A 112,968-nucleotide genomic window follows, 5' to 3' on the forward strand; every position below is an offset into this window, starting at 1 on the left:
TTTCATTCATTCTTTCATTCTTTCTTTCTCTCTTTCTCTCTTAATCTATCTCTCTCTCTTTCCCCCTCTCCCTCTCTGCAGTTACTACTGGTGAGAGTCACTGTTGAAGGAGTGGACCACACCATCAGGTTAGTTAGTTCTTGTTGAAAAGATACACATTGTTGTGCTCAACGTTCTATTCACTCCAATAGAACACACCAGTTGTGTCTATATTGTTCACACATGGCAGATGGATGACACTGTAGCTAGCCTGATCCCAGATCTGTTGGCGCATCGGCATGACAAGGGGTTGACGAGAACACAAACAGATCTGGGATCTGGCTAGAATACTCACTCACACACCTGGGGGCCTACTGAATCTTATGTGATGCTGATTAGATTTACTTCAAATTAAAGTTTATTTGTCACACGCGCCGAAAACAACAGGTGTAGTAGACCTTACAGTGAAATGCTTACTTACAGGCTCTAACCAATAGTGCAAAAAAGGTATTAGGTGAACAATAGGTAGGTAAAGAAATAAAACAACAGTAAAAAGACAGGCTATATACAGTAGCGAGGCTATATACAGACACCGGTTAGTCAGGCTGATTGAGGTAGTATGTACATGTGGATATGGTTCAAGTGACTATGCATATATGATGAACAGAGAGTAGCAGTAGCGTAAAAGAGGGGTTGGCGGGTGCTGGGTGGGACACAATGCAGATAGCCCGGTTAGCCAATGTGCGGGAGCACTGGTTGGTCGGACCAATTAAGGTAGTATGTACATGAATGTATAGTTAAAGTGACTATGCATACAGTGAGGGAAAAAAGTGTTTGAGCCCCTGCTGATTTTGTATGTTTGCCCACTGACAAAGAAATGATCAGTCTATAATTTTAATAGTAGGTTTATTTGAACAATGAGAGACAGAATAACAAGCTCCAGTGTTGAGGATCAGCGTGGCAGATGTGTTGCTACCTACCCTCACCACCTGGGGGCGGCCCGTCAGGAAGTCCAGGATCCAGTTGCAGAGGGAGGTGTTTCGTCCCAGGATCCTTAGCTTAGTGATGAGCTTTGAGGGCACTATGGTGTTGAACGCTGAGCTGTAATAAATGAATAGCGTTCTCACGTAAGTGTTCCTTTTGTCCATGGTGGGAAAGGGCAGTGTGGAGTGCAATAGAGATTGCATCATCTGTGGATCTGTTTGGGCAGTATGCAAATTAGAGTGGGTCTAGGGTTTCTCGGATAATGGTGTTGATGTGAGCCATGACCAGCCTTTCAAAACACTTCATGGCTACGGACGTGAGTGCTACGGGTCTGTAGTCATTTAGGCAGGTTGCCTTTGTGTTCTTGGGCACAGGGACTATGGTGGTCTGCTTGAAACATGTTGGTATTACAGACTTAATCAGGGACATGTTGAAAATGTCAGTGAAGACACCTGCCAATTGGTCAGCACATGCCCGGAGCACACATCCTGGTAATCCGTCTGGCCCCGCAGCCTTGTGTATGTCGACCTGTTTAAAGGTCTTACTCACGTCGGCTATGGAGAGTGTGATCACACAGTCGCCTGGAACAGCTGATGCTCTCATGCATGCCTCAGTGTTGCTTGCCTCGAAGCGAGCATAGAAGTGATTTAGCTCGTCTGGTAGGCTCGTGTCACTGGGCAGCTCTCGGCTGTGCTTCCCTTTGTAGTCTGTAATAGTTTGCAAGCCCTGCCACATAAGACGAGCTTCGGAGCTGCTGTAGTATGATTCAATCTTAGCCCTGTATTGACGCTTTGCCTGTTTGATGGTTCGTCGCAGGGCATAGCAGGATTTCTTGTAAGCTTCCGGGTTAGAGTCCCGCACCTTGAAAGCGGCAGCTCTACCCTTTAGCTCAGTGCGAATGTTGCCTGTAATCCATGGCTCCTGGTTGGGGTATGTACGTACAGTCACTGTGGGGACGACGTCCTCGATGCACTTATTGATAAAGCCAGTGACTGATGTGGTGTACTCCTCAATGTCATCTGAAGAATCAGGAAGCAGGAATCAGGAGGATAGAGTTGTGGTCGGATTTACCAAATGGAGGGCGAGGGAGAGCTTTGTACGCGTCTCTGTGTGTGGAGTACAGGTGATCTAGAATTTTTTTCCCTCTGGTTGCACATTTAACATGTTGATGGAAATTTGGTTGAACTGATTAAAGTTTCCCTGCATTAAAGTCTCCGGCCACTAGGAGCGCCGCCTCTGGGTGAGTGGTTTCCTGTTTGCTTATTTCCTTATACAGCTGACTGAGTGCGGTCTTAGTGCCAGCATCTGTCTGTGGTGGTAAATAAACACCCACGAAAAGTATAGCTGAAAACTCTCTAGGCAAGTAGTGTGGCCTGCAATTTATCACAATATACTCTACTTCAGGCGAGAAAAATCTAGAGACTTCCTTAGCAGTAGCTTAACACCCCTGCTCATACAAACCAACTAGTGAATCATACACTGGAATTATACATATTGCCAGCCCCCCTCAAACACACACAGACCCTCGCCCCCTCCCACAAACTCTTCAAGCCTATCAGTCTGCCTGCGGGTCAGAGCTCTACCTCTCCCTAGAGGCGATACAGCTTGGTTTTATTGCTTGCATCGATCGTCAGTCTGCCCGTGCAGGGGGATCAATATGTGGATTAGAACAGAGTACCTCTCACCACTACCTCCACTACACTCCATGTCTCACTCCTCCCCAATATCACCTAACCACAATCACACTGTCTACCAGGGGAGACTAGGGGTTGGATGACTGGTGTGAAGGGAGGTTGGGAGAGGTGTTGAGTGTGTGTGGGTGGGAGGGGTGTGTGTGTGTGTGTGTGTGTGTGTGTGTGTGTGTGTGTGTGTGTGTGTGTGTGTGTGTGTGTGTGTGTGTGTGTGTGTGTGTGTGTGTGTGTGTGTGTGTGTGTGTGTGTGTGTGTGTGTGTGTGTGTGTGTGTGTGTGTGTGTGTGTGTGTGTGTGTCCATCACACACTGACTGCATCCAGAGGAATTGTACTCTAATGAAGGCAGGCAGTCTCTCCCTGTCAGCTCTGCCGGATTACACTCAGCCTCACATTTAACTTGTGTCTCTCACACACACACACTCATACACACACTGAACACCCTCCTCTCCCAGCCCCCTCTCCTATCCCCCTTTCTCCCCTCCTCCTCCTCTTTCCCAGCCTGTTTGCCCCCTGCCTTAACACTACAACACTCTATCAACATATCTACTGTCATCGACATTTTGCATTTGGCAGGCTCTATATCTTCTTGCTATGCCGTTGCCTTGGTAACGATCGGCGGGGGCCTCAGCTGGTGGAGTGAGCGAGTTGCCCTGTGGGCCGGGCCGTCTAGTCGCTCCAAACCTGACAGAAGCACAGTGGGCCTTTTACAGCAGATTTAATAAGGCAAATAATCAGATCGCCCGTAGCCAGTAATAACATCTTAATTCAATTTGGGATTAGTTCATTATTGCCCGGTGAGCTACTTAGCGGTGAACAAAAATATGCAAATACCAAAATATTCAGTTCTTGCTACAATACATCTGTTTACTGTTATTTTAGCCAAATGGTTATTCTAATGAGATATTTTAATGGTTATTAAATGAATATCTTATTTCGTTTTTACAATAAACACAACCATTAAAAAACAAACAAGGAAAAATAACATCAACTTATTTTATAGCATCAAGTCCACCCAGGTAATGTCATGATTTCTTAGGCTTTTTATATCTTCTCCCACTTCCCTCCTCTTCAAGTGAAATCTTTGCAATCTTTCGTTTTAGCTGAATTAGAGCCACTTTGAGTGGTATTGAGTGGGCTGAAGGCTAATGAATGGGAGACCTCCTGTATTTAACTGTTTTTATTGTGTTCCTGCTGGATACAGTTTAACTATTTAATGTGTGTTCCTGATGGAGACAGTTTAACTGTTTAATGTGTGTTCCTGATGGAGACAGTTTAACTGTTCATAGTGTTCCTGATGGATACAGTTTAACTGTTTAATGTGTGTTCCTGATGGAGAGGGTTTAACTGTCCATAGTGTTCCTGATGGAGACAGTTTAACTGTTTAATGTGTGTTCCTGATGGAGACAGTTTAACTGTTTAATGTGTGTTCCTGATGGAGACAGTTTAACTGTTTAATGTGTGTTCCTGATGGAGACAGTTTAACTGTTCATAGTGTTCCTGATGGATACAGTTTAACTGTTTAATGTGTGTTCCTGATGGAGAGGGTTTAACTGTTCATAGTGTTCCTGATGGAGACAGTTTAACTGTTTATTGTGTTCCTGATGGAGACAGTTTAACTGTTTAATGTGTGTTCCTGATGGAGACAGTTTAACTGTTTATTGTGTTCCTGATGGAGACAGTTTAACTGTTTATTGTGTTCCTGATGGAGACAGTTTAACTGTTCATAGTGTTCCTGATGGAGACAGTTTAACTGTTTATTGTGTTCCTGATGGAGACAGTTTAACTGTTTAATGTGTGTTTCTGATGGAGACAGTTTAACTGTTCATAGTGTTTCTGGTGGAGACAGTTTAACTGTTCATAGTGTTTCTGATGGAGACAGCTTAACTGTTCATAGTGTTCCTGATGGAGACAGTTTAACTGTTTAATGTGTGTTCCTGATGGAGACAGTTTAACTGTTTAATGTGTGTTCCTGATGGAGACAGTTTAACTGTTCATAGTGTTCCTGATGGATACAGTTTAACTGTTTAATGTGTGTTCCTGATGGAGAGGGTTTAACTGTTCATAGTGTTCCTGATGGAGACAGTTTAACTGTTTATTGTGTTCCTGATGGAGACAGTTTAACTGTTTAATGTGTGTTCCTGATGGAGACAGTTTAACTGTTTATTGTGTTCCTGATGGAGACAGTTTAACTGTTTATTGTGTTCCTGATGGAGACAGTTTAACTGTTCATAGTGTTCCTGATGGAGACAGTTTAACTGTTTATTGTGTTCCTGATGGAGACAGTTTAACTGTTTAATGTGTGTTTCTGATGGAGACAGTTTAACTGTTCATAGTGTTTCTGGTGGAGACAGTTTAACTGTTCATAGTGTTTCTGATGGAGACAGCTTAACTGTTCATAGTGTTCCTGATGGAGACAGTTTAACTGTTTAATGTGTGTTCCTGATGGAGACAGTTTAACTGTTTAATGTGTGTTCCTGATGGAGACAGTTTAACTGTTCATAGTGTTCCTGATGGAGACAGTTTAACTGTTTAATGTGTGTTCCTGATGGAGACAGTTTAACTGTTCATAGTGTTTCTGATGGAGACAGTTTAACTGTTTATTGTGTTCCTGATGGAGACAGTTTAACTGTTCATAGTGTTCCTGGTGGAGACAGTTTAACTGTTCATAGTGTTCCTGATGGAGATAGTTTAACTGTTCATAGTGTTCCTGATGGAGACAGTTTAACTATTTATTGTGTTCCTGGTGGAGACAGTTTAACTGTTTATTGTGTTCCTGGTGGAGACAGTTTAACTGTTCATAGTGTTCCTGGTGGAGACAGTTTAACTGTTCATAGTGTTCCTGATGGAGACAGTTTAACTGTTTATTGTGTTCCTAGTGGAGACAGTTTAACTGTTTATTGTGTTCCTAGTGGAGACAGTTTAACTGTTTATTGTGTTCCTGGTGGAGACAGTTTAACTGTTCATAGTGTTCCTGATGGAGACAGTTTAACTGTTCATAGTGTTCCTGATGGAGACAGTTTAACTGTTCATAGTGTTCCTGATGGAGACAGTTTAACTGTTTAATGTGTGTTCCTGATGGAGACAGTTTAACTGTTTAATGTGTGTTCCTGATGGAGACAGTTTAACTGTTTAATGTATGTTCCTGATGGAAACAGTTTAACTGTTCATAGTGTTCCTGATGGAGACAGTTTAACTGTTTATTGTGTTCCTGATGGAGACAGTTTAACTGTTCTTAGTGTTCCTGATGGAGACAGTTTAACTGTTTAATGTGTGTTCCTAATGGAGACAGTTTAACTGTCCATAGTGTTCCTGATGGAGACAGTTTAACTGTTCATTGTGTTCCTGATGGAGACAGTTTAACTGTTCATTGTGTTCCTGATGGAGACAGTTTAACTGTTTAATGTGTGTTCCTGATGGAGACAGTTTAACTGTTTAATGTGTGTTCCTAATGGAGACAGTTTAACTGTCCATAGTGTTCCTGATGGAGACAGTTTAACTGTTTAATGTGTGTTCCTAATGGAGACAGTTTAACTGTTCATTGTGTTCCTGATGGAGACAGTTTAACTGTTTATTGTGTTCCTGATGGAGACAGTTTAACTGTTCATTGTGTTCCTGATGGAGACAGTTTAACTGTTCATTGTGTTCCTGATGGAGACAGTTTAACTGTTTAATGTGTGTTCCTAATGGAGACAGTTTAACTGTTCATTGTGTTCCTGATGGAGACAGTTTAACTGTTTATTGTGTTCCTGATGGAGACAGTTTAACTGTTTATCGCGTATGTGTATGAATTTCCTGCAGTCGACAATTCCTTCACCCATTCCCCTGATCTTTCAGTTTGGCTTCTGAATGAACTGTCATCTCCTCTTTGATGAGATAACAGTCACAGGGAATGAAGGTGGAGGGAATCATTCATTTCATGTTGAGATGTGAATAATTTGGAAGAGGCTATGGCTGTATTCCATATATGGGTCAATACAATTTTCTGGTGTGTTTCAGGTTTGCGATCGTTCTCTCTCGTTGAACTCTGCATTGTAGGCAGAGAACACAGACACAGAGGATGCCTCCTAAATGGCACCCTATTCCCTAAAGTAGTGCTCTACATTGTGCATAGTGTGCCATTTGGAACACAGCCAGAGGCTGTCCCTTTGGCTCTTAAGGCTTGGGAGCTCTTTAGACCCTAAGAACAAAACACTCCCAAGAAAACCCTGTGCTATCCCCTTTAACCAGCAGCTCCACATGAACACACTGCCTCCGACCCAAACACACATGCACGCAGTTTTAATCAGTTCCTCTCGGTACACACTCCCTACCAGCCCCTCAAATGAAGACATCAAAGCTATGTGTAACTGAAAGAGAGGAAGGAGGAGTGAGGGGAGGTGTGCATGTATTAAGAAAATAATGATCTGGATGTTTGAAATTGTAATGAGATTCAATCCGTTTCTGTCAGCTTGAGAGGATGGGTGGTGTGAATTGACTAACATTTAACAACACTTCCCTGCTAGCGTGCACACACACACACACACACACACACACACACACACACACACACACACACACACACACACACACACACACACACACACACACACACACACACACACACAGACACACACACACACACACAGACACACAGAGACAGTGGGTTGGGGAGCAGTAAGCCTGTTTGCGGAGGTGTGTGACAACCTCTATCCCATTACAGGACAGAGGGAGTGATCACTGCTAGCGGCTGTACAGGAGGGTTATTGATACTCCAGAGAAAGGCAGCTCATTTAATCAGAGGATTAATCAGGTAGAACAGGGCAGGGTAAGGCCAGAGTAGGAAAGCACCGTGCTTCTCCTCTCTACTGAGGGGCCAATCCACTCAACTTGTATGAACCGATGAATGAATGAAATACCATACGTATGTAACATATCCTGTGTGTGTGTGTGTGGCTGCCTTCCATATCCTCCTCTGCTTGGACCATAACTCACCCTACTAACCTCCCAGGCCCATAGAGGCAGTAAACAGTGGTGGAGACAGAGACCTCCAGGCCCATAGAGGAGGCAGTAAACAGTGGTGGAGACAGAGACCTCCCAGGCCCATAGAGGAGGCAGTAAACAGTGGTGGAGACAGAGACCTCCCATGCCCATAGAGGAGGCAGTAAACAGTGGTGGAGACAGAGACCTCCAGGCCCATAGAGGAGGCTGTAAACAGTGGTGGAGACAGAGACCTCCAGGCCCATAGAGGAGGCAGTAAACAGTGGTGGAGACAGAGACCTCCCAGGCCCATAGAGGAGGCAGTAAACAGCGGTGGAGACAGAGGCCTCCAGGCCCATAGAGGAGGCAGTAAACAGTGGTGGAGACAGAGGCCTCCAGGCCCATAGAGGAGGCAGTAAACAGTGGTGGAGACCGAGACCTCCCAGTCCCATAGAGGAGGCAGTAAACAGTGGTGGAGACAGAGGCCTCCCAGGCCCATAGAGGAGGCAGTAAACAGTGGTGGAGACAGAGGCCTCCAGGCCCATAGAGGAGGCAGTAAACAGTGGTGGAGACAGAGGCATCCAGGCCCATAGAGGAGGCAGTAAACAGTGGTGGAGACAGAGGCATCCAGGCCCATAGAGGCAGTAAACAGTGGTGGAGACAGAGACCTCCCAGGCCCATAGAGGAGGCAGTAAACAGTGGTGGAGACAGAGACCTCCCAGGCCCATAGAGGCAGTAAACAGTGGTGGAGACAGAGGCATCCAGGCCCATAGAGGAGGCTGTAAACAGTGGTGGAGACAGAGACCTCCCAGGCCCATAGAGGCAGTAAACAGTGGTGGAGACAGAGGCATCCAGGCCCATAGAGGAGGCTGTAAACAGTGGTGGAGACAGAGGCATCCAGGCCCATAGAGGAGGCTGTAAACAGTGGTGGAGACCTACTGAGCTACAGCACCACAGGCTGGGGTGGTCAATAACACCAGGCAGGTAGGCAGAGCTGAGACTACAGACTGGGAGTGATGAAGGGGACTGAGGACTGGGAGTGATACTGAGGACTGGGAGTGATGAAGAGGACTGAGGACTGAGAGTGATGAAGGGGACTGAGGACTTAACTCCTAATCTCTTTTATCTTAACTCCTATTCTCTGTCTCTCTGTCTCTGTTTGTCTGGGGAGCAGGCCTACGGGATTATACACAGATGTATGAATGATTCATTTTGCTCTGTAGAGTGTGTGCCCTGACTGGGAAATGGAAAGGAGAGGAGGAGAAAGAGAGATACAACACAGACACTACAACCCCCACAATGCACCAGGGACATTTATTATTACAACTCTATGGTGATTCATATGCAGAAAATACCCTACATTCCTCATGTAGGCCACAGAAACAACATCATCATTTCTAATTTACGTTCCCCATGACCTAGCGTGCATAGATTATCTAAGAGATAATTAAGACATACTAAATAATTAGGTGAACGATAATGTTAATTCATGAATAATATATGAATAATGTGTGGATATAGGATCTCGGGACGTGGCATTGAGATTGATAGTATAGCCTAGATAAGACCTTCTCCACTGCGAGGAAGACACTGCTGTTGCCTCGCATTGGCTATATTCATCCTGGTACCATCATCTCACCACTGTAGTTACACACTCATATATTATTTACCAAGCTAATCCCACTGCAGAAGTGTGGTAAATGTGAGGGCCAATGTGGCTTGGCCTGGCTGCTGTATCCAGCTTTGTGTAAATCTGTGGGATTTTCAGATGTATTCATTGGTTGATTGGCTGATTGATTGGTTGGTTGGTTGATTCGTTGTTTGGTTGGTTGATTGGTTGTTTGGTTGATTGGCTGATTGGTTGGTTGATTAGGTTGTTTGGTTGGTTGTTTGGTTGGGTGGTTGATTGGTTGGTTGATTGGCTGATTGGTTGATTGGTTGGTTGGTTGATTTGTTGTTTGGTTGGTTGATTGATTGGTTGGTTGATTGGTTGTTTGGTTGGTTGATTGGTTGATTGGTTGATTTCTGAATGACTGTGTGTTTTGATTTCAAGACCAGGTTAATACTGCCTGGTTCTGGCCACCCTAACCCATACCACCTCACTCACTTACTGTTCTTCTCCTTCTATTCCAACTTGGCCTTTGTGGAGAGAGATCTTCTTGTTGTTGGTGTGTGTGCATGTGCATGTGTGTGTGTGTGTGTCTGCAGTGTGGCATGTAGAGTGGTTGGGGTTGGGTTTGATATGTGGACGAGATAGACACCAGTGAGGCAGAGTGAGTCTGGTACCAGAATAATGGTTACCAACTGATATAAGGGAGAGAGAGGGGCGAGAGGAGGAAGGGAGACGAGGAGGAGAGAGAGGCTGATAGCCACAACACCCATGCTAGACTGTTGTCCCCACCACAACACACTCCAGCAACCCTTTGAGAAAACGCAGTGTTACACCTCAGATTGCAGATTGAAAACACAGCCTCATGTTCCCCCTCTATAACACTAAATGAAGAGTTTACTTTATGTTATGGCAATACTTTTGTTGGGCTCATAATAGCTTAAAATATGCATAATAGAATATTCAATGGATGCCGTGACCTCTTCTTCTTGCTTTGTCTTTAGTATTTTTAATATGCATACTAGGTTAAAGGATAACAACTGGCAATGGGAATCAAGTTTAGCTGTTTGTCTTCCTAGTCAACCTCCAGTTCCTAATCACATTCATTAACTCATCCACATCTCCTTTTGGTCCATGGCTCCAACTGCACTCATGTCCTGCTCATCAATATAACACACACACGCGCACACAGGGAGCGTCTCAAGAGTATTGATCAGAGTGAAGTCAAGATCAGCCTCTATTCTGTCTGACTCCCCAGCCCAAAATGACAGACAGACAGTGTAATGATGGATCGGCAACATTCGGCCCGCGGGCCAAAACCGTCCTACAAGTGATGTTTTTAGCAAAAAATCTAATTACCAGGAATTCGGCTAAAAATAAGTTTAATTTAGGAAGTCTGTTCCCCAAGTGGGGGGTGCATAATTATTTGTATATATTTATTTTTTATCCAGTCAAATAAACCCTCCAAACAGCCTACCCGACGCTAGGAGTTGTCAGCATGGTCCTAAAGCACACAATTGCCTCATTTTGTATCACATTCCAATGATAAAACTGATGTGGACAAAAATGCAATTTCAAAATGTAGGGGGTACATCCTGGGCCCCTGCACACACATATATAAAGAGATGTTCTCTCTTTCTAATGACAATGCCTGACACATATCGGCAGAGACAGTGATCAAGTGGGTATTTGCCCTATAGAAACAGATCACTATGTTATCCATGACTGATATATCTCCCTGTCCCTCCCATCTCCCCACAATCTTCAATCTCATCTCGAGCCCACAAAAAATCTGGTGCTGAGCTAGCAGACGTTAGCACTTAGCGCTGCTAGCGCACCTCCTCCGAAACAACGGTGAGTGAACATGTCAGGTGCGTGGGGCTGCTGAGGCGCCAGCAGGTTTTGAAGGATAACAGTATGAAGAGGATTTGATGGCTGCGCTGCTCTTCACTTCCAGCCCCTCAGAAGGACATGCTCATCACAAGTGTAGATAAACAGAGCCTGTGCGTGTTTGTTAGTGGTGTTTGTTAGTGGTCTTCAGGTCAGCTGTTTCTTCACGCTAACCGCCCGCAATTGCAAATAACCCATCCACAACCGCCCAACTATAAGTGATAAAGTGAAAATATCATGCCCCCACCTAACCTTAACCCGAAGAATATAGAAAATAGCTGTAGGCTACAGTCAAAGACCGCAGAATAATTTTTTGACAGGGGGTGCAGGATTTTTTTGGGTAGGCTATTTGTCTATAATTAGATAGGCCTACATGTCGCTTCTCTCTTGTCATTATATGTTGCCCCAGAAGAATAAATAAACACTTTCTCAACAGAATAATGTAATAGATCGATAGAATGAATGCTTCAATCTAGTTGACGTCGGTAAAGTTGTCTCTGTGGCGGAGCAGACCTTTAGGGACTAGGGAGAAAATGCAATATCACAAAGAAACGGAAAGATTTTCCGTGTAAAGGGAGGCTGCATGGCCTCCCTGACAAAGGCCATGCAGCCGAAACGCTTCAGAGTTATTACACTTTGTTTCCATTGAACGTGCCATACAAATAAAGGCATTTTAATGAATTATATGAAGAGTGCGTTGGTCCTCCTTTCTTTTTGATGACATCAGTTAGATCGGCTGTAAGAAAAAAGAAAGCTGTGAAACGACCCAATGTTTTTCTGATAAGGTTTCAGTTTGGCTTCGATGCTTATTTTATGTGGTTGAAATAGCCTACTATCAGCTTTTATGATGAAGACAGCACCTCTACAGATCTAACTGAACATTGCATTCTCTCAAGATGCCGAAAGAAAGAAATTATATTCCTCCACTCCTGTTATACATTTATAGATTTTTTAAGGTATTGTTTTCTCCTTATTAATGGAATAAAGAGAAAACAATACCTTAATAAAATCCATAAATGTATAATTCTGTGTACTGTTTAGATGGGTTAAATGGAAACTGAAATCTGGACACAGACTTTTAAAACAATTATTTAAAAAATGTCAACATGTCTGGAGCGCAGAGGTCATCTCCTGAGAAACGATACAGTGAGAATGTTACTGGTCATTCTATCTTGTCTTGTCTAAACCTGGCTGCAGTGTCTCCCAGTTGATGGGGAGAGGGAGGGAGGGGGGCGAGAGGGACACAGAAATGGAGCGAAAGAGAAAGACAGCAATCACAAGCCAATGTTTGCCGGTAGTTAATTGTTCATTTGAATCCCATAAAGGTAGCCAATTATGTTTGTGTGTAATACATCTGATAAACAGTGTGGTTGTGACTCTCTATCTTACAATTGAGCCACAGATTCTCTGTGTGACTGTGTAAGAATGAAGTCTTGCTTCTCGCTCATCTCAATGTTGCTAGTGCAACATAATTTTGCTGACTCTACCTTAAATATATGGAAAAGATAATTTGTAACAACGTTCAGGTAACCTTAGCGAAATGATCTAATTATCAAGGTCAATGTACCATACTACTATGGCTTACCCTGTAAAACAACACATTTCACTGCACCTATCTGGTGTATCTGACAATAAAAAATATTTGTATTTTATTTACTTTTTTAAAACGTTTTTGTGAGTCTGTGCGTTCCAGCGTGTGTGCATCTGTGTGTATCCGTCTGCCCCTGTGTTAATGGCTGTTTCTGTGTTTATGGCTGTCTCTGTGTTTATGGTTGTCTCTGTGTTTATGGTTGTCCCTGTGTTTATGGTTGTCTCTGTGTTTATGGCTGTCTCTGTGTTTATGGTTGTCCCTGTGTTTATGGCTGTCTCTGTGTTTATGGTTGTCCCTGTGTTTATGGTTGTCTCTGTGTTTATGGTTGTCTCTGTGTTTATGGTTGTCCCTGTGTTTATGGCTGTCTCTGTGTTTATGGTTGTCCCTGTGTTTATGGTTGTCTCTGTGTTTATGGTTGTCCCTGTGTTTATGGCTGTCTCTGTGTTTATGGTTGTCCCTGTGTTTATGGCTGTCTCTGTGTTTATGGTTGTCCCTGTGTTTAAGGCTGTCTCTGTGTTTATGGCTGTCTCTGTGTTTCTGTGTTCATGGCTGTCTCTGTGTCTCTGTGTTTATGGCTGTCCCTGTGTTTATCACTGTCTGTGTTTGTCTGTATCTGTATATTAAACAGATAATACCCTTAACTGAATCTATAAAGCAGTTCTCCTATCTGAGACTCTCCTCTCCTCCACCCCTCCTCTCCCCAGTGACAATTCCTCCTTTAATTTACCTCCTGTGTTTGCCACGGGGCCAAGTTGTTACACGTTAACAGCCTGACCTTTTATCTCTGGCAGACAGATGTCGCAGGGTCGGCAGGGGTCATAATTGAATCTCTAACCAGCTCCACGGCGTACGTTGACTCCCTGTGACCGCGATCGATACTAACGTCCACTCTGGTGACATCAAGTTCAACAACCCCTGTCTGGCCCCCTGAGTCTGCCTAAGATGACACTTAACCCTTTATAGGATCCTACTGGGCACACACACACACACACACACACACACACACACACACACACACACACAGACACACAGACACACAGACAGCCTGGTAGCTAACAGGGGACATTGAATTATGAACGTCTGTAGAAGCTATGACACCCCCAGGAGTATTTTCCATAAGCCATGATTAGTGTCTCTCTCTCCCCCTCCCTCTCTTCCTCCACGCCTCACCATGTACTTCATCATGATGTAGGCTGAGTCATTGTGCTTTTGCTACTGTCGCCGTAACGCATATCTCTGCCATAATCCATGTGGGTGACGTGAGTCCAGATGGTTATTTCATTGTGTGTACTCATGGGGGGCTGTCATCCCATTTTATTATCAGAGTCATAGTTTTATGGTCATGTATATGATGTCTTCTAATAGACACATATTCATCTAAGCCTCTAAGCAACAGTATCAGATGGGGTTTGCTTAGCCTGGGTGTGAATGGTAGATCAGAGCTAATGAGAGAGAGATATGGGTCCTTAGTGAGATCCAGATTTGGCTCGTTGCACAGTGAAATATTTGTCCGGCACTCTGATCATATTTGTTTGTCTCTTGAGAGAGCGAGAGAAGGATGACAGAGATGAACTGGAAGTGGGAGAGAAGTGTATCGTTATCATTCCAGCATGACAAAAATATTGACTTGTGGAGGTAATTGTGTTTTCCTACCCGACCAGATAGTAGATAGCATACAAGCCCATTGTAGCCTCCAATCTTCCATGCTGAGTCTCATTTTGTAGATTTGAATTGAATTGAATTGGAATTGGAATCATCACCTTAAGCTGCTAGAGAACCCTGTGGAGTCCACTTAAAAATCTATTTCATTCTTTGTTTGCAACAACAACCCAAAATAATATAAAAAAGAAGGCATGGTGTGGAGTACTGCTGGTGTGTATGTGTGTGTTATGCAAATAGGAATGGAATGCTGGGCTGGCACAGAGACACTAACATGTTTGTAAGTGCTGGTGTATGATCAACATAAGATGTTGAAATTGTGCCCTCTGTAGGTGAAAAGTACATATCCAGCGAAGCATAAACATTGCACTTGCTCACATAACACATTAGGAACTAAACATTTTAAATCTTCAAAAGCTACAGAACTGTGAGCTCAAACAGTGTATAGCTATTGCATTGCATTGCTTTCTTATTAAGCAAGTCAGAAAGGGAGAGGAAGGAAGGCAAGGAAACAAGGAGGTAGAGAGAGGTTGGCCACTGTAGTTGTCATGGAAACGTCGAGGCGGAGCATGGGGAGGCTTTTTGAGTGGGACCAGTTTGTTATTGGAGGTCACGTGGCCAGTCGCTAGGGACAGAGGCACGTCCTGTACCTCGGATTGTAGCGTTGCGAGCTGCTGCTATCGCTAGTTTGAACAAAATGGCTGCAGAGGCACCACTAACGAAAGCCCACTGAACGGTAGGAATTATCATCGACGATGTTTTAATGGATATCTTGGAAATACACCTTCTCCAAATATTGGATTTTGCAAGAATTTGGTCTCTTGGATTCCTCTATTTTCGAGCATTTCACAGTCGCGTTCTGTAAAACATTTTTTTGCACTTTTAAAAATGTCAGCTCATCAAAGACAAGGTAGGTTACTGAAATTGCATATGGTGTTCATTTTTATATTTAGCTGAAACGTTACACAAGTTGCACCGATATACTTTATCTTGCTGGACATTAGCTAGCTTGTTTGCTTAAATATCGCACTTTGCTGTCATTTCTTCCTCTCTCTGACACTTGCTCTATTTCACGTTGTTTCCGAGATAATCAACATTTTGCTTTGGTTGTTTGCAATTAAATTCGAGACTAGAAAACACGTTTTGAACCTAAAACTTTGCCAACTGGTTAGGACTACAGAGAGCTAACGTTAACTGTATTGCTTTGCTTCTGTATCTTCTTGCTGCGACCGAATTCTTGGTCTGTGATACGGGTATCAAGGACAGAACATCGAATATTGTCATGCAAATTACGCCTCAAATTGAATTCAAATTCACTAAAACCCACAGTAAGAAATAAGGTAAGACGTATTGAATTTTCTAATCTTTTAACATGATTTATTTAGAGAAATATTTAAAGAGGGGCGGGGATTCGCATCCAAGCAACTGATATGCGGCTGCAGCTTCCGATTGATAAACAGCATCAATTTATCAAAACAGTGCCTAATGCCTTCATGTTTGAGCATTGCAACATTGTTGGTAATTTTCTAAATTTGACTACCAAGGTCATGTTTTTATTAAATAACTTAATTGTAATAACCATTTTAAAAATGTATTCATAAAATGAAACAACTGAAATGCAAACATATAATGCACACTGGGAGGAAAATTATCAGTATAGCTAGAAAGATGCAACTTTGACCGTGACATTTGCATTGACCAATGAAATTCATAATGGGCTTCAACAACATCCCACATGCGCATGCAGACTGGCATGTGTTTGAAATGCTAAGCACATAGATCTATTCTAGAGTAAGCAGGTAGGCATTCGGTACTGCTGTGGTGATAAAATAGACAATGTAGTCAAATACAGATACAAAATTAGCTGGTTGGGGTCACAAGCAGGACTACTATCCAATGACCGGTACAGTAATGGGGGTGGTTAAACAAATTAGCCAAGCAATTGTGGGCTCTATCTGTGAGGTTATACACATTTGAGATTAGAGTGGTTTGGAAGTCCATCTTGGATCCTTTCCCATTCTCATGGCACTTCTGGTTAACTGCTTTGTCCCTTGTCTTGTCTAGAAGGGATAGAGTTTTTGTCCAAATGGACTTTTCGTTGCAGGTTAGGAAAACAACTTCTGGTGTCAAATTTGACAAGCTGCATCCCATCTAGACATAACCTTTGGCCCTTGTGTGGTCGGAATACAGCCAATCAAATCTCTCTAGTCTAACCAAACCGACATGGCTGAAGCTGGGTCCACACTTCAAAGCTTGGTTCTCTGCTTCAGCCTGCCAGGTTTCTGTTGGTTGCTGATTCTTAAAAGGTAGCGACTAGCAAGCGTTTTCCTCCTCTTGCTTCCTCTGACATGAATACACATTTATTGTTGGTGGTAACTGCCTCCTGCTCTGGGCATGCAGTCATAATGGCTGTGCTGCCCTGGCATGAGTCTGTCTCCCAGAGAGGAAGCGGCTTGCCTGGCTGAAAGATGGGCCATGTTGCCAGAGTTGGATGAGCTCCAGAGGAAGGTTGCTTTATTGTTCACAAGGCTTTGTTTATTTGGCCTGTTTATTTCAATGGAGACATACAAGCACAGGGTTATTTGAGAAAATGGATAGACCCATCAGAAGTTGCAGCAGTTTAGCTTATGCTAGTCAACACCCGTCCCTAGATGTGTTTATAGGAAGATGTCCCGTACCATTATTTCAGCGAGAGGGACTCCATGGCACAATGAGCTGTTCTTCTACAGTTGGAATCCTTTGAACTGTCAAGATGTCATAATCTCTTTTAATTGAAACACATTTTCTCTTCCTGTATCCCCTTATCCCTGTGACATCTGTCATTACACTGTCTTCACAGTCACTTGACATCGACCACCCCACACTCTTAATGCTCTGATTACTATACAGATCAGGTCTTAGGCCTGCACTCAGTTACTCTCCTCAGCTCACCATACACACAGTGGCTTGATAGCTAGGTTAGGTTTCTGTGGCAGCTCTGGCAGTTTGGCTTACAGGGTAGTTGTTTGCCTTTGAAATGACTAACCTTGCTCTTTGTGAAATGCTCTGTCAAACTGTTTCTTAGAGATGGGTTTACATGTTTTGACTTTGCATGCCACACTATTGGCTAACCAGGACAGGATCTCTGAGGTAATGGGTTTGATTGGCTCTATTTCTTACAAGTTAGCGTTGTTGATAGTCCCAAATTATTTCCTGATCTGCCCCTCAGAGATTTGCCAGGCAAGGCCTAGAAGAAGAACACACGAATATCAACAACTTAAGAACTGTCAGAAGAATCCAAACTTCTTATTAATCAGGTCTGAATAAGTACAAAGCCATCGAAGCACAGATCAGCATAACTAAAGCGTATCACTCTCCTAGTCCCAACTCAGCAATTTGGTCCTCAGGCCTTCTCCAAGCAGCCAGAATGGCAAATTCATTCTTTATAATTGAGTGCCAAACAAGTGGATGTACTAGGCTGAATATGAAGTATAGTGTACGCCTAAGTGAGGAAAAGCCTTGATCCACAGCCTCTTCACATGAATCATTTAATCTGATTCTGAATACCGCCAACACCCAGCAGGTTCTGTCGCTAACTAATCATTAGCTCAACTCTATTAAACATCTTTTTGTTGATGATCTAAAGAGTGGACCTTTTCATTCTTTGTTGTGGGTTTCATATGCTAGTGTAACTAAGCACTCAACAGCCAGTCTGTTTGATTTGACAGATAGCCTTGCAATAGATTGTCGTTTGCATTCAGCTCACACACTGAATTGCAAATTCGTAAAGTTGTGCAGACTTGCAAGGGAAATATCAGTTTGGGAAGGAACCACACTTGAAGATATTCTCCCCACTACCCACTATTAGAATCTCTCTGTTCTAGATTAAACATCGATCTCAGTGGGAGATATCCTAGTGATTTTATAACTGCAAATTCAAAGAGTTGTGCAAGCTGGCAATGGAAATATCACAGTCTGCAAACCCCACTTTGAGAGATTCTCCAAGATATCCTAGTGAATTCATGAATGGATATGGACGTCCATCCTCCTAACTAGGCTACCAGACTTGAAACGGAATGGACGCCATCTCTTTTGATAAGATGTAGACTAGACCTCTGAAGCACAATCCTTCTGTTTCCTTATAAACAACTCATTCCCCTTATAATGTTATTTACTTTTTCCCTATTACGGGCAGCAGTCATTCAATGGCACCATGTTGGTAAATGTTAGGCCAGGTTTAAGGAGCCATGAAGCTGGCGCTGGGGCTTTTCTCTCTGCTAACGCATGTTCACTCCCAGAGGGGCCGAGCTCTGGGGCAGAACACTTGTCATTCTCCAAGTAGACCTAAATGAGGCAAAAGGGAGATTATTGAAAGGCCCTTGAAGTGAACAGTAGGGTTTGTCCCCTGAGGTCTGACTGAAGGTTTGGCTTTCTGGTTTCGTAGACTTCTGAAGAGAGGCCCACTTGAGGTGACCAATTTGTGCGTCATCCACTGATTCCACTCTCTATCTAACGGCCACTCAAGCCCAGTGTCAGTACTTCAATAGACCTTATATCCTTTAGCCTTGTATGTAAAAATATTTTGTATAATATATATATATTTTTAATTACACTAAGAAATGCAGACTAGGCTAATGGAAGTTAGCTCATCAGTTGGACATTCAGCAAGTTGTTTTATTGGATTTACACAAAGTTCTGGAGTTCTTCTTCACCTGCTTCAGTAAAAGTTGTTCCTGACTCCCCAGCCCTGCACAAAGACAGCATTTATTTCCTTGATCGGTCTTAATTTATTCTTCTTGCTACGTGAGTTTCCCTTCACATACAGCCCTTTCCCTTTTCAGACCTGCTGGATAATGGCTTTTTATGAAGATGAATGTGGAAACAGAGCAAGTGCTACGTGATTGGAGTCTAAGTTATTTTGTTGGGGACGTTCTGTGATCTATTGGAGCAATAAGTTGTTTGACCGGGCTCGTGAAACGGCTGCTCCGGTTACTGACGGAGAGGATGAAAGTCATTGGGAACTTCAACTGCTGGAGCCGATCCATAGATTTTATTTCTGGCGGCCTGCTAAGAGTGCCAGGAGGAGTGTAGCATCTGAAAAGTCTCCTGCCCTTGTGGATCAGCCCTGGCCAGAGCATTAGCAGGACTTCATAGAGAATAACTTCTAGTTCTTTGAAGAGGGAGATCCTCTTCACTATGTTAGAGGAATATCATCAACTATTGCTCAGTTGTTAGAAGAGGGAGATCCTCTTCACTATGTTAGAGGAATATCATCAACTATTGCTCAGTTGTTAGAAGAGGGAGATCCTCTTCACTATGTTAGAGGAATATCATCAACTATTGCCCAGTTGTTGGAAGAGGGAGACCCTCTTCACTATGTAAGAGGAATATCATCAACTATTGCCCAGTTGTTAGAAGAGGGAGATCCTCTTCACTATGTTAGAGGAATATCATCAACTATTGCCCAGTTGTTAGAAGAGGGAGACCCTCTTCACTATGTTAGAGGAATATCATCAACTATTGCCCAGTTGTTGGAAGAGGGAGATCCTCTTCACTATGTTAGAGGAATATCATCAACTATTGCCCAGTTGTTGGAAGAGGGAGATCCTCTTCACTATGTTAGAGGAATAACTATTGCCCAGTTGTTGGAAGAGGGAGACCCTCTTCACTATGTTAGAGGAATAACTATTGCCCAGTTGTTGGAAGAGGGAGATCCTCTTCACTATGTTAGAGGAATAACTATTGCCCAGTTGTTGGAAGAGGGAGACCCTCTTCACTATGTTAGAGGAATAACTATTGCCCAGTTGTTGGAAGAGGGAGATCCTTTTCACTATGTTAGAGGAATAACTATTGCCCAGTTGTTGGAAGAGGGAGATCCTCTTCACTATGTTAGAGGAATAACTATTGCCCAGTTGTTGGAAGAGGGAGATCCTCTTCACTATGTTAGAGGAATAACTATTGCCCAGTTGTTGGAAGAGGGAGATCCTCTTCACTATGTTAGAGGAATGACTATTGCCCAGTTGTTAGAAGAGGGAGATCCTCTTCACTATGTTAGAGGAATATCATCAACTATTGCCCAGTTGTTAGAAGAGGGAGATCCTCTTCACTATGTTAGAGGAATATCATCAACTATTGCCCAGTTGTTGGAAGAGGGAGATCCTCTTCACTATGTTAGAGGAATATCATCAACTATTGCCCAGTTGTTAGAAGAGGGAGATCCTCTTCACTATGTAAGAGGAATATCATCAACTATTGCTCAGTTGTTAGAAGAGGGAGATCCTCTTCACTATGTTAGAGGAATATCATTAACTATTGCCCGGTTGTTGGAAGAGGGAGATCCTCTTCACTATGTTAGAGGAATATCATCAACTATTGCCCAGTTGTTGGAAGAGGGAGATCCTCTTCACTATGTTAGAGGAATAACTATTGCCCAGTTGTTGGAAGAGGGAGACCCTCTTCACTATGTTAGAGGAATAACTATTGCCCAGTTGTTGGAAGAGGGGGGCCCTCTTCACTATGTTAGAGGAATAACTATTGCCCAGTTGTTGGAAGAGGGAGGCCCTCTTCACTATGTTAGAGGAATAACTATTGCCCAGTTGTTGGAAGAGGGAGATCCTCTTCACTATGTAAGAGGAATATCATCAACTATTGCCCAGTTGTTGGAAGAGGGAGATCTTCTTCACTATGTTAGAGGAATATCATCAACTGTTGCCCAGTTGTTGTTTTTTCTCTTTCCTTATACAGTACCACTCAAAAGTTTGGACACACCTACTCAATGCTGTTATCAAGGCAAAGAGTGGCTACTTTGAAGAATCTCAAATATAAAATATATTTTAATTGGTTTAACACTTTTTTTGGTTACTACATGATTCCATATGTGTTATTTCATAGTGTTTATGTCTTCACTATTATTCTACAATGTAGAAAATAGTAAAAATAACGAAAAACCCTTGAATGAGTAGGTGTGTCCAGGCTTTTGACTGGTACTGTGTGTGTGTATAGATAGAGATATATATCTCACACACGTACGTGTTTGTTTCATGAGCTAAAATTAAAGATCCCGGAAATGTTCCATACGCACAAAAAGCGTATTTCTCTCCAATTTTGTGGACAAATTTGTTTACATCCCCGTTAGTGAGCATTTCTCTTTTGCCATGATAATCCATCCACTTGACGTGGCATATCAAGAAACTGATTAAACAGCATGATCATTACATAGGTGCACCTTGTGCTGGCTACAATAAGGCCCCTCTAAAAAGTGCAATTTTGTCACACAACAATGCCACAGATGTCTCAAGTTTAGGGAGTGTGCAATTGGCATGCTGACTGCAGGAATGTCCACCAGAGTTGTTGCCTCAAGTCGTTTTAGAGAATTTGTCAGTATGTCCAACCGGCCTCACAACCGCAGACCACGTGTAACCGCCCAGGACCTCCACACCCGGCTTCTTCACCTGTGGGATGGTCTGAGAACAGCCACATTTAGTAATTTTAAGTCCCACCCTTCAGCTACCATCAACCCCGGCCATCTATCTCTGAACACCATCCAGTTTTGATTTCTATTTGCCATATATTTTTCAGATGTGATGTTTCACAAAAGTTCTGAACCTTTCTATTCTCATAGTTTCTACAGATTGTAAATTAAAGAAACATTTTTGTTCAGAGTATTATTATATTATTGGTGAATTGACTATGACTTTTCAAATTACCGAGCAGTGCTATTTGCAGAGTTGGCTCCAGGTAAATTCTTCAGCCATTCCTGAACTTGCGACCAAAAACAAGCTACATATTTGACAGTACCAAAACAAGTGATCTAATGATTTTCTCTCTTCGCAGCAAAATCTGCAGTGCTGGGATGGTTGTATCGCCCATTAATATAACATTTAATTGGTTGTAAGAATTTTGTACAATTTAAATTGAAGAACTAAGTTTTGAATCTGGCGTCGTTTTGCGTATCAGTTCATAAACCATGTGCCATGGAATCGGTACATCGAAAATCTCTTCTCAACTATCTTGCAATCAATATGGCACAGCTATCACTTTTTTTTGTCCTGAAATGAAACTGGTATACTTTTTATCACAATTTTTTAAAGCCAATTTTGGTCTTTAATGCAGAGCCGACAGACAAGTTCCTTACTTTCTCCCCTTCCAACTGCTTCTTCCATTTTTGCGGTAATGCTGCAATTAGTTGGTTTTAATTTTAGATTGAGCAGACATTTGTGTTAGCTGCATGTGTGACAAGTCAACCAGTCCTATAATTTATAATTTTATAATTTATTTTCAAATTATATATTTTTTTGATCAATTAGTATATTTGAGTTTAACCATAGTATTTGTTGGAATATTTGTTCTGTCTTTTCTGGTGGATTAAACTGAAATTGCAACCAACTTTCTATGGCTTGTTTTTAAAAAAGCGATATTTTGGAGATCATTTCATTTTCAAATAACAGGAAGAGAGCTGTTGTAATCGGGGAAAAGGCCATTCTTGAACATGGGGTGAGCCATTCTTACTGAGCTGCTAGAGAACCTGTTTGAATATAAGTGTAGTTGTATGATTGAAGCCTTTAGTGAGATGATTTTTTATTGAATCGTTTATGCTCTCCAAATTAATATTCATTATAATTTTGTCTGGCTTGCCATTCCAAATAAAATATAATATAATTGTATAAGAGATTCTCCTAAATTTGAAATATTCCAGGCATTTATGTATAAATTAGTCGTACTTTATCAAAAGCCTTTTTCAAATTCCGCTGAGAATACCAGGCCTGGTTCCAGATTTTTAAAATGTAACTGTCTTTGTTTTTGCAGATGGCTGGAGAATTTTAAGCAGTGTTTTGGGATACCCGAAAGGGCTCAAATGTGGCACATCAGATCTCGTTTTCCAGAGCGTTTTGGGAAGTGCGGTCTGTCTTCCTAATGTACGATCGTTCCGAGCAGAGGGGCTGCAGTCTGATTCCGCCATTGCGGCTGCTAGCGAGCAATCCTTCTCCCGGGGGCTCAGCAGCCTCGCTCTTATTTGTCTTGCTGCGCTGGCATTCCTGGCTCTGTGCCCAGTGACTATCGTCTCGCAAGCCCCCTTCCCCCCCACCGCGCACACACAGCCCCTCGGTCTCATTGCGCGCCGCACACACACCCTCCACCTCCCCCCTTCCTTGTATGTGTTCTCACATACACCAGAGTGTCTGGATATCAACAGCAACCTGCACCACCCCATCATACCATTACCCTCCTTATTGTACGGTCCTTCCTCTACCCTCTCTCTGATTGCCTTTTGTCCGCATTTGTTCCCAGAAGCAGTCTGGTTTAATAGACATCACCTCTCTTATCCTCTTGTTGTGTTTTAGTGGTTCTATCCTCCAGCACCATTGTTGTAAAGGGTTTACCTCACCAGCAGCATCCAGCTCAAGGCTGTACGTTTAGCTTATCAATCACTGTCTTCCTGCTCCAAACTGACTGCTGGCTGGCACTGCCTCAATGTCCATGTCAGTCATTCAACCCTCTGACAGTCAAAACAACTAATTTGTTCAATGTCTCTCTCATTTAGGTAACTTATTTAGGCATTTCTTGGGGATCCATCTCCCTAGACCACACACACACACACACACTAGGGCTGCACAATTAATCGGATTCACATTGAAATCGCAATATTGGTAAGATCCATGTCACGTGATATTTTGAAAGGCATCTCAGCCCAGTGTAACGGACGTTTTTATAGTTATTTTTCCTCTTGCAGCAGCTTCCCCCACACACCACGCACTACCCCGTCACGCAAGCAGCACAGTTCCTCCTCCTCGCTGTTAGTTACTATATGTTTTTATAGTTATTTTTCCTCTTGCAGCAGCTTCCCCCACACACCACGCGCTGCCCCGTCACGCAAGCAGCACAGTTCTTCCTCCTCGCTGTTAGTTACTATATGTTTGCATGCTGTTCTGTTGGGTCAAATGCAGTCAACCAATTGTTCCAAACAAGAACGATGCTGCTTTCAACTTACCTTCTTAAAATAAGTCATTCTCTTTCTATGATTCCGACAGTTCATCCAAGTGATTTGATCTTTGTTCCACGTCAAATTGCAATCGTAATATTTGGTAAAAAAAAAACGAAAGTCCTTGTTTCACGGTCCTTTTACCAGAGTCGTCTTATACAAGGGCCAACTGATCCCGAACAGAATTGATTCTGGACAGTTTCCAGTATGTGTAGCCTAGGTCTATGTTTTCTGGCTCAGCCTGTGCCTAGACAGACAGCAGTTTACATCAACTGGGCCATCACTCCATTCCTCTGATACTATGTGACACTAGCACAGTGCATCAATGTTGAATGGAGACCGTGGCTATATTTAGCCAGCAGCTGTAGCTAGGCTTCATAGCTGCGCGGTGGGCCCCACAAAAATAAATATTTATGGATCTAATGGGTTAGCCGTGGTATGGAAGCACATCGGAGTTCTGAGGCAAATTTCCATCCACATAATCTCAGGTCTTCAACCCTAAAAACAGCCAGACGATATGAGTTGCCTATTAATAGCTCTGTTCTTTCCTACTGCTGCTCTTTGTAACCAAATAGGCCAACATGAAGAACGCTGCAGCGGCTTATGGCTAGTCAACAGTTTTTCACTTAACACATGGAGCACATGGAGCACTCGGCTCTGTTCCAAGCTAGTCTGTGGCCCATACTGTGAGGTAACTCCCGGTGAAGTGTTAAGAGGACCAAAGCCAAGATTAGCCCCCGAGATTGGCTGATTCGCCCGTCGGCTGGCCAATCAGTGCATAGATACGTGGATTTGTGAGATACGGCGTGTTTTGTGTGTGATTTCTTTGAGACATTCGCCAGCCTACACACATTACTATTATCAGGTCAGTTGTTTTAGCTAGGTTGTTAATTGTCTGCGTGATCAACTGATCCTCCTTCTGTTGTATTGAAGTCTGTGGTAGACTTGCCTTATTGTGCTTCAGCCTGCTTCTTTGCCTTCTGTTTATATTGTATCCTAATGGAAGAAGGGGAGCAGACTGTGTTGGTTATGGTAGTTGAGTTTTTATAGGCTAGTCATGTTTCTCAAACCTTTTCCTCCAGACATGTTGAATTCCAACAAAAGCACACCTGATTTGGGCTCCCGAGTGGGGCGGTGGTCTAAGGCACTACACCTCAGTGCGAGACGCGTCACTACAGACCCTGGTTCGATTCCAGGCTGTATCACAACCAGCCGTGATTGAGTCCCAAAGGACGTCGCACAATTGTCCAAGCGGCATCCGGGTTTGGCCGGGGTAGGCCGTCATTGTAAATAAGAATTTGTTCTTAACTGACTTGCCTAGTTTAAATTTAAAATTAAACTAATCAAATTTGGTCTTTCTAGAGACTGTCAACCCTGATGCCCCGAAGACCGATGGCTAATATGCAGTGCACTGTGCAATGGTCTAAAAACCTAACTGACTCTGGATCAGTGCTTAAGGGCCAACATCCACCACCACCTCTCCACCTGGCTGCACACTCATCAGGCCTCGGGAGCTCTTGTTGCCAGGCGATGGCACGGCATTGCAGCACATTTTTAGATGCAATTTCTCATCTCCGGTTCAAGGAAACCGGATTCCAATTTATGTATTTTTCCATGCAGTTATAATTCTCCCATCTCTGTCCTTAAATGCCGGAGCTTTTTAAGTGATTAGAGAAAAGGCCTAGGCTTATTAAGGCTAAATATAGGATTGGGATGCATCCCAAATGGCACCCTATTCCCTAATAGTGCTCTGGTCAAAAGTAGTGGACAATGTAGGGAATAGGGTGCCATTTGGGACGCTGAATACCCGACTCTCCTCTGGAACAACTTGCTGCTCGTGAAAGGATGTGGAAATGTCAGTTTTTTTTGTTTTTTTTTATGCCTTTGGAGCATGTTTGTGGAGTGGAGGCTTGGCAGGCCTTTGTCTCTGAGAGCTGGGTACCTACCAGGTAAGATGCAGTACTCTGAGGGATCTGGGGAGTGGCAGTTTGTACTGAGTGTGGCTGTGCCTCACTTTACCTGGGCCATTCAATACTGGTCATAGAGATGTCAGGCAGCCGGTCAAAAGCAGTGCACTGTTTTGTGAATAACAGGGTATCTTTTGAGATGCAGCCTTACTCAGCCTACTGAGTCTGGGTTGTCTTGGAGGTGGCGGTAGGTACTGGCTGGATGTCTGGTGATTGAAGAATGGGGCCTCATATCAAGGGTTTCAGTAACACTAAGAGGACCACAGCTCTGGCCTCCACCAGCACCGCAATGCCTCCTAATAGGTTCCAGACCACACAAGTCATCCACACAAGCCAGCCTGAGCCAATACAACCCAAGCCACACACATACGCAGGTCAATCTGTTAATGGTGTTTCTATTGTCTGTACATTCCCTCAGTAAAGAGCTGCAGTGAGTAGTTATAACTGCTTCAGAATGGAATTCATGGGACGGGGAGATTCCAGGTGTTCACGTGCAGACAGAGTCCTCACCTCGTCAGCAACCGCGTTGTAAAACATGTCTGTCTTTTGATCCTCTGTTCCAGCCGAGAGAAGAAGCAGGGAACACAAGACCAGAACCATTTGATGGAAGAAAAGAAAAAGAGAAAGCAAGAAGAAAAGAAAAAGAAGGAAGCTGCTCAGAAAAAGGTGTGACGTCATATGGTTCTTGTTGTTTGGACACACTTCTATCATACTACCTCATACAAGCACCAACCCCTGTTTTTATCATACTACCTCATACAAGCACCAACCCCTGTTTTTATCATACTACCTCATACAAGCACCAACCCCTGTTTTTATCATACTACCTCATACAAGCACCAACCCCTGTTTTTATCATACTACCTCATACAAGCACCAACCCCTGTTTTTATCATACTACCTCATACAAGCACCAACCCCTGTTTTTATCATACTACCTCATACAAGCACCAACCCCTGTTTTTATCATACTACCTCATACAAGCACCAACCCCTGTTTTTATCGTACTACCTCATACAAGCACCAACCCCTGTTTTTATCGTACTACCTCATACAAGCACCAACTAGAGGTCGACCGATTTAATTAGGGCTGATTTCAAATTTTCATAACGATCAGTAATCGGCATTTTTGGACACCGATTATGGCCGATTTACATTGCACTCCACGAGGACACTGCGTAGCAGGCTGACTACCTGTTATGCGAGTGTAGCAAAGAGGCATGGTAAGGTGCTAGCTAGCATTAAACGTATCTTCTAAAAAACTATCTTAACATAATCACTAGTTAACTACACATGGTTGATGATATTACTAGTTTATCTAGCTTGTCCTGCGTTGCATATAATCGATGCGGTGCCTGTTAATTTATCATTGAGTCTTAGCCTACTTCGCCAAACGGGTGATGATTTAACAAGCGCATTCGCGGAAAAAATCGTTGCACCAATGTGTACCTAACCATAAACTTTCTTAAAATCAATACAAGTATATATTTTTTAAACCTGCATATTTAGTTAATATTGCCTGCTAACATGAATTTCTTTTAACTAGGGAAATTGTGTCACTTCTCTTGCGTTCAGTGCAAGCAGAGTCAGGGTATATGCAGCAGTTTGGGCCGCCCGGCTCGTTGCGAACTGTGTGAAGACCATTTCTTCCTAACAAAGACCGTAATTAATTTGCCAGAATTGTACATAATTATGACATAACATTGAAGGTTGTGCAATGTAACAGCAATATTTAGACTTAGGGATGCCACCCGTTAGATAAAATACGGAACGGTTACGTATTTCACTGAAAGAATAAACGTTTTGTTTTCGAAATGATAGTTTCCGGATTTGACCATATTAATGACCTAAGGCTCGTATTTCTGTGTGTTATTATATTATAATTAAGTCTACGATTTGATACTTGATAGAGCAGTCTGTCTGAGCGGTGGTAGGCAGCAGCAGGCTGTAAGCATTCATTCAAACAGCACTTTCCTGCATTTGCCAGCAGCTCTTCGCTGTGCGTCAAGCATTGCGCTGTTTATGACTTCAAGCCTATCAACTCCCGAGATTAGGCTGGCAATACTAAAGTACCTATTAGAACATCCAATAGTCAAAGGTATATGAAATACAAATGGTATAGAGAGAAATAGTCCTATAATAACTACAACAAAAACCTTCTTACCTGGGAATATTGAAGACTCATATTAAAAGAAACCACCAGTTTTCATATGTTCTGAGCAAGGAACTTAAACGTTAGCTTTTTTTACATGGCACATATTGCACTTTTACTTTCTTCTCCAACACTTTTTTTATTTTATTTTTTTATTATTTATTTTTACCCCCTTTTCTCCCCAATTTTCGTGGTATCCAATCGCTAGTAATTACTATCTTGTCTCATCGCTACAACTCCCGTACGGGCTCGGGAGAGACGAAGGTCGAAAGTCATGTGTCCTCCGAAGCACAACCCAACCAAGCCGCACTGCTTCTTAACACAGCGCGCCTCCAACCCGGAAGCCAGCCGCACCAATGTGTCGGCGGAAACACCGTGCACCCGCCCCCCTTGGTTAACCCTCCCTAACCCGGACGACGCTAAGCCAATTGTGCGTCGCCCCACGGACCTCCCGGTCGCGGCCGGCTGCGACAGAGCCTGGACGCGAACCCAGAGACTCTGGTGGCACAGCTAGCGCTGCGATGCAGTGCCCTAGACCACTGCGCCACCCGGGAGGCCCTACCAACACTGTTTTTGCATTATTTAAACCAAATTGAACATGTTTCATTATTTATTTGAGACTACATTTATTGATGTATTATATTAAGTTAAAATAAGTGTTCATTCAGTATTGTTGTAATTGTCATTATTACAAATATATCTAAATAAAAATCGGCATCAACTTTTTTTGGTCCTCCAATAATCGGTATCGGCATTAAAAATCATAATCGGTTGACCTCTAGCACCAACCCCTGTTTTTATCGTACTACCTCATACAAGCACTATCCCCTGTTTTTAATGGTGTAGCTTTACACAAAGCAAGATGATGATATCAGCCTCTACCCTGTGCCCTGCTCTCTTCCTCTCCTCTTTCACCCTCCCTCGCTCCCTCTCTCCCTCTGCTCTGAACCGTGTTAGTAAGTGATCCCTTTCCACTCCGTTGGCTAAACAGGCTAACGTGTCATGCTGCTTCTCTTTATCACATGCAGCCTCCTGTGAGGCTGAGGAAAGCAGAGCTGAAGGGGGGAGCTGTCCCGTGTGTGTGTGTGTGTGTGTGTGTGTTCCTGCATATGCCACTGTACCTGTGTGTGTTGTCTGCCTCTTATTTCACTTTCTGGCTAACTAAACCACATGACCCACCAGGCAATAGCCCCTAAGCTCAGCCGGTGGAGGGATGAACATAAAACATGTAGCATTATAATAGGCCTATAAGAACATTCCCCTGAACATTCTGTTCCAATGGAATGGGCTGGCTTCAGTCAGAGCAAGGCTGAAGTGCAGGCAGCCAACCCAGTAGCATGCTAACGCTAGCAGGCTAACTCCGAGAGAGGAGACCTATTGATTGTCTGTGTTGCTTTAAAGATTGACATAAAACACATACTTCAGTTAGGACTCCTTTCTTTATTATGTGTATTTGACAGGGACAATAGGCCTACACATCAACATTTCAATAAATGTGGCAGTTTTATCCAGCCAGCTCATTTTCATCTGTAGTCCTTTGTACTTCTGTTTTTTGCATGAACTCTTTAAAAAAAATCTGTTGCTAATATGTTCTTCCTCTTTCTTTCCAGGTCACTGAACAGAAAACCAAAGGTGTGTTCTCATCTTTTTCAACATTCTGCAACCACTCCTACCTCCTATTACCTTAGACTGACTAACTGATTGAAAAGAGAGGGGGATGGGGGAGAACACAGTTGGAGCAACAGAAAGTGAGAGTATGCACAGTGTGTGCGCTTAGCTGGCAGGGGATTGAAGTGAATTGAACCCAGAGCACTGTAGATGGAACACATCCTCTCACTTCCCTCTGTGCCAAAGCTCTTAATGAGCGAGACAGACGGACTGGAGAGAGGACCTGTTATGTGGCGTGACTGGCCAGATGGGGCCGGGAGGGGCTTATGTTTTGAGGGATAGTCGCTAGGAAAGCTCATTAGGGCATCTGTTAATGGTCCTTGTACAGCCTTCTAGCACTTAACAGGAGGTTGGGGAAGTGGGGGGTTTAAAGGTCAAGATGAGGAAGGGACACTTAGTGTAATAACCCTACAGGGTATAGTAGGCTGCAGGACTGTATCTACTGGAGCCTGTCTGTGCTGCTGAGCTGCAATACTGAGCAGTAATCTGGGTTAGTTAGCTTTGTTAGCCTGTTTCCATCCAGTTAGCTTTGTTAGCCTGTTTCCATCCAGTTAGCAGTAATCTGGGTTAGTTTTCTTGGTTAGCATGTTTCCACCAAGCCATTTTGTATGGCTGAAAAGTCCCCTGAAAGCTGGCTGTGACACATTAGAATGTGGTGTTGACTGTTGAGGAGAGCAGGGTTAGTGTGAAGGTGCAGGATAGGGGTAACAACAGGTAGGGAGAGGCCACCAGCGTAATACTGAACTTTCTACTGTGGTTGGAATGGGGAGGCCCAACCTGGGTCTGATGGCGGGAGGAGGAGAATATATATGCGGGTGGATGGAGGAATAGAGAGATTGGGGTGAAAAGGGCAGAAGGAAATTCACCTGGCTTGTCACAAATATATTCCTGAGAAGGAAATGACAGAAGTGAATGAAAGGGTCTGAAGGAAAGAGACTGCAGGAACAAAGTACATGAAAGAAACTGAGTAGTGTGAGAAAGTGAGCGAGAACACACTAGTTTCCTGTCTACAGTTTACACATGCAGTGCACATCTAGATCAACATAAAAGGCACATGTGTACACACACGGCTAAGGCATACAGTACATTCATATAATTAAGTTCCCTCTGCCTCACCGACCTCCACTGGGACTGTGTATGTAGTATAGGCACTCATACAAACACAATTATATCAATGCATAGGTCAACAGACTTTTATGAATACATTAGTGCATCTGTATAAACCAGGGATATTCAACTCACCCTACGAGGTCTGTCGCCTGCTGGTTTTCTGTTCTACCTGATAATGAATTGTACACACCTGGTGTCCCGGGTCTAAATCAGTCCCTGATTAGAGGGAAACAACGCAGTGGAACTGGCTTTGAAGTCCAGAGGTTAGTTTGAGGGGGTCTAGACTGTCACATAAAACAGTTGACAAGTACACACACAGACACACGTGTCCTTATGTATGGTTCCATCAGCCAGTCCCTAGTGTGAAAGCAGCACGTATTGCCTTTGGTGATCGTCTCCTACCTTTCTACAGTGTCTTCCTGGCTGTGGCCTAGTTACAGCTCATCAGCCTCTCTCCATGCAGTTCTGGTTCTTAGCCATTTCTCTGTCTCAATAGAGTGAGAGGTATTCTACCACTACCATCTAGTGTTACAACACAGCCCTGCCTTAGTTTCTACCACCCCCACCATCTAGTGTTACAACACAGCTGTGCCTTAGATCCTACCGCCACTACCATCTAGTGTTACAACACAGCCGTGTCTTAGTTTCTACCACCACTACCATCCAGTGTTACAACACAGCCGTGTCTTAGTTTCTACCACCACTACCATCCAGTGTTACAACACAGCCCTGCCTTAGTTTCTACCACCACTACCATCTAGTGTTACAACACAGCCGTGTCTTAGTTTCTACCACCACTACCATCTAGTGTTACAACACAGCTGTGCCTTAGATCCTACCACCACTACCATCTAGTGTTACAACACAGCCCTGCCTTAGTTTCTACCACCACTACCATCCAGTGTTACAACACAGCCCTGCCTTAGTTTCTACCACCACTACCATCTAGTGTTACAACACAGCCGTGTCTTAGTTTCTACCACCACTACCATCCGGTGTTACAACACAGCCGTGTCTTAGTTTCTACCACCACTACCATCTAGTGTTACAACACAGCTGTGCCTTAGATCCTACCACCACTACCATGTGGTGTTACAACACAGCCATTCCTTAGTTTCTACCACCACTACCATCTGGTGTTACAACACAGCCGTGCCTTAGTTTCTACCACCACTACCATCTAGTGTTACAACACAGCCCTGTCTTAGTTTCTACCACCACTACCATCCAGTGTTACAACACAGCCGTGTCTTAGTTTCTACCACCACTACCATCTAGTGTTACAACACAGCCGTGTCTTAGTTTCTACCACCACTACCATCCAGTGTTACAACACAGCCCTGCCTTAGTTTCTACCACCACTACCATCCAGTGTTACAACACAGCCGTGCCTTAGTTTCTACCACCACTACCATGTGGTGTTACAACACAGCCGTGTCTTAGTTTCTACCACCACTACCATCCGGTGTTACAACACAGCCGTGTCTTAGTTTCTACCACCACTACCATCTAGTGTTACAACACAGCCGTGCCTTAGTTTCTACCACCACTACCATCTAGTGTTACAACACAGCCGTGCCTTAGTTTCTACCACCACTACCATCTAGTGTTACAACACAGCCGTGTCTTAGTTTCTACCACCACTACCATCCAGTGTTACAACACAGCCCTGCCTTAGTTTCTACCACCACTACCATCTAGTGTTACAACACAGCCGTGCCTTAGTTTCTACCACCACTACCATGTGGTGTTACAACACAGCCGTGCCTTAGTTTCTACCACCACTACCATGTGGTGTTACAACACAGCCGTGTCTTAGTTTCTACCACCACTACCATCCGGTGTTACAACACAGCCGTGTCTTAGTTTCTACCACCACTACCATCTAGTGTTACAACACAGCCGTGCCTTAGTTTCTACCACCACTACCATCTAGTGTTACAACACAGCCGTGTCTTAGTTTCTACCACCACTACCATCCAGTGTTACAACACAGCCCTGCCTTAGTTTCTACCACCACTACCATCTAGTGTTACAACACAGCCCTGCCTTAGTTTCTACCACCACTACCATCTAGTGTTACAACACAGCCGTATCTTAGTTTCTACCACCACTACCATCTGGTGTTACAACACAGCCCTGTCTTAGTTTCTACCACCACTACCATCCAGTGTTACAACACAGCCCTGCCTTAGTTTCTACCACCACTACCATCTAGTGTTACAACACAGCCGTGTCTTAGTTTCTACCACCACTACCATGTGGTGTTACAACACAGCCCTGCCTTAGTTTCTACCACCACTACCATGTGGTGTTACAACACAGCCCTGCCTTAGTTTCTACCACCACTACCATGTGGTGTTACAACACAGCCGTGTCTTAGATCCTACCACCACTACCATCTAGTGTTACAACACAGCCGTGTCTTAGTTTCTACCACCACTACCATCTGGTGTTACAACACAGCCGTGCCTTAGTTTCTACCACCACTACCATGTGGTGTTACAACACAGCCGTGCCTGAATCTCTCCTGTCTATGGCAGGTAGCATGCCCCCACCCCATCAGACACCAGTCCTCCCTGTCTACTGGACCATCACCCATGTGGAGGCATTTTCTCCCTGGCGCTGCATGATGAGGGGATAGTGTAACATAGGGCTACATACCCGGTAACCCTGTTAGCATGGATAGGTCTGCGGTAGACCTTGAAGGATGAGAGGGATGGATGGATTAAGGAGGAGTAGGAGGGAGCATACTCGCAGCATCCATTCCAGACGGAGCTGCAGCCACCACATTTACATAGCGCCATAAGATCACATTGTTATTCCAAATCTGCGGCGACACAACGCTGTCATTTCATAAGATTAATTTGCCGTTTCACATTGACTTAATTACACCCAGCACTTTGTCGCAGCAGAGCCATAAATTGCAGTGTATTCCGGAGGGAATTTATTTATTCCACGCGCTGCCGTCGCTGTCATGTTGTCTCTTTAGTGGCTAAACGCTATGAGAATGAATACAGTGGACATGGATATTAGCCAATCACTGAACAGAGGCAAGGGAGGCATTCATTCAGTTGTTTATGCTGTATTGTCTCGGAGTATGTTTAGGTTAGAGCTGATATGTCTTTTTGGGATTGTATATAGCAGAGGAGGCTGGTGGGAGGAGCTGTAGGAGGATGGGCTCATTGTAATGGCTGGAATGGAATAATGGAATGGTATCAAACATGGAAACCACGTGTTTGACTCATTCCATTCCAACCATTACAATGAACCCGTCCTCCTATAGCTCCTCCCACCAGCCTCCTCTGGTATGTAGCTGTATCAGATCAAAGTTTATTGGTCCGTACACAGATTAGCAGGTGCAGCTAAATGCTTATGTTACTAGCTCCAACAGTGGAGCAGAATGGCTCGCAAATCACATATGTGATGTGAATTATACAAAGGACAGCGGCTGTATATGAGAGCTGTCATTAGGCATCACATAGTGATAGATGCCTGTTTATTTTAGTCTCTCACACACACACACACTCTCGGGTAAGGATTCATATTTTCCTGAAAATATGCCAAGTTTCAATACCAGGAATAATTCCAGTGCCCACTTTAAAGCGTTTAAAACCAAGATATGGTCACTATGCCAGGTTTCTCCCCCAAAAAGAGGGACGCTGTGCCACCTTGTCGGCGCCACTATGTAAAGATTTCAGCGCAAATGAAACTGATATTTATTAATGATAGTTACTCGATCTTTGATCGCCAATGACATTGTGTTGAATTGCGGAACAAGTTGTTCATAAATTCTGACCGGTATCATGTCCCTCAATTATTTGAGCGCATTTCAGCACATCTTGACACACAGCGCACCCGCAGAATAGCGTTGTCCAATCATACAGACTTTGTAACGGAAGTCAAACAAGTAAAATTACCAACTTTGCTAAACTTGCTAGATAACCTCCTTCAACAAATGACAGAATATCTCCTATATTTGGCTAAATGGAGTTGATGATTGTACAGACAGCAGATCAGCTCATCAGTAACTGGGAGATGAAGAGTGGAAATAGATTAAATATCAAGTTATCTTAATGGGGACCAACTCTGTTTTATAAATATCCGTATCTACGTTTGTTGATTCTCTACAGACGCTCTCATATGGGCAGCAAGTACGAGACATCGCGGAGGAGATGTGCGAGCAGTATTTTCACATGCGTAGGCCAGAGACAAGATTTGATCATGTAACCTATAGATTACAGAATGAAGTTAGGAATTTTCATGCTAGACAAGAGTTAGGATTTTAGGTTTCAGTGAGATTGGGACTGGATAGGAAAATGTATAATATAATAATTTTCTCTCATGCCTCTCTGAATTGGTAACAGACTTAATTTCTGTGACAGCGATACCTGTTTAGTGAATTGTGAATAGGCCTGTGAAACGTGTGACTGTCGAAATGACAGCGCAAAGAGGACCATGTTATTTTGTATGCCTGCTGTAGAGGTTTCCTGTAGGGTTTATTAACTGTGTGCGGGCAGCGTGTGCAGCCCCCCACTGTCAATTATGTGTGTGCTTTGAGTTCATGGTGACTGTGTGTGAAGTAAATCCACTAGGCTAATGGCTTCCAAGCGACAACCTGTTTGGATAATGTGCTGTTATGTTGTGCTAACCTGCTGCTGCGCATGTTGTGTATTTTGTGGAATTGCATTAATGCGACGTTGGGGGGGAAATGTTGTAGGCTAATATCCCGGGTCTTGTCATTTTATTTTTGGGGAAACTATGACCAGTTCTGGGATCCCAGTTATCCATGTTAATACCTACTCCTGGGTTGTCCAAGCCAAAGCCGACACTTCCAGCGACCACTCCATAACCCACACTGCCTTCAGGAAGACATTAATCTATAGCTGTGTACGTTGAGGCGAGCAGGCTGAGTGTAAGGCTTGCGCTGGCTGCTGAGGGAGTTGTGGTGGGATGATGTATGGGGTGGACAGGCAGGGTTGAGTCGGCAGGTAAAGTAGCAGTGGAGTGTAGGAAACTGGGCAGTCAGGTAGAGGAGTTGGACTTAATGGGTTACTGGAATAGGGGACGCAGTGGGCCAGTTGGATCTCTCTCATTAAGTCAGTTGTATAACATTGACACTTTGTCACACACACTCCTACTTGTGTGTGACTGAGAGGTCTACCTCTGAACAGGTCTCTCTCTCTCCCAGCCACCAGCTGCAGCTACTCCCCAGTACATTCCACCAATGTTTTATGATGGGGAAATGGTGTGTGTGAAAGAAAAGTCTCCTGTCCTGCTAACCTGAACCAGCTCCAGTCCCTGTGCCCTCATCCTGTCTGTCTGGCCTCCATCTTGGGTGCACACAAACACTCAAAGCCGTAAAGCTGCAATATGTAACGTTTTGGGCGACCTGAATAAATGTACATAGAAATGTGTGTTATAGATCAGTCATTCTCATTTAAATCAAGTCTAAGAAGCGGTATACTGTATCTGTTCTGTGTGCTATTTCTATGGTTCCCGTTCTTAAGTTTCGTTTTGGCATATTTTACTTTCGGTTTTGTACACCAGCTGAAAATACAATATTTTGGGTTATGGAAAATATATTTCATAGCGGTTGAAATGGTACAATGATTCTCTACATTATACTTGCTTGTTTTGTCACAAACTGAAATTAGGCAAACTATTAGAATTTTAGCAACCAGGAAATGGTGGGGTGATATCTGCATAGTGCATCTTTAAAATGTTTTCAATTGTTGAAAAAAAGTATAGTGCCATTTCAATATACAGTAGTCAGACAAGTGTTTTGAGTCCTCCTGCCTTTTAGACCTCTATATGAGTTATCAGGAGCCCTCAGAGAGCTGTTCCTCTAAACTACAGTCCTCCTGCCTCTGACCTCTGAGGGATCAGGAGACTTGGGAGAGAGCTGTTCCTTGAAATTACAGCCCCGTTTTAAATCAGGATTAATTAAGCCCTATCATCTCCACCTCCTCTGAGGCCCTCTGCTCAGTATGGCAGCTCAGCTCAACACGCTGAGGAGGGGGAGACAGACGAGCCCTTCAGAGACCCTAAGGGAGACACACACTCCACACACAAACATGGACGGATACATGCGTGTAAATGCACACACACTCTCGTTCTTTTATGAATATTATTAACCTCAGTCTCTCATCTGATCTTATTATCAGATCAGTATCTTTATACAGTATGCTTCTGTGATTAATCGACTAGCTGATCTGGTTCTGATTAGGCTTGGTATCTATATGACTGAAGTTGCCTGTAAGCAACAGATGTTTTTTTTGTTGTTGCCAACATTGACTGTCATTCATTGGTCTGCATTGTGAAGCTATTCAATGTATTCATCTCTATTGCACGCTGCCATCTTGGTAAGGCCATGACACATCCCATCCTTTTCTTGGCTGCATTCTATTTTTACATCCATAGCTTCCCTGAACCCAATATGCCACAGTATTAAAGTCAACACTTGTAGTGACTTGCTTTCCAAGACCCGCCACTGCTGTGAAATGGAGTTGAACACTTTCCCTCCTGAACGCAGCCCATTATAACAGAGAAGACCTAGTAATTAATCTCTCCGATCTACCCATGTGTTTCCCCCCAAACATTGGGCAATAGTAGCCTGTTTAGAGCAGTGTGAGCTGTTGTCGAGGCCTCGGGTATGAAAGCTCTCCATTCAGTTCCTCTCTCTGGCCGATTTAAAGACGTAAGCTATGGAAAAGCCTATAATTGTGTGTGTGGGGCCCGATTTGATGAGTGGAGAGCAGTCTGCATGGTGCGAACACACGCAGACACTGAGACAGACAGATTAAGGGCACCTCAAACTTCAGACATTTGGCCTCCTTTTTTTTTTACTTGTGTGGCTACGAGCCAAATAGCTTTGCACTTATGTCATCTGATGAAAATGAAGCTACTTTCTGCTGAATGTGTTGCACTAATGTCTTTTCTGTGAAGGAAAACTATAGTTGCACCCCCGATCACTATTGAAGCAAAAAAACACTGACTTTCAAAATAAAACGCAGGTGAAATGGTTTGAAACACAGAATGTTTCTTTATTTATATTTTTTTGATTGTGTTTTGAAAATGCAGATTTTTTAACTCTAACGTGACCCCTGGTGGGTGTGTGTGAGATCGTAAAATGGGATCCATTCCCTTCCTTTGCGTGAGGCTGTAGGGTCTCAGGGTCGTAGTTTGATGTGCATCTTTGATGAACTGGGAATCCACACCACGCTCTCCAGCTGACGACTGTGTATCTTACCAAACAGGCTCGTCGCACAGCTTAGAACTGTGTAATCTCTTTTTTTCGCTTTCCATCTCCTACTTCTTTCCATCTCTTTCACTGTTTTCATGGACTCTGTTTTTAGAGGAAGAATAGTGCTCTAATTGTAAGTGGATTAGAGGGAGGGCTGGATTCAGAGAGAGACACAGATAGACAGACGGGGGGGGGGGGGGGGCTGTGACAAACACTATTCTCTGCACCATGTTGTGATTGGTGTAGCCAGAGAACAGACCGCTAGCCCCGCCTCTTTGCTCCCTCCATCCGTCCCCAGTACTTCTAGAAGCCTCCTACGTCAGAGAGACCGCCATCACTCTAATACTGTTCTATTTAAAGGCGGGACGTAGAATACTCCCAGTTTTAACAGGAAAATCCCCTCTGAATCAGCAGCAGGGACAATTAGCCAGCGTAATTTATATGCCTTCCATCTGCTTGGCCTAATGTAGCCATCTTTGGCTATAAACAATGAGGAATGGATGAACGAGGAGGGGTAGGGAGTAGAGTAGAGGAGAGGTAGAGAGCGAGAAGTCTGATGCGAGGCGCGCTCTAGCTCGAGCTTTCCTGCCTGGTTCCTATGCTGCAGGCAGGCTGAGGTAGAGCTGGAGCTGGTCAGGGGGCTGGTGGCAAGAGCTGTAGCCCACAATGAGGCTCTGTTGCGGGGGCAGAGGGCGAACCAGAGGGGAAATCACATTTTAAAAATCAAATCAAACATTATTAGTCACATGCGTTGAATACAACAGGTGTAAACCTTACAGTGAAATGCTCTCTTACGAGCCCCGAACCAACAATTCAGTATAAATATGAATAAGAAATAAAAGTAACAAGTAATTAAAGAGCAACAGTAAAATAATAATAGCGCAACTATATACAGGGGGGTACCTGTACAGAGTCAATGTGCGGGGGCACCGGTTAGTTGAGGTAATATGTACGTCGAGTTATTAAAGTAACTATGCATAGATAACTACAGAGAGTAGCAACGGTGTAAAGATGGGAGGGGCAATGCAAATAGTCTGTGAAGCCATTTCATTAGATGTTCAGAAGTCTTATGGCATGCGGGGTAGAAGCTGTTTAGAAGCCTCTTGGACCGAGACTTGGTGCTCCGGTACCTTGCCGTGCGGTAGCAGAGCGATTAGTCTATGACTAGGATGGCTGGAGTCTTTGAAAATCTTCCTCTGACACAGCCTGGATGTCAGGAAGCTTTGCCCCAGTGATGTACTGGGCCGTACGGACTACCCTCTGTAGTGTCTTGCTGTAGGAGGCCGAGCAGTTGCCTTACCAGGCAGTGATGCAACCAGTCAGGATGCTCTCGATGGTGCAGCTGTAGAACCTTTTGCGGATCTGAGGACCAATGCCAAATCTTTTCAGTCTCCTGAGGGGGAATAGGTTTTGTCACGACTGTCTTGGTGTGCTTGGACCATGTTAGTTTGTTGGTGATGTGGACACCAAGGAACTTGAAGCTCTCAACCTGCTCCACTACAGCCCCGTCGATGAGAATGGGGGCGTTCTCGGTCCTCTTTTTCCTTTAGTCCACAATAATCTCCTTTGTCTTGATCATGTTGAGGGAGAGGTTGTTGTCCTGGCCACACCCGGCCAGGTCTCTGACCTCCTCCCTATAGGCTGTCTCATCGTTGTTGGTGATCAGGCCTACCACTGTTGTCATCGGTTAACTTAATGATGGTGTTGGAGTTGTGCCTGGCCGTGCAGTCATGAGTGAACAGGGAGTACAGGAGTGGACTGAGCACGCACCCCTGAGGGGCCCCTGTGTTAAGATTCAGCGTGGCAGATGTGTTGCTACCTACTCTTACCACCTGGGGGTGGCCCGTCAGCAAGTACAGGATCCAGTTGCAGAGGGATGTGTTTAGTCCCAGGGTCCTTAGCTTATTGATGAGCTTTGAGGGCACTATGGTGTTGAACGCTGAGCTGTAGTCAATGAACAGCATTCTCACACAGGTGTTCCTTTTGTCCAGGGGGGGAAAGGCAGTGTGGAGTGCAATAGAGATTGCATCTTCTGTGGATCTGTTAGGGCGGTATGCAAATTGGAGTCTGTCTAGGGTTTCTGGGATACTGGTGTTGAATTGAGCCATGACCAGCCTTTCGAAGCACTTCATGGCTACAGACATGAGTGCTATGGGTTGGTAGTCATTTAGGCAGGTTACCTTTGTCCCTGTGCCCAAGAACACTATGGTGGTCTGCTTGAAACATGTTGGTATTACAGACTCGGACATGGAGACCGTAATAGTATCACCGTGCACTACACTTTATTACGGGCGACAGGTTCAGTACACATCACTGCATTCTTAATCAGAAATTAGGCCTAGTATGGCCCTCCGAAGTCTCCTAGATCAGTGGTATTCGGGGGTCGCTAGTGCTGTCACGTGGGAATTTCAGTGGGGTCACCAAACAAAAAACAGTTTTGGGGGTGGGGCGGATAACTAATTTAAGAGTGGAGATTATTGTATGGGACAAATATAAAAAGGATGCAAATTTCGGTCAATTTTGCTGCCGACTAACTGACCCTCATTAACCGGTCAACAAATGGTTAAATTTTTTCCAAACCATAAAATTGACGTGACCAACAGAAAATACTATCTCAGATCTGTATATAATGACGAAATGCTTATGTTTCCACCCTAACAATGGGAGTCGTCCCACGGCAGAAAGGCAGGCGATGAGGTTAGGCCCAAAACAAGCCCATAGAAACGCAGTGGAATTATTTTGGACAGATTTTGGTGAGAGTGAAACGTCACGCTTTGCCTCTTCCTCTCTGATACTATGCATGCATACAAGGACCGGACATTTTTCATTAAGAGCTTAATGGAAACATGCAACAATAGCAAGCCTATCGTCTTAGTCAAAAAGCTATAGCCTGTTATTGAACATACAACTCCTATAATGAAGTAGCTAATAAAACGTAATTTTCAAACATTTACCCAAATGCAATTAGCGGGAAACACCGTTCTCAACAGAGCACCTAATGTGAGCACTTCCATATGTGACAGAGATGAACATCTCTGTTAGAAACGTAGAAAGAGGGGGAATCTAATAGCAGCTACTATGATGGGTTGCTAATATGACTAGGATAATGCATTTGGCTTCTGGACAACAAAAGAAAGTTGATATGAAAACCGATAAAATAATTGCCTCCACGTTTCTACGGATGGATTTTGGCAAGGCTACTTTGAAGCAAGGTAAGACATGCCTGATTTTATTTGACGTAAAGTGAAAACGTTGAGGCTTCAAGCTCACATTGCAACGTGGTGGGTGATGTGCTGATAGTCAACGGTAGACAGGCAGGCCTATGCAGCTGAGTTCACTCCAGTAGCCGACACAGGCTTTTTGAGGAGCTACTCTTGCGCTGTCTGACAGATGTTAGGCTTTTCCGCGCCTCAAACTAGGCTGTGTATGCTGTGCGCGTGTGATAAATTAAAATGCATGACGACTAACAAATACACACAAGCCAATTTTTAATTCCACAAAATTATGCAAATTTACTCTATAGACCGATAAGCAAGAGCGGTCAAATGTGTTTTTGGGGGCTATCCGATTAACCGGTAACATCCATAATGCAAACGTATTTGAGAAAGATTATTAGGAAAATACAATATCATTGACTACATGTGTTTATTGGTGCTTTGATAAGATATTTGAATTGAAGGTTATTTGTGGATGTGAATCTAAATGTACTTATTTTTTTTATTTTAAGGTTGTTTTGATTTGGGGTGTGGTGGGGTAGCCAGAAATTCTGGCCAAAGAAATGGGGTTACCCCAGTCTCAGGGATGGCTAACTCTGAAAATTCCTTTGTCTCTACAGTTAGGTAAATCTGTTTTTAGTTTTTTTGCACCTTGTGAAAAAAATGTATGTTTGTTTTCTATGACTGTGTTTTGTATCTCTGCTTTTCATGTTGTATTAATGTGTATATTTTTGTAATTACAGGCCTCTTCTTTATAAGAGATCTTGGTCTCAGTATGACTCCCTGCTAAAATAAAGGTTAAATAAATGTTTTTGTGTGACACCGTTCTGTCCTCTTCCCCCTTACTTTGGGCCTCCCGGTTACATAACTGTGTGTGTGAGCTGTTCACCGTTCACTGCACAAACATTGGGCTGCGGTCAATGGAGCTGCACCATTCCCATACAGCGTCGTACGCAGAACCCACACATGATTTTCTGTGGGTTACTTAATCAATAAGGCCTGAGGGGGTGTGTGGTATATGGGCAATATACCACGACCAAGGGCTGTTCTTGGGCACAACGCAAAACCACAACCCCCCGAGGTGCCTTATTGCTATTATAAACTGGTTACCAATGTAATTAGAGCAGTAAAAAAAAAAAAATGTCAAACCCATGGTACTGTATACGGTCTGATATACCACAGCTGTCAGCCAATCAGCATTCAGGGCTCAAACCAACCAGTTTATAATGAGCTTTTTACTATGTGAGAATATTTAGCCACAGGATTGTTGCCTGTCTCACACATTGTGATGTGTTTTACAGTACGAGAGAATCAATCTCACGCTGGTTTGTTTGGCTTCTGGTCTGTGTTGCTGGATCCTGCTGATGTTTTTACTGGTGTTGCCATGCCAGATCTTTCTCTCTTGCTCCCTCTGGCTGTGTGATTTAGCAGGCATGTCTTTGTTTAGACTGCATCCCACTACTGTCAATGTGTGTCTGTGAGCATTCCTCTATTCCCAAGTTATTTCAATCACAATTTTGTTGAATTGTTTTTTGGGGAAGCATAACAATAAAACAGTGGAACAAAACAATGAATCAATAAGCTGTTTCTGAGGAATTTGTCAGAGCGGTATAGCTTCTTTTGCTGTGTTTTTAACCCTTTTGTCTTTTACCCTCACCATGTTTTCTACTCAATACACATACATTGACATATTGGTAATTGAGCAGATGCTCTTATCCAGAGCGACTTACAAGCCTCTATTTTACTTGGTATAATAGGTTAGCGCTCTGCCCCATGCTTGTGTCCATTTCAGGTGGACCTTTGTTGTGCCCGAAAATAAAATTATGATAATTTACTAGCATGGTAAAAATGATCCTCTTGCTACTTGGTTTCTCCTCATATGGATTGAGCCCTGACATTTTTGAGCACTTCCCCTCTGTTGCTAATACTTAAGGTGCTAGCCTACAAAACTGCTAATATTTAGCCCGGAAATTAATGAGTACAGTACTTAGCATGCTAGGCTGCTAAGAAGCTAAAACAGTTGCGGCAATACATGAATATAGTACTTAGCTAGCATGCTTAATGGTGCTTGCTAGCTATTACTGAGCTGAGGAAATTAATGAGTTGAGTAATTAGCTAGCATACCATGCTAAACAGTGCTAGCTGGCTTATGCTAATGCTAGACTGAGGAAGTGGGTGAGTGGAGTTTGTCATAGGGGCTGGAAGCGTAGACATAATAGACGGTCAGGGTGGAATGTAAATGTGAGAAGGAGAAGTCACGGCTAGGTCAGTAGGATGGGTGGGGGGTTACAGAGGGAAGAGTAGCTCTAAAACTGGCCTCTTTTTCCAGGGTTAGGATGTGATTGTCCTTTATAAACACTGATCTAAGGTCAGTTAGTGGGCTTTGCCTTAAGCCTACTAATGCTTAAGATCGCGGGATGGTGAGCTGATGATGCCTCGGTATCATCAATAGACTGCAAACATATGGATGTGTGAATGTGTGTCTGTGTTGAATAAATCAAAATCAGCTTCTGCCTCCTCTCTCTTCCCTCCACAGTGCCAGAGTCAGCCAAGCCCGGCCCCACCCCTCCTCCTCCCCCCGCCAACCCCAGTGCCACCCCGTCTGTGCCCCCCACCAGCAGCAGTGGCAGTAATGGCAAGCGCGCCCCCTCCAGTGCCCAGCAGCAGTCCCAGCCCTCGCCCGCCCAACAGCGTTACCCGCCAAGAGAGATCCCTCCACGCTTCCGCCAGCAGGAGCACAAGCAGCTGCTGAAGAGGGGTCAGCCGCTGCCCCCTGGGACCCTTTCAACTGTACCAGGACGCCCCGAACCTGACGCGTGTCAGAAATTCTCTGGTGCATCGCACACAGGTTAGCACTTTACTTTGAGCTTTTTCCTTTGTGACCTTTTGACCTCTGGGAATGTTCCACAACCCTGAACTTGACCACAGTCGACAGTCCAATACCACAGTCCAACTTGTTTTCTCTATGATTGTGTTGTACATTTATTTAGTGGAGCTTTTCCGGGATTCATATCTTATATTGATGATAGTTCAAGTGTTTTCCCCATATTTTGTTTAGTTTGCCACTTTGCATTCTCCTTTTAGATATGTTTAGTGTATGCCATTGTTGTTACCTTGCCTGTTTCCTTGGGTCTGCTGTGTACCACACTGTGCTTCAGACTGCAGTCTAGTTCACCTGCAGGGCTGTGTGCACCGCTGTGTGGGAGGATCTGTTGTTGTGCGTTGTTTGTTTTGAATGTGCTCTACCTGGCCTGGGATTCTAAATTACAGCAGAGTAAATTACAGCAGGCAGCCACTGTGGAGGGGGGGAGAGTAAACACAGCTGGCGTGTGTGTGAGAGAGAGATTTGATCTGATTTGAACAACCTGAAGACCAGTCTAAAGATTTCAACTCAGTCATTCTTAGTTTCTATAAGTAAAGTCTGTGTCTGCAGGGTTTTTTCTGCATAGAAAAGTATTGGGTGGTCCGCCTAATAGTGTTGCATGGTATACCGACCCTTCTGTACTTTTTCAATACTAGAACATGAGAAATGGTTCGCTACTAGAATTTATTTTACTTCTGGCACTTCTGTCAAATGTGTCTTATTGATCAAGTCTGTCTATCAGTGCAGCTAATGTCCACCTTATAGTGCGAGTGCACCGTGCCTGCTCCACTTAACCTGTACTGGGAATCTGGGCCGCATCATGTTAGCTCCACACTCGTGCTGCACTGGGAGTCTGGGCTGCATCATGTTAGCTCCACACTCATACTGCACTGGGAGTCTGGGCTGCATCATGTTAGCTCCACACTCGTGCTGCACTGGGAGTCTGGGCTGCATCATGTTAGCTCCCCACTCATGCTGCACTGGGAGTCTGGGCCGCATCATGTTAGCTCCACACTCATGCTGCACTGGGAGTCTGGGCCGCATCATGTTAGCTCCACACTCATGCTGCACTGGGAGTCTGGGCTGCATCATGTTAGCTCCACACTCGTGCTGCACTGGGAGTCTGGGCTGCATCATGTTAGCTCCCCACTCATGCTGCACTGGGAGTCTGGGCCGCATCATGTTAGCTCCCCACTCATGCTGCACTGGGAGTCTGGGCTGCATCATGTTAGCTCCCCACTCATGCTGCACTGGGAGTCTGGGCCGCATCATGTTAGCTCCCCACTCATGCTGCACTGGGAGTCTGGGCCGCATCATGTTAGCTCCACACTCATACTGCACTGGGAGTCTGGGCCGCATCATGTTAGCTCCCCGCTCATACTGCACTGGGAGTCTGGGCCGCATCACGTTAGCTCCACACTCATGCTGCACTGGGTGTCTGGGCCGCATCATGTTAGCTCCACACTCATACTGCACTGGGAGTCTGGGCCGCATCACGTTAGCTCCACACTCATGCTGCACTGGGAGTCTGGGCCGCATCATGTTAGCTCCACACTCATGCTGCACTGGGAGTCTGGGCCGCATCATGTTAGCTCCACACTCATGCTGCACTGGGAGTCTGGGCCGCATCATGTTAGCTCCACACTCATGCTGCACTGGGAGTCTGGGCCGCATCATGTTAGCTCCACACTCATGCTGCACTGGGAGTCTGGGCCGCATCATGTTAGCTCCACACTCATGCTGCACTGGGAGTCTGGGCCGCATCATGTTAGCTCCCCACTCATGGTGCACTGGGAGTCTGGGCCGCATCATGTTAGCTCCACACTCATGCTGCACTGGGAGTCTGGGCCGCATCATGTTAGCTCCACACTCATGCTGCACTGGGAGTCTGGGCCGCATCATGTTAGCTCCACACTCATGCTGCACTGGGAGTCTGGGCCGCATCATGTTAGCTCCACACTCATGCTGCACTGGGAGTCTGGGCCGCATCATGTTAGCTCCCCACTCATGCTGCACTGGGAGTCTGGGCCGCATCATGTTAGCTCCCCACTCATGCTGCACTGGGAGTCTGGGCCGCATCATGTTAGCTCCCCACTCATGCTGCACTGGGAGTCTGGGCCGCATCATGTTAGCTCCCCACTCATGCTGCACTGGGAGTCTGGGCCGCATCATGTTAGCTCCCCACTCATGCTGCACTGGGAGTCTGGGCCGCATCATGTTAGCTCCCCACTCATGCTGCACTGGGAGTCTGGGCCGCATCATGTTAGCTCCACACTCATGCTGCACTGGGAGTCTGGGCCGCATCATGTTAGCTCCCCACTCATGCTGCACTGGGAGTCTGGGCCGCATCATGTTAGCTCCACACTCATGCTGCACTGGGAGTCTGGGCCGCATCATGTTAGCTCCACACTCATGCTGCACTGGGAGTCTGGGCCGCATCATGTTAGCTCCCCACTCATGCTGCACTGGGAGTCTGGGCCGCATCATGTTAGCTCCACACTCATGCTGCACTGGGAGTCTGGGCCGCATCATGTTAGCTCCACACTCATGCTGCACTGGGAGTCTGGGCCGCATCATGTTAGCTCCCCACTCATGCTGCACTGGGAGTCTGGGCCGCATCATGTTAGCTCCCCAATCATGCTGCACTGGGAGTCTGGGCCGCATCATGTTAGCTCCACACTCATGCTGCACTGGGAGTCTGGGCCGCATCATGTTAGCTCCACACTCATGCTGCACTGGGAGTCTGGGCCGCATCATGTTAGCTCCACACTCATGCTGCACTGGGAGTCTGGGCCGCATCATGTTAGCTCCACACTCATGCTGCACTGGGAGTCTGGGCCGCATCATGTTAGCTCCCCACTCATGGTGCACTGGGAGTCTGGGCCGCATCATGTTAGCTCCACACTCATGCTGCACTGGGAGTCTGAACTTTAAAAGTTCCGTCATACTGCAGCATACCTTGCAGGCTGATGCAGAATTCTATGGTACGTTATTTAATTGTCAGACAGTTTTACCATTAATGCAAGTTAGTGCTAGTTTGACCACCAGAGGGCATCTTTGAGAAGCATTTGATAGTTTTCAATATTGGCATTACTAGAGAATTTAAAACCTTTTCTGTAAGAGTATAGTATATGGGATTGATTTTAAGAAATTTTGCGGAATTAATTTGATTAATATTATGGTGTTTCTATTCCAATAAAAATGAAACCCTCAGGGTTTCCGTTAGGATGGAACGGAAAATATGGCGCTGTACAATGTGACAGTCGGGAGTAGGCTACAGTACTAAGAGCTTAAGAGGATTGGAGGATTCTAAATTAATATCTAAGGGGCATAACATTTCCCCACCCTAATTGTAGTGTAACCAAAACCCAAATGGAGATTCAGTGAAAATAAAAATCTAATTGATTTGTCAAGACCAGTCCCCATTTCATAGCAGCGCGAAAGGATGCTGAAATAGCTATTGCTTCAAATCCTATTGCTTCTAACTTCAATATGCTCTTTAAATAAATAAGAATGGAAAATATGGCGCTGTACAACGTGACGGTCGGGAGTAGGCTACAGTACTGGGCTATTCAGCTAAAGAACCCCCGTGTCGTGCTGGCACGCGGGAGTCCGGGGTTCAATTCCTTGACGGGGAGGAAGGAGTAGGCTGTCCTTGTAAATAAGAATTTGTCTTAACTGACTTGCCTAGTTAAATAAAGGTTACACTAAAAGCACAACATTTCTACACCCTAATTGTATAATTGTAGTCTTCTAACCAGTACCGAAACGAAATTTATCAAGACCAGTCCCTATGCTTGTCTCAGAGCAGCGCAAAATGGTGCTAAAATAGTTGGAGGCTATTGCTTCTAACTTCAATATGCTCTTTAAATAAATAAGACCTACACCACTTTTAACAGCACATTACTCAACGCTAGTGAGACTCATGTCGCCTATGATAGGCCTACAGTATATCGAAAAATATGTCGTAACTCTCCAACAATAATTACATATTGGGGGATTCTAAATTAATGAATGAATTAATTAATTAAAACCAAAAGCCGCCTCATGGATCTCCCGGTGGCGGCCGGCACGGGTATCAAACCTGCATCTGTAGCAACGCATTTTGCACTGCGATGCAGTGTCTTAGACAGCTGCGCCACTCGGTAGGCCCAAACGAAAGTGAGCGATTTGTTATCTGAATAAAGGCCCTCTGAATTTTTCGCGCCATTATTAGTTACGTTGTTTTAGTTTGAACGTGCAGACTGGCACTAAGAACAGTGGGATTGTTTCCCTAGTCAGCGCCATTATTAGTGCAATGCCCCTTAAAGTGTTGCTCTGTGCTACCCAGTGGGGCGGGGTAGCACAGAGCAACACGGACCTCCCCCTTCCTCCTCCTCCCTTCTGCATGGGCTAGGTCCGTCTTCTGTGCGTGGCTCTACGGCCCATCCCGTGCCCCCTGCCCTCGTGCCTTGAACCTCGCGCGCCCACCGCTATTTCAGTGGATACAGCTGGAGAACTGCAAGGCAATCCCATTGTGCGCCACTCAGGAGCCATGACCAATATAAACTCAGCAAAAAAAGAATCGTAATCTCACTGTCAACTGCGTTTTATTTTCAGCGAACTTAACATGTGTAAATATTTGTATGAACATAAGATTCAACAACTGAGACATAAACTGAACAAGTTCCACAGACATGTGACTAACAGAAATAGAATGTGTCCCTAAACAAAGGGGGAGTCAAAATCAAAAGTAACAGTCAGTATCTGGTGTGGCCACCAGCTGCATTAAATACTGCAGTGCATCTCCTCCTCTGATCATTTGTCTTCTGTAGCTCCTTGAAAATCAGCCAACATGCTAAATAATGCATGTAAACACTCCTATTGAATATGCATTCACCTGTATTGTGAATAGGCATAGGCCACATCATGATTTACCCAAATTATCAATAGAGATACAAAAATAAAAACTTGCACCCCTTGGGATACCGAGGACCGAGTTTTGGAAACGCTGGATTATGCATACATGGCTGTCTCTGAAAACTCAAAAGATGCCCAACAGAGCAGTAGCTGAGTTTATCTGTCTGGATCAAGTGTCATTCTGGGACTTTGGCTAACATGCCTTTTTTTGATGTGGTATCGTGAATGAATCGAGTATTGTGATACTAAACCTGGTATCGGTATTGAAGTCAAAATTCTGGTATCGTGACAACACTACCGCCTAAGTTTTTTTGTCCAAACAGTAAAAAAAATAAAAAAGATTTGCAAATAATGTTCGGAATGGAAAAACCTTTTCAGTGTAAACTAAAACAAAATCGAAGGTAAACCCAAAAGATAATGGAACTATGGAACAAAATAAAAGCTAGACAGTCAGGGAGAATCTAAAATGTAAAAATGATGCCTTCAGGAGTATTTTTGTTATGGCATGAGGCCCCCATTGATTTTGTTATAATGTTAAGTCACTCCAATTAGCGTAAACCATGGCAAAATGTGTAGAATTGCAGGAAATGTGCTTTAAAATTGCACATTTTTCTCTCAGCACCATGGCTAAATGTGTAGAATTGCAGGAGATTAGCGTTAAAAACTGCTAAATCTTAACTCCGACACCTGGCAAAATGTTTAGAAATGCAGGCAGTTGGCATTAAAACGGTTACATTTAGTCACTGTGGCCAACAGGAGGGCCTCTAAATGTTTTGTTTGGCCACGCCCACCACTTAAGCCCCATTTTGATCCGGAAAAAACTGGTCTGTATGTAGTGTTTCAAACGTTCAGTGATTCAGCAGGTCAGCTATTTGATAGTTTGTAGTCGAGATACATTTCCTGTTAAGATTTCATGTTTGTCCTTCATTTCCTTTTTCTGAAAATGTAACATTTTTGGCACTTGTTTTTCTTGTTTTTGCTGGTTAGCGGGAGTCTCTGACGGAGTTCTGTTGTGTGTTAGTACTGTCTGAAGAGCTTTGAGTTGTGCTGACCAGAGCTATTTCCTGTAATGGTGGAGCTATGAAGACCTGGCAGGGTCTGAGTGGGACTGATCTGGCACAGATAAAGAGGGGGAGCAGGGTAGAGAAGGAAAGATGGAGAGAAGGGGAAATAATTGTTGAGAGGGAAGAATAGAGGGAGAGAGTGCAGGTCAGAGAGGTGGACTGAGAGGTGTTTTTATTTATTTTTAGTGGTATTGTGTGTTGTCCTGTAAACTCTTGCAATGTTATGCCTCTTGGCCAGATTGTTATTGTAAATGACAATTGTTTCTCAATTGACTTATCTGGTTAAATAAAGACGTAATAGGGAGTTCATGAGAGCGAAGTGGGGGGGCGGAGAGCAAGGAAATCTGAGTGAAATGGGAGGGCGAGAGGCCCAGGTCTGTGGGCTGGGTTGACTCATGACTTACGGTAAAAGCTCATGATTCACTTCACTCCTTTGGCAGACTTCTCTGTCTCTCTTTCTCAGAGCTGCTGGGATAGGCCAGGGAGACACTGTAGGCCGCAAGATGGTGCTGGACCAGCATACAGCTCTATCTCCTCTGACACGCTACACTACAGTACAGACATGTAGCATACAGTCGTACAGCTCATATGCATGCTCCCTCCCACCCGCTCTCTCTTTAACACATACATACATATAGCCATGCATTTTGTCACCTGTTGCATGTGTTTATGATGGTACTGAGGATGACCACTGGCTACTGGCCTTCTACAGACACATCAGGCTCCATTAGTGCAGCTCTGAGCCCACACTACAGGTTCTAGAGAGAGGTCCACTATTTCCCATGTCTGTCTCTGTCTGCCGTAGCCCTTTACACTCATAGACATTGGAATGCAGTGGCATGTACAGTAACATGTACAGTATACATGACGTCAGAGGTCAGGGTCTCCACTTCACAGCTCTGTAGGGGTTTTGACTGACAGAAGTTCTGAACTTGAGCACCGCGCACCGCCCCATCCCTCCCGCATTTTTTTGTTCTCTGAGTAAATAAAGAGGACTCGATGTACAGTATTTTTGAAAGATGAGACATTAAGGATTATAATAAATACCGCTTTGATGTCATACAAGCAAGCCAAACACCCGGGAGTCTAAATGTGCACTTCACATTTTCATATCATAAAACGAATGGATATACAGTGTCAACACATTTCCATGTCCTAAAACTAACGGTATACAGTGTCAACATTTATGATCGTTGTATTTGATGTACTGTTACAAGATGACATGGCGTTATACCCTGGGTTGTGCTGAACACAATGAGCCTGTGTTTGTTGTATTGAGGAGAACATTTGCCACAGACCACACATCTCAATACACTTATGTTCACCAACATTACCATCTGCTTCTCTACGTAACCAACAACTGTAATTGTGTGATGGCGGGGATGCAGGCCTGTATTCCAAACAGAACACCAAGTGTGGTGGGGGGGGGGGGGGGGGTGTGTGTGTGTGTGTTCACTGATTCTCTCTACTGGCCTATATGTCCATTCAGAAGGTTTGCTGAAGTAGCCTGTCTGGAATCCATCTAATAAGAATCAAATGCTCATGTCATGATTTAATCTTGTAAAAGGCCGATTTCAACAGCTTAGGCTCCATTATTTCTCTCATTGTGGGGGTCTTCTATTAATATTTATAAGTAATAACCTAAATAATAATAATGAAATGCCATGATAATAATGAAGTGTATTGGCTTGTTCCAGATATGTTTATTAATTAAGAAGCATATCCATGTACAAACAGAATTGTGACCTCCCCTTTTTACATAGGGCTTTTTAGGCCTAAGACAACAGTAACATTGAAACAAAATGGACACGCAAACCAGTAACGTAGTGTATCGAAACACTGAAATTGCACATTTCTTTTGAGTCTGATTGCCTGTGTGTTAAATTGTCACATTTTGGTATTGACAGTCTGACATTTCTTAATTGGAATAGTAGACTTATATTTAGAGGTAATAATAACTTGAATAATAATAAAGGAAATGCTATTGATGATAAAGTGTAATGATAATAGTGAAGTTGCAGAGAAAAGACACGGGGTTCTTTTGAGTCTATGCTCCAATCCTGGTTGACTTGGCAGATTACCCTAACCTCAACTTCCAACACCGTCACAGCCCTACACAAAATCAGCGGTGTAATGTTTGGATTCCGTCTTGTCAGGTGAACAGTTGTCCTCACTTTTAGACGAATCATTTTCCCATAATCTCCATACGGTTTCCTTTTGATTGCTACCATGGTTATGCATTTGCTTTCCATATTTCTTCTGTAAGAAACATTTGAAATGTAGCCCTATCCATACAGGCCAATTCCCACAAGTGTATGTACAGGGTTAAATATCCCCTGTTGAAGCATTGTGTCACCCACTCAATGTATTGATTTTACAGTATTACCCCTCACCCTATAGGGCAGCACATGCGCCAGGCTGTGGTTGTGCCGGATGTTACTTAACGGCCCATACGGAGTGCTACGCGGTCTCGTAACCAGATCCCATCCCGCTTCTGTTTCTCGCTCTCACACTCTCTCTACCTACCGCTCTTTCACTCTACCTACAGTGCATTCGGAAAGTATTCATACTCCTTGACTTTTCACGCATTTTGTTATGTTACAACCTTATTCTAAAATTTATTAAATAAAAATAAATCATAAATTTAGTCACACTACCCCGTAATGACAAAACGAAAACAGGTTTCAAAGAAATTTCTGAAATGTATTAAAAATAAATATAACTTATTTACATAAGTACAGTGCATATCAGAGAAAAAAACAAGGTTGAAGGAATTGTCTGTAGAGCTCCGAGACAGGATTGTGTCGAGGCACAGATCTGGGGAAGGGTACCAAAACATTTCTGTAGCATTTGAAGTTCCCAAAGAACACAGTGGCCTCCTCATTATTAAATTGAAGAAGTTTGGAACCACCAATACTATTCCTAGAGCTGGCCGCCTAGTCAAACTGAGCAATCGGGGGAGAAGGGCCTTTGTCAGGGAAGTGACCAAGAACCAGATGGTCACTGACAGAGCTCCAGAGATCCTCTGTGGAGATGGGAGAACCATCCAGAAGGACAACCATCTCTGCAGCACTCCACCAATCAGTCCTTAATGATAGAGGGGCCAGACAGAAGCCACTCAGTAAAAGGCACATGACAGCCCGCTTGGAGTTTGCCAAAAGGCACCTAAAGGACTCTCAGACCATGAGAAACTAGATTCTCTGGTCTGATGAAACCAAGATTGAACTCTTTGGTCTGAATGCAAAGCGTCACATCTGAAGGAAACCTGGCACCATCCCTACGGTGAAGCATGGTGGTGGCAGCATCATCCTGTGGGGATGTTTTTCAGCGGCAGGGACATAGAGACTAGTCAGGATCGACGGAAAGATGAACGGAGGAAAGTACAAAGATCCTTGATTAAAAACCTGCTCCAGAGCGCTCAGGACCTCAGACTGCGGCGATGGTTCACCTTCCAACAGGACAACAACCCTAAGCACACAACCAAGACAATGCAGGAGTGGCTTCGGGACAAGTCTCTGAATGTCCTTGAGTGGCCCAGCCAGAGACCGGACTTGAACCAGATTGAAAATCTCTGGAGAGACCTGAAAATAGCTGTGCAGCATTGTGCCCCATCCAAACTGACAGAGCTTGAGAGGATCTGCAGAGAAGAATGGGAGAAACTCACCAAATACATGTGTGCCAAGCTTGTAGCGTCATACCGAAGACTCAAGGCTGTAATCGCTGCCAAAGGTGCTTCAACAAGGTACTGAGTAAAGGGTCTGAATACTTACACTACCGTTCAAAAGTTTGGGGTCACTTAGAAATGTCCTTGTTTTCCATGAATACATACATACATGAATAGGAAATATAGTCAAGCCATTGACAAGGTTATAAATAATGATTTCTAATTGAAATAATAATAATTGTGTCCTTCAAACTTTGCTTTCGTCAAAGAATCCTCCATTTGCAGCTTTTACAGCCTTGCAGACCTTTGGCATTCTAGTTGTAAATTTGTTGAGGTAATCTGAAGAGATTTCACCCCATGCTTCCTGAAGCACCTCCCAGAAGTTTGATTGGCTTGATGGGCACTTCTACGCACCATACCGTCAAGCTGCTCCCACAACAGCTCAATAGAGTTGAGTTCCGGTGCCTGCTTGCCACTTCGTTATAGACAGAATACCAGCTGAGTGCTTCTTCCCTAAATAGTTATTGCATAGTTTGGAGCTGTGCTTTGGGTCATTGTCCTGTTGTAGGAGGAAATTGGCTCCAATTAAGCTCCATCCACAGGGTATGGCATGGCGTTGCAAAATGGAGTGACAGCCTTCCTTTTTCAAGATCCATTTAACCCTGTACAAATCTCCCACTTTACCACCACCAAAGCACCCCCAGACCATCACATTGCCTCCACCATGCTTGATGGATGGCGTCAAGCACTCCTCCAGCATCTTTTCATTTTTTCCTCCTCTCACGAATGTTCTTCTTTGTGATCCGAACACCTCAAACTTAGATTTGTCTGTCCATAACACTTTTTTCCCAATCTTCCTCTTGCCAGTGTGTCTGTGTTCTTTTGCACATCTTAATCTTTTCTTTTTATGGCTTTTTCTTTTCAACTCTGCCTAGAAGGCCAGCATCCCAGAGTCGCCTCTTCACTGTTGACGTTGAGACTAGTGTTTTGCGGGTACTATTTAATGAAGCTGCCAGTTGAGGACTTGTGAGGCATCTGTTTCTCAAACTAGAGACACTAATCTACTTGTCCTCTTGCTCAGTTGTGCACCAGGGCCTCCCACTCCTCTTTCTATTCTGGTTAGAGCCAGTTTGCGCTGTTCTGTGAAGGGAGTAGTACACAACGTTGTACTTGATCTTCAGTTTTTTGGCAATTTCTCGCATGGAATAGCCTTCATTTCTCAGAACAAGAATAGACTGATGAGTTTCAGAAGAAAGGTCTTTGATTCTGGCCATTTTGAGCCTGTAATCAAACCCACAAATTCTGATGCTCCAGATTCTCAACTAGTCTAAAGAAGGCCAGTTGTATTGCTTCTTTAATCAGCACAACAGTTTTCAGCTGTGCTAACATAATTTCAAAAGGGTTTTCTAATGATCAATTAGCCTTTTAAACTGATACACTTGGATTAGCTAACACAACGTGCCATTGGAACATAAGAGTTGCTGATAATGGGCCTCTCTACGCCTAATGTAGATATTCCATTAAAAATCTGCTGTTTCCGGCAACAATGGTCATTTACAACTTTAACAATGTCTACACTGTATTTCTGATTAATTTGATGTTATTTTAATGGACAAATTTGATTTTCTTTCAATAACAAGGACATTTGTAAGTGACCCCAAACTTTTGAACGGTGGTGTATGTAAATATGATATTTCAGTTATAACTTTTTTATAAGTTAGCAAAAATGTTAAAGACAATATACGTTTTTGCTTGGTCATTATCGGGAATTGTCTGTAGATTGATGAGGGAAAAAACGATTTATTCCATTTTAGAATAAGGCTGAACGTACTAAAATCGAGGGATCATATTTGAGCATGTTTGTTACAGCAGGAAAATAGTCCTGCAGCAACAGGAAATGTGGATTATAATTAATGCACATTTTCGTAGCGGTTGATCCATTTTTCGTAGGGGAAATTTCTGTGGAAATTACAAACTTCTGAAGCCATTTTAAACCTCAAAAACAATACACATTTGAAATGTTCTGCATTGCAGGAAAAGTTGTCCTGCAACAGGGTGATCAAATTAAGATCCTACATCTGTAGTTGGCTTTTATGAGGGCGTTTTGCATTGCTTTTTAAAGTATGGCTGTGTCCTCATAACAGCATTCATAGAAGTGTTACCTTTAGCATTAGGGTTGTTGTGCATTAACGCCTCTGCACTAAGCTCCATCCCAATGATACTAGATACAATTCTACAGTGTAGGAGTCATCTACCAGATTCTTATTTTATCCAGAGCAAGCTGAAACCACTGCATAACACTGGAAACTGTAGGACCCCAGCGATAGACTGCCATCCTAGTGTCTGTCTGTTGTTGTCTCCCTCTCTCGTTGAGCTGAGGACCCAGCCTGTCTTCTCTGTGGCCCAATGCCCGCCAGTGGTGTCGCCAGATTGTGTCCTGTCGCATTTACGTCACGTCGTCACACACACGCAACAGGAGAACAGGGACACGGTGGAGGTTGTTGTGTAAGACCTTCTCTGTCTTCCCTCACACTGCCCCCTCCCCTCTGCCCGTCTAAACTTTTTGTAACAGTACAGTGACGGGCTCCACACACACACACACACACACACACACACACACACACACACACACACACACACACACACACACACACACACACACACACACACACACTACTTGCACGGTGGGTACTTTATTATTAGACGACCTGTGCCACCTGGGGCTTAGTCAATAGTAATTTGTCTCAGCACTTCTTCAGATTTCTATCTATAAATTGCACTCCACTGAATCTATTAGAACAGGTATGGTCAATAATACGAGAGTCGGTGGCCTTGAACAAACTGAGACAAACATCCAGCTATCTCTATTTCATAGTAGTCAAAGCAATACAAGGACATCCCTGCTGTATGTAATGCTGCCATTTTCTGCTATCAGTTATTTACCCAAATGCCAGTTTGTTGTTATGGTAATCTCCGTGTTTGCATGGCCTGCTTTGCTTTGTTTTCGTCTCAGACCCAATGTTTGTTCCTCTTCTATAATCAAGATGATGTTCAATAAAGTCTGCCACTCGAAGTTGCAGCTTTTCTGAGTTACATCTGCTAATAGCATACTGGGCTTGTGCCTTACTCAGGGTGAGTGTGTTGACAGGACATACTGGGCTTGTGCCTTACTCAGGGTGAGTGTGTTGACAGGACATACTGGGCTTGTGCCTTACTCAGGGTGAGTGTGTTGACAGGACATACTGGGCTTGTGCCTTACTCAGGGTGAGTGTGTTGACAGGACATACTGGGCTTGTGCCTTACTCAGGGTGAGTGTGTTGACAGGACAGCACACAATTGAGTTGCGCATGTTTTCATCTGATATTGTTTCTCTATGGGCCAATAGTCATCAGACTGTAGGCTAGACTAATCATGGGAATGGTAGAGGAGGTTTGAGGGTGGGGGTGCAGCAGTGTGTGTGTGTGTATGGTAAGTAATAGTGTGTGTCGTTTGTCTGGTTGGAAGGATTGAAAGAGCAGCCATCTTTCTCTCTACAAGCCTCTCCACTCCTGCCCCCGGGGGTCTTCATTATGCCTGGACCAACCCAGCTGAGACCTGACTAACACATCCATCTCTTCACTCTCTCTTCCACTCTTTCTCTCCTTCACCTTTTCTCATTCTCTGTGCTGACTGGGACTAGCCAGCTCTCCTGCTCTCACTTTCTTTCACACTCTCCCTCTCCTTATCTCCCTCACTTTCACACGCTCTCCCTCTCCTTATCTCCCTCACTTTCACACGCTCTCCCTCTCCTTATCTCCCTCACTTTCACACTCTCTCCCTCCTTATCTCCCTCACTTTCACATGCTCTCCCTCTCCTTATCTCCCTCACTTTCACACTCTCTTCCTCTCCTCCCTCACTTTCACACACTCTCCCTCTCCTTATCTCCCTCACTTTCACACACTCTCCCTCTCCTTATCTCCCTCACTTTCACACGCTCTCCCTCTCCTTATCTCCCTCACTTTCACACGCTCTCCCTCTCCTTATCTCCCTCACTTTCACACACTCTCCCTCTCCTTATCTCCCTCACTTTCACACACTCTCCCTCTCCTTATCTCCCTCACTTTCACACACTCTCCCTCTCCTTATCTCCCTCACTTTCACACGCTCTCCCTCTCCTTATCTCCCTCACTTTCACACGCTCTCCCTCTCCTTATCTCCCTCACTTTCACACGCTCTCCCTCTCCTTATCTCCCTCACTTTCACACGCTCTCCCTCTCCTTATCTCCCTCACTTTCACACGCTCTCCCTCTCCTTATCTCCCTCACTTTCACACGCTCTCCCTCTCCTTATCTCCCTCACTTTCACACTCTCTTCCTCTCCTCATCTCCCTCACTTTCACACTCTCTCACCCTACAAACCCAACTTGTTGAAACAAAACGAAAGGAAAAACTACTAAACAAAAACCTTAACCACAACAGCAATGTCTAGGCTGAGATTGCAATTCACCATCCGTCCGCGTTTCTGGGAAACAGCAGCGGAGGTAGTGGATTAGAGGTTTGGGTAAGCGCCATCCAGACAGTTTGTATGAAGGGCATTATTTATACACAAAGCACCAATCAGAGGGGCATTGATGACCTCACTGCACGTTGACACACACACCACACACACACACGGTGGAAAAGACTGGGGCCTGGGTTTCCACATAAGGAACCACTGTTCTTCTGGTGGGACTTTGAAGTATTGTGTGTTGGAGCAGTAGAGGCTCGTTTGTAAACAATACCCACCTTCAGTTAGCATAGGAGCTGCTGCTGTTACTGCTTCTCTTTTGCAAGCCTCTAGCTAGCGCCCGATAGCGGCCTGCCTCTAGCTAGCGCCCGATAGCAGCCTGCACCTCCTCCTCTTTAGCTCTCTTTTTCTCTCACCCCTCCTCACTGCTGTCTCTCTACCTAATTTTCTCTCTTCTCCTTGCCACGCTTTCCCTTTCCTCCCCTCCCTCTATCTCTCTCCCTCGCTCCGTCACTCCAGACCACACTGTGTAAAGACAGACGTTTAGCTCTTCTTGGCCTCCTGCCCACCTCCATGTGAGCTTCATTTCATGTGTTTATGCTGTTTTCCATGCAGCCAATGCTGTTTTCCATGCAGCCATTGAAGTGGTGGTGTTTCTCCGGGCCAAACTGGGGCTGTTTTGTGTTCCAGGGAGCTGCTCTGGTATGTGCTGTGTAGCCCCACTGCAGACTAGTCTGTCTCTGTTTGGGACGTCACACAACAGCAGTTTTTGCGTCAACTGCCAGCATACTATAGGAAATCATTTTGAAAGGGGGAGGGGTGTGTGTGTGTGTGTGTGTGTGTGTGTGTGTGTGTGTGTGTGTGTGTGTGTGTGTGTGTGTGTGTGTGTGTGTGTGTGTGTGTGTGTGTGTGTGTGTGTGTGTGTGTGTGTGTGTGTGTGTGTGATGTGTATATGTATCTGGATGCATATGTGCATAGAATGTGTCTCTGCATACCTGCATGTGTCTGGATGTGTTTTATTGTCTGAGTGTGCGGGTGACCATTGTGGCCAGGCTGTGCTCAATGTAAATGGAGTGGTCCTGGCTAAATATTTAGTGACTCCAAAAGCATGAAAGGGAGGGAGGGAGGGAGCAAAAAGGAATCTCCCTTTTGTTTAGTTTTCTCTCTCGTGAGCGGATTGAGTGCACAATGAAATGCTCTCGGCTTTAACCATAACCCTCTACGCCTGCCCCTACTCTCTCTGAGAGAGAGAGAATATCCTCTCTCCATGGATAGGAATAGAGTTATAAATATAGCCAGAGAGAAAGAGAGGGGCAGGATGGCTCTAGCCAAGCCAAAGCAGGCTGGAACAGAGCAGAGCAGAGGGGGAGGGTGTGTGTCTCTCATGCCGCGAGAGCTCGCAGCTTCTTGGCAGTATTTCAAAAATGAGCCTCTGAAAGCCCTGGCGAGCCGAGCAGACATATTGAGACTAGAGACACACGGGGATGGCCGCCTGCGCCGCCACCACTTCGCTCCCAACGTAGCGCCCGCTCACCATGGTCGGAAGGTACCTCTCCTCAGGTATTGTTCCTGCTTTTCGCCCGTGATCCCCCCTCTCTTTCTCTTTATTCGCTGGGCGTCTTTCACTGCGTTGTGCATTGTAGTGCACGATTGCCTTTAAATGCATGCAAGTACTAAGATAAGTCCGATTTTGCAACAGAAAACATCCAGCAGCGACAGATGGCATTCTGATGAATATCTTCATGAGGATAGTTTTAGTGTGTTTTTTCAGAGGAGCCAGCGTGCTGCAGGAAGAGAGAGAGAAACGGATACAGACTGTAGCTCTGAGCCTTTTTGGCTCTGGTTCAGATTTGATAAAATGGCGTCCTGTACTACACCACAGAAACCACACCGCTGTGTCTGAGACACTGCCCTTTTCTCCCCCTCTCTCTCTGTTTCTCCCATTCTGTTATAATCATTGGAAGAAGCCTAAGCTCTGCAGAGAGAGAGTGAGAGACAGACAGACAGCCAAAGCTTGCACACAAACGGCATCTCTCCCCATTTAAAGGTCAGACAAAAGCAGAGGCTGTGTGTGTGCAGAGGTCCGCTCCGCTCACACATGCATGTGGAGGCACAGCAAAAACAAGGAGGGAACTGACGCACGGCAGAGTGATTACCACGGCAGCGCATCTAGAGCAGCTGCTGCTTTTGGACTGACTCACTTCTTATGCACCAAGCTGCTTCAGGGGATAGTTCTAGAACTGTTGTTACCCAAGCCTCTCTCAGCAGTGGTGTTTCTTTATTGGAAGAGAGAGAAATCCTACTGTTTGAAGAGTAGAGGCAGTATAGAGGTTTGATTGGACTGGGAGGCAATCTTCTGTACAGCAGGGGTGCAACGTTACAAAACATTCAGATATAAATGTTGTATTGTGTAGATTAGGTACTTGTGTTTGTCATGTACCGGCATCATTGTGAAGTGTTTCATCTAATTGAATACACTCCAGGGCAGAGTGGTTATCAGTCAAGCCAAATGTTTGTGAACCTGGTGACAGGACCAGACTGAGGCTGATCTGCAGGAGTCAGGGGTCAAGGGTTAGGACTGAGGATGGGCGTCTTCGGATCTGCCAGTGGACTCCACCTAGGCTCCCACTTTATTCCAAGATGGCTGCAACTAGGGTAAAGCTGTTGCGATTACTAGGCTTGGGCGATATACCGTGAATACCATATACCGGGGTATTTCGAAATATACAGAATAAACAAAACTCCCACAGCAGTCAACATTTCAACCAGGGTTGGACAGTAGACAGATTTTCTTACATCATACTGTACCATACCGGGGTATACGATATTACCAGAAGTGCACACAAGGGGGAACTATTTAGGTATCAAAATAATTACACACAAAATAATTTCGGCAACAGGGTTCTTCATCCAGGAGGGGTTTGAATGTCTCTGCTGTAACCAAGAAGCTTGATCTTAACATCGAGCCACTTAGCTAACAAGTTAGCAAACCAAATGACATCTTATAGTTATACTTAACTTATAGTTAGTTATAAGCAGTGGCGTATTCGTACCGAACTGTTCTGTACGGGGACCTCGGTTCGGTCACCACTGTGAACCTGAAATGAATACAGAAAACCAATAAAAACACTAGCCTATGCCTACACTGAGTTGTATGCCATCGCCTCGTGAGTAAATGGCATAGGCTAGTGTTTTTATTGGTTTTCTGTATTCATTTCAGGTTCACAGTGGTGACCGAACCGAGGAGCTGAATAAACATTGTAGGCTATTAGTACAGCCTATGCGCACGTTGTAATCAAAATTCAAATTTTAACTCGCTGATTTCAAACTATCCTTTTGTGAGGCGCAGCTGGGAACTGTGTAGATGGGAACTGTGTAGATGGGAACTGTGTAGATGGGAACTGTGTAGATGGGAACTGTGTAGATGGGGACTGTGTAGATGGGGACTGTGTAGATGGGGACTGTGTAGATGGGGACTGGTGGGATCCATAAGCCAGAATTGAAGGATCCTCCATCATCGGTTAAATCTCCAGTTTGGGAACATACACTACCGGTCAAAAGTTTTCCAACACTTACTCATTCAAGGGTTTTTCTTTATTTTTACTAATTTCTACATTGTAAAATTATAGTGAAGACATCAAAACTATGAAATAACACATGGAATCATGTAGTAACCAAAAAAGTGTTAAACAAATGAAAATATATGTTAAATTTGAGATTCTTCAAAATAGCCACCCTTTGCCTTGATGACAGCTTTGCACACTCTTGGCATATGTTTAGATGCCAACTGTTGTCATGTTATCTTCTAGGTATGATGACATAATAACCTTTCCCTTTCTCCCTCTCTTTCTCTCCATCCTCTCTCATCCAACAGAGCTGCCCCCACAGAGTGGCCTGGGAGCCCATTATGAGAATCCCCACTGGGGACACCAGCCAGCCAATCGGAGTGCCACTTCCGCCTCAGCGTCGGTCAATCACAGTGGCTGGGATACAGTGATCATCGACGAGAGCGACACCGAGGCCTGGCCCTCCATTTCCCGCAGCAGCCAGAGCCAGGGCCCTGCTGGAGGATGCCCCTCGGACACTGACCCTGTTGGTCCGGCCAGCAGCAGCAGCAGTATGAGCATGGCCACGGGGGCCAACGGCCAGACAGGCCACTTTCCTGCCAACTACCCCAGCAGCAAAGGAACCAGCTCTGGGCCCGGCAGCTCAGCCAATCACCCCGGGGCAGGCATGGTCGGCATGGCCTCCAGCCAAGGAGCAGCCAATCGGGGCTGGGGATCTGGTCCCGGTCCCTCCCCCCACGGCCCTCCTCAGTCCTCCTCTGTCGGAGGTGGGGAGGGGAAGAGTGATGGCCCAATGGGAGGAGGAGGAGGCAGGGGTTGGGGCTCCTCTTCCTCCACCACCTCCAACTTTAACTTGAACCTGAACCCCAATGCCAACCCCTCGGCCTGGCCCGTTCTGGGGCACGACGGGGGCGGAGGAGCGGGGGAAAGCAGCTCAGGGGGAGCCAACCCCAATCAACCCCCTTCTTCTCAACCCCCTCCAAACCTCTGCAACCCGCCAGGCACCTCTCACGCCCAGGGGAACGGCAACAGAGGAGGAACCATGGTGGGCGGCACAAACGGCAACCTTCCGGTAGGGGGAGGCGACACCTGGGGAGAATCATCTGAGCCACACCCATCCTCGTCCACGAATGTGTCTTTCAGCTCAGAACCTCAGAACCTTAACACTGACGGACCAAATCATACTAGCAAGCAACAGGAGCCCCCTATCCACAGCGTGTCCGGCTGGAGTGGCCCCTCCGGAGGAATGGGCTCCCTGGGCCGGCCTCCTCCTGGAGCTTCGCAGCTGGTCAACGGAGAGGATGGCAGCTCCGTCTGGGGCAACAATGGAGACTCCAAGTCAGTCGCCTCCTCCGCGGAGCCTTCGGGCTGGGACTCTGGGGCCGGGGGCTGGGGGAGCCATGGAAGCAGTGGTGGTGGAACCTCTGGAGGCTGGGGAGGCCAGAGCAGCGGAGATGCCTGGGGGAAGCAGCATTCTGGCGAGGTCCAGGGGGGCTGGGATGCCCCCAGCTCTCCTCCCCAGCAGGCCAGCTCCTGGAGCGCCCGAGCCCCTAGCACCACGGTGGTCAGCGAGGGCAGCAGCGAGGGCATGGACGGAGCGGGACACTCCCGCCGACAGGACCGGTCGTCCAGGGATGAGCCTGCCTCCCTGCTCCCAGCCCCTGACCTGGACCCCAGGGTGCTGTGCAACACAGGCTGGGGCCAAACCCCCGTCCGCCAGCACACGTCCTGGGACATGGAGGAGGCGGCACGCACCCAACGAAAGGCAGATGCTGCCGGGACGGACTCTTGGGGAGGCTCCGTCCCCAACACTCCCACCGAGCCAGCCCAAGGGCCCTCCAACCCCAGCCACGGCCCCCCTCATCGGGCTGACCCCAAGAGCGAGGGTCCCGGGCCTGGTCCTCAGGCTGCCCCTGGCTGGGGTGGCTCCATGCCTCCAGCCAGCCAACCCGGCTCTGGCTGGGGCGAGCCACCGAGCAGCAAGAATCCCCCCAACGGTCCTGGGGGCTGGGGGAACCCCCCACCAGGAGGCCCCGGGTCAGGCCCCAACATGCCCAAAGCTGGGAACCAGTCCTGGGGAGCTCCAGAGGAGAAGTCCCCAAGCTGGGATGATTCCCACGGCAAGGCCCCCAAGCCCCAGGGCTGGGGAGATGGGCCGAAGCCGCCCCACAGCGGCTGGGGCAACAGCGCTGGAGGAGGGGGCAATGGAGGAGGAGGAGACTGGAGAGAGCCTGCAGATGGCAAGAAGAACAGTCCCACCATCAACCCTCCCTGGGAGGGAGAAGGAGCAGGAGGCTGGAAAGAGAGCAACCGAGGCTGGGGGAAACCTGGTCCGGGGATGGGGGGAAATGTTGGTGGAGGCTGGGGAGAGCCAGCGATGGCCCAGCAGCGCCCAAGTGGCCCTGCCCAAGGATGGGGCGGCAAGCCCCAGGAGAGCTCCAACGGCAACAGCGGAGGAGTTAGAGGAGGGAGCATGGGCGGGGCAGGAGGTGGAGAAGGGAGCATGGGATCCTGGGGAGGCCCTGGCCCCGTGAAGCCCAGTGTATCAGGCCGGGAGGGCAACGGGGGAGGAGGGAGCAAGCAGGACCCCTCAGGAGGAGAGCCCACAGGGTGGGAGGAACCTTCCCCACCCTCCATCCGACGCAAGATGGAGATTGATGACGGCACCTCGGCCTGGGGCGACCCGGGCGCCTACAACAAGACGGTCAACCTCTGGGACAAGAACAACCCTGAGGGAGGAGGGCCACCCCAAGGTAGACCCCCAGGGAACGCCCCCGCATGCCCCCCTGGAAACAACAACCACCCACCACATCACCCTCCCCACCATCCTCACACCTACCACGGCCCCCCACCACCCCTCCAGAGCCATGGGGGCCACAACCCCCAGGGCCCAGGCCAGAACAGTGGGCCCATGGACCCAGCCATGCCTCACCAGACTGCGCCTCCACCACACAGCAGACCACCCCTCATGGGTCCAGGTGAGAAGACATACTCTATGAATGGATGGCTTATAGTGTTACTGTGATTGTGTCCTTGATAATCTTGTCTTTTGACAATGCCATCTAGCTTTTAGATCAGGAGTCTTATGAAGTTGTGAAGCATCTTGCAATGTTGGGTTTACGTTTTGTACATGTAGTCATGGGAGGAGAACAATGTTGGGCTTACGTTTTGTACATGCAGTCATGGGAGGAGAACAATGTTGGGCTTACGTTTTGTACATGTAGTCATGGGAGGAGAACAGTGTTGGGCTTACGTTTTGTACATGTAGTCATGGGAGGAGAACAGTGTTGGGCTTACGTTTTGTACATGTAGTCATGGGAGGAGAACAGTGTTGGGCTTACGTTTTGTACATGTAGTCATGGGAGGAGAACAGTGTTGGGCTTACGTTTTGTACATGTAGTCATGGGAGGAGAACAGTGTTGGGCTTACGTTTTGTACATGTAGTCATGGGAGGAGAACAGTAGTGTTGGGCTTACGTTTTGTACATGTAGTCATGGGAGGAGAACAGTAGTGTTGGGCTTACGTTTTGTACATGTAGTCATGGGAGGAGAACAGTAGTGTTGGGCTTACGTTTTGTACATGTAGTCATGGGAGGAGAACAGTGTTGGGCTTACGTTTTGTACATGTAGTCATGGGAGGAGAACAGTGTTGGGCTTACGTTTTGTACATGTAGTCATGGGAGGAGAACAGTGTTGGGCTTACGTTTTGTACATGTAGTCATGGGAGGAGAACAGTGTTGGGCTTACGTTTTGTACATGTAGTCATGGGAGGAGAACAGTGTTGGGCTTACGTTTTGTACATGTAGTCATGGGAGGAGAACAGTGTTGGGCTTACGTTTTGTACATGTAGTCATGGGAGGAGAACAGTGTTGGGCTTACGTTTTGTACATGTAGTCATGGGAGGAGAACAGTGTTGGGCTTACGTTTTGTACATGTAGTCATGGGAGGAGAACAGTGTTGGGCTTACGTTTTGTACATGTAGTCATGGGAGGAGAACAGTGTTGGGCTTACGTTTTGTACATGTAGTCATGGGAGGAGAACAGTGTTGGGCTTACGTTTTGTACATGTAGTCATGGGAGGAGAACAGTGTTGGGCTTACGTTTTGTACATGTAGTCATGGGAGGAGAACAGTGTCGGGCTTACGTTTTGTACATGTAGTCATGGGAGGAGAACAGTGTCGGGCTTACGTTTTGTACATGTAGTCATGGGAGGAGAACAGTGTCGGGCTTACGTTTTGTACATGTAGTCATGGGAGGAGAACAGTGTTGGGCTTACGTTTTGTACATGTAGTCATGGGAGGAGAACAGTGTTGGGCTTACGTTTTGTACATGTAGTCATGGGAGGAGAACAGTGTTGGGCTTACGTTTTGTACATGTAGTCATGGGAGGAGAACAGTGTTGTGCTTACGTTTTGTACATGTAGTCATGGGAGGAGAACAGTGTTGTGCTTACGTTTTGTACATGTAGTCATGGGAGGAGAACAGTGTTGGGCTTACGTTTTGTACATGTAGTCATGGGAGGAGAACAGTGTTGGGCTTACGTTTTGTACATGTAGTCATGGGAGGAGAACAGTGTTGGGCTTACGTTTTGTACATGTAGTCATGGGAGGAGAACAGTGTTGGGCTTACGTTTTGTACATGTAGTCATGGGAGGAGAACAGTGTTGGGTTTACGTTTTGTACATGTAGTCATGGGAGGAGAACAGTGTTGGGCTTAAGTTTTGTACATGTAGTCATGGGAGGAGAACAGTGTTGGGGGTTTTACTCAAACCTAACAGGCAGAATGAATTCACTGTGCCAGGCCTGATAAAGATTAGTCGTTTTGTTAAAAAGCGAAAGCTTAAAACCGTTGTCACAGTTCAATCAACTGTTATTATACTGTGAACACACAAGAACAAGGAAATAGTTGTGTGTTCTACCTATGACTTAACACAAATCCTGTTAGGTGGCGCACAGCGAACACATGCTTGGCTCCAAAACGTTGATCCGTTTAAAGGTAAAACCTCGCCTCTTAGATTTCCATCTAAATGAAGAACCAAATTGGCGAAAGCGATGCCAGCCCGCCCTGGCCCCACCCCCTATACTTCTCTGAAGCTCACTCTCCTCTGATTTCACAACAACAACACGGGCGCCCCCATCTGTGTGCGTAACTGTGGCAACCTCACGTGGGCACACGTGGCGGAGGAAGCCCAAGAATGCTGTTTACTAACCCGGCTTGTGAAAATAGCGATTGGAGCCACAAAACGTTTGAGCTGTGGAGGAAGTGTGTGATTATAGGAGTAACCACCATCTGTCAGTAGTTAGAGGAGGCGAGAGGAGTAGGAGGAGGGGGGAGAGAGTGAGAGTTTAGACCCTCTGCTGGTTCTGGCTTGTCACTGCCCCATATGCTGCTCTTTTATGCACCACAATCAACCATGCAACAAAATAATACAATACAAGTTTTGTGTCCATACAGTATACACTGAAATATGTCTTTAGTTTCCTTCACTCCTTTCCCACATGACCCTGATACTTAAAATGACAAGCTATTGATTTCTTTAACGTCAGTGGTCATGAAGGAAAGGAGATGAGGAGATAATCATAACTGATAGAGTGAAATCTGATCCAGGAAGTAGACCTCTTGGAGCGATAGACAAACTGGCACAGGCAGAGATGGGGCTGCCTGACTCTCAGCCAGGCCAACTGGTTACTACAGAGAGGGCCAAGAGTTAAACTGCCTCCTCTGTCCTAGCCTGGCCAAGGTCTAGCCTGTCCTGCTTAAAGAGGCATTGTAGAAACCAGGAAAAGAAAGGTTAGGAATGGTACATTTTAGCAATATGATTTTCTTAGATTGTTTTTGTTACATTGTAACTGTTTAAACTTAGATTTAGAACAAGGATGCACACAATGTTGAAATTGACAATACATGCATTTTGTTAGGTGTATGAATGGCAGTGCAGGGGTTTCTCCTGTAGGATCAAATATTTTTCACATGCGCTGAACACAACAGGTGTAGGTAGACCTTACCGTGAAATGCTTACTTACAAGCGCTTAACCAACAATGCAGTTTTAAGAAAATAAGAGTTTAGTAACTATTTTCTGAAGAAAAATAAATAAAAAGTAACAATAACAAGGCTATATACAGCGGGTACCAGTACCGAGTCAATGTGTGGGAGTACCGTAATTGAGGTAATATGTACATGTAGGTAGGGGTAACGTGACTATGCATAGATAATAAACAGGGGGAGGGGGGAGCCATTTGATGAATTGTTCAGCCGTCTCATGGCTTGGGGGTAGAAACTGATGAGGAGCCTTTTGGACCTGTAGCATGAGAACAAAATTGACCTACGGTTCCAGAGCAAGAGTTTGTTTTGGGTCTGTTGTTCTCTGTACTGTTATCCAATCCATGTGTGCCCTTATCAAAGTCATCCTGTTCCTAGGCTGGGGGGAGCCTTCCAGTGCCCACCCCAAACCAGAGCCCTCCTGGGGGGAGCCTTCTCCCCCTCCGGTCAGCGTGGACAACGGGACCTCCGCCTGGGGGAAACCCACCGGGAGCCATGGGGGCTGGGGTGTGGGTGACAACAGCCCCGAACCCTACAGACGGGGTAACCCACCCCTTGGATCTGCACCTTGCAAACCAGGTGAGAAGGACTCTAGTACTTTTTACAGATTAGATCAGATTTTTCCTGATTAAGCGAAATTGATGATATTTTTACTAGGGCTGGGACCTCATGATATTACAAAATGTTTTACATTTTAGTCGTTTAGCAGACGCTCTTATCCAAAGCAACTTACAGTAACAGTTAGGTTTAAGTGCCTTGATCAAGGGCACGTCAACAGATTTTGCACCTAGTCGGCTAAAGGATTCAAACCAACGACCTCAAGGATTCAAACTAACGACCTGCAGCCTACGCAAGGTAGCCTGGACCGCTAGGCTTCCTGCAGGCTACAATGCGTGCTGATAGAATCATGGGAATCGCAATACATATCCTATGTGTAATACGAATTGATAATGTGATTTTATTGCGTTTCGATGTTCGAAACATATTGCTCACCATATGTCTGCTGCAGAGGAACAAGAAAGCCATGAGAAAACAAGTTTTGAAGTCATGGAAATATAATTGCTGAAAACAAATTGACTCCCTATTTAGTATGCAGCTACACTGACCTCTGGTGGCAGGCTGAATACACATTCTTACCAGTGCATGGCTGTGCTATACTAAAAGGAGTCTAAATCAACTGGCAATTCAAATACCCCACTGTCAGAACCAATACAAATACCCCACTGTCAGAACCAATACAAATACACCACTGTCAGAACCAATACAAATATATTATCTCATAATCAGTGGCAGCTGGTGACTTAAAACGTTGTGGAGGATGATGGATAAAAATGAATTTGAAAAGATAGTAACAAAACACTTCGTTCTCTCCGTCTGCAGCCCCCAAATCTATGCAAGACGGCTGGGGTGGCGGCGTAGGTGGCGGTGGGGGGGAGGACATGGGTTTGTCTGGGGGCCAGTGGGACCCTGACGACGGGGACATGTGGAGCAGCCAGGCCTCCCAGGAGAGCAACTCCTGGGGCAACAGACCCAGGAAGGGCCCACCCAAGGGGAAGATTCCGGGCAAGCAGGAGGAAGCCTGGATCATGAATCGCCTGATCAAGCAGCTGACAGACATGGGCTTCCCTGTGAGTGCTGCTACCTGCTACTACCTCTGGGGTCAAACTCCACACTGATGTAATCTGTATACATAGAAATCTGATAATATAACATGCCATTTAGCAGACACTTTAATACAACAGTGAATGCATACATTTTGGTAGCCCCCGCGGGAATCCCGCCTTCCTGGCGTGGCTAGCTCCATGTTCCTACCAACTGAGCCACACAGGACCACACGTAGACATGCATGTTTGTGAGATATTTCTGCTGACAGCCGTTCCTTTGTGTGTGTGTGTGTGTGTGTGTGTCCAGAGAGATCCAGCCGAGGAGGCTCTGAAGAGGAACAACATGAACCTGGACCAGGCCATGAGTAAGTCTCTTCTCCCAGTCCTCAATACACTCTGTTAACTCCTTGTTCCCGATGCACTCCATATCACTGTCACTGACTGTATCAGTGTTGGTCATATCCCTGTGTTCTTTCTGTCTCTCACTGCTCTCTTTTTGTCACTACTCTCGGGACTCTGTCTCTCTCAGGTGCTCTGTTGGAGAAGAAGACGGAGCTGGACAGGCGGGGGATCGGCATGTCCGACTACAACAACTATCTGATCAACAAGGGACCAATGGGTTGCCGGCCTCCCCTCCACTCCAAAGAGTCCTCCTCAGATCGCTCCCCTTTCCTCGACAAGGTAATGACCCCTGACCCCCTCCCCAACATCACACACTCCTATATTGTCCATGGGTTCTTCAATGAGAATATGCTGTATAGCCAGGGCAGACATATTATTCTGGGGAACCATGGAAAATAGCTTATCAAGGAAATCAGGGGGAAAAAAGTTTTTTAAAAAGCCAAAATGATTTTCAAAAATGAACAGTATAATACTGTACATCAATCACACTGTTGTGTAAGTCACTCAATAGTGTGTTTGTTCCATTCTTCGCTAGTTATGAGGGGACCGTTTCTGTTCTGTGCCGGGCAAGGTTCATTTTCTATGTATCCACCCATTGAGAGTGTAATGGTGACGCTCTCCCTCTGTGGCTGTCTGTGTGGGCGCAGGACGGTGTTGGTAGCCTGGTGGAGGACGTCCTCACCTCCTCACCGTTTATGCCTTGTTCCCCCGGCCCCCTCGGCCTGAAACTCCCCTCCCTGCCCAGCACTGCCCTGCCTCTATCCAGCCAGGGCCTGGGTGGCCCACAGGGCCTAGCCATGCAAAACTTGAACAACAGACAGGTAGGCAGCACACTGTCTACGGCTATGTGGGGTTTAGACAGCAGACAGGCAACAGACAGGTGCCATAAGCAGAATTGGGGGTAATGTGGAGTTGAATGACAGACTGCTAGGAAAAGATAGGAGTGTGAGAAGAGGAAGGACTGGTTGGCATACTGATAGGCAGAGAGGGAGATGGATGGACGGACGGACTGGCAGGGGACAGACAGAGCTAGAGGTTTGGGTTTTGTCTAGCCTGTTAAATCTTGTTGGACTTTTTATGAATCTAAATCAAAGTTTATTGGTCACGTGGCTGTAAACGGTTCAGAGACATGCAGACTTGCAGTTCTTCCTCAACAGTGCAGAATAGTGGGTCCCTATCATCATGCTGTTCCACCCTCGTTTCCACCTCCCTCCCAGATGCAGAGTGGAATGTTGGGCAGTAGCGGTGCAGCACAAGCCCGGGCCATGCAGCAGCCTCCTCAGCCGTCAGTGCCGCCTCTCGGCTCCCAGCCTAGTCTACGCGCTCAAGTGCCTCAGTTTCTCTCCCCTCAGGTACACACACACACACACACACACAACATGGACCAGGGTTGTATTCATTATGGGAAAACTGTGTAAAACAGTTTTCAAAGGACAGCGAACGTGAGAGGTTGTTATTAGACAAGTCCAGGTTGGGAGGGATCCTTGTTAGGATTCATTGTCTTGTATTTAGTGCCTAATGAATACGACCTGGGGAATACCACACACCTCTCAGCCCCCTCCAAGTATCTCCCCTCACTCATTCACACACACACAAACACACTTGCACTCATATATAGAATCACACACACATTTTTCAGCTCCCCTCAGCATAGTTTACGTGCATAAGCGCCTCAGTCCTGTCCACCGTTTTTTCTCGTACTTAGTTTATGGTTTCTAAAACCGTATCTTTTGGTCTCTCTCTTGTCTAGGTTCAAGCACAGCTCTTACAATTTGCAGCAAAAAACATTGGTCTGAATCCTGCACTTTTAACCTCACCAATAAACCCTCAACATATGACCCTTTTGAACCAACTATACCAGCTGCAACTGGTGAGTCCTCTTCTGGTCTCCTCTCAGTTTACTTTAGGACTCCTCCATATAAAACACTATGCAGATACACTCTGTACACACTTATATCATACCCTTCTCCACTGCCTCGTTGCCTTAGAGATGGGAAAAACCCTTGGCTTTTGACTGATCGCATTCTGGAGCAACTAGAAAATGGTGTGTGTGTGCACGTGCATATTTATGTACATATGTGTCTGTGGATTTGTGTGTAAACGTGTATTCCTCTGCAGGCGTACCAGCGTTTACAAATTCAGCAGCAGATGTTGCAGGCGCAGCGTAATGTTTCTGCTCCCATCCGACAGCAAGAGCAGCACGTGAGTGTCCCTCTGTGTCCCTCCCTCTCAAATACAGCCCACTAGTTTCACCCATCTCTGCCTTTCATATCTACTGATCCTGAACCCGGCCAGGCCTCATACTGGGGTAAAACCCAAATGTTTTACACCCCCTCTGCTATAGTAGAATGGTATGTGCTTTGCAGACATACCTGGGTTCCTAGTCTGGTGAATTTGAGGTGGTTAATCCTTAGTAGAAGGGTGGTTAATCCTTAGTAGACGCAGATGTTGTATGTATAAGGGGCTATACTTGCCATTCTCTCCAGCAACTGTCCCATTGACATTTTTCCTGTGGTCTCTGCTGGCTCACAGATAAACTGACCACCAGCTTTGTGTCTCTCTCCGATGTCACTTCCTCTTCCTGCAGGTTGCACGTACAATCAATAACATGCAGCAGCAGATCCAACAGCACCAGAGACAGCTGGCCCAGGCCCTGCTGATGAAGCAGCAGCAGCAGCAGACCCTCGGCTCCCTCTCCTCCTCCGGCCTGCACCACGGCCAAGGCAAATCAGCCCTGGACTTGTTCCCAGGCCACCCCCAGGCTCCGGGCCTACCCGACCTGCAGACCAAAGAGCAGCAGTCGTCCCCCAACTCCTACAGCCCCTACCCTCTCTGTGAGTGTGAACTCTGTTCCACAATGTGCACAACATATAGTAGTTCCACTGTGCTTCTGTTTGCTCTTTGGGCTCTTGTCAATTTGGGAGAGTTGTTGACGTAACAGGGGCTTTATAAATACATTTGATTGATTGATAGCAGGACTGGGAATGTCATCATTGTTACAGGTCCCAGACCTGTGTGTGCCCTTTCTGTGCTAAACAGATCATCTTTCTGGTCAATATCTGTCTGTGTTCAAATACAGCTGTTGGGACTTGCTCAGTGTCTAACAGATATCCTGTGGCAAAGGCATTACGATTGATTGGATTTATATAAAGAACCATAGCAACAAAGTGCAAAACAAGAAACGAGTGATTCATCCTTAATGCTTTATTGACTTGTCTTGTCTGGTGTTACCTCCCTGCCTGTCTCCCTCTCTGCCTGTCTCCCTCTCTGCCTGTCTCCCTCTCTGCCTGTCTCCCTCTCTGCCTGTCTCCCTCTCTGCCTGTCTCCCTCTCTGCCTGTCTCCCTCTCTGCCTGTCTCCCTCTCTGCCTGTCTCCCTCTCTGCCTGTCTCCCTCTCTGCCTGTCTCCCTCTCTGCCTGTCTCCCTCTCTGCCTGTCTCCCTCTCTGCCTGTCTCCCTCTCTCTCCCCATCTCCCAGCTGGACTGAATCCTAACATGAATGTAACCTGCATAGAGGTGGGAGGCCTGTCCATGAAGGAGCTTCCCCAGCCCCAGTCTCGCCTCTCCCAGTGGACACACCCCAACTCCATGGACAGCCTCTCTGGAGGTTCATCCTCTCTGGAGCCCAACCTGAACAAGCACGGTACAAACTGTTGACACCATTGCCCAATGTTGGGACAATAAAGATTTATTGAACTCTACTGAGCTGGACTGAGTAGAACTGGGGAATATGAAAGGACCATGGTGTATGACACTCAGTTGGCAGCTTCAGAATGTAGTTTTCCAAGTGGAACCTTGTAGTTTCCATCTCAATGCTACTATATGTTCTAGGAAAGGGAAGGGAGATACCCGGTCAGTTGTACAACTGAATGCATTCAACTGAAATGTGTCTTTCTCATTTAACCCAACCCCTCCTGTATTGGTTTCTATTAAACTTGACTAAGTATTCCATTCTCTAGTTCTAATTTATATTCTACTTAACCAACTTCCTGGTTCCCCTCTTGTCTCTGGCAGGTTCCAACCTGGGCCCCCCTGGGAAGCCCCCCCAAATGGAGGATGGGTACAGCCCCTACGGCATGATGCCTGGCTCCGAGTCCCCCACCAACCCCCTGGTGCCCCCAGACAGCTGGAGCCAGGGCAAGAGCCCCAACGACAAGATGGTCAACGGCGCCAACATCACCTGGCCTCCAGGTCAGTTAGTTGGCTAGTTAGACTGGGATGGTGGAAAACAGTCCTGGACAGCTACAGTGACTGCTTACTGTCCAGCCAAAAACCAATTCACCTAATATGATGATCATGGGACTGATGTAGCCAAATGAGTTCTGTTTTCAAGTGAATTTATCAGAAGGGTTTAGTTTCATTGCAAGCACCACATTTAGTATTTTTTTATTTTTTACATTACTAAACCAGGTAATCATATAAATGAATGAGAGGAATGACAATTGTAATACTTCCTGTACCATCACTTCCTCCTCCAGAGTTCTGCCCGGGCGTGCCCTGGAAGGGCCTGCAGAACATCGACCCGGAGAACGACCCCAACATGACCCCGGGGAGCGTTCCCAGTGGCCCCACCATCAACACCAACATCCAGGACGTCAACCGCTACCTGCAGAGAGACCGCAGCGGAGGTGAGGACGGAGGACGAGGGAAGCAGAAAGGGAGATGAGGGTGGAGAAGGAAGGGAGAGAGGAACAGGGGAGGTGAGAGACAGGGGTGGAGAGGGACGGGGGAGCTAGGGGTGGAGAGGGACAGGGGAGCTAGGGGTGGAGAGGGACGGGGGAGCTAGGGGTGGAGAGGGACGGGGGAGCTAGGGGTGGAGAGGGACGGGGGAGCTAGGGGTGGAGAGGGACGGGGGAGCTAGGGGTGGAGAGGGACGGGGGAGCTAGGGGTGGAGAGGGACGGGGGAGCTAGGGGTGGAGAGGGACGGGGGAGCTCGGGGTGGAGAGGGACGGGGGAGCTAGGGGTGGAGAGGGACGGGGGAGCTAGGGGTGGAGAGGGACGGGGGAGCAAGGGGTGGAGAGGGACGGGGGAGCTAGGGGTGGAGAGGGACGGGGGAGCTAGGGGTGGAGAGGGACAGGGGAGCTAGGGGTGGAGAGGGACGGGGGAGCTAGGGGTGGAGAGGGACGGGGGAGCTAGGGGTGGAGAGGGACGGGGGAGCTAGGGGTGGAGAGGGACGGGGGAGCTCGGGGTGGAGAGGGACGGGGGAGCTAGGGGTGGAGAGGGACGGGGGAGCTCGGGGTGGAGAGGGACGGGGGAGCTCGGGGTGGAGAGGGACGGGGGAGCTAGGGGTGGAGAGGGACGGGGGAGCTAGGGGTGGAGAGGGACGGGGGAGCAAGGGGTGGAGAGGGACGGGGGAGCTAGGGGTGGAGAGGGACGGGTAGGTGAGAAACAGAGTGGAGAGGGAAAGAGGGACAGAGGAGGTGAGGGAGGGAGGGAGGGGAGAAGGAAAGGAGAGGTGGGAGGGAGGGGAGAAGGACAGGTGAGAGAGAGGGAGGGAGGGGAGTGTTCATGTTGTAAGTAGTCCTATACATACGTAATGACGGTGCTCTCCCTCTGGTAGACTTGGTCTTGAGAGAGGAGAGGAGAGCTGGGGGTCTGAGATGACCTGAATCATTCAAAGAAAACTGCTGCAGGCCAAATCAGATACTGTGCCTGCAATGTATCTCAATGGGTTGGGGAGACTGATTATCTGTAACAGTTCAGTCACTGGAGGGAGCCTGCTTTTTTTCTTCTGGTCCTGCTGCTTCTTCACTTAACTGCATGTACAATCTGACACTCGTATATCTACACTACTAGGTCATCTTATTCCTAACACTTTGAACTCTCCCATATCACACAGCCACATAACACCACAGCTATTCAGTCATCCACTTTCATTTATTCTGTTTCTTTATTAGATTTTCTCTCTTTCTTCCATTCCCTTCTTCTGTTTTTGTTTTGCTGGATGCGATGCCCCCATAGGCTCCTCCCCCACCTCATCTCAGAACGAGGCCCTGCCCCCCTCCACCGATTGGCCAGTCAGTGCCTACTCTAGCTCGTTCAGTCTGTCGTCCCCGGAAACGGACGACCCAGGTACACAGTTTGTCGGAGAGGGCGGAAGTCGCCTCTAACCACTGATACAGGGTCAAATCTTATATCCTACCATATTCCGAGTGGTTATGTTTAGGATCAGGTGATATGATAATCTGGTCCTAGATCTGTGGGTAGGGGTGACTTCCGCTTTGAGCTAGTTTGTCCCCCTGCCCCCCATCAGTGTTGACGCTTGTCCCAACCCTACCCTTTCCTCCTCCCTGCCCTGTCTCTGGTGGCTCAGTATCTGGTCCAGAGGAGGACCCCATCCTTACCATCGCATCTGTTTTGTGTGCCCTTCCCTCTTTAGTTGTACCCCTCATACATCTTCCCTCTGGTGGTGTTGATGTATCCCCACCCCTGTGTGTAGCATGGGGGGAGAGAAGAGAATAGGGGGGGAACTGGGAGGAGGGTGTATATACTATATCTTAGTATAGTTCTAGTAAGAGGTCTATCTGTGTTCCTGGCCTGATCTGTCCCATACTGTGAGGCATGGTCTGAGACTGACCCTGTGCTGTACTCCTTACTGTGCGGTCTGGGACTGTGTGTGGTCCCAGACCGCTGTCTGTTTTTGGTTCAACACATACAGGAAAAGCAGAATGAATGCTCTGCTCTACCGTCAACAACCCCTCTACCAGGATATTATTCTGACTAGTGTTTTGGGTTGTTTAGTTCCCTGTGTGTTGTTGATAGAAGAATGCCAAGTATCTCCAGTTGTTGCCCAGCAATCAATGTGTTTTTTTTCTTATCTCTCTTTCAGGTAAATTGTCGGACATGAAGTCCACCTGGTCCCCGGGGCCCATCTCCCACCCCTCCCAGGTCTCTCTGTCCCATGAGTTGTGGAAGGTCCCCCAGGGGCCCCGCAGTAACACAACCGCCCCCACGCGGCCCCCTCCGGGCCTCACCAACCCCACCAAGCACTCCTCCACCTGGGGAGGCAACTCCCTGGGCCTGGCCCAAGGCTGGAGCAGCTCCTACTCCTCAGGTAAATAAAATTGTATTTGTAAAATGTGCCGAATACAACAGGCATAGACCTAACTGTGTAATGCTTAAACAACAATGCAGTTTTAACAAAAATGGAGTTAAGAAAATATTTACTAAATGAACTAAAGTAAAGAATATATATATATTTTAAAAGTAACACAATAAAATAACAATAATGAGGCTATGTACAGGGGGAACCGGTACCGAGTCAGGTTCAAGAGGTGATACAGACTAAAGGCCAGGTTCAAGAGGTGATACAGACTAAAGGCCAGGTTCAAGAGGTGATACAGACTAAAGGCCAGGTTCTAGAGGTGATACAGAGTTAAGGCCAGGTTCTAGAGGTGATACAGACTAAAGGCCAGGTTCTAGAGGTGATACAGACTAAAGGCCAGGTTCTAGAGGTGTTGTGATACAGACTAAAGGCCAGGTTCAAGAGGTGATACAGACTAAAGGCCAGGTTCTAGAGGTGTTGTGATACAGACTAAAGGCCAGGTTCAAGAGGTGATACAGACTAAAGGCCAGGTTCTAGAGGTGTTGTGATACAGACTAAAGCCCAGGTTCTAGAGGTGATACAGACTAAAGGACAGGTTCTAGAGGTGTTGTGATACAGACTAAAGGCCAGGTTCAAGAGGTGATACAGACTAAAGGCCAGGTTCTAGAGGTGTTGTGATACAGACTAAAGCCCAGGTTCTAGAGGTGATACAGACTAAAGGACAGGTTCTAGAGGTGATACAGACTAAAGGACAGGTTCTAGAGGTGTTGTGATACAGACTAAAGGCCAGGTTCTAGAGGTGATACAGACTAAAGGCCAAGTTCTAGAGGTGTTGTGATACAGACTAAAGGCCAGGTTCAAGAGGTGATACAGACTAAAGGACAGGTTCAAGAGGTGATACAGACTAAAGGACAGGTTCAAGAGGTGATACAGACTAAAGGACAGGTTCAAGAGGTGATACAGACTAAAGGCCAGGTTCTAGAGGTGTTGTGATACAGACTAAAGGCCAGGTTCAAGAGGTGATACAGACTAAAGGCCAGGTTCTAGAGGTGTTGTGATACAGACTAAAGCCCAGGTTCTAGAGGTGATACAGACTAAAGGACAGGTTCTAGAGGTGATACAGACTAAAGGCCAGGTTCTAGAGGTGTTGTGATACAGACTAAAGGCCAGGTTCAAGAGGTGATACAGACTAAAGGCCAGGTTCTAGAGGTGTTGTGATACAGACTAAAGCCCAGGTTCTAGAGGTGATACAGACTAAAGGACAGGTTCTAGAGGTGATACAGACTAAAGGCCAGGTTCTAGAGGTGTTGTGATACAGACTAAAGGCCAGGTTCTAGAGGTGATACAGACTAAAGGCCAGGTTCTAGAGGTGTTGTGATACAGACTAAAGGCCAGGTTCAAGAGGTGATACAGACTAAAGGCCAGGTTCTAGAGGTGTTGTGATACAGACTAAAGCCCAGGTTCTAGAGGTGATACAGACTAAAGGCCAGGTTCTAGAGGTGATACAGACTAAAGGCCAGGTTCTAGAGGTGATACAGACTAAAGGCCAGGTTCTAGAGGTGATACAGACTAAAGGCCAGGTTCTAGAGGTGATACAGACTAAAGGCCAGGTTCTAGAGGTGATACAGACTAAAGGCCAGGTTCTAGAGGTGATACAGACTAAAGGCCAGGTTCTAGATGTGATACAGACTAAAGGCCAGGTTCTAGAGGTGATACAGACTAATGGCCAGGTTCTAGATGTGTTGTGATAGAGACTAAAGGCCAGGTTCTAGAGGTGTTGTGATACAGACTAAAGGCCAGGTTCTAGAGGTGGTGTGATACAGACTAAAGGCCAGGTTCTAGAGGTGGTGTGATACAGACTAAAGGCCAGGTTCTAGAGGTTATACAGACTACAGGTCGGGTTCTAGAGGTGATACAGACTACAGGACAGGTTCTAGAGGTGATACAGACTAAAGGCCAGGTTCTAGAGGTGATACAGACTAAAGCCCAGGTTCTAAAGGTGTTGTGATACAGACTAAAGGCCAGGTTCTAGAGGTGGTACAGACTAAAGGCCAGGTTCTAGAGGTGATATAGACTAAAGGCCAGGTTCTAGAGGTGTTGTGATACAGACTAAAGGCCAGGTTCTAGAGGTGTTGTGATACAGACTAAAGGCCAGGTTCTAGAGGTGTTGTGATACAGACTAAAGGCCAGGTTCTAGAGGTGATACAGACTAAAGGCCAGGTTCTAGAGGTGATACAGACTAAAGGCCAGGTTCTAGAGGTGATACAGACTAAAGGCCAGGTTCTAGAGGTGTGATACAGACTAAAGGCCAGGTTCTAGAGGTGTGATACAGACTAAAGGCCAGGTTCTAGAGGTGTGATACAGACTAAAGGACAGGTTCTTAAGGTGTGATACAGACTAATGGCCAGGTTCTAGATGTGTTGTGATAGAGACTAAAGGCCAGGTTCTAGAGGTGTTGTGATACAGACTAAAGGCCAGGTTCTAGAGGTGATACAGACTAATGGCCAGGTTCTATATGTGTTGTGATAGAGACTAAAGGCCAGGTTCTAGAGGTGTTGTGATACAGACTAAAGGCCAGGTTCTAGAGGTGTTGTAATACAGACTAAAGGCCGGGTTCTAGAGGTGATACAGACTAAAGGTCGGGTTCTAGAGGTGATACAGACTACAGGACAGGTTCTAGAGGTGATACAGACTAAAGTCCAGGTTCTAGAGGTGATAGACTAAAGCCCAGGTTTTTAAGGTGTGATACAGACTAAAGGCCAGGTTCTAGAGGTGATACAGACTAAAGGCCAGGTTCTAGATGTGTTGTGATAGAGACTAAAGGCCAGGTTCTAGAGGTGTTGTGATACAGACTAAAGGCCAGGTTCTAGAGGTGTTGTAATACAGACTAAAGGCCAGGTTCTAGAGGTGTTGTAATACAGACTAAAGGCCAGGTTCTAGAGGTGGTGTGATACAGACTAAAGGTCGGGTTCTAGAGGTTATACAGACTAAAGGTCGGGTTCTAGAGGTGATACAGACTACAGGACAGGTTCTAGAGGTGATACAGACTAAAGGCCAGGTTTTAGAGGTGTTGTGATACAGACTAAAGGCCGGGTTCAAGAGGTGATACAGACAAAAGGCCAGGTTCTAGAGGTGATGTGATACAGACTAAAGGCCAGGTTCTAGAGGTGTTGTGATACAGACTAAAGGCCAGGTTCAAGAGGTGATACAGACTAAAGGCCAGGTTCTAGAGGTGGTGTGATACAGACTAAAGGTCGGGTTCTAGAGGTTATACAGACTAAAGGTCGGGTTCTAGAGGTGATACAGACTACAGGACAGGTTCTAGAGGTGATACAGACTAAAGGACAGGTTCTAGAGGTGTTGTGATACAGACTAAAGGCCAGGTTCTAGAGGTGTTGTGATACAGACTAAAGGCCAGGTTCTAGAGGTGATACAGACTAAAGGCCAGGTTCTAGAGGTGTTGTGATACAGACTAAAGGCCAGGTTCTAGAGGTGTTGTGATACAGACTAAAGGCCAGGTTCTAGAGGTGATGTGATACAGACTAGAGGTCAACCGATTATGATTTTTCAATGCCGATACCGATTATTGGAGGACCAAAAAAAGCTGATACCGATTAATCTGCCGATTTAATAAAAAATAAAAAAAATAACTTTTAAAAATGTTTTTATTTGTAATAATGACAATTACAACAATACTGAATGAACACTTATTTTAACTTAATATAATACATCAACAAAATAAATTTAGCCTCAAATAAATAATGAAACATGTTCAATTTGGTTTAAATAATGCAAAAACAAAGTGTTGGAGAAGAAAGTAAAAGCGCAATATGTGCCATGTAAGAAAAGAGAAGGCCAGGTTCTAGACGTGTATGTTGTAGCCTGGCAGGCAGAGACTTCTTGCCCTTTTGGTACAGCCAAGGCGGTCTAGACAACACCCCGAGAATGCCTTGTTGTGGTTGAACGCACCTCTCTTGATCAACTGACACTGTGGTTTACCTAAACTACAGAGCTTACTTCTTAGAATACACCACCCATCTTACTGACTGACTTTCCTAGCATTTCTGACATTGTGACATCATGGTGTTAGATATAGAGCAATTCTGCATTTTAGACTTTCTACTTTCCTCCCTCTCTTCTCTCCTTCTCCTCCCCCTCTATCCTTATAGCAGCTACCACATGGAGTACAGACAGCTCCAACAGGACCAGTAGCTGGTTGGTCCTGAGGAACCTCACTCCCCAGATAGACGGGTCCACCCTGCGGACGCTATGCATGCAGCATGGCCCCCTCATCACATTCCACCTCAACCTGACCCAGGGCAACGCATTGGTGCGCTACAGCTCCAAGGAGGAGGCCGCCAAGGCCCAGAAGTCCCTGCACATGTACGGAGATGTTGTTGGCAGTTTTCCTGCCCCTCTCACTGCTCGTAGGCAGAAACACTTATGTCATGTCAACTGTCAGGTGTGAAAGAACTTAGAACTGGGAGAACTTGGAAAGCTTAGAATTTGGAAAAATGTGAACTTAGAGAGATCTTTTAGTGGGTGCCCGGCCTGCTTCCACAAAGGGTAAAAAACAGTATTTATAGCATCACACGTGGTGTATGAGAATGGCCACTTCAACGAGGCTAACTAAATAACACCTCTCTGTTTGTCTCTCTTCCTGTCCAGGTGCGTTCTGGGTAACACCACCATCCTGGCAGAGTTTGCTGGGGAGGAAGAGGTCCAGCGCTTCTTTGCACAGGGCCAGCAGCTAGCCTCAACTACCAGCTGGCAGGCTGACCCAGGCGTCAATCAGACGCGGATGGGCGGTTCCGGGCCCAGATCCTCGCACCCCATTGGCCATCCCCACTGGAACTCTGGTGGCGGCATGGGAGGAGGTGGAGCCAAGACGGGCGGAGACCTGCTGTGGGGGGGCGTGCCCCAGTACTCCAGCCTATGGGGACCGCCCAGCGGAGAGGAGGGGCGGGTCATGGGGAGTCCTACTCCAATCAACACGCTGCTGCCTGGGGACCTGCTGAGCGGGGAGTCCATGTAGGACCACGTCACAGAGCTCCATGCTAGAAAAAGGAGGAATGGAATACTACACAGGAATACTACACAGTACTACATATATACATATATACATGTATACAGACAGAAGAGCAAAAACCAAGCAGATCAATGTGGTGATAATCAGTGTGGGTGGGATGATCGAGGGACAGACTTGAGGAGCACAAGGTGACTCTTCTGTGTCCACGCTGCTCACCCTCTTCCAATTTTTCTGTTTGTTTAAAAGAAAACATGTCATTTTAGATTTGTTCGGCGAGAGGCTCGGGTTGCAGTGTTTAAAGTTGGGACTTTGGGAAAAGCACGAGTATGCCTTTGACTCAAACAACAAAGGAAGAGAAACATTTGAACTTTACTCTGAGAACTATTTGTCATGTGAAACGTGTATTTTAGACTAACTGCTTCAAACAACGAGCTGCCATCTTCAAAACTCCCATAATCCCTTGCTGCCTGACAGCAGTCAATCCACACCTCAGAGAAACCATATATACACATCATTCCCAAAGCCCATCCCCTTCCTGTCGGGAAGGTTCCAGAACTTTCTACCAGTCCGAAATTTCTCTTGTTTGTTTTTTCTCGGCACTAATTACTAGCCTTAACCTCCCTCCTGGCCTGGTTCCCCTCCTTTATTCACTGATTCTCACTCACTCTGTACTTACTGAAGAAAACGTACTGAGAATTGCACACTCATTTCTGAGCCAGCGAAAACCGAGGGGAGAGGATGTGCTTGTAAGAGACTGAGGCCACAGCAGCTCTCAACTGGAAGCCTCGGCGGTCACAAGCATATTATTCAGTCCCCACCACTCTTAAAGGGATTGATGATGCAAACGCAAAACATCTTCGCCTTGTTCATTTTAAAGCCATTTTTGTCATGGAGTTTTGTTTCCCCGAACCATTCGCAAAATAAGCGAAGAGAAATATGACTCCAGTGTGTGAATATTTCCGGGGGCGTGTGTTTCCATGCGTGTATGACCGTCTTGTTGAAGTCTAGTAACCACTGCTCTATGGAACTGTAACAAAACACTTTTGAAATGCACCTCAACTCGTTTAAGGACGAACTTGTGGTCTGGTTCCCCCCTTTCTGTGACTGCGGAAGACCTCAGTCATTACCGTTGTCCACTAATCTCTCCTTTACACCAACACACCATTTCAAGTGACGTGCAATATAAGCCACAGACTACTCTCTACTACCGTCCACCCCAAGTACTCAAAGGGTTTCTCTCACAAACCTCTTTCAAGAGCAGAGACAAAATCAGCAAGGACTCTCTATATCCATCCCCCCTGGGTGTGTGAGCTGGCTGGACCCACTTATCCGTGAAACACAAGGATATACAACAAGCACTTGTTATTCAGTCTTGGACTAGGTCTTTCTAATCCAGCCGCACACAACAGTGACTGACTAGAGGGGCACAGGGCTAAGGAAGGGGGTGTATGGGGCATTATACCAAAACGAGACTTGTTCCTTATCTACCCACAAGACGAAACCATGCATTTTTTTCTTTCCATTGTTGTATTTGGTACAAAAAAGTATGGAACAAATATATAACTGCTTTATAAAAAGAGGTGGTTTATCATAGCACTTAGCAAAGAGCGGCATGCTCCTTCACTTCAATGCCAACGAATCAGAAGAGGAGAAGCGTGTGACACTGAAAAACTCGAGAGAAAAAACTCAAACAAAAAAAACAAGCAATCTACTACGACGTGGCTTCTCCGTAACTCTTTATGAACTGTAACACAGATGTGAAACTATTTTCAGTTTTCATATTATTTTTATTTTAAACCTTCCCTTTCTCGCGGTCTGTGTGTGGTACCAGGAAAGTTTCTGAAATGGTAGCAAAATGAAGGGATGGAAAGGAAAGAAAGAATGAAAGACTTTGGGCACTATCGGGTGTGAGACCCCGAAGCACTCGCCTGTTTTCCCTTTCACTCTTTCAAAGTAAATATCACTGTTACATGACTGAAAATCTTTAGCCTTGTTGTCTGGAGACGCAACTAGATGCAGCGGCAATGTTCTGTGGATGGATTCTGCAGGGGGATCGCCATTTTCTCTCTATCTCTCAACCTTTTTCACAAGCCCTGCCAACCTGTATGATCGTGTGGCCATTGAGTGCCTGCCTGCTGCGGAGGGGGTGGACTTCATAGAAGCTCCACACCAGGCCTCTGCAGCAGCTCTCACCCCACCTTCCCCTCTCCCTCCCTGGGGAGCCTCACAGACTGGTTCCCTCAGGGACCTCCCGGGCCTCTGGTGCCCAAGAGCAGCTGTCAGAACTGTCCGATTCGTATTAACTACTACTACTGCGCCAGCTTCTGTTGTTTCATCACCTCCACTCTATCCCTCTCTCTTCTGTTGTTCATCACCTCCACTCTATCCCTCTCTCTTCTGTTGTTCATCACCTCCACTCTATCCCTCTCTCTTCTGTTGTTCATCACCTCCACTCTATCCCTCTCTCTTCTGTTGTTCATCACCTCCACTCTATCCCTCTCTCTTCTGTTGTTCATCACCTCCACTCTATCCCTCTCTCTTCTGTTGTTCATCACCTCCACTCTATCCCTCTCTCTTCTGTTGTTCATCACCTCCCCTCTATCCCTCTCTCTTCTGTTGTTCATCACCTCCCCTCTATCCCTCTCTCTTCTGTTGTTCATCACCTCCCCTCTATCCCTCTCTCTTCTGTTGTTCATCACCTCCCCTCTATCCCTCTCTCTTCTGTTGTTCATCACCTCCACTCTATCCCTCTCTCTTCTGTTGTTCATCACCTCCCCTCTATCCCTCTCTCTTCTGTTGTTCATCACCTCCCCTCTATCCCTCTCTCTTCTGTTGTTCATCACCTCCACTCTATCCCTCTCTCTTCTGTTGTTCATCACCTCCACTCTATCCCTCTCTCTTCTGTTGTTCATCACCTCCACTCTATCCCGCCCTCTGTCTCTCATGCAAGGATCACTTTAGCCAGAGATGGAGAGGTTTTTGAATCGTGTTAAGTTTTCTTTGGTTTAATTTTTTTGGTTTATTATTTTCATTTCTGGAAAAATCGCCAGAGTTATTTTAGTTTTTGTCAAACTTGCTGTTGTTGATGTTTGTTTTATGATGATTACAATGATTTTTATGGATGTTTTTTCGACGGCTCCATGCAGTGTTCAGCTGCTCTCCTGTCCCCTGCTCTTACTGCTCGTAAGCAGAAACTAAAATACTTCTGGTTCGACGCGCACCTCAGCAAACGCAGCCCACCACAGGAATGTTATGGATACGGACACTGCAGATCTCAGTGGGGGTGGTTCATTTGGTGTGGTTGTTGGACAGTCAGTGTTTTGGTTCAGGAGCGGACCTGATGGTTCTAATGTATAGTCAGATCAGGTGTGAGATTCAGAGGGTATCTATCTACCCGGCCTGCCCTGCTCCCCCTCTCTCACAGCCTCTGCTGCCCATGCCCACCCTCTCTCCCTTCCCATCCCCATGTTGTTCTCTCCACACACACATCGTCCACTCCAGTCAGGCCTCGCTCACACTGGTGCTTTATTTTCCATAGGCTGTCTAGGAGCTTTCTGGCAGAATGAAAAGACAGACTCCTATACCACTATCCCTCTCCGTCAACCTGAATACCATATAAACTGACGCAGCACTCGATTTCTATGCAAAGACAGAGGTTCGCGCTCAGAACCATCAACCATCAGTCCACCAACCATCTGCCAATTGTCTAACCCCCTCCTTTCCACCCCCCCGGCATTTTTTCATACCAGCCAGCACTAGGCAGACTCCAAACTACCCTCCCCACTGCCCCATCACTGTGGTGTCTTTGTAATTCAGTCTCACTGATATCCCTCATACATACACACCTCAGGAGGACCACTGAGTAGACTGCGTTCCCCTGTTGGCGCTCTAGCATTGTGTAAAGTACATCTGTAAAGTACAGTTGTTCATTGTGATGATTTCAAGAGCTTTTAGATAACACTAATAATGACCTGCTGAGTGGTATGAGAAGTATGAGTGGTGGGGATGGGGGTTTCTGGGAGTCCTTCCTCATGTGTCATGTGCCAACTGGACTAAAATATATACTTCAGCCCTGCCATTTACCATTGAGTTGTATCTGCTGTCAAATGAGCCTTCAATTCCCATGATTCAGTTGTTTTGAGACTACATTTCTGCCTGAATCCTAGACTTAAAGGCACATGGTCATGGAGGAATGTGGGGTGGGAGGAGGGGGTAATATTTGGGCCAGGACATATGAGGCAGTCCCTTGTCCCAGCTATCAAAAGAAAACAGGCAGTCTGTGTGTACTGTTGATGGGTCACATCGGGTACACCTTTTATAAAACCAAAAACATGTTATCTTTTTTGGGGGGGGTTAACAAAAAGTAGAAACTAAAGTACAAAAAAAGTGTTTAAAAAAGTCCTAAAGTATGTTTTTTGCTGTGCACTCCTTGGCTGAGAGGCCTCGTTCTCTCTGCAAGCCTTTTTCCCCCCAACTGTGGCACTCTGACTGGGGCTACCTTCTGGAACGCTGTATCGATGGTGTTCATTTCTGACCTCCAGCCTCGAGTGCACCACCCACAGAACAGAACATTGCCACAGATCTGGGTTTTTGGGTTAGGGTCCAGGTGGGGCCCACCGCATCAGCAGGGCCAGGACACACCTCACAGTTTTGTTGTTCGGTACCAAGTCTTAAAAGGGGAAAGGCCCTCTTCCAAGAGTTGTTTTTCGTACTCGTCGTTGTCGTGTGACATTAGCAACAATCACTAATTGCCTGTTTCTGAAAAAGCTGAATTGTTTTGCTCCACGCTGGGCTCCCGAGGCTACAGACTGGAATAGGGTCACAAAAAAGGGATTGGGGGGTCAAGTCTCAGAGGCGTCCCAGGATTCTCTGTGCAGCACCAGCACTGAGAGACCACCTGTCACTCTACCCCCCCACCCCTACCCACCAATATACACCATGGGTGACTGGTGTAGGAAGTCAAGAGAATCTCCCTTTTTAAATCACTCAAAGGCAACTGGAGTTTAAGCAAAGTATGCTTCTCAATCATGGACCAGAGTAGGTTCTGGGGTAGGGACCCATTTCAAGAGGAATACAAAACAACGTATCTTTCTCAAGGGCCTGGGTTGAATATGCACATGCTAGTTTATATACATGTATACATCCAAGTGTGTATATATGTATACAGCTAGGTTTCTCTTTCCACTTGACCCTAAGCCCGCTGTCTCTGCCCCAGGTCCAACCTTACCCCTATGTATTCTCCTTCTCTGTATATTTCACAGAAGATAAATATAATATTAACATATCAGAGTAATAAAAAAATAAAGAATACAAATACTTGAATCAAAAGAAGCGCCAATATTGTAATGTGAACACTTTGTAATCATTTTGTCTCGTTCATACACTTCCTGGATATTTGAGAACATCTGTTCTGAGTGAACTAAATTAGAAAAAGGAGGATTGTTAAAAACAAAGATTGGTATAAAAAAAGGCTAAATGACATCTGTTGTATCTGAGTGTTTGCACAAGGTTGCCTGTACTGTATGGTTCATGTATGGATGGATGTGTCTGTTTGACAGACAGTGTGTATGAGGTTTCAAACGATTGTGAGCCTGTGATTTACAGCGGGAATTATCTCCGCTTATTCATTTTATTTCTATTCAGTATATTAGTTTTACGTTTTATTTTTGGCTTATCAAAAGTATATTCTGATGTTTATTGTTATTAGACTCTAGCGTTGCACTGAGTGTCAGCCCTGCCCTCAAGCTAATCGAACAACGCCAGATAAAGTACTGGGGGCAGACGGCGACTTCACGTGTAAATGTTTACTCAAGGACTTAAGAAAATAAGTGTTTTTAATCTGTAATATGTTTATCTACCTTGTAGTGGCTTTCATTGTGGAATAATCCAAGAAAAAATATGGATTATTAATTATAAGTATTGCACCATTTTTTCAGATTATAAACTTAAAAAGTATAGAAAAGCAACAAAAAAAATCTGATATTGAAAAAAAACGTTACAAAAAAAGTATTTTTGAAGACCTGTGGCCATAGTTTGGGTAGAGAGACTTGTAGCTCTCCCTGTCTATTCAGGGAGAAACCGAAGGATAAGACATCAGAAGGAGGGTTGGTTACAAGGCTCACTTCAGAGGTGCCTACCTTTTTTGGTTTGTTAGCTTTCGTTCAGTTTAATTTTTGTTAAAATCTCATGTTATGTTTGCTTGTTTTCTGCAAGGCCACTGACGGTTTACAACCATTTTTGTTTTTTTGAAGTTCGAGGAAAAGGAATTAACTGTATGAAAATGTTGGAAAAACACAAGAAAAGGACAAATACTTCCATTTTAAAAAGAATAACAAAAACACTTTACAGAATGAAGATTTTAATATTGTGCTACTTTCAGAACTCTGGGATCCAACAGTGTTGTCATGTTATATTTGACATTTGTTCTATGTTGATTTCATGGACTATCTAAAGCCTGTGCATTTTTATTGATTACATTTTTCCTTTGTAAAAAGAAAAAAAAAATACATAATTGCTCACTATCTTGCACACATAAAGTGGATCTTGTCTCAGGAAGGCCAGGGTTCCAACTCCACTCCATTTTAATGTATGGAAAGAAAAGAAAAAAAGCACTGAAAAACTTCAGAAAGAGATATTTCAGAAAGAGAGAAAATATCCTTTGTTTTTAAATCCGTAGCAGTTTACAGTGCCTTCAGAAACTATTCACACCCCTTGACTTTTACCAAATTTTGTTGTTACAGCCTGAATTTAAAATGTATTACATTTAGATGTTTTGGGTCACTGGCCTACACACAATACCCCATAATGTCAAAGTGGAATTATGATTTTCTAAATTTGACAAATTTAATAAAATATTAAAAGCTGAAATGTCTTGAGTCAATAAGTATTCAACCCCTTTGTTATGGCAAGCCTAAATAAGTTCAGGAGTAAAAAATGTGCTTAAGTCACACAAGTTGCATGGACTCTGTGTGCAGTAAGTGTTTAACATGATTTTTGAATGACTACCTCATCTTTGTACCCCATACATACAATTATCTTTAGTCAGCAGTGAATTTCAAACAGATTCAACCATAAAGACCAGGGAGGTTTTCCAATTCCTCGCAAAGGAATTGGTAGATGGGTAGATGGGTAAAAAAAACACACAAAAAACAGGCATTGAATATCCCTTTGAGCATGGTGGTTATTAATTACACTTTGGATGGTGTATCAATGCACCCAGTCACTACAGGGATACAGGCGTCCTTCCTAACTCAGTTGCCGGAGAGGAAGGAAACTGCTCAGGGATTTCACCATGAGGCCGATGGAGACATTAACAGTTACAGCGTATAATGGCTGTGACAGGAGAAAACTGAGGATGGATCACTAACATTGTAGTTAGTTCACAATACTAACCTCATTGACAGGGTGAAAAGAAGGAAGCCTGTACAGAATACAAATATTCTGAAACATGTATCCTGTTTGCCACAAGGCACTAAAGTAATTCTTCAAAAAATGTGGCAAAGCAATAAACTTTTTGTCCTGAATACAAAGTGTTATGTTTGAGAGTACCACCCTCCATATTTTCAAGCAGTGATGGCTGCATCTTGTTATGGGTATGCTTGTAATCGTTAAAATCCTATAGGAAAACCATGTTCAGTCTGCTTTCCACTAGACTAGACACTGGGAGAGGAATTCACCTTTCAGCAGGACAATAACCTAAAACACAAGGCCAAATCTACGCTGGAATTGCGTACCGTGAATGTTCCAGAGTGGCCGAGTTAGTTTTGACTTAAATCTGCTTGAATGGCAAGACCTAAAAATGGTTGTCTAACATTGATCAACAAACAATTTGACAGAGCTTGAAGGATTCTGAAAAGAATAATGGACAAATGTTGCACAATCCAGGTGTGGAAAGAGACTTACTCAGACTCAAATGTGGTTCTAACATGTATTGACTCAGGGGGTTGAATACTTATCTAATCAAGATATATTCATGTTTTATGAATATATTTTTGTACATGATTTTTGTACAAATATTAGAATTTTTCGTACACTGAGATTAGAGAATTATGTGTAGATCATTGCCAAAAAAATTACAGTTAAATCCATTGTAATCCCACTAAGTAACAACAAAATGTGGGAAAAGTCGAGGGGTGTGAATACTTTATGAAGGCACTGTACATATTAACCAAATAATGGACTTTAAATGAACTTTAAAAAAATGGAGTGCTTTATATACATTTTATTATAATTGCTTTACATTTAAAAACAAAATTATCATTTGATTTTGATTGTTACAAAAAAAATACAGTGAAAGAACATGCAAATTCTGTATGTTTTGAATCTTTATTGTATTTTCTTAGATGTCCTGTCCTGACTGAATAAGGACCATTGTGCATTACTCTGTCTTTCCTCTGTCATTCTCTCTTATGGCGGGTATTAAAGAACAGGGGGAAAAATTGACGTCGCATTTATTTGGAGGATGTTTTTAAAACTAGCTGGTTGTAAAGGATCATGATCTATGCACACGTTGGGGGGGGGGGGGACTTTGATGGGTACAAGGCACATTTTATGCAGGGGTTTTGGGATCCACTGTTTTTATTTGGTTGGGTAGGCCTACCCCCCCACCCCAAGACCCCAACATCCGGCTTCCTTAATTCAGATTGACATCGCGCTACATGGCCATGCTGTGTTTTCAGATTGACCTCGCGCTACATGGCTATACTGTGTATTCAGATTGACCTCGCGCTACATTGCTATACTGTGTATTCCTAAACCAATGAGCGTCTTACTCTTTAGCACTGTGCCCGTCACCCCCAAGGCTATCTGTATGTTCTGTCGTTTCATTCAATTATTTTGTTTTTGTTGGGATGATGGGTGGGACGGGGATTTGGGGTTAGGGCTGCTTTTTGCCTTTTTTATTTTTGAAATATTAAGGAAAAATGTCTACTGAGATTTAAAGAAAAGTCAGTGGCTTGTAATGATTTATTTTCTCTGTATCTCTTTCTCCTCATAGAATGTGATTGTTAAATGACATGCACCGAAAACAATGTTTTCATGAACTATGGAGCTTCTTTCAAACTATTAATAAAGTTGCAGTTTTTTCTGGTCTGTTAAAGGGTGTTGTGGTCAGTTCTTGATGTTGGTGTTTGTCAATTAGTTTGCAGATTGGAGTTTTCCCTATTAGATCCTGTTCTGAGGGCAGCTATGCCATAAGGGCATCACCACTAGTACACCTATACAGGCACGGTGACCTATGTACTATACAGGCACGGTGACCTATGTACTATACAGGCACGGTGACCTATGTACTATACAGGCACGGTGACCTATGTACTATACAGGCACGGTGACCTATGTACTAGCTAAGTCTTTTCCATTCTCATCCTGTAGGTGGGTTTGTTGAGCAACCATAGTTGGGTGACTCCTTGACACTAGAAAAGAGAGGTGAGGTGGGACCAATAGTTTATGATCTTGCACACACTTGAAAAAGCAATGACATCAGATCCGGTAGAGTCAAACTCTTTCCCACCACCTGTCAGAGTGGGTTAGAACATTTATATCTACATCTGAAACTCTGCTACTCTTATTTTTGCCATCAGTGTCCACTCCCCTTTTAAAAAACATTAGGGGGGCATGACACGCACCCTCAGCGTGGTTCGCTCAGGGCTTCAGAGTGATCTGTCGGGGGCTGGCGTAGTGGTTCTCCTGTGCTTGTCTGGCCTGGGGGTTGGCGTACACAGGGGAGTCTGTTTCCTCCAGGTGTGTAGGCACAGGATGGTTATTTTGGGCACTTCCAGCTCCTCGACACCCACTGTTCATTTCCTCATAGATGGGGATGGGGGCTTGTGTTTTATGACGTTTTCTCAGCTTAGCCTGAAACGGATATGAGGTATACTATTATACTGACAAATGTACTCATGACTTTATACCTGACTAAAATTAGATGTGGAAACAATGTTCATCATGTGTCTGAAAATAAACTGAAGTAATTCTGAGAGTAACAGTGAGGACTGCCCCTTCCTTTAGGTTTCCACATTAACATGCTTGGTTGTGGCATGGTGGTAAGGTTCAGGTTGATTAGGCTACTTACACACTCTGCTGCACACAGCCAGATGAGGACGAGGAGAAGCAGGCCAGCTGCTGCAGAGATGGCGTAGATCAGTGGGGGGTAGCTGGAGCACTGACACACGCTCTCTGCACAATCAACACCCACACACTTTTATCCAAATACATAGTAAATGTAAATCCGGGACACTCCAATTAGTATGATATGTTTTGTATGGTTTAGGGCTTAAGGTAAGGGGAAGGGTTAGCTAACATGCTAAGTACTTGCAAAGTAGTTAAAAAGTAGTAAGTAGTTGTAAAGTTGCCCGTGATGGGATTCGAGACTGTGTTCACGGTAAACACTGCATATCTCGGCTCAATCTGAAATGACCTTTACATTTATATCGCGGAATCTGTAACACTTCAGCTTTACAAATTGAATAAAGCCCCTAAATCAAGTTCAGAATACAGAGTATCTGTAGACACATCTCCGCCACAACTTCATTTCATTGATCTCCACCCCAACGAATAGCGGGGTGAATAGCATTCTTTTCTCATGCTTAAATTTAAGGTCAGAATACGTGGAGATAACAGTGCATTAAAATGGAATTACGTTCCATTTACTTGCATTTAACTCGGGTCGGAATTCCCCCCAATGAGAATGTGGACACATAGGATGAACAGGGCTTAAAGCCGTCACTCTCAGTAACTCTCCAGTACCACGGTTGGTGACCATTGATAGTTCCTTCTCAGTGCTATAGCCAAATCATGATTACGTACCTGTCCCTTCAACAAACAGGAAGAATTCCAGACTGCCGGAGACTGTTCGGCCAGAGGGGTCCGCTGTGTAGACAAACTCACAGATGTACAGGCCTGTGTCTGTGCGCTGTAGACGGGCTATGGTCACGTTGAGCAGGTCAGAGTTCAATCCGCCTGTGACCTTCAGACGATCTTTGTACTTCCGGTTAACCCGCACCGTCCCGGGACTCCGGTCCTTGGCCATGAACAGCACCTCCCTCTCAGGCCGGACACACCTGTGGGTCAGATAGAGACTGACAGGGGCTCCACCTGTCTGCTCAGGTGTACAGGAGAGATCCACTGACTGCCCCTGTGACCCCTTTATGTACATCACCTCCTGACGTGCTGGAGAGACGGTTGTGGGTTAGTGATGGTAATGGATTAAAACTCATGCAAGTTACTCATAAATTTTACCTCCGTTGTATATTAATGATAACCTTTTGGTATTTGCAGACGATATGATTGAATGGATAAATGATCATCAATATATTTTATTTTCCAACAAAGCCAAACACAACTTTTGTGTTCCTAAAAAACAGAGTTTTAACCTCAGTCCCCAGAGGAAACCCCTCAATGGAAGTGCTGCAGCAGAAATTCACCACTTACCAATGCTGATCATCAGTGTGAGAATGAATATCCAAATCAAATACCAGCTGGTCCTCATGATCCACTTTACCTGCTCTAGCATATCATCCTAATGTTGAAGCATGTGAGGAGGACTGTGTCCTGTAGGCTACTAAACTGTGAAGCTCTGCAGTTATGCATTGTGTACATGTATAGTCCTCCCACCTATGAGCTCAGCACAGGAAGAAGACTTGAAAGCCCCAACTGTCAACAATCTAGATGAATACATTTGAGGAAACAGGACCATATTTGTTGAATGGCTGTGAGCACATGCAGGAAACTGAAAACTGCTAGCTCAAATTCACTTCTGAAAGCGCAGTGTGGTATAACTTTTATGTGCAAATTGAATTCCAGGCTAAATATTGATATTTGGGTAACATTTACATGGAGGTTGTCGTGTCTTTACTATCATTAACTGAAGACTTAGTTTTTATCAAAGATTCTCTGTAATTATTATTACGCGATTAAACTGTCTTCTGATGAATGAATTCTTCTTTACCTCACGTTAGTCTCATTCCAAACGTCTTAAATTGTTGGTTATCTGCACGAACCCAGTTTTCACTATGAGTCATCCATACATCAATTGTCTTAAATCATTTATTTATTAACTAACTAAACAATCACAGAAGTGCACACACAAACAAACAAAGTAAATATGGTTACAAGAAATGATGGGGGAATGTGCCCTAGTGGGCTAAACCGGCATGGCGGCTTGTTAGACAAAAGAGGAGTGGGGGTCACTACAGAGTTGATAATTATAACAATTGAAATGCTAATCCTTTGCACATGAACGCTCACTCATTCGGGAACAATTGCAATCAATATATATATTTACACTCAGTGTGTCGTTGGGGTCTCTGTTGAAAAGTTTGTTTCTGTTGGAGAGTTTGTCCGCCCTCTCTGTCGTGGTTAGAATGGATAGTTCAGAGTGACATTCATCGTGGTTAGAATGGATAGTTCAGAGTGACATTCATTCATGTCGTTATGGATAGATGTTTCGGCGGTTGTCGGTCTTCGCGTTCAATGATACCGAATTCCTAGCTGCAGACTAGTAATTAATATCAAAGACTCGATAGTCTAACAGTTTAACCACGTGGGATGGTTAAAAGATTCAGCAGTCTGGTCTCAAACCTTGGACCTCTCGTTATCGAGGTAAGCTGGTCTGCAACCTTTATCCTCTCGTAATTGAGAGCAACATGGTCTGTTGATAGAAAACCCAGGTGGGGTTTTATTCGGAACATCGAAAAGGGCGGTCATGACGCCCGGTCAAATCAAATCAAATGTTATTTGTCACATACACATGGTTAGCAGATGTTAATGTGAGTGTAGCGAAATGCTTGTGCTTCTAGTTCCGACAATGCAGTAATAACCAACAAGTAATCTAACCTAACAATTCCACAACTACTACCTTATACACACAAGTGTAACAGGATAAAGAATATGTACATAAAGATATATGAATGAGTGATGGTACAGAACGGCATAGGCAAGATGCAGTAGATGGTATAGTGTACAGTCTATACATATGAGATGATGCCCCTGGGGGCGTGCCAAGGACTTAGTGAAACTTTTTAGGGAATTGGAGTTTCCTTCATTAAACAGTGCAAAATCACATTACACAATTTCACAAACAGTTCCATCCTCACTCATTCATATTATACAACAATTAGATGTTAGCCTCATATCTGAGGCTATTATATAAACAGCGTTATGGTAATGTGGCCGTATTGTCTCCCATGAGTTTCACAAAATTGTACCAAACGGACCAGTTCGTAGCTGGATTCTTCACCGATCTTTTATACCTTCTCCAGAACATAAATGTTGTTCGGACCTCAAGTTCTGTGAGGTGGAAGAAATTCCTTTGTTCTCTTCTATGAAAACTCTACTCTCTCTCTATACTGTGGCCATGAGGAGATAATCTCCTCCAGGAATTTACGACCTCTCTCTGACCACAGCAGCCTGGGTGTAGGAGACAGGGAGAGGGGGATGGGGCTTGCTGTACCCAAAGAGGGCAACGTCATGACAAGGTATACATAACACCTTATGAAACCAATCATAACACCTTTATGACAGTTTCAATATCATGCATAACAACCTTTATAACACATGTATTCAACATCATTTATAAGGAGTTTTCAAAATGAAACTCACTTTAAATAAAATTGTATTCATACGTTGTAAAATTGAAATGTGTATCTTTACTGTCACTGTACCAAAACTCCTTACACAATATTCAAGCAACAGGCTGGGAGCAGCACAGAGCCACAATGGCAGTAAGAGATGGCAGCAGCCCCGGGTTTAGTATATTTCAAATACAAGACATAGCTGTGCTTGATTGATCTTGCCTGGTGCACTCTAGTCTTGTTTATATTGTGGGAGGCAACCCGTCTGCCTAGGGAGACTAGGCAAGCTCCACTGACTAATCATTGGAATAGCCCCAAAAGTGCAGACCCCACATGCCTAAGATTTTAAATACTATCTGACCCCAGGTCTGGATGGCACCTGAGTAATTGTTTACCATTGTAATGTGTTAGTAAGCCATCTATAGCTGCGACCTGAAGACTAGCTCCACAAACTAATGCCTATCTCAGCAGGCTAACACAATGTTGTGGTGTGCAGGAGACCTGGGCTTCAACCCATCCTCTTAGTAACACCAGTAACCATCTGGTTACTCCCACCAGATTTTTCTACTAAAATAACCTTTTGTACTTGAATGAAAAGGGACTTCTTTTGAAGAGCCCTTATAGGCCTAATGCAATTGAAGAATGACCCAGTTGTTTCTTTAAGTTTCTATTTCCTGACGTTTCTTTCTTGAAGTTTTGATTTCCTGAAGTTTTGATTTCCTGACGTTTCGATTTCCTGTTCAGCACAACACTCATAGTTTCAGTGTTATAACTGTTGCAACAGAATTAACTCATTAAGTACCATATCTGAATGGAGAGAAATACTTTATGACAATATGTATCAAACCGTTAAATAAGTGTATGCACCAAGGATAAGATAGTTATGTTCATTATTATTCAATACATTGTCAGCCCCATAACATCACACTTACTCTTTAAAAGTTAAAAAAGACAGACTTTATTCAAACGCATGGGGGGCATTAGGACAAAGTGCATGTCTGTGTGGACTGCCCTTGCAGAAGACACACCCTGTTGCTATGCCCGGAAAATAAAAGCAACCACACTGTCAAGTAGTCACTTCATATGGTGAATACCACTTCAGCCGTCAGTTTCAAGGTGAGCAGAATGAAATGTACTTAAACATTGTGGAACATTTGTATTTTGTAAGAAGCTAATTGAATGGCATAATAATCATAAAGACTTTTAAAAGTGCAATGTGATTTAGTTGTGGATTCAAAAGTGTTTAATTACTAAGATTATCACAATCTACAACGTTACCATTAAACATTGCCATTTCATCTCTAGAATCTCTGTATAAAACCAATACATTTTTAATGACTCACTATTTAACTTTATTCAGCTATTAAGAATGATATCTGCATGAACTTTTAGTGAACAACATTTTGTTACGATTGCACAGAATTTAAGGTATTTGTATATAAAATATAGAAACAAGAACTGGAATTGAATTGTTTATGATTTGGAATCTGGACTCAGAAATGTTAACTGTCGTTCCTTAATGTTTTGTTATGCAAATGGTAAAAGGTGTGTAGAGAAGAGTCATTGAACTCCTGCAGGAATTATAGGGTGAGAAACACATGCAATTACATGTGTTTCAAACTTTTAAATTAAGTTCATATACTTCCAACTAATGAAAGTTAAACATAGAACATTTTATTTTAAAGAGGAAGTTCTGAGGTTTCTGGTTGAAGTTATTGTCAAAGCTGACAAACCTGTCTTTGAACAATACTGCGCTGAATATATGATATATATTCATGTATGAACTTGATATTCAGAGGGGCACCCATCTGAATCCCCGTTTACACCTTGTGCTAACATATGGTTCTTGTGTTCCTATCAAGGTGACCCAATCACTTTCTGATCAAGGTTTCTTGTTTCTACACATGGTATTTTATATGTTTATTAGCCATCCACCTTGTTTACAGTGTGACTTGATTTCCTGATCCCTCCCTATATGCAAATTATTTAAAATAAATTGTTTCAAAATAATGATTATTTTATGTTAATACAATTAATGATGCCTTAGGTCAAAGGTGCCACCTGTCAATGATTTTAGAGGGGGTATAATGATGATTTAAATTGTTTGATCATCCAGTAAGATATCCAGATACAATACCTCTAATTACCTCCTAAGGAGGTCAGGAAGATCTGATCACAATCAGTTATTTTAATCATCTACACCTGTCTAAAAATCTAAATGTGGACAAGATGAGGACACACAATGCATGTTAGCACCAGGTATAAACAGGGCTTGAATGATTTCATTGTAAATAATTTGCCAAGTGCAAAAAATAAGGCTTATTGAGATCAACAATTAATTTTTCACTTTTGCCTTGATAACCCTTCCTTTTATTTTCCTCTCTCAAAGATGCCGAAATGAAATGACATGCAGTGTCTATAAGATGGGTAAGTCAGATGCATCAAACTGTCAAATACTTTTATACTGTGTGTAGTTTTACAGAACATTGAATGAATATCAGTGAAATTTGGATTCTGTTTCTGATCAATTTAATACATTAAGTAGAGATTGCCTAGATACGTTTAGCTCCAAGTTTTATAATGACCTGGAATAAGAAAAGAAAAACGTAATGTGTCACAGTTCTTAAGCCTAGTCATGAAATGTAATCAGAGAGGAATGGCTATTATCCATCATCTGATGAATGTTTAAATATAAATATGTAAACCGGCTATGTTGTTCATTCATGAATTGAGATGGCTTTTGCGTCCCTCTCTTTGCAACCATGAAAAACACTTTAAAATTACAAATAGTTACACATTCAATGGATCATTATTAATTATTTTCTGACTATTATTTGTATTCATTTAATTTTAATTCACTACCTGAACTGATGAAATTGGAAATAGAATTCACCCCAACCCTGATGCAAATATTGATATACCATGAACATTAAGTCTAACATGGGTGAGTATTATTTTTTACAGAGTGGAAGGAATTACCATGTGGCGAATGGACAGAATCCCATGTGAGCTCCTGGTTAAAATCCATTGGAGTAAAAGAGACATACATTATGAAACTTTTTGAAGAGGAGGTTACAGGACCTGCACTAATTCAGTTACAGGAAAAGTATCTACGCGATACAATTGAAATGAAAGGCGGCCAAATCCAACTAATGCTGCACAAACGAGATGAACTTTTGAAACCAGTACCACAAAAAACAAAAGCAGTCAGTAGCACACAGAGAGATAACAGCAATGTTGAATCTAGTGCTGTTTTCACACAAGAATCTAAAGACAACGTTTCGAGATCCAGTGAAAAAAGTGAAAGTAGACTCGTTTCCATACCAAATGAAGGTGAACCAAAATCGGGCGGTGCATCTTTTCCGCTTTGTGACTTTCGAAAATTTGATGACATTGACAAAGAATTCAGATATGTCAAAAACACAGTGCTTCCACCAGAGACCGGAATTGAAAACATGATTGTTCCATGCCATGAATACAAGTCACTGGAAATTGCCCACAAATTGGAACCACAAAAACTCAAGGTCAAAGTTGCAAGTGAGGTGCTCAGATTTGCATGTGCATGCATGAATATGCGGTCCAATGGCACAATACACTTTGGGGTTATGGATAAAGTTAAAGGAATCTACAAACATGGTGAAATCATAGGAATACCAGTTGAAAACCAAGATTTATTTGTGGATACATTAGACTACATTGAAAAGAGCTTCAGAGGATCAAACCATCAGTGTGATGCCAGGAAATGCATAAGGAACCCAAAGTTCATTGAGGTAATTGACAAGGAGGCCAGTGAAACAACCTGGATCATTGAATTTGATATTGTCCCAAAGGCAAAAATGGTAAAAGGCAAACTGTACAGTGTCACTATTCCAAAGTTCAGCGAAAAAGCCAACAAAGTAATCTATGAGGAAAAAGCCACCTACCACAGAGTAGGGGCTAACACACCCCGCATATCAGAGGATGGCCTAATTCATTTCATTCAAGACCTGAGGGACAAAGATCAACAGAGGGAGGAGGCTGAACTCTCAGACAACCAAACAGCTTCTGACTGTAGAGAGGATCAGAAGAGAAAACTCTCCATCCTCCTCACATGTGGAAAAAAGTACATGGATGACTCAATGTTCTACATCATCGTGACAAACAAACTTAAACAAGAACATCTTGAGAACATCAACTTCTTGACTCACATGAATATATTTTGTGTGTTTGACTTTGACCCAGACTCGAAGACATCGGGTCTATGTGAGAAATATAAAGAGCACCATGCCACAAACCTTCATTTTCTGCATGACTATGCTAATGATAGTGGGGTGAGGACCACTGACTTCATAAACCAGTTGAAGCTCTTTGATAAACCAAGCTGGATTTTCTGCAATGGGCGAAGCGATTACCTTGGAGATGAGAAACCTTGTGATGAAAAAACCTGGATGAAAACCAAAAAAAAGCTACTGAAAAGGGCAGTGTCCGTCATCTGCAATGACATCCTTCCTAAAGGGTCATTTGTGGTGCTTTTCTTGCTCATGTCTCAGGTTGAACAGCCACTTGTTGATACATTCCATGAATTCTATGCAGAAATGAATGGTCATGAGTATTTGGCTATCATTTCAGAGTCCAAAGAGAACTACAAAAAGTGGTCGAGCCTTGCCCAGGTATCTTGTAGCATGACTGCACTCAAAGAGATCAGTATTGTTGAAATGCCACTGAGTCATGTTGATGCCACTGTTCAAACTATTCAGCCTACAGTTAGTCGACCCACAAGGCGCTTACCAGTCTTCAACAAAGGCTTGTGCTTCTTAAAGCCAGTTGAAGAGGATAAGATTAATTCGTTGGACATAGTCAGTGTTGACCAGTGTGATGACACAAACTTGGAGATACTGGACCAAGACAAAATCAACACCATTGAGAAGTATTTCTATCAAGGTGGGAAGATAGACTGGATGAATTTGTGGCTGGCAGATAAAAAACATTGTGGGGAAGTCATCCAGCGAGATGCATACAGAGAAACAAACAACATTCTAGAAGACATTTTACAGGGTAATGGTGCCAAAAGATCCATTGAGACTGTTAATATATGTCACCAAGCCGGCAGTGGTGGGAGTACAGTTGCGCGACAGATCCTCTGGAATTGGAAAGCAAAACTGCGATGTGCAGTAGTTAAACAATCCCATGAAATCACAACTGTGTGTGAGCATGTAGTGCACCTGAGGGAATATGAAGAAAGAGACAAAAACAGCTGTCTCCCAGTGCTTTTGCTGTTGGAGGATTGTAATGCAGAGTACCGAGATGATCTTAGGCGGGAATTAGGCAATGCAATTACAACCAAGAAAATAAGTGCCTCTGTCCTATGTTTCATCCTGCTCATCTGTAAAAGATCCCATGATCCAGAGAGGATGTGCCGAGCATTGCCGTCTCAGACTGTTGCTGTGACACACAAACTGACAGATGGAGAGAAGACTCTCTTCTCAAGGAAACTGGAGAAACTAAAGCTGGACTTTAAACCCGACTTCATTCTCACATTTGTACTGATGAGTGAGGGCTTTAAACCAAGCTACATTGAGGGATTTGTGAAAAAGCTGCTGGACAATATTGATCATTCATCTCTCATCACTCGGCTTATGAGATTTGTAGCATTGTTGAACTGTTACATTCATGACTCCTACATATCTGTGTCACACTGTGAGGCTTCCCTTGGCATAGATATGCACATGGATAAAATCCGTTACCATGCATTTCTGGACTGTCTCAGCGAACAAGCTAGACTTGTTTTCATACACCTTTCACCTTTCAAAGGAGAAAGTCCATTACACATCTCGTCCATACGGATAATTCATCCACTGGTGGCAAAGGAAATTCTGAAGCAGCTCTCTACAACCTTGCCTCAAAGCATGATAGCAATGGATCTACTACAGGACAAAGTACTAATGAACCATAGGTTTGGCAAGGATGCATTTTGGAAGTTCATCCAAGTTCTCTTCATCAGACGCTACAAAAAAAGCAGAGGAGATCCTAAAGACAGTTCATTCTCTCCTCTGATTGAACATGTCAGCACTGAAACAGGAGGCATTCAAACGGCTGTTGATCTTTTGAAAGCAGCCTACACATCTTTAGGAAAAGATCCATTTGTTGCCCAGCAGCTTGCACGTCTGCTTTACACAAACACAAGATTCAAGGAAGCCCTACATTGGGCTGAAGAGGCAAAAAAAATCCTGCCGTATGATACATTTGTCCTTGACACATTAGGACAGGTGTACAAGCGGTGGTTTTATCACATGCATGACACCCTTGACAAGCAACAATTACTGCCTGAAAAGGTTACTGAAATCATTGACACTGCTCTGAAAGGAATTTCTGCATTCCGTGCCTCAGAAAAAACACCCTTAAAAAAGACAGTCAGTCTGAACAGCTCCTACTATGGGGAAGTGGATGTTGGATGTAGACTGCTTCAACTCATATCATCAGTTGATGTTTTTTCAACCAAAGGTGGAAATTCTGAGCTGATGAAATATTTGCTGACTGACTCCATACCACAGGCAGTTAAAAACCCTTGGCGGAGTTTCCACAGCCAGTTGAAAGGAATGCAAAAGAGTATTTACCATGCTCTTGAGTGCATTTCTGAAGACCTCAGTTACTTTCAGACAGACATCAGTGAGGAGGAAGAGGAACTTGACACAAGAGAGCCTGAACAAGTACACAATCCAAGGAAATGGCTAACAAGGACGAGTGCTGTGTATGCTGGCTTTTTTTGTAATGTTTCTGATCTAGGCAACCCAATGCCTGACAACATTGATGATGAAATAGCCACTAATGCTGAAATAGCCAACCCATTCCAAAGACAAATGAAAATTTACAAGCTAGGAGGAGGAAACGTCACGTCCATCCTGTCATTACTTTATGATCAGAAGACAGAGAGATCTGCTAAAAAGCTGGAGGCAATAATTAGCATGTATCCAGAAAACCTCAAAAGGAATGACCTTGACCAGACAGAACTAGTCAACTTCATCTTTTGTCAGATAGCTCTTGCTTGTGCTTTACCTGGCTCATCAAAGCTGCTTTTACCTCAACAACTCCAAAATCTCAGCATGAGATTTAACACAGAGGGAAAAAACATTTCAACAGCTAGTGCTCTCTTTCTTCTCTTACTTCTGCTCTGGCCAGAGGAGCCAAGCAGAGAGAACACTAATCCAGCTCATAGCCAAGTCCTCATGTCAGCAATTGATGCCCTTCAGAGACTTTATGAGCTCAAAATTCAGCATGTTCCTCCAAGAAAGAGTAGAATAGCGACCCACTTCTTTCTTGGAAAGGCAAGGGGTCTGTACAAGATTGTCCACAAGGGTCTGATTGAAAAGCACATAAAAGGAAATCTCAGTGAAAGAAGAATGAAGTGGCTCGGAGGTGAGGTGTGGACAACCCCCGAGGTTGTACGATTGCTGAAACGTGTTGAAGGATGGACAGAAAATGGACACCTGTTTGTTCAGGGTACAACCAAAGGGAGCAAGATCAGGGTCATTCCACGGTATTCAGCCTCTCTACCAAATGCAAATGAAAATGTCACTTTCTACCTAGGCTTTTCTTTTGACGGGGTGCTTGCTTTTGACATTCAAGTTTTGGACTAATCTAACAGGTCTAAGGATTAATGCTACAAACCACAAGCATTAATACAAAATAAGCTCCCAAAGTGATCGCCTACTACATTATCTAAGAGCTGTTACGAGATATCGCCAGTCAATAGGTGACACTGCTGTTATATCTGAGTTTGGTATTCTATTGTAGCAGTGAGCCAAGTGAGGCACTGTTTCCTATGCACCGCATGGAGTTGTATGCATGCTACCTGATGATGCTGAAGTAAAGACACTTATGTGAACCATACCTTGCTCTTGTATTGTATAATAAGTACATAAAACATGATGTCAAAAGTCAGAACCAAAAGATATGTCCTCAACGGAGAAAAGCATTCTATGAAGGGCCTTGCCCACTAGCTAGCCAACAACGAACACAAAGAAGAAACAAATGGTTAACCTGGCAATTCCTATATCAGAGCCCAAGGACATGAAAAGCGATATATATAATAACTGGACATTCTTTCGAGCACAATGGTAAAACTGTGAGATATCTACCTGTCTGGAAAAAAAGGAAGAAAAGGTCTGCATAACAGTGATGGGAAAGGAATGCCACCTGTTACAGCGGCATCTGAATATGCCTGAAGCAGAGAGAACGGACCTGTAAAAAATGATTGAGGCGCTACAGAAACACTTTGAACCATCCAGAAACGTAATCTTTGAGAGGTTCAATGCTTGTCAACAAAGTCAATGTGAAACAGTACAGCAGTACATTGCAAATCTGAGGAAGCTAGCAGACACGGGATTGTTGGCGCATTACGAGGGGAACTAATCCGTGACAGGCTTGTCATCGGCACTAAGAATCTTGGTGCGCAAGCATGCATGCTCCGAGAACTAGAGCTCACACTGAACAAAGCCACTGACGTGTCGTTCAAGTGAACAAGCACAAATGCAAATCAAGAAAAGGGGAGGAGGTAAACCAAAGACTGTAAAATAAATGATACTGTACCTCCCAGGAGCGATGTTCAGAATCAAAAGGCCAAATTTATGGTCACAGTTTACAGGGGTTATTAACAAAAATAGACAGACAAAAGACTCACCCAGTCATTACTGTAGTTCAGTACATGCCAAAGCCAAATGCCCAGCATTCCGTGTCACCTGTAAAGCATGCCGCAAACAAAACCATTTTTCCAGAGTTTGTAAACAAGCAAACGTCAACTCAATCTAGTCGATGAATACAATGTGTCAGATGACCAAACAACAGAAGTGAATACAACAGCCTTGCCTATGCAGCAGCTACCAAGATGGATACATATTCCACTGGAAGAAAAGATTACAAAGGCCATACATTCAATGGACAATGACAAATTCATCACAAAAGAGCTAACAACGTGGATCAGCAACATGGTCGTCATTGAAAAGCCAGACAAACTACGAATCTGTATGTACACCCAGGGCATTCAACCTTACTGAGATTGCACTACCAGATGCCCACCATAGAAGAGATTATACCAGAGATATCCAACGTATTCTCAGTGCTCAACACCAAAGATATCCATTGGCAATTCAAACTTGATGAAGCGAGCAGCTATCTAACAACTTTCTGGACACCGATAAGCAGGTATAGACGGCTGAGAATGCAATTTGGAATCAAGCCAGCAGCTGGAGAATACCAGCGCAGGCAGCGTGAAGCACTACAGATACTAAAAGGAGTGAGTGTCATCGTAGAGGATATTCTACCCTATGGATGTGGCGGCACAAATGAGAAGAAGTGAGAACAAGCGACGGCAGATCCCAACAGAAACCACACAGCTCTCCTGCAGAGAGCCAAAGATATCAATCTGAAGTTGAACACAAATAAACTCAGGTTAAAGCTACCTAGTGTGCTGTAGCATGGGTCATCTTCTCACCACAGAGGGCCTTCGCCCCGACCCAGAGAAGACAACAGCTGTTCAAAACATACAGAGAGGGACCGACGTCAAGTCACTGCAGCGGCTGTAAGAGTTTGTGAAATATCTTGAAAAATCAAAAGGAAAACTCTGCACACTGCTGTTCATGCTTGCAGCTTATTTTATTGTTACAACGTTGCCCCTTAGATCTTCATCAGGCATCCATGACCGAAGGGTCGAAATGTTGTAACAATAAAATCTCCTAGGAGCATGAACAGCAGTGTGCAGTGTTTTTATTTAGCATGAATTCACCTATAATTCCAGCACCTACAAAGAAGTACCTGGATGTGGGTATGTCCTTCAGCTTTTGTTTGTGAACTATCTTCAAAATTCATGCCCCACCTATCTGATGTGTGGGAGTCGCATAGACGACTGATTGACAAGGACATTGAATGGACATGGCTACCACAGCATGACGCAGCAGTTGGGACTATTAAACAGTTAGTCACACAACATCCAGTGCTTAACTAATACAACCTAAATGATGAAGTCACACTCCAGTGTGATGCCAGTGAGACAGGCCTTGGTGTAGCCCTTCTGCAGAAAGGGCAACCTGAATGCATTTGCCTCGAGAACATTAATATGCACAGATTGAGAAAGACTGTCTCACCGTTGTTTTTGCATGTGACAAGTTTGATCAGTATCTGCATGGCAGGTAGTTCGTCACAAAGTGACTACACAAGCCACTCATGACAGCCTTCAAGAAATTCCTACTCACAGCACCCAAACGACTGCAGAAAATGTTGCTTAGGCTACAAAGATACCAGCTCCATGTGCAACACAAACAAGGCAAAGAACTATAAACTGACTTCCTGTCCAGAACTGCTCAATCAATCCCAGAGCACAGTCAAACACAAACACCAGCCAGTCTACGCTATGGCCCTGGCCACAACTGACCTGGAACAGGTGGATCACACCGTGATGTGAACATCTCAACTAAGACACGAGTCACACTCAAATCAACAAAGGCTGGTCCGAAAGTTCAGAACCAAATAGCCTGTGAGTCACACTGAGAGATTTCTGGACACACAAAGAGTAATCGCGTTGCGAACAACAGATGTTGACCTGGTATGTAAACAAATCATCTGTGTCAAGAAACTATCAGTCTCATGACACCAGAATGGCAGGTGTCAATGGGAGTTTCCTGATATTAGTGTACACCTATATCAAGAAACTCCACGATATGCGGTCTGCAACTACACCATATTCTGTTTTCTGGCCATGGATTACGGAGGATGTAAAGCTCTTCATCAGCAAATGTGTCACCTGCAACTCCATTCAGAAGAGACAGCAAATGGAGACACTCTTCCCCACCAAATCCCTCCACTCCCATGGTCCAAGGTCAGAATGGACTCACATTCAGCAAAACCAACTACCTCATCATCGTGGATTATTACTCTGACTATTGGGAGCTGGACGAGCTGATTGACTCCCTCAGCCACCATCATTTAATTCTGCAAAAGGCAGTTCAGCAAACATGGCGTTGCCCACAATGTTGTCTCTGGTAATGCCCCCCCCCCCCCTTTTCCCGGAATGGATTTCCCTAAATGTGCTGATGAGTAGGTCTTTAGACACGTGATATCATCACCTTGCCATGAGATGTTGCCAGTCAATAGGTGGCGCGGCTCTTACGTTTATCTGAGTTTGGTATTCTATTGTACCAGTGAGCCAAGTGAGGCACTGTTTACTATGCACTGAAATGGTGTTGTATGCATGCTAACCGATGATGCTTAAGTTAAGACACTACATGAACAATACCTTACTCTTGTATTGTATAATCAGTACATTAAACAAGAGCTAGTAAATGTTTTGAAACAGTGATATTTTGAGATGACTAAGAAGTAATTTGTAAAAGCAGAGGGTTTTATATAAGTCCCTTTTTGAATAAAGTGCAAATATACAGTCGTATGAAAAAGTTTGGGCACCCCTGACAATTTCCATGATTTCCATTTATAAATAATTGGGTGTTTGGATCAGCAATTTCATTTTGATCTATCAAATAACTGATGGACACAGTAATATTTCAGTAGTGAAATTAGGTTTATTGGATTAACAGAAAATGTGCAATATGCATCAAAACAAAATTAGACAGGTGCATAGATTTGGGCACCCCAATAGAAAAATCACATCAATATTTAGTAGAGCCTCCTTTTGCTAAAATAACAGCCTCAAGATGCTTCCCATAGCCTCTAATGAGTGTCTGGATTCTGGATGAAGGTATTTCGGAACATTCCTCCTTACAAAACATCTCCAGTTCAGTTAGGTTTGATGGTTGCCGAGCATGGACAGCCCGCTTCAAATCATCCCACAGATTCTCAATGATATTCAGGTCTGGGGACTGGGATGGCCATTCCAGAACATTGTACTTGTTCCTCTGCATAAATGCCCGGGTAGATTTTGAGCAGTGTTTTGGGTCGTTGTCTTGTTGAAACATCCAGCGCCAGCATAACTTCAACTTTGTGACTGATTCTTCAACATTATTCCCAAGAATCTGCTGATATTGAGTGGAATCCATGCGACCCTCAACTTTAACAAGATTCCCAGTACCGGCACTGGCCACACAGCCCCACAGCATGATGGAACCCCCACCAAATGTTACTGTGGGTAGCAAGTGTTTTTCTTTGGAACACTGTGTTCTTTTGCCGCCATGCATAACGTCCCTTGTTATGACCAAATAACTCAATCTTTGTTTCATCAGTCCACAGCACCTTATTCCAAAATGAAGCTGGCTTGTCCAAATGTGCGTTTGCATACCTCAAGCGACTCTGTTTGTGGCGTGTGCAGAAAAGGCTTCTTCTGCATCACTCTCCCAAACAGCTTCTCCTTGTGCAAAGTGCGCTGAATTGTTGAACGATGCACAGTGACACCATCTGCAGCAAGATGATGTTGTAGGTCTTTGGAGGTGGTCTGTGGGCTGTTTTTGACCGTTCTCACCATCCTTCGCCTTTGCCTCTCCGATATTTTACTTGGCCTGCCACTTCTGGCCTTAACAAGAACTGTGCCTGTGGTCTTCCATTTCCTCACTATGTTCCTCACAGTGGACACTGACAGCTTAAATCTCTGCGATAGCTTTTTGTAGCCTTCCTCTAAACCATAATGTTGAACAATCTTTGTTTTCAGGTCATTTGAGAGTTGTTTTGAGCCCCCGATGTTGCCACTCTTCAGAGGAGAGTCAAAGAGAACAACAACTTGCAATTGGCCACCTTAAATACCTTTTCTCATGATTGGATGCACTTGTCTATGAAGTTCAAGGCTTAATGAGCTCACCAAACCAATTGTGTGTTCCAATTATTCAGTGCTAAGTAGTTACAGGTATTCAAATCAACAAAATGACAAGGGTGCCCACATTTTTGCATATCCTATTTTTCACATCTGATTTAATTTCATACAACTTAATATTGCTACACTAAACATCTTTGTCTGGACAATACCCCAGTACTCAGCTTTTATTAGAAAATGAATGGCATGCCACTGTGATCATTTTCTGTGACGACAGAGTAAATTATTATGCAGCCTCAGAGGGGTGCCCAAACTTTTTCATACGACTGTATAATGAATACTGTTGTTGTATGTATAGCAATTCTTTACTGTCCATATATTACAAGCAGTTTTGTGTTTATGTACATGTAAATGTGTGTGTAGGTTCATGTATGTATTCAATGCACAGTACCTTGATTTGTTATCATTGAACCTTATCGTCAATTAAAGGAATATAATGTTTAAAAGTAGCCTTTCCATGTCACTTAGCTAGCTTTTTATTATATAGTATACTAAAACCTCATGTACAGTGTCATGATGTGGCCCTTTCTGGGTGTAGATCATGGCAAGCTGATTATGGCAAAATGGAATGAACTTTGAACTCTTATTCACTAAAGAAGAAGTTATACATCCTAGAAGTCCAGTTATCAGCTGCAGCTGTAAACGTACGTGTCCTAGGAAAGGAGACAATCTCTTCAGAACGACAGGGTACTACAACGTATTCCGATCTACCACACGACAACAGGGTACAACGTATCGACCAGAAATATTCTTCAAAGGACAAGGGCGATCTCTACTGGGCAAACCAGCCTTCCATCTTCGACCCATCTATCAAAGTGCAGCTCAGTGTAAATATATGTCTAACATTTTACTTTTCCGAATGGGCGATTATTAGGATGCATAAGATTCTGTATTTACGACAGCATAGCTTCACAAGGTGCAATAGAGACCCAATAATTTTGTTCCCCAGTCTTCCCGCTCTTTCATTCCAACACTAACCCCCTTTCTTTGTGTAACCAGCCGTCATATCGGTTTCATCCGCTAGGGACGTTTTCTTTCATGACATGATTAGTAATCAATGTATAATCCATCCTGTGTATATGTAATTCTGTGTGATTATTTAGGTATTTAGTTAGTTTATTTAGTAAATAAATAATTAAGCCAATTTTTGTATTGCTGATTCAACTTGTTAGCCAGGGTTCATGAAGATGACCAAGGATTTTACGATGTTCAGATGAGACTGAATAAGGTGACGATGAATAACTGACTGCTATTGATATAAAAGATTAACAGATCTTTAAGAGTGGTTTGGGGAGATAGTAGCTCTATATAAACTAATTATTCCGTGTTGCCCGACTTCCTAGTTAATTAAATTTACGTGATTAGTTTAATCAAGTAATAATAATGACAGAGAATTGATTTGATAAAATAGCAAGTCTTCATTTAATCCATAGCCAGAGACACGACAACAGATATCTACTAAGTGTGCATGGAGTACTGTTGGCTACTCCATGGGAAAAATGAACAGTTTATGGTTACTCAGATGTAACACCTTATCTTGGAACCTATGTTTACTATGGGTACTTAATAACTTATAATGTGTGGTGGACACATCTTACTTTATCCTAATATCATCAACCATATTATTTCCTATATCGCACTGTGAAAGTGTGAAATGTATACTGTATATTGTCTGTACCTGCAGTGTTGCAACACACCTTACTGTATCTTCTGGAAAAACATGTCATGGGTAAACACAATCATAACACTTGACATGGTTTATTACATTATTTATTTATTATTTACTTATCTAATCAATTCATATTGTTTTATTATTATTAAAAAGCTGAATATCCAGTTCATACAGAATAGGCTATTACCTAAAACAGGAATGAGTCATCTTCTCAGTTGTGCAGGTCACACCCTTAATTATTAGAGCGGTCTTCACACATTTTACAATTCAACATGAAATGATACTGTACACCACAGACTCTGGACTGGGAAAGGTTCAGGATCCAGTTACTATTAACTGTTGTAAGAAAGATATTGATACAGAAAGAATAGTCCTACTGTAGGAGTAAATGTGATGTATAGGACAGCACATAGATGTATAAGATAGCTGAACATTAAGAATAGACTACAGGAAGACAGGGAGACACATAGGCGCCTAAGACAATTGGACACACTAAGGATAGGGGAGAACAGAACAAAGAGTAGATTGACACAGTAATGAAAGGGAGAGACACATGGTCTGCTGACCTGACACACTAATGATAAAAAGACCCATAGTCAGCTCCTTCTAAAAAGAAGGCTTATAGGATAGAATCTGCTGATTCCAATAAAGGCAGAACAAAGAGTACATTGACACATTAATGAAAGGAAGAGACACAGAATCTGCTGACACACTAAGATAGAGGGTCCGGCCACCATTATAAACTAATTGAAAGCAGATATGGGCGTTATTGGGCGTGAACAAGTAGGAAGCTTGAACTAAAAGATAATGGTGGTGAATGACTTAAGAAAAGAAACTTCATTTGCATAAGGGATGGACATAATACTATGTGTGTATAAATAGAAGAGCTAGGGCTCTGGGAAAGTGTGTGTTCCGCGGGCCATTCCGGCTTTTGATATACTTTGTATTAAAAGCCTAATTGATTTCACAAGTTCTTGTCAGCGTTATATTTGAACCGATTGTCTACGACATAATTTGGCGAGCTTAGCCAGGAGGGACAGGGACTGCGGAATGGCGTTCAGGGCTGGAGATAGTTTCTTTGGACAATCTTGCAAACAATATGGCCACAACTATGAAAAGGTAAGCTTGTTCTTACATAGTTGAAATGTTTGTATGGATTGCTTCAGAGATCCTGTCTCAGCGAGAGGGGCGCCATGTAAGTCTCTCTTTCAAATTTCCTAAAAAGAAACCAGTAAATACTAAAGAACTTTTGAATTCAATGAATTTGCATGTATGTGTGATTTGGGGAATTGTATTAAATATAAATGTATGCGCATGTATAGAGACTGAGTGAATAGGCGCTGTAAACTTTTGCTTGTGTTGGGTGTTTAGCGGAGCATGCGCTCGTTCTGATCGGACCGTTCGAAGGTGTAGCTTAAATGATGTGGTTGTTTGCGCCATCTGGCTGAGATGGCTGGCTATAATGTGGGACAGCCCATACGGTCAAAACAGATAATGTAGGTAGAAAATCCTGTGATACCTCTTCAATAAAATTAGTAGAAGGAATGCTTGGACAGGTTACTTATGAATAACGGCTCTAAAAATAATAGAGAACTGCATGAATAAGTAGTTAGGAAGCCACGATACCGCCCTTTAAAAAAGGAACATTTTTGAAGGGGTCTGCTTGGGTGGGATATTCACGGCAGGAGAATCTGTGGGTGAATATTTAGTAAATAAATATTTCATGGCTACCGCCCCAGAACGGGGGACTGAACGGATGAATATTTAGAAGGCAGGAAGAACGTTGGCCCGATTGTGCGGCGTTCAACTGCAAGCGAAATCCTACGAATAAGAAACGCTCCGTCTAGCTAAACGGGGGTTTGTAATTCAGTAGGTCACGCCACGATATTGCTCTAATATAAAATAGAGATCAGTACGGGGTGGGTGAATATGATATGAAGACAGGCTGATCCGATTAGACAGTAGTCTCGTCATATTGTAGAAATCCTAGCAGTCTAGGCTTATGTAGGAGGAAGTGAATTAAGTCAATAAAGAAAGACTGTAGGTCGTTTTTAGGTAAAAACGAAGGGTATGCGTGAATAAATTAATGAGCAGATTAGGAAAATAGTGTGTGTGTGTGTGTGTCTGTGACCAACTGCTGGTAGGAAGAGGAATGCGCAAGCCTCTCTGACAGTTAACTGAGTGTAATTTGAGAAGGAGAGTGCATTTAACTCTCACAGGGAAGAGGAGCAAAATCGAAAAAGATTGGGCAAAATAAGTTATAAATAACGATACAAATTGACGTGATAATGTGTTAAAAGACCATTGTAAAAATACAATAGGTGTTAAAGAGGTATTAAACTGAGGCCCGAATAGTATATAAACGTAAAGAAAGTTTAAAATAAACTGAAATTATACTATGAGGTTAAAATAAATCTAGGCTGTTTAGAATGACAAAAATACACAAGAAACACCATAACATAAGTCTAGAACTCATATTGAAGATATCACGAAGCAGTGTAAATTGTAGGAAAACAGCAAGAGATCAGTTGCTCTGTACCCACAGAGACTGCAGTCTAAAAATAGCCTGAAGGACAGAGAGGGGTGTAAAAAATACTGAGGCTTGTTT

The 112,968-nt window shown here is 44.5% G+C and overlaps 1 protein-coding gene across 1 annotated transcript; it reads left to right on the forward strand.

The window, feature by feature from the left end:
• The first annotated feature begins 14,995 nt into the window (after positions 1-14,995).
• LOC120044162 (trinucleotide repeat-containing gene 6C protein-like) lies at positions 14,996-82,433 on the forward strand. Its single transcript, XM_038988744.1, has 20 exons — positions 14,996-15,269; positions 26,848-26,950; positions 30,048-30,069; positions 44,213-44,524; positions 62,527-65,196; positions 68,634-68,834; positions 69,636-69,883; positions 70,167-70,224; positions 70,389-70,540; positions 70,909-71,082; positions 71,479-71,613; positions 72,012-72,131; positions 72,380-72,463; positions 72,849-73,095; positions 73,738-73,902; positions 74,274-74,450; positions 74,738-74,887; positions 77,089-77,313; positions 81,474-81,687; positions 81,973-82,433. Exons 2-20 carry the CDS (start codon positions 26,888-26,890, stop codon positions 82,337-82,339), a joined length of 5,784 nt encoding a protein of 1,927 aa, XP_038844672.1. The 5' UTR covers positions 14,996-15,269; positions 26,848-26,887; the 3' UTR covers positions 82,340-82,433.
• The last annotated feature ends 30,535 nt before the right edge of the window (positions 82,434-112,968 follow it).

This window comes from Salvelinus namaycush, chromosome 3 (assembly GCF_016432855.1).
Source record: "Salvelinus namaycush isolate Seneca chromosome 3, SaNama_1.0, whole genome shotgun sequence".
NCBI lineage: Eukaryota > Metazoa > Chordata > Actinopteri > Salmoniformes > Salmonidae > Salvelinus > Salvelinus namaycush.

Excerpts from the sequence above, each read along its gene's own strand:
- LOC120044162 (XM_038988744.1), top strand. The coding sequence starts at position 26,888 with ATGGAAGAAAAGAAAAAGAGAAAGCAAGAAGAAAAGAAAAAGAAGGAA. Across the intron at positions 65,197-68,633 it reads ACCACCCCTCATGGGTCCAG|GCTGGGGGGAGCCTTCCAGT; the intron begins GTGAGAAGACAT and ends TCCTGTTCCTAG. Across the intron at positions 72,132-72,379 it reads AACTATACCAGCTGCAACTG|GCGTACCAGCGTTTACAAAT; the intron begins GTGAGTCCTCTT and ends ATTCCTCTGCAG.